Source organism: Amblyomma mixtum, chromosome 1, assembly GCF_055824585.1.
Source record: "Amblyomma mixtum isolate Tamu chromosome 1, ASM5582458v1, whole genome shotgun sequence".
Classification (NCBI taxonomy): Eukaryota; Metazoa; Arthropoda; class Arachnida; order Ixodida; family Ixodidae; genus Amblyomma; species Amblyomma mixtum.
In genome coordinates, this window is record NC_143012.1 from 302,393,855 (window position 1) to 302,536,278 (window position 142,424).

Here is a 142,424-nt window from a genome sequence, read left to right on the forward strand (position 1 = left end):
GGAGCTTAAGTCTTCCCTTCATTTTTTTTTTTGTGCTGTTCGCATGCCTGGCTCCTGCAAGCTATTTATCTTGTGCCGACAATCTAGTAAAAAAATCGCAGGACTGTTACGAATTTTTAAAGCGATTGTTTATTTTTAGCTGAGGTTTTACAGCGAAGAAATTTTCACATATATGTTGTTGTTTTTTCTTGCGAAGTGAAACAGCCGGAGGTCCGTGAGTCCGAAATTGTCCTGGACTGCAAAGATACTCTGCTATGAGTTACAGTGGCGGGCTTCGATGGGTTTCGAACCATCCACTTCCCGCAGCCGAGGCGGACCCACAAGCGACCCGTCATCTCCCATCTTCTCCTCCTCTCTCCTTTTTTTCTCATGCCAGAGACTCATGCACTGTGCGACGCCAGTGCACGTTAAAGAACCCCAGGTGGTCTAAATTATTCGGAGCCCTTCACTACGGCGTCCTTCATAGCCTGAGTCGCATTGGGACGTTGAGCATTATTAACAACTTAAACACATAATTCGTGATCATTCTGGCGGGCAAATTGCAGCTCGCCATTAGTAATAGTCGTACCACTTTTCATATTTCCGAATGCAATTCTGGTGGGCGCTGCAGAGCGACGAATTCGGGCCATGCACGAACGCGGTTTCAGATTTTCGGGTGCGCAGGTCCAATCTTCCTTGCTGTGCACTGCCGACGAGAATGGCATTTTTGAGAATGAAAAAAACAACGATATGGTTGTTACTGGTTAGAATAAGGCGTTAACATCAACAACTGAGCATGTTGACTATTACATTTTAGTTAACCAGTTTTCATCTAACACGTCTTAGCCGTTTTCTGATGTTCGGTGACAGAACTGCCCTGAAAACGTCCTTTTAACTGAAAAGAAAAAAATAACAAATTTCTTTTAAATCCTACCAGCAGCCTTCGATGAAACACCCTGTAGTATCTAAGAACGCTCTTCATCGAACTTTTTTTTTTGTATTTAAGAGCTTTATGCTGAATACTGTACCCATTCGTTGCCATCCACTGTTCACGCCGTCCATTACTCAAGAAGTTGTTGGACTTACGCAAGTGCCGAAGGTGGCCGTGTCGGCTCTGCTAATCAGTTTCCAGCGAGTGCAGTCGCTGGGTTGGCAATCGCTGGTGAAATCGTGGCAGTCTGGATAACACATATCAGCGCCATCACGCCAGGCCGCTGCCACTCTTCCTTGGAGTAAGGAGCGGTTCTTGCAAAGTACTATGTGCAAGCAACGTGTTGAGCTATCCAACAAGCGGGAAGAAAAGTGTCAGCCAACACAGGCGTCTTCAGAATGGCTGTAGCCATGCAGTGGTCACCGATGGCCACTTAAGTGTCACCTCCATACTTTGCAAATCGGGAGGGGGTGGGGGACGCACCACGTGCAAATTCCCCTGCACATAGTGTGGAAGCGCAACTGCAGTGCGAATTATCGCTGTTTGGCGCGTGGTGGCAGGTGTTGGTGCGTCCCGACCCACGGCAAAACCACAAACGAGGCAGTACAAGGGGATATGGGCTGGGCATCGTTCGAAGCACGGGAAGCTAAGAGTAAAATACTATATGAAGAACGCCTGAGGAAATTGGACGATAACAGGTGGGCAGCTAAGGTATTTAAATATTTATACAGAAAGAGCGTTGACTCACAGTGGCGGAAAAGAACTAGAAAACTAACCAGTAAGTATGCAGGTCATGAGGACGGAGAAAGAAAGAGCATTAAACGACAGGTTAAAAACGCGGAAGTTAAAAATTGGATGAATTCAATGGAAACGAAACATAGTGTAGAACTATATCGATACTGGAAAAGGCAGATTAGGAAAGAATTTTTCTATGATAACTGAAGAGGCAGTGCCTTACTTTTTGAAGCTAGATGAGGGTGTCTTAGAACGCGCAGCTACAAAAACAAATTTAACGAAGAAGATGACACATGTGCAGTGTGTGGTAGATCTGTGGAAACAATTGAACACCTCATAATCAAACGTGATGGTATCCATCCGGATGTCGATGCAGGCGCAGTCACTCTTTCTGAGGCCCTAGGGTTTAAAGATAACAATGGTCATGTAAATAAATCTGCAGTGGAAGTCAGCAAGAAGCGATTGGAGGATTGGTGGCTGAAAAGCAGAGATGTGGCATAAGGTTAGAATTGTAGGAAACCGTAGGTAAAGGTGATGGCGAATCTTAATGAGAATTGCCAACACAGTAAACAAAAAAATAATAAAGAAAGAAAAGATGAGCATGATGGCAATTGCCACCACCCCGTTTCAAAGGGGGCGCTCCTATCCATCCATCGATGGAGGCAGCTCTCACAATGCACACTTTTTCGGTTCGTCGCTTTTGAATGTCCTCTCTTTTTGTAAACCGGACAAATAGGACACGCCTTCACGCTTTCGGCCCTCGCTCATCTTAGACGTCCTGTTTTCTCAGTAATGAAATGTATGCTATAGTAGGATACAACTTAAAAAAACAGCAGTTGCTAACACTGGGCCGCGGTCCGCGGCGTTTTGTATTACTCCGCTGGCCAATCGCTACTGTAAACGAAATCAGCTTTTTAATTTTTTATTATATCAAGCAATCCACGCATCAAAATTCTAGAGCTCATAGTTTTTTTCTTGTGGTAAGCTTCTTGTTTACATAACACGAAACGTTTAAGCAGTGCACTACTTTTTCGTCGTGGAGGAATTTTGTGCGCGGAGGCTGAATGTGGGCGGAGCTTCACTGCAGACTTAAGTTGTATCCGACTATAGCCAAGCTACGTGAAACTTTTAAACGACAGTTCTTCGCCGAAGTGCTTGTCAGCCTTTCGCGACACAACCCTATGAGGGTAGCTCTTATTTCATGTGTGTTAGTTTTTGCGCTATGCAGTCATCATCTGCAGTATCGTCGCCGAACTGATCCCCTGCTTCCAATGCACGCGGTCTCATATGCACGGTGTATTTTCGTGGGGTCCTAGCTTTTCAGGGTAGCATGCCAGAAGCCTAACAATGTACTGACTTTTCCAATGAAAGCTCAATGGGTGTTTCAATGTTGCTCGCTGGGATGCATGCCCTGTTGCTAGAGCGGTGGAAGCAGAACCTGTTTACTACAGCCCGGACAGGATGCGTTTCGACATCTCCCTTGCCCGATGGAAATGTCTATACAGGGTGTTTCACCTAAGACTTTACACAATTTTTAAAAAATGGGCTTTTTTATTTAGAACAGCGCTTTTCTCTGCATAGCATTGTGTTGGGTTTGGGGTGCCCCCCCCCCCCCCCCCCCCTCTTGCCTGGGTGGATTAAGGCAGCTCGCGGTCCCCTCCTGCCTAAGTGGATTAAGGCAGCGGACCCTGACCGGCGAAGGCCGAAGATGCGGCGGGGGCTGGCAAAGACGGCAGCAGCGGCAGAAGCAGCGGGACTATGGTGGCAGCGGCGAAGGTCAAAGAGGGGTGCTGTAGCGCCTGTGATGCCTCCCCTCCTGCCTAAGTGGATTAAGGCAGCGAACTTCCAGGACCGTAGGACCATGGTTGCAGCGGCGAAGGTCAAAGATCGCCGAAGGCCGAAGATGCGGCGACGATGGCGGCGTTCCGTGGCCGAGTCGACCCTCGGGTCAACGAACAGAGTGGTGGTGTGCTGAGTGAAAGACAGCAGTGTTTCATTTCCCAGAGAACACAAAACCCTTTCCCATCGACCAAGCTGCGAGGGAGCGGGACAGCCAGCACCGCCCTTGCCATGGGTGGTATCAACAGTATCCACAACGGTCTGTCTGATTGGACGTCATCCTTCGAAGTTTATTCCCCAGTCAGGGATCTGGGGAATACGAAGGATATTTAACGAGGTGTTGTTTTGGGACTGCAGTGCACTCCTGTTGACTCCTGCAGACGTTCTCTTTCACTGAGAATCCCTCTCAGTTATCCTTTTTGTAAATAATGTAAATATTCCTGCATAAAGTTCTTCCTTCCTTGTTTTATCCTCGTAACCCCGTCTCCCGCCTTCCTCGTCCCTTCTCCGGCCCGACCACGCTCACCCGATCCTAATAATTGTCAGCGATGTAGTACATCAGAATGAAGATAAGACGTGCTAACTAGCAGGCTTGTCAACTAATATTGAATAGTTAACTTTTTAACCATTACCGTAATTAATATCCATATCAGCTTTTAGAATTTCGAAAACATAGTTACCCTCGGAGCGGTGGCGCAACAAAGTTTGGCTATTTCGACGAGTTACGTGCACTGGAGAGGTTGCTTTGCTTGCAAGCTTCTCTAAAGCGCATGCATTTAGGTGCTATGTAGCCAGAATCTGTTCGGCCACAGCGCCGAGAGTAACCGCGTTTTCGGATTTCTAAGAACTGATATGGATATTAATTACGGTGGGCTACATGCTTTTCCATATCAAGGAGCCTAATAATAATGATTAAAGAGTTAACTAGGCGGTACTATTAACCATCCTGCTAGCTATAGCACGTCTTAGCTGCATTCTGATGTGCTACACCGCTGACAATACTATGCCCAAAAAAGCGCTCTGCTAACTCAAAAAGCCTATTTGATTTTAAATATGTAAAGTCTTAGGTGAAACACCTTTTATACAAGCCGGTCAGGAAAAATACGATTGCTCTCTTCGTACTGTTTGCCGTCACTTGCAGTTGAGGTTGGTCGCCTCGAATGTTTTTGTTTTTAGTGCGCCTTTTGGACGGCGCCGCGCGTTACAACTTTAGGAGCGGAAAAAGGGGGTTTAGTGTGGTCCTTCGGCTTGTGGCCCTAGTTCAGTCGTTCCGGTCACGATTTCGTCGACTGGTTGATATCCAGCAAGAGGTCGCCGGCGAAACATTGCCGACTACGGCTCCTCGGATGGGCAGATAAGGAGACGTCTTCTCCAACAGCAGTGAAACCCCACGCTCTAGTAATAGTTCCTCTCCGAAGCGGAAGTATCAGCTCTGAGCACTCCACTGAGAGTGGTTTCGAACTGCGCCTTGGAAAGGCGCTTTTATCGGCTGGAGTGTAGGCACAAGACAGGAAAGACAAGAATGTGGACTACCACCTCTTTTTTATTTGGGCACAGTAGTCATATATATGCTATAGGAGTTGGACTTTTCGGTTTTTACTGTTGAAAAATTCGGTGGACTTTTTCCAGTGTTTATTTCAGAATGCGTATCGTTTTTTTTTTTCGGCGAATGTTATTTCCTGCGAATGCATAACTTTTTTTTCGGTATCCGCCGCGGTGACTGAGTGGTTATGGCGCACGGCTGCTGACCCGAAAGGCGCGGATTCGATCCCGGCCGCCTTTCGGATCCCGGATTCGATCCCGAATTTCGATGAAGGCGAAATTCTAGAGGCCCGTGTAGTGCGCGATGTCAGTGCACGTTAAAGAACCCCAGGTGGTCGGAATTTTCAGAGCCCTTCACTATGGCGTCCCTCATAGTCCGATTCGCTTTGGGACATTTAACTTCATAAACCATAAACCAAACTTTTTTTCGGTGATTTAATGCTGCAATTCTGTGTGGTCAAAAGTCACTCGAAGTATATCTGGGCATTTTTGTTGGCGTGAACACTTTTTTCCAGCAGTTAACTTAATTTAACAATTATTTCGCACTTGGAGGTGCGCTTGTAGAAGGAACTGCTCTCTCAAATAAAAAAGTAACGCAAGCTGAATGAGACCACCGGCAGTCAAGAGCGCAAGAGGAATTTACTTCTAGGAACCAGGCTGACAAGTCTTCTTTGGGTTGTCACGCTTGGCTGAGTGAGAGGGCGGGGCACCACGTGGTCTGCATGTTGATGGCAGCGATGGAACTGCGGCTCAATCGTCGCGGTAGCCTAAACATGATACTTTTCATGACGACCATGTGCGATTTCGAGTCAGCGTCCTGCTTGCACTTGATAAAGCTACCGACTAACTGCCCTATAAGAATGATAGCGGTCAAACAATGCTTGGCTAGCATGCGGCAGCGAGGTGGTGCTTTCCGGTCTGCAGAGGAGTGTAGACAAGTGGAATAAATTGGCAGTGGTTTAGTTCTGGTTAAACCCGGAGGATTGAGAAAGCAACGAGGAGAGAGAGAGAGGCGATGGAGAGCGGCGGCGGCCCCGGCACGCTAGCTATGCGCCGCTACTGCGCATGCGCAACTGGCGAGCGCGGCGGCGGCGCGCCAGCTGTGCGCCGTGTGACGTCACTGCTGCTCACGCAAGCGCAGTATGGCCTTTCGTCAGCTCCGCGAAATGGCTCGGCGACTCGCGTAGTGTTGCTTTCGCAACAAAAATGCCTGAAATTACACAACTGCGCGCCTTATCCAACAAAGCCACCGTCTCGTCACGCCCCTGGCTTCTCTGCTTAGTTGATTTCCAACTCTGACTAAGTGTAACTCGAACTTGAATTAGAGAAAAAACTAGCGCCACACCATGCACACCACAGGAAAAGAACGAGGACGAGACACAAGCGCTTGTGTCGCGTCCTCGTTCTTTTCTTGTGGTGTGCATGGTGTGGCGCTAGTTTTTCTCTAATTCAAGTATGTACAGCCTTTGTCAAAAGTTTAGAGCCCAGGGGGTTTGCTTCAAAGCACTATTGTGGCGCTCCTGTAGCACTCATGGAAGTCTTACGCATCGGAGGGAGCAGGACGAAAAAATCTTCTCAACGTCAGGAGATTTGGGGCGCTGAGCGCGCATTGCGAGCAAAGCAGTGTGGCCCAGAAGCAAACCCCCCGGGGCTCTAAACTTCTGACAAAGGCTGTACCAGCTAGCCCAAAAAGAGGTGTTAATGTAACTCGTACTCAACAGCCAGCTTGCATGCAGAATACTGACCTTTTTCGGTTAAAACCGAATTTCAAAAGCTAAATTCGGCGTGCTTTTATTGCTTTTTTTTTTTCGGTTGAAACCGAAAAGTCCAACCCCTAGTTATGGAGTCCTTTTTTTTTTTCAGGTTTTATTTCTCCCAGAACGCGGGGGTAAAAGTCTGGTGGTATTTCCAGAGCTCAAAAGCAGGTAAAATCGGGGTTTTCAGGCAGTTGTTCGAAACCCTGGCTTTTGCACCGATAGCTGTTTGTCCTAATCTTTAGTTTAAGTGTCGGTATAGTAGTATAAGTAGTAGTAGTATTGGTAGTGCGTTAGTGGTAGTAGTAGCAGTAGCAGTAGTAGTAGTAGTAGTAGTAGCAGCAGCAGCAGCAGCAGCCGCTGTAACCAGAGTGTGGTAACCACAGCAACCACGGTAACCGCATGGAATTAAGGTTGAAGAGGAGGGTAGCTCTGGCATCATTCATTACGTCATTGGAACGCGTCATGGCAACGCACCGCGCCGAGTGGTCAGAATCCAATGACGTCACGTGGGACAGCCTAGTTCCCCTCCCTCATAGCTCCTCCCGGCTGTGACGACCTCCCGAAACACATGACACATGCATAGTCTTCGTCTTTCTGAGTCAGACATTGATCCAACAAACTGAACATATCTGCCACTTCTCAGATCACAAGGCTTCCTTAATGACTTAAGAGAAGTGATAATTAATGAGCGAGTATGTCCGAAAAATAAAAAGGGTGGTCTATAGGTGCTACGTATATGCATGTCGCTCTCAAATTCTTCGCCTCAAATTTCGCGAAATGAAAATACCTCAACAGCTGTCAATGAGTCTCGAATTACACAGTGGTAAACGCCCTGTGATTTTGGTCGGTTATTTTCGACAGTATATAGAAATAAATGGTTATATCAGGGTTCGTTTCGCTATGAAGTGCTTATTTATTGCATATTATTTCGATACGCACGTTGTAAGCGGTAAATTGCGCAAAAACTGTTGAGCTATTGATCTAGAATTCCTTTCTTATTGATTGATTGACTGACTGATCGATTAATTGACTGATCGATTGATTGTCTGATAGATCGATTGATTGATTGATTCTTGTTATAGCATTGGCGTCCGCACCATGAGCGCATTTTATTTTGTCTTTTTTGTTTGTCGTCGCAGGAAGTGGACGAAAATGATTAGATTCACTGTCATTGCTATTTCTCGCGGCCGGGGCATTTGTCAAGGAGGCTTTCATTCACCGCGTCTCGATAGTTTACTGTTCGCAGGACGTGCATTCCTCGCGTACGCCGTTCTTTGCGGCTCTATAGCCAGCTGCGTGCAGCGTTCGCCAACAAGTGGTCTCCATATATACTGGAATAAATTACTTGCATCTGTATTGCTATTTCCTTTGGGCGTTATATCTACAGATGGGCGCTCTGGCATGGTTTTCTTTGCAGACCGCATTCACTGGCGCCATTCCTATCAATCTGTGCGTGTACAGCTGCCCACACACTTCATGGACGCTCGCTTAATTTTGCACAGGGAAGGCGCACCGTTACCTGTTGTGTAAGAATATAGAGCACTCCTACTCTTTTATTACGTGCGTGCAGACAGATGCGCATACATACACGCGCGCGCCTGAACATGAACATCAACGCAATGTTGCAAGCCGCGTTGTAAAGGGGTGTGTACACCAAGGAGAATCGCACGCATCCGTTATACTGCAGAACTGTTGACGGATGGGCTCTGGAGAGAGGTTTTTGCAGACGCTGCTTCGCTGTGCGATGCGTGTATCCATGTTTTTCATTCGGTTCAGTTTACGGCTTACCTGTAGCCTACAACAAAAAAGCCAAAGCGCACTTTGGAAGGTTTTTCGCACAGCACAGCGTCTGGTATCGCGTCAAGGCGTTGCTACGACTAGGCCAAAGGGAGTTTCAGCGCAGAGTTAATGTGTACTTCTACCGATATCGTTAGCGCTGCCGTCGGGCTCACGTTCACCATGCGCATGCACAGTTTCTTTCACAGGCTCCGTGGCAGCAGTGGCAGTGAGGTATACCGGCAAGGTAAAACATCCTATTGTGCATGCGAGCGGTACCCGTGAATGTAGCTGTAAGGCCTGTGCAGTATAGTGGCAACGATAGCAGTATGCGGTAAAGGTATGACAAAAGAGAGAGAGATAAAAAGAGGGGGAACGGCAGGGATGTTAACCAGAAAGGTTTCCGGTTGGCTACCCTGTACTGGGGAAGGGAATGAGGGGATAAAAGGGGAAGAGAGAAGGAATGAGAGACAAAGTCACAATCTAGCAAGCAAGGCAGTCTCTCGGAAAAGACAAAACAGTGCCTTGTGAGCCTTGATGGTAGTCGGCTGATGTGGCCACGGACCGAGGATCTTGGCCTCTGTGAAAGGGCGGGGATAATCGTAAAATGTTGGGCAGATTCGGTTCACAGATCACCAGAATGGGAAGCGGTTGTGTCTGAAATCCGGGACTGGAGCCCGCGGGCATGCCACTGAAAAATAAGAGCTTGCTTGACTTTCTTTGGAAAAGATAGTTCCGGGGGAGCCATGGTGTCTTCTAATGTAGAGCTTGAAGAACTGGCTGTAGCGCGTCCAGTACTTGCAATGCGTTGCGTAGGCTGTTCGCTGCATCACAGTAGTGGGAAGTCCAAAATGTTATTATTCAGGACATCCGTCTCACCACAGCTCTTTTCCAGCAACAGTGCACGGTGAGTCATGGAGTTGCCCTTCCTCCGAGGCGCAACTAAGTGGCGTGAAAATCGGGCAACCTTGCAACGGTTGACGTCTCCACGCTACACGTTAAATGGAGCGAACAGACTCCGCACACTAAAGTCTCCTTCCCCCCCTCCTCCGCCCGCGCGCTTCCTCTGAGACGAGGAAGACGCGGATGGCTGCCACGCAGAGCAGCGCAGTTGGACGTGGCCTCCTTCCTGGTCGGGTTATAGCCGCTGCACGCAATTGTCATCGCAGGGCACGACAGCCTCCTGTAGGTTTTCATTCCGTCTGTAAGATGACACCTCGAGACCGCTGTTTCATCAGTACTATGCAAGGGGCATGAAGGAATGTGAGTATGTACAGTCTTTGTCAAAAGTAACCAGGCTGCATGGTTTGCTTCTCATTCGTATAACAGAGCCCTCACGGCTTCCCTGAAGATCAAAAAGTTATTTGAAGGTGAGAACAGGGGTTCTTCTTGCCATACGGAGATTTAGAGCTTGAGGGCTGGCATAATAGCTTTAATATATGACTGAGAAGAAAAGCGTGCAGTCTGGTTACTTTTGACAAAGACTGTACAGATATCAGCAATGTGAAAGAGAATAGGTTAGGAGCATTGAACCAATGATACCGCCATTAGTATTAAGGATCATCTTTCTATTTGTCTTTCTGTGGGCGAATAATACGAAAACGCACTGTCAATTTCAAGGTAGGAACTACAACAAAATTTGTTCTTGCGCGCAAACTGATTGTTCGCTTCCATACCGCAGCAACCTGAAAAATCACAGCGCGCAGGTATATGTTCGTCGACTGCCTCATTTCCCAATTAGTTTAATCCGCAAACAAATAGAAGAAGGGTCGCAGTTCGCTTCAGTACTGCAGCCCCCCACCTCCAACTCCCGAAGATGGTCCTGTAAGTTTACCAAACCGTCATTGTGACGAAACTGTTTGCAGAAATTCTATCGTGGGATGTCCCCTCTTCGGCGTGATTTACTCTTTGTTTTTCTAGAGAATACAATGGATGGGGGAAAAGAAAGGAGGAAAGAAGAAGGATGCAAAGTACAGCTTATTGCATCGACGTGTAAGTCGTCTGAGGCCTGAGTTAAGACTCGCCGAACGCGTGGTCAGAGGCCGAGAGTTGTGCTTACAGCAGCTCCTCTTCTCGAAACACAAAGAGGAGCGAAGCGAATGTTCGACCAGACAGCGTACCCAGCAATTTGAGATGTCCGCATGATCGTTCAGCTGCCTTTTATAAACCAGCGCTCAGACCCAAAAATACAACCAGCAATCATACGAGCAAGAAGGTTTCCGAGAAACGACGTTACGCAATTACACCGCGAAGCAGGGGTCCGCGCACTCATAACGGCCCCTGCTGTGACAAGGCCGACCGTTCTGAACGCCTGAGTGCTGAGCTAAATGTAATACGCATGAGAGCGGCTAAGAGAACCGCGGGATGTCAGTTCCGACGAAACTGCAGCCGATGCGGCCACTACCCCGCCCACTTTGGACTTAATGGCGCTGTAGTCTTAGGAGCACGTGGTCAGCCCTCTCTTCCTCCTCTCCTCAAAAGCGCTTTTGAAAACCGCACAAGCGCGGTCGCTGCGTAGCGCGCTCGAAACGTCGCGCAGAAAGGAAAAACAAAAGGCACATAGTAACTGGTTCCTGGCTAGAGGAAGGCTAATAACGAAGGCGGTTATCAAATAACAAAAGAGGTGCTCACGGACGTCTCTGCCATACGAACCACCCGCAGTTGACGGGCGACAAAGTGGTTGAGAAAAAGAATTAAAAGAAGCAGACGAGCTACGTACGCGGTCTGCACCGTTAGGCCTAGAGCTGCGTGCGGTACGCGGGGAGAGCGGCACGGTTCCCTTTCCCGCCAGACGCGCCCTCTCCAATGGCTGCGTCGTGCGGAGTTTTTCTTTCTGCTTTATTTTAGTACTTTTTTTTTTTACGCCGAGCCAGCCAGCAAGGTCGCTGCACGCACACTCGCACGCACAAAGACTCGCCGACTCACGCGCACTCAGGCACTTCCTGCTCCACAGGTGCGAGGCGGCAGCCGCGTCGCCGCTGCTGCGACGGCAGCCTTGGTCGCGCTCTGTGAGCGAATACGCCGCGCCGCTCGGCAGCTTGGCGAAGCCGCCGCCGCTTCTGCTGCTCCCTGGTGAACGAAGCTATGGAGACGACGAAGCGGCGTCGAGTCGCGTTACCTCTTCGACGCTGAAGAAGAATCGACTGACTGTGGACTTGTACGCGCCGGCTATGGTTTCGGGTCGTCGAGATACACGTGTCCAGGTGAGGTTCTTGGTTTATGGAAAGAGGTATCGTCGAATCGTTCGCTGTTGCCACGCGAGGGAGAGTGCGTATGTGTGCTGCGCGCCGTGCCGGCGTGGTCGTTCGGTTGACACAGCGGTAGAGGGTGTGCTTAGCGAAAGACACTGCACGGTCGCGTTGACTTTTTACATTGAGGTCGACGAACTCTGTCGGTAAACAGTATACAGGCCCGCGTCAAAAGTTCAACGCGAAGTATCCTTTCGCGCGCTCAAAAGTTTGATGTGTGTCTAGCTGTTCTCGAAACTCGTGTCTAGGGTCGTTTTGAAGCGCCTTTTCACTGATTGTGGTTCCTATTCGTTTGTAGATGTTTTGCTATAGTTTACGGAGTTCGCAGCGATCAGGCCTTCGGCTCTACCATTTTATTTTCTAGTCGACAGTTCATATGGACCCGAAGGCCTGAGTCTTAGGAAACGCAAGAAAATTATGAGACGTACTCAGCCCCAACCAAATGATCCATCCGAGTGGCTCGGCTTTGTATATGAAGGGACTTGCGTAGATATAGCGCGCTAATCTATATAGCGCGTTTCCTTCTCACGTGTTCTAGGATTTAACTGCCAATCCTGCACGTCAGCGTGACATTTTTAACGGTGCGCCATTCGTGTGACGCATGCTCGGGCATCGAGGAAACAAGGCCGCGAGCGTTCCAGACATCGCGCACCCCCCCCCCCCCCCCCCCCCCCCCTTCTTCCTTGGCAGCTAAAGCGAGCACGCATGTACAGTACATGCCCACCTATTTATGCGCGCCTTTTTATATGGACACGGCTTTTCCTACGCCTTTTAGTGTACACGCGCCAGGGGCGTAGGTCGCCCACTACTGTGCACTATATGTCGTCCTTGAGAAAGCCCGCGCACGGAGATTGCGGTTGTGCGTGATAACGCCATTGGCTGTAATACCGCGTGCCAGCCGGGCGGCCCGGTCGGAAGATAAATAACCAGTGTGTGTGCAGTACGGGGATATCGAGGAAAAATCCTGGACCACGCGGCTGTTAGCGTTGCAGCTGTTGGTCCGTATAGAAGACGCTTACTCGGCAATATGCGGCTCTGACCTCACGCTGGCACGCACGCATGGCTGATTGCTGCCGAAACGTACTCGGCTGATACGGCGGGTAAATAACGAAGGGGTTGCAAAAGTATAAGGCTTCGAGAAGAAGCGGCCTCGCATGTACGAGGGAAGGACACGGTATATGTGCGAGAGAAGGACACAATATATGTGTGGGCCCCGGAACTCTGTCTGCAAGGATTTAGGCGAGAAACTGACTTAGGTCCGTTCATCCGTGACGAAAGAACAATTTCCTACACGCTCAAAAGCGCAGCAGTGGGAGGGAGCACAGTATTTGTAACATATTAACTTTCCAAGACATCCGTATAGCTTGGAGCATCATAAATATGGCGGTATGCGAGTTGATTCGGGCAATAAGCCGCCATTGTTTTTTGCTATTATAATTGTTTGCTGTGGAGACATCGATGTTTTGTTTAGTATCGAGGCGGTATTTCAAACACCTCAGCTGTAAATGAAGAAAAATATAAGGCAGCTCACTGTGTGGCAACATCAAGAAAGGAAAAACGGTTCGCTACAATTTTTCAGTGATCAGGCGTGGTGCAAACACCGAAATATAACTAGAGTTAGAGAGCATTCGCGCGTCGCGTGATTGTTATAGATGTAAAATGACGGATAAGTTCTCAGAGGATTACGTCTATTTAAGTGCAGTCCGATTTGCAGAGTTCGAGCTTTAATCACAGCTCAAGTCAGTGCTTGGGTGCGCTTATTCTACAACTATATAGGTTCGCGCGAAGCGCGGTCAGTCCTGTGCGTGGTGTTCTAGACCTTCGCCGAGGAAGCGCACTTTTCCACACTGACATTTCTTTCGAAGGGGGCGACCTACGACGCACCTGCCGGACCTTATACATCCCTGACTCGTTCGGAAGACGCGAACTAGCTCCGTGAACGCTTTGTGTGTCACACCTATGTAGGCTTATTTTTGTCAAAATTGTCGCCGGCCTATTATTCTGGTTCTTTTTCCCTTTTTTTTTTCTTCTTTCACCAGCGCCCGTACCGCGCGTGCGTGTTATATCACATGCGTGTGCGTCACATGCTCTCGCCGCATGAGCAGCTGCGGGTCGGCTTTATTTCACTGGGACGAGAGTATTGTTCGTTGGTGAACAGAGGGCGCTCGCGACGGCAGCTGCGTCCTCGCGGAGGTAGCGTCGCTTTGTTGGAGTGGAAACGAGCTTTGTTGAAGTGGGGATGGATAAAGAAAAAAAATACGAATAAAGAGGCGCTCAGTGACAGGCGGGGTCGGCTCATTCGGTCGCGAAATAGAGCGTGTCACGTGGGGCACCTTGACACGGAATTGTATTCGTTTTTCAGTTTTCAGCGCGACGAAACAAAGGACTGTGGCCGGACTGGAAGCGCGAAGCGACGTGCGCGGTCGCGGCGAACTGAGCCCCCGTCCGCTAGGGGCGTGGCACGACCAACGGAGGTGCCGCATTAGCGCAAATTAAAACACGACACCAGTTATGGTTGGCCCCTGACACCCTCATTTCCGCGTCCCCCCCCCCCCCCCCTACATATGACTACTGTGTTTCCAAAATGATAAATACAAAGAATACATGTCCTGAATCTAAGCACGCTTCGACACAAGCTCACGTTCTAGTTCGCTAGTCGGCGGTTAGGAAACGAGAGGCTACTTAAACTCGCATCAATGCGGTACGTGCTTTTTAGAGTGCATGACTTACCACATGCGAGTAACAAGGGGTGTTTCACCGAGCTTAAGCCTAGTTTAGGAGATTTCAGCATCCATGATTTCTGTAACCTTTGTAGTTTCTACTATCGGAACCGCTTCATTCTGCTGCAGCCAGCGAGTTTAATCTGCGAGAGCTGCCTTTGTGAGCATAAACAACAAAAGTGAAACCCCGGTTTGCTGAAATGAAAACGAATCCATGCTGGAAAGTTACAGATTACGATTTTGTCCTACCCTGCAACTTGTCAATATCGCAAGCTGTCGCGGTTCTGTTTGGTAAAGGCTATATACACTGTTACTATAGGAAACTACAGTGTCCAGGCAATTAGGTGACTGGCAGGGTTTTTGACTGAAAAAACTTCGTTAGACGTGATGATTACCTTTATTACAAAATCATGTTTTGGCGTCACTCATAGGTAAGATCAAGTTTCTAAAGATTGACCAACCTTCGCCAGCTACTTCAAGTTTCTTCATATTTGCTCGTGAATAAAAACAGGTGCCTTTGTCCATGCGACTTTCCAGAAAAGCGAGCTTTATCCACCGCGGGAAAAGACGGGAATCCACGTTTGACCGAAAAAGGTGGATTCGAATTAATTCTATAATGCTGCTGCGCCGCGATGCTCCTCACTGTGAGCAGATTTCAGTGCAGGCGAGTAAATGCTCGGTATAAGGCGCGTGTAAAAACAAACAAAGACACTGCATTTTACGTAGGCTTGCCCGATGAGAGTCATGTTCTCACAACTAGGTACACGTTTTCGGACTAACACGAACCTGGTCAAACGTTTCCCGGTACTCTCGGGGTGGGTGAATGATCGCATCGCCAGTTTTCCCCTCGCCAGCTAAATAAGTAGGCAGTTTGAAAGTGCGAGACGCGAGGCGATCGCTGCCTTCTCGTTTGCATCAGCAGCAGCTCAAACACGACACGCAGCTGCAGATATATGAGGCCGCTCCATGTGACGTGAGAGGCAGCATGTGTGGGTTTCTTTTTTTGTTGTTTTTTTTGCGTGTGGGGCTCAACGCTCTCGCTCGCTCTTGTTCGCACAAACAGGACGCGCGACGTAGAAGTGTAGTCAGGCATTACACAGCTCCGTTCTGAGCGGATCAAAGTTGAGGATTCCAGTTTTCATTTTTGCGCGCGTGTGTTCGCGAATGCGACACTGGCTGTAACTGGAACGCGGCAACTGCTCGCGGTAAAAATGGATGGCATCTCGGTGTAATTTTAGAAACAATTCGCGGGCGACTGAATAAGCGGAACGCCCGGCTTATGAACAAGCGCTGCTATGTCCATAATTCTTAAAGAAACAAACAAACACAAAGAAAACAGGCTTTCTACGTTTAGCTTCGGAAAACAGTTTAATGCACATGAAACAATTGAAACGTGTCGGGCAAAACAGCACTGGCGTTCATTAGAGCTGGGATCTGCGGGCGCACGAGTTAATTCGCTTCGCTAGAATATTTGTGGCATCTGACGCTGTTAAATCATCGAGCTGCAGAAGGCCAGGAAAAGCTCTGTGTGGCCCCGTCATGACGTTGAATTCTTACTTTGGGGCCGTCTGTGTTGATTCATTATACCTTTCACAGCGACGCTGAGTACATACACGGCTCTCCTGTCAGGGACCGTAGGTTAATTGCCTCGCTCAACAACGGAAATTATAGGAGACAGAAAATCTCACCATGGAGTCCATTACGGAATTTTATTTTACTTGTTTGTCTATATCACTCTCGTTCTCTTTTTACTGTTTTTGTTTTCCCTTCGAGCCTGTTGAAAGCAGACGAAACTGGTTAAAAGCATTGACCCAGCGCCCCGATATAAACGGCGCGTGTAATTTCTTTCCTGCCACTCTTATAAAAATTTTGTTAGATAGTTCATAAAGAGTTTGATTACAATCTGTAGTCATAGCTTAAAGGTCCGGCGTTCCTGTCGTTTTGTGTTGCCACCGATTGCCCAACTGCAAGCTGTCGTAAACGGCCACATTCCTCGAATGCTCCCGCCTTCTACGCTCTTTATTTGAAGTCCATCAGAGTAATTTCCCGAAATAACGAAAATAACTCTATTTGCGCTCCGAATTTTTGTTGAAATGGAGGTACTCAAAGGTTCGCATTTAAAATTTGGTTTTGCAGTATGTTACCTAGTAAATTTGCAGCGTGGTCAGGCACAATATACCCTGCCCTTCAAACGCATCGCCATTCATGGATGCTTTGCACATACGTGTCAACATGTCAGCTCTTAGATTAAGGTCAGCGTAGTCTCAGGAGGGAAACTATAGTGGTGGTGGTAGAAACACGTTTTTAGGGTTAGTTATAGCAGTCCATGATGGACGGAGCCCTCGTCCAGGACCCAAGTACTCATTACCCAAGGTCGCGTTAGTATGAAACATAACGCCATTCAAGTGGGACCAGTGGGTGGTACCATTGGTACACAGATTGTGGACCACCTAATTGGCATAGAATGTTCGGAGTGGTATCAAACGATTCAGCGCGTTACGGAGCATAAGATTACCAGTGGGATCAAAGGTAGCATATCATAGGTATTCGCACTGATGACTTTTGGTTCCCCGAACCGCGACTTCTTTAAACTTCAAACGTCCATTATGACCAAACTAATTGACGTATGACATTCGAACTGGTGTCAAACGATTTGACTTCCTGCGCTGTATACGCTGGCATCATTAAGTAGATATCCGGATATAACGAAGATTTTGTTCCGGTGTAGTGATAGCGAAGAGAGAGAGAGCGAAACTTTATTACGACAAGTGTGTTTAGACCCCCTTGGGTCCCTGGACCACCGCACGGTCCCACTCTACGTCGAAACGTTCTTTGGCGGTAGCTAAGATGGCTCTCTTTTTTTTTACACCAGTAGGATAAAAGTGACGTTAGTAATAAGCTAGAACATTGATCCTCCTTCTCTAAAGAGCAGTAATTACGCGCGATGCACCACGAGGTTCAAGAAACAAAATAAGAAAAAATATATACTCTTATTATTGTTCGCGAGTAAAAATAACGGTGCGGATGTATGTGTATGACAGTTATAACTTGACTTTGGGTATGTTTCATGCGATCGTCTTGAAGCGCTCCTCAGCAACTCGAGCGCTATCGCGTGCTTGGCGATCTCTTATCGCAAAGCTGCAAAGTTGCGGCCGCCTGAAATTACACTGCAATAAAATGCAAAATTACAACTTAACTGCCGCCACACGGGAGCACTTCTTGCAGCCTCGAGAGGTTTGTCCAATGCTTCCAGCGTAGATTTCTCCCGAGCACAACAAGTCCAACGTGTAGAGTGGTCCTGACACTGTCGTTCTGACTACTGACTAGGACTCGAGGTTAACAAATAGCTCTAGCGGGTTGTGAGCTTCGCTGACACTTGTCTTGTTTGAAAACGAGATGAAAAGAGCGAATAATTAAATAAAGGGAAGGGGGAAAACGAGAGAGCGAATAACTAAATAAAGAGAAGGGGGAGAACGAAAGAGCGAATAACTAAATAAAGACAAGGGGGAAACGAAAAAGAAAGAGAAAGAAAGAAAGAAAGAAAGAAAGAAAGAAAGAAAGAAAGAAAGAAAGAAAGAAAGAAAGAAAGAAAGAAAGAAAGAAAGAAAGAAAGAAAGAAAGAAAGAAAGAAAGAACCGGTTATTTTTGGGCAACTTTATTGAAGAGGGCAGTTTCGGGAGACCGGCCGTTATATAGAGAACCCATTTCTTGAATTCCTTCGTCGAAACCTGCAGGCGCTCATGTGGTTTCCCCGAGGAAATTTTCTCACCCAGGGGAGAGGATGCAGCCGCCTACCTCCTCTCCTCCCTCCACACGTGTAACGAAAAGGAAACGCCGCGTGCCACTGCGGCGGCGTGGTCGAATTACACAGTGTCCGCGATCCTTCGTAGCGACACGTGCACTCGTGTCGTATCTCACACAGGCGACCCGATTGTGTCCGGCCTCGCGAGGAGGCCGAGGAGGCGACGACGAATCTCCAGCCCGTGGACGGCGCGATGAAAACGCGGGTCGTTTGTAATGCCCAGTGGCCACCGCGACTGGACCTCCCGGGCTTCTTGCGTCACCTCGCTCGATAAGTCTCGGCGTCCGTTCGATCGAGGATCTGGATCAGGCGGCCCACGCTCAGTCGCACCTCCGCAAGGTGGCCACGGCTCTAATTATACGCGAACGGGCCTGGCAGCATCTCGGTGACACGGTTTTCGCGCACGCAACCCGGTCGAATGTGTCTTCGAGCGCAGCCCTTGCTCGTTCCAGTTTCGGTGGCATGAATCGGCACGGAGTAAAGTGCGTAGAAGCCAAGGGCGTCGTCAAGCTTCGTCTGAGTGCCTTTTCTTTTTTTTTTTGTCCGACGCGGGGTACGGATTTCCACAACGTTTTGTGGCGGAAACCTGGTAACGTGCACTCTAAACACAGATACACCTATATGGAAGTAAAAAGGGTGTAAGCTGCACACTTTCTTCTAAAAGGGTCTGCACTAGAGGACAGCTTACTCCCTTTTTTACTCCTTTCTGTTTGGAGTGTGGATAGTCTTGCTGGCTGCGTTACAAACAGCGCATAGAGGACGCTTACGTAACGAAGACGTTAGAAGGCAACATGACTCTAACCTTGGTATAACAGGTCACATGGAAAAGGCGGCAAGGAGCGGACTAGCCTATCACACTTAGTTTTGATTATAGAATAAAGCTTCTCCGGTTGTAAGGAGCTGATGAGAAAATTACGTCACACATCGAATCTGTTGTAACTGACATGGGAACGTTGTCGATGACGTTATGTCGTGTACGACTTGCGCGATCAAAACCAGAATTGGCCTGCACAAGTGAATCGTGCTGTGCAGCCTACTCCCTTTTATAAGAGGGAGTGCGCAAGAGGGCAGCCTACTTCCTTTGCGTAATAATGTCTGGAGTGCAGGACAGTGCAGACATAGTGGCTGTTTTGTGAGGAATAAAGAGAGCACTGAGGACTGCTGCCCTGTCTCTTCAGGTCTCTCGAACGGCGGGGAGCCATACCAACTGCGCAACACGGCACGAAGTCGACGCCAGCTGCGTTCGCACAGGGTTGTTGACTATTGACACACAGAAGACACCTGAGCAGAGTAGCGTTCGCGCAGCTGAGCTTGCTGCGCTGGGCGGTGGCCTAGACTGCTGCGCATTTCGTGCCATCGAGATAGAGCCACGCATACCGAGCGCAGCTGTTCGGTTTGGCTTCCGACGCCGCACGCCACGTATTCCCGCAACGATGCCAGCACGACGACGCCAAGCCCTAAACCGTTAGAGTTAAAAACATAACAAAAACCAATCGACTCCTCCTTAGAAGTCGCTGTGGTGGATGCCAAATTCCAAACTGTTTAGATGGTTGCCGTACCGGAGCCAAAAATAACACCGTCTCAAATGCCGTTCTACAGATGCCAGGTTCCGAGGTGTTAAACTCGTTAACGCACCGGAAACCAAACTAAGCTGTCCTATCGGCAGCGTAATGGCGGCCGAGCTTTATTACAACGAAAGATGTATCTGCGGCGTCCCCCGATAACGAAGCGTACACCCGCTCACAGCGATCACGTGACCGACCCCTGCATATGCCTTTGCGCTGTCTTCGTCTACTGAACAGCCAAAGTTAGGAGAAGAAAAAGAAAAATATGCCCGCTGTGCCGAAACCCGGGATCGAACCAGGGACCTTTAGATCTTCAGTCTAACGCTCTCCCAACTGAGCTATTTCGGCAGGTCGGAACCGATAGACCTCACCTTGAAGGAAGGCATTACGAAAGTGGTCTCCTTGGGGAAACGTACCGCGCCATACCCGTTTACAACGGCCCCAAACCGCGCATGTTATCCCCGCTGGCGACGCAGATGCAACGGCATTATGCTCGGCGGGCAGCTGTCATGCTGCCGGGCGGGAACAATGAGCCTCCGCGTGTCTGCAATCCCAGGGACACGAGTGCTCTGCAGGACCGTGAACGATGGAAACAAAATAACCGGAAACGCGACGGTTTTCATGCGCAGTGGGGGTGACTCGCTGGCTGTGCATACAGTGCGAGCACCCTGTCACACTAAATCCGTGCAGCGCTGTCGAAGCTAGCGAATTTGGTTCTGAATTCATACAGGCGGTCGCGCTTATATAATAGCAACTCGTGACCGGGACGCAAGTCTCGGTCGTGTACTCGCCAACTTTGTTGCCTTCGCGAGTGGCCAGCTCGAAAGCGCCTGCACAAGTGGGAGTGGCTGTATGAATTGGGCCCCTGATTAGATGGCAACCGCTGCTTGTTAGTCAGGTGCCTGGTTAGAGCTGCACGGTTCTGCTAAGGCACGCAGAATACACGTGTACGCATCAGACACGCTCGCTGCATGCATGCGTTCCGCGTTTGCGCCACAAGCCGTGCGTTCGCTCGGTTACCGTAATTCTCGTCCCTGGTGTTGTATCCCGGGGTGCCGCAGAGGGAACAGCAGGGATTATGTGTACTGACTTCACACGCGCCGCAGCACGTGTACCTTGCTGAGCGTCTGCGAGGGGCCGCTGTTGTACGCACCAACTCGAGCGACCGCAGCAGCCGCGGCGCCGTATATTTCCTCGCGCTCCGTGTAAACGACGTGTCGGAGGCCGCCTGATTAGCGCTTATCTGGAAGCCATGGAGACCTGTCCGGCGCGCGAGAAGCCCTTGTTCCGCCCTCGCGAGCAGGCGCGCACTCTTCCCCCGTCGCCTTTCTCCCAGCGCCCGCTACGATCGTGGCCCAGATAAGCTGCTCTTGCGACCGCCTGCTGAAAGCACCACCCGTCCATTCTCGAGGCAAGATGTTTCCTCCAGTATTTTTTTTTATTTCCACTCACGTACTACCGCAGGAACGACCACCTGGCTGTTTTTTAAAAGGCGGACGGTCTTTGTTCGCGTAGTGGGATAATGTCCACGCTGAGATTCGAATTGTTCTTGGGGAGCGGCCGAAGGTACCCAGCGAGTTGGATAGATCGATTGATCTAATACGCTTTGAGCGGTTAATGTACTTTGCGCGCTGTTGCGCAAGTTCGTTCGAACCTTTTATGTTCGAACTTGGCGACTTTTGAGTTTTGTGGCCGCTTATGCCGGCGGAGAAGCGATTTAGGCTGCGGTGATTCGACGCTCGGTTCGTTTTGTCGAGGATACTAAAGAATAAGTGGGTCGTCGTTTACTGCGCAGAGTTCTCGACATAAAAGCGACCTCGCACGCAACAGCCGCAGTCTTTCGCTGACTCACTGGTATTTTGCTGACAGTTGCGGTGACCTGAGAGCTTTTCTTTTATCCTTTGTCAACATTGTTGCCGCCCGAAAGCATGCATCTGTAGGAGATTTCAGTGACAATAGCAATCGGCGTGTAGTAACGGACCATGAGACAGCGCTTTGTCGATGGTCGACCGCATCTTGACTGAAATTATTCCTTTTAGAAAGCATTTCTCGCGCCGCGGTAATCTACGGCCCCGCATTCAGCCTGTTAATTGTATAGTCGTCCGTGGGTCAGGCTTGCAAACGTTTGGGCGCAATACACGGAATGCCGATAACTAAATTCCACTATTTGCGCTCCATTCATGATACTTTGTCTATAATATCGTGGTTTTCATCTAACGGAACTTTATTGTGCAGTGTATAAAATGTTTACGAGCCCATTTAAAAGTTGCTCAGAAAAGTTACTGTGTACAGACGTTTTATTGTATTTCACCTAAAATGTTCTGCAATTTTTACAATAGGCATTGAGTTTGAAGAGTGCTTTTTCGGATAGCATTCTCAGAGGTGTAGTACATGAGAATACAGCCAAGACGTGCTAACTTGCAGGGTGGTTAACTAATACTGAGAAGTTAACTTCTTAACTATTACTGTTAGTCTCCTTACTTACTGAGAGGCGCGTTGCCCACCATAAGTAATATCCTTATCAGTTTTTAGAATCTCAAAAACGCGGTTTGCCTCGACGCTGTGGCGCAACAAATTTTGGCTACATCGCGCCAAAATACCTTTCCTTTCGAGAAGCTTGCAGGCAAAGCAACCTCTCCAGTGCACGCAACTTCTCGAAATAGCCGGCATTTATTGGCAGCGCCGTGGGGAACCGTTTCTGAAATTCTAAAAACTGATATCGATATTATTTAGGGTGGTCTATATGGTTCACAATAAATTAAGAGACTAACAGTAATAGTTGGAAAGTTAACTATTCAGTATTGGCTAACCAGCCTACTAGCTATTAGATCTTAGCTGTATTCTGATATGCTGCGCTGCTGACAGTGCTATGCCAAAAAAAAAGCGCTCTTCTGATTCAAAAAGCCTTATTTTAAAAATTGCAGAACATCATAGGTTGCAGCACCCTGTAAATTTTATTGGGGACAACGGTCGATAAGGCAATAATAGCCGCAATAGCAGCTGCAAATATGCTTGAGATTTCTTGTTTTGAAAAGACAAGTGTAGGAAAATTAACTTGTTTTGAGTCCTTTTCGAAGGAAATAAGCCGATATAATACAAAAATTGTGAGCTCTTTTAGAGCACGTGCTGCTACGTGTACACAGCACTGAGGCGTTTGCTGTTCTTATCGCAAAAAAAAAGAAAAATGAAATGAAAACAAGGGCTTTTGTTCAACCCAACTGCATAAGCGAAGTGCGTTACAGCCGAACAAGCCGTTTTGTCAGTGCACATATAGTGACAAGGTAAGCTAATTATTTTGATTGTGGGGAGAATACTTTTACTGTCATTCTCATTGGGCAGCCTAACATGTTTAAGGCACAACCCCAGTATCGGTCATATGACAGCACCTACCACTGGTCCCGTACTTGCAGGACGCTGCAGCGCAATTATCGGGCAGGCAAAGCTATGTTCATTGTCAGGTCTGTAACGATCGATTCTTGTTGATTTCCATCTCTGCAGGAAAACAAGAGCCGATATCGAGGAGCCGGTGCAAAGGTCGGGATGGCTCACCGCTATCTAGTCGCTTCGATAATCGCCATGGCGGCGGCGTCTTGCCAAGCCACCACAAACGTATTGCAAGCTAGCTGCGATTCAAAAGAGTCCCCGGAGAGGGAGAGCTCGGTACAAGTCGACTGTTCGAGAAAGATGTTCAGGATCGTGCCCGTGGGCAACTACTGGCCACGGAACGTCTACAAGATGGACCTAAGCCACAACTTCATCGACCACCTGACCCACTTGGAACCGTCCAACGTCTCCGTGCTCCTCCTCCATGACAATCGCATCGCGATCGTCGAGCCTGGAGTGTTCGCCGTTTTCCCGCAGCTTCAGGTCTTGGACTTGAGCCAGAACTCTCTCGCTAGTCTTCACGAAGACGTCTTCAAGAACCTGACCAACCTCCGAGTTCTGAACCTAAGCCGGAACAAGCTAATCCACCCGCCCTCTCAACTGTTCACACCGCTCGTGTCTTTAGAGCAGCTGAATCTCAATTACAACCCGCTGCGATACCTCGAGATGGCGCTGTTCAAACTCCCCAAGCTGGAGCGCCTGGAGCTGTCGAACATCGACGCCCACTCGCTGCCGGACGGAGTGTTCCACGGAGCGCCGCGTCTGGTCCATCTGGACTTGTCCGCAAACTCGTTCGACCAGGTTCCTGCCACCGCCTTGCGCAGCGCGCCGGTCCTCAAGGTTCTAGTCATGTCGGACAACCCAGTGCGAACCCTGGGTTACAACTCCTTCATGAGGCTGGAGAGCATTGAAGAACTGTACCTCGAGAACATGGGGGAGCTCGAGGCGGTCGAAGGCGACGCGTTCGCGCACCAGAAGAGGATGAGGGCACTCTACCTGGATAGCAATCCCAAGCTGGAGAGCATAGACCTGGACATATTCGGCATCTTCTGGCGCGTTGAGACGGCAGCCAACTGGACGCTACGTGAACTGTACTTACAAAACAACAAAATCAAGTACCTGGACGAAGACATTGCGCCGTGGAAACAATTTCAGATACTAGACCTCCAGGGCAATCCCTGGGCTTGCGACTGCAACAACGCATGGATCCGAAAGCTGCCGCTTCAGCGCGAATTAACTACTAACCTTAGGTAAGGAAGAGGATGTCGATAATCCAAATCTTGCACGTACAGTCTGAAAGTGTTGCCTCGCTGCCTGAATGATTTCTGGCATATTGCTCTAAAAACACCACATTTTGCATACGGACACTTTTTCTGGAGGTGAATTATAAGTGCAAAAACCTCCATGTGCTGCGCGATATGTCAACGCACTAGGTAGTCGAAATTAATCCAGAGCCCTCCTGTACGACGTCCCTCATTGCTCCATCTACAGACGCGTAAAGTGATACACCACAAACCATACAAATAACCACATTGCAGTTAAATGATTTGAAATCACACGTTAAATGTGTTGCAACGATCGCTCGGTGGAGGAATGGAGGCGTTTTCATAAATTAGCCCCGGTCACTACGCTCATGTATTGAGTAATAAAAAGTCTAACGTCGCATATAAAGTTTAATGGTAAAACCTATATGGCGCAGAAGGTTAGCAAGAATGAGTAGTGGGAACTGACGAAAAAGATTAGTTTATTGGGGTTTAAAGTCCCAAAGCGACGCAGGCTATGAGGGACGCCGTAGTGAAGGGCTCTGGAAATTTCTACCACCTGTGGTTCTTTAACGTGCACTGACATCGCACAGCACACGGGCACCTAGATTTTCGCCTTCATCGAAATTCAGCCGCCGCAGCCGAGATCGAACCCGCGTCTTTCGGGTCAGCAGCCGAGCGCCGTAACCATTGAGCCACCGCGGCGGGGCTGACGAAAAAGAGTGAGTCAGCCTTGAATACAGAGCCATGTGGTACCCATGCCCTGCTGTAGGGTTTAACCTTCCCAAACCACGCATGGACTGTGAGGGACGCTGTAATGGAAGGCCCCGGAATAATTTATACAACCTAGGGTTCTTTAAAGGGACAGAGCACTGAATTTTAAAGACCTTTTTTTTTTTTTCAGCCCAACGGAAAGCTTGCTGTCTAAAGAATTTTTGCTGAGAATTTTTAAATCTGTGCACGCGACCGTTTTCATGTATCTCCATGCTGGAAACCATGATCAGCGAGCGCGATGCCGATTGCACGTTGGCAAAAGCGCTGTTACGAAAACTTATATAAATCTCACCCGCCAGACAGTAATAAGATATATTTATTATATGAAGTAGCGTCCATTTCACTTTCCATACACATAGCTTTTATATGGCACAGTGATTTACGCCTCGTCGATGAAAGTTTTAATAGACCGTGACTGCCGTTCTATCCAAGAAATTTAAAACACTGTGGCGCCATCTAGTTGCAAAAGTTAAAAGCGCATGGTCGACGAATGACGCACTGGAGTGCAAACTACAATAAAACATGACGAACACACCTAAAAAAAAAAAAATGGGCACTTAAAAAAAAATAAGCCATATTTTACCGAGATGTGGTCACGTGGTACAATACTGTGGTAATGGCGGGTTTCGCCTCAAGGTGGCTTTTTATGCGCTTTTCAATGCCAAATTAAAATTATAAATCCTCGTTTCATTGATACTGCAGTGCTGAATTCTTACAGTTTGAGGCATGATCTTTTCAATTCCGCCATAGTATTATGACAAGTTTTCGTGGGTCTTCGTTCCCTTTAAAGTGCGCGGACATCGCACTAGGGCCCCTATTTCTAGGGACCCTAATCGCACAGCACTTGAGCGTTTGTGTGTTTCGCCTCCATCGAAATATGGCCGCCGCGGCCGGTATCGAACCCGCTGTCTTGTCGTTTGTGTGTTTTCGGTCCTTGTTCTTTTTCGAGTACTCAGTGTCCTTCAGCAAACTGTGCCCACCTTGTTGCACGCAAGCTTACGCGTCTACTGGTTCACCTTTGTGGTTTTGCCTTGATGCAGGTGCGGAAGCCCCGCGAAGTTCGAGCACAAGTCCATGCTGGAGGTGCCGGACGAGCTGTTCTACTGTCCGAACTCGCGCGAGGCTCGCGAGCAGAGTAGCACCTTCCGCACGGGCGTGCTGGTCGTCGGGGCGCTCAGCATCAGTGCCATCTTGCTGTCGGCCATATTGTTGGTCAAGCGGAAGAACCTCTACCATCGGTTCATCACGCGCAAGAACAGGAACGGCAGCGTCTACTACGTCAAGGCCCACACGAACCCCGTGGACGGCTTCGAGCCGAGTGCCTAGAGAGATACGTACCTGGCCCATCCGCTCGCGCTTCAAAGACACTGCGACTGAAACCAGAGTCGCATATTGTGTGTGTCTAGCTGACGCTGGCGTTGCGAGGCGCGAAGTGCTCTCGCGCGCGGTACCGCGATCAAGTCACGGCGCTCGAACGACCCGTACGGTAACAAACTCAGAGGAGAAGCCATGGAAGCTAAAGCACGGTTTCTGCGATACAGAACTGCTGTCGAAGAAGAAAGAGTCATGCGATTACCTTCTGCCGTTTCGCGGATGCTTCGATATTGAAAGCGTCGTTGCAGCTGACGGAGTCTCAGTGAGAAGTCGACTGCGGGATCCCGGAGCCCTATGTCCTCACACGGGTTCTTGACGTCTTCACCATAGAGTGGTCACGCTAGGTCGTCCTACAGCGCATCGTAGTTGCTACGCGGAAGAAAGGGTCTGAGTAAACGGACAAGGTCTTCACAACCAGTTTTTCTTCCGTGTGTATACGTCCGTCGTCCAAATGCCGGCCGCAGTGAGACGTGCATCTAATCATATCGGTAGTAATTGAGAATCGCTTTGGAGATGCGGTTGGCGCCTGTGCTTTGGCAGTGTGTGACGTCTGCAGTGGGAGAGCAGATTTTTGCTGTTCGTGCCGCAGAGCTACTATCTCCCAGTTCATGATGGTTATCCCTGTCGCGGCTACCTTCAACAAGACAAGTCTCAAGTACGTGACAAGTGTTGTTTCTGTCACTCTGTCACTCTGCTGCGGGTTTCCCGAGCGCCGTGGACTCGTGGCGGTACCTTCATCGTGAATGTTGCGAAGTCCTGCGTGCTGTATCGTGACAACGCGTCAGCATCTGGGTGCTTGCTGCGTAAGCAAGCTAACTGTCAAGATGCTAGTCCCTGCCGAATGAAGAATGGCGTTGCATTGGGGTCGATGGCGTACCATTTTATTCAAAAGGCACTCAGAGACACTACGCGTGGCACCGAAGAACGCTAACAGCATTTTAACGGCTGATCACGACGGGATGAGCGTTGCCTTCCCACATTCCAAGAGTGTGATTGCGCACTGTCGTGCGTGCCGAAGCGGCTTTGTTTTTATGACTGATTTGTGTGAGGCTTGATGTGCTTTATTTTTGTTATACATGCTCACCTGTTAGGCTGGACTACTTGTCAGACTATAGGCCCACGACGAGAGTATTCCTGTGTTAATGCATGGTAAGAGTTTATCAGGCTAGGGAACGTATCCGACTTGGATACGTCACGGGGCAGCTGTCTTGTTCTCGCACTATAAAAACGTTGCTGGTCAAAGCGTTCTGTCTTGCTTAACGTTTCGCACGAGACCACTCGCAGCAGGAACGAGAGTTCGAACGTTTACTGTACAGTACTATACTTCGAGATTGCCATTGCATCCTAAGAGCGAAATTTGAGCAGTTCTTGTCGAGAGAAGAAAATCGAAACTTTGTGCATATATCTATAGCATATGTCAGTGCCTGGTACGTCTGCGTACAGCAGGCACGTGTTCAAGCTCCCCCACCGCAATTTTGATGACTGCGCATGCCCCGTCCAGCAACCCCCGACCTGGCCATTACAAGAGACTACCTTGGGCTCCTCTCGACAAAAAGAAAAGAAAATCCTGGCTACGTGCCTAGCATACAGCCAAGTATTTCCCTGGCAAGATCGGCCCGAGATCTGCGTGCGGGCGAAATTAAAGCCTGGCCTGTCCGGTATCATCCTGGCAGTCGTGACTTCCGAGACAAGCCGCCTGTGTGGGACGTAGTTTTCCCAGTAGAAAAAAAAATAAAGCTCACAAGAGGCATTCTTTTGTACGCTAATGAAAAAAAAGTAAATTTTCTAGGGCTAAACAAAAGTAGACTATTGTATCTCGTGCGTAACAGTACCCGCTTTTCACCTATTTGAGGCTCCTTTTGTAAGTGGATGTAGGGCAGAGTGAGACAGCAGACGTTTACGGAGCGAGGAAAAAGTCCACAATTGGAATTGCTGCAAGGGTGGATCGCTTTAGGTGCTGCCTTGCGGCAATGCATTGTGCGTTCGACGTTTGGAATTGCTTCGCCGGAACAGTTGCATGCCTGCCGGCAACCTTATTAAATTTTGAGTTAAAGGAAGAATTTCATCAATGTGTAAAAAGTCAGTTTTGTGCGCGCAAATGGACTGCGCAGTCTGCGATCCCGATTTTTGGACTTGCGTGCTTCACAACCCTGTCATGCAGGTGAATGCCGACAAACTCGTGAACACACTAAGAACGAACTAAGTATCAGGCAACTATTTCAGGCGTGGTTTATCATTTGGCGAATATCCGTGTCGTAGTGCGTGGCGAAAGAGCCGAAACGAAACGCCTACGCATCAGCTCCAGCATGCCGTAGTAAAAACATGTAAAATTTTATTGTATTAAATCATCGTTACAGTTCTGTGAACTGGGTAACAAGTGTAGATCGCGCAACGAACGCAACAGGCGTAACCAACTGTTAAAACGAAGTATAGTTAAAGGAATTATTCCCTCTAATGGCGGCCGTAGGGCGTCCCCTTGACCTTCGACGCCAGGACCACAGCGGAAGGTTCTTCGCGGCTGTTTGACAGCGTGATGAAGTGGAGGGCGTCAGGTCGACGGAAAGCCCGCACTTCGCGGAAGGATTCTGAAATGAAAAAAAAAAAAGACATCTAAAGTAATACGCAATGCAAGATCTCGGGGGTAGTGCAATTCAACTGAGTGCGATAAGATCCACGCGGTGACATGCTAGCAAGTACGCGCGTAAAGGTGCGTGTTTTTTTTAGCGCAAGAACCTGCAGAAAAACTGCATGAAAAAAATCACTAAACCAAACAAAAAAGTGAGCACGCTAGGTAGTTTTACCTCAAAGGCTTTTTCATATGCGGGCAGGTTAAGTTAACTTGGCTCAGTTACAACGTGAAAATCTTAAAACTAGCTTAACGGGAACAGGTGTACAACCGCGTAGGGATCACTGCAGTGCTGTCACACACACTTTGTCAATCTGCGAGCGCTAGCGTGACTAAAACGCGACAAAACAGCGTTTAGAAAAACATTGTAAAAATAAATCCAGAACTGCTTCAGCCGAATCACCGGCTCCGGAATGTCCGACGCGAATCATCCCCTTGGTCTTGGTGCAATCATACCGCGAAAACACTGCGGTCTTGCGAGACCGAAAACAAAAATAAAGGGCGGGAGGAGGGGATTGCCATACCGTCCACATGGAGAGAGTGTTGCTCAAGAAATCCGGAAGCGCCTTTCAAGGCGTAGACCTTGAGATTCTTTCCCGCTCCACTGGAGCGGACGAAGATTAGGCTCGTCCGGTCGTCCGGAGATGGCAGCCAGTTGATGGATTGCACGTCGCCGGCGAACAGCTTCTGAACCTCCAGCAACTCCTGGGGCTGCCCAGGTACGTAGCTGAACGGGAAAAGGGAGCGGATATGAAGCTATTCAGCACGAATTCCCGGTACAAGCATCAGTGCGACGAAATCGTGAAACTAACAAGTATCGTGATTGCGCTCCTAGACTCGCAGGGTGGCAAACTTGTAATCTCGCTCTGCAAAATTTTTAGTTGCACGTCTGCAAACGCAAATGCAATATGAAGCGAGAAACTGTACCCTAGTATTAAAAAAAAAAAAAAAAACACTGGCGTCACTTCATGCAGCGAAGCGCTCTATAGGTACAGTTTTTTTTTTTTTTATGTGGAAGAAAATTCTACTCGATCTAGCCAGCGTCTACAAGAGCGGCGCGCGGAGTGAAATAGCTGGCGAGTGTTGCACTTGCGGGTGAAATGCACATGCAAAGTTACAGCCTGCTATCTTTCATAGGAGCAATATATAAATTTAAGAGACCGCTGGTATCGCCTTGATACGCTTAAACCTGTAACATATCAAGTTGCGAGAGTTTTGCCAAGAGTGCGTGTGCGTGCATCGGCAGTAATTAATGCATTCAGTGTGGAAAAAAAAGCTAGTGCGCACTGCGGTAGGATGCACTCGTAAGCAGAAGATGACTGGGCGTCTGCCTTGCTGCGGGATTTCACAAGATTTCTCGGAAATCAGACGAAGGCCTATATGAGGTTTTCCCCGCTTGCGGCGCTACTCTGCTTACGAAGGCACGCTGCGTGCGTGTTCAAGCAGTTTACTTTATCACCAGTTAAGCTGTAAAAGGCCTGGAAAGCAACTAGCGTAATCAGCTGCACACGAGACGTCCGTATGAGAACAATGATCCCCACGTACTACCCGTGGACAAGCGACTGGGGGAGTAAGTAAGGTTATTGGAATGCGGTTAGAAATGTTGGACTGTGCTATAGAGAAGCTGAAGAGAACTGTTTCCGAGTGCATTTAACGTTGCAGTCAGAAGGGGCCGCGTGCGCAAACTAGCAATTACATCCGACCGACGCCACAGCTGAGCCGTGCAAGTTGATGTGGCACGGCCGTTGGTTCTTTTGACGTGACACCGAAATCGTTAACTAAATCGTGAAGAAAAGTTGATGGAGCTCCAATCAGCGCAGCTGCTTTCATTGCAGTCGCTGCTCTCATTGGTCATTCGCGATCACGTGATCAGATGCCAGCATCAATCGTCCCATCCAGGGTCAACTCGTTCGAGCAGCCGACGAGTCTCAGTGCGGCAGTGCATACGCAGCTGCTGGCCGGTCAGCTTGTTTTATCAACTACAGCTTCCGCTTTCAGCACAAAGCGATACTGAAACAAGGCACACATGATATCTCTGGGCCGCCCAGATTGCCGAGATGTTGCGCCTTGGGAAGAAGCAACAGGAGAGGATCTGGTAGAGCCTTTTCTGCGATCCCGAGCGGGAAGGCCAGACAGCAAACTAAGGGGTGTGCGAGTGCGTGGCAGTCTGAGCGACAAATTTGTTCAAATAAAGGACGCCACGCTGGGCAAGATAAGTGCCGTGCGAACTTATCGCTCGGGACCGAAGCCGGAATTTTCATCACTGGCGCCACCTACGACCCACGAAAAGTACGGTTCACAGTGAAGAAAAAAAGAAAAAGCCGACGTAGAATGCAGTGCTAAGCATTTTCGCTTATGCGCCATCTAAAAACGAATTCATCCGCCGTTACTCCAACAGCAGTGCAGCAACATGAACGGCTGAGTAAGCACAACATTACTCCATTGAGAAGATTAACCATAAAATGCAAATCTGCTTCTACTTTTTTTTTCTGCAGGCCAAAACGCTAGCCAGCGAAACTCTCTGAACGAGAATGAAGTCCAACCTTTTTTGGACTCCATCCGCTGCAAGTATTCGCGATCCGGTCTTATCGAGCGGCCCGTATAACTGCTTCTCACAGAAGAAAAGGGTGAGGGGAAGGAGCATGCGGGATCAGCGAGCGTAAGAGCGGATTTACAAAAGAAGCGCTTCCCAGCGTCTGAAGATTCCATGATCCGGCAATATCAGGCGACGTCATTTGCGCTGCCCTTATCAACGCAAGAAGGGTATTAAGAGTTAGAACCAGCCAGCTTCTTGCATCGCGAACGCATGTCGGGGGATATTTTCAGATAGCGGCAGTATTGCGAAGATGTCGTGCGACACTTTCAAGGTTTTCGCGAACCCTCATCCAAAGTACTTCTCAGTTTTCACCGACTAATAGTGCCATACTTTCCATAACCTGCGTATTGATCGCGATTTGACCGAAAAGTAGAGTACACCACACGCAGTGTTTGCACCGTCTTCGCCTTGATGACTCATTCGCCGTGGGGGACCATTTCTGGCAACACCACTTCCATGTTGCCGACGTGCCGCTCTCAGATTGCAGTACATTACCAGGTGCAGCGCATTAAGGCTGCGCTGACGCCTCACGAACATTGCCAGTTTCCAAATACTGTGCGAAAGTGCGTTAGCTCGATTTGATTTTATATGTCAAGGACCCCACCGTTTTCATTGCTTTGAAGCCGGTTTGACGTTATCGCACTGTTTAAGCATGCTTCCCTTTCGAGCGGCAGAGTAATACGCAAAAGACGAAGCTTCGATCGGTACAGTTTTTCGCAAATATGTTTAAGACGAACTGCGACAGTACGGGCACCAGTAGCTGCAAGAAAAAAAAAAAACTGGATGTGCAGCAGGAAGATGAAATTACTTTGAAGAGCATAATTAGGTGCAACAGAGCATCCTCCTGGCATTCGGAGGTGCTGGGTTCGATCCCCAGTGCCGCCGGGTACCCACCGGTTTTTTAGTGGGTACAAGAATCCCCCCGGCTTGGTGCTCTCCTCTTTGGTGAAATCCTTGGAAAAGGGCCTATTGGTCACCTCACACCTCCTCAATGAAAAGTGTATCCGCGAGGGACTGAAATCCGCCGTGTGCATTGAAAAGCCCATTGTGCCCCCCCCCCCCCCCTCTATCTTTTTTTTACAGGCTCACACTGGCGGGATTTGAATATCCAGGCTCTTCTCCCAAGCCATCGAATCCTGCGAAGCCGAACACGAGGTCAGGGAATGGCTTGTACCCAATTGAGGGAACCGGTGGTTACCCAGAGGACGCTGGGAATCGGGCCTCCACCTCCAGAAGCTGAGGCGGACGATCTACCTCGAAACCGAAGAAGACGCGAATTGAGACTGAAGTTCAGAAGATGTCACTTGCTTAAGAGAACAGCTCCTAATCGGGTCGTTGGAGAAAGAATGAAAAAAGGTACCTGTAGACGGACATGGGCGTGTCCGCGCCGGCCACTCTGCGCTGGCCAACGACCACGAGACAGGCATCACGGTGGCCCACGACGGCCAGAGAGCCGACGGAGACGGCAGCGACGCTGGCCAGCTTGTGAAGGCCCTGGCGTGACCACCGGTACGCGAAGACTCGGTCGAACTGACCGGACTGCTTGGCAGAGACGGCCAGCAGGACGGAGCCATCCTTTGGGCAGAGCTGTGCAGAGACCTGCGGAAGACGATTAACCTTTAAGGAAGACGACCAGTGGCGTGAGCTCGCCTTTGTTGAGCCGTTTGAGAACGTTAAAATTCCCATTGCAGAAGCATTACGATAGTTGTGGCGAAGTTAAAAACAATTAAAAATCGATGCGAAGTGCCAGGGCGACGCATGTCTAGCTTTGCAGTTGCAAACAGAAGGAAGGGAATTCAGGTATCCGCGCACATTGTACACAAATTCGAAAAGCGCAAGAAGAATATACGGGCGAACATGAAAACACCGGCTCACATGGAATTCCATGTTCACATTCATGGTTAGCGAGATGAGAAAAACTAAGACCCACCAACTCATCGAACTGTCCCGTTAGACTGGGGTGTATACAGGGCGATTCTTTGATTTTTACAGCTTCATAAAACAATGACGACATTGACATTGAAAAGTGGATGCTGCCTTCGCCGAGCGTAGGTCTTCGCGGACACAAGAACCATCAGTTATTAAGTTTATGCTGCGTGGTACAACTGCAGTCCTGAAAAAAAACTGGTTCTAGATTAATCGTATTGCAGACTTTTGCCCAAGTGCAGGCTTCAGGACCTTCTAAATTGCAGATATGCATCGATCAGCTCCCCAGTTTTTCCGCACTCCATTCCGAAACGGGGTTTAGCGTGCGCGGGAACTGGGCTCAGGCAGAGCAAATGATTGGTGCAAAACAAATGGGTTGATGAGTACCTCAAGACTTACTCCACTTCGGCAAGTTCGGCAAATCGGATTCGTTCAAAGCCAGTACAGTCGAGTTGGCGACTGCGATAGTCATGTGCAGCATAAAGTGAATAAATCCTAGGTAATAAAAAAAATTCGACTAATAAGACTCAGAACTGTCCCCCGAACACGGAACTCTGTGGAGGCGGGTTCCACGGGACCAAGAACGTCATTTTTTTGTAAAGCTCTTAACATTAAAAAGAATAAACCGGTATATAGACGAAAATACTGCGGGGAAAAGGTACTCGTCCTGCTATGTATGCAAAGAGCGCAGGCAAGCTGGCAGCATATTGTGCCAGTGGGAGCCTTTCTTTGACTGGGCGATATATCGTCTTACACTTCGCCGTTCAACACTGAACGGCTGTACGGCGGTGAAACAAATGAATGCTCGGAGCATTTCACAAGACGGCCACGCACTGAGACAGCGGCAGCACTGTACGTCATGCGCTTGGCCAACAAATGTTGCACAACTGGGTGACGCATATATTGCTCACGCATATGAGGGGCAGCCATGAAGAAAATAGTGTCGAAAACAAACGCTTGAAAGTTGCGAGAGACCTGGAAGAAGGTGACATTACCTCGTGGCTGTAATGAATCGGCAGGTCCTGGTGAATGACGAAACCCTTGGAAGGGTCTTCGACGCAAGTGATCTTCAAGAACCCGCCCGCGGATATCGCCAGACATCCCAGTGCCTCGTAGTTGAACGGAGACACGCTCTGCAGTGAATCCATTCTCAGCATCTGGTACCTATCGAGAAAGCTGGTCCGCTGATTCCAACTGAAGATTTCCACAGAGCTGTGGCCTGCACCTGAAGGAATGAAAAGGGTTAAAAAGAAGACTTGCTGGGGTGTGGCTAGCCGATTAGTTTGTTATCACTGTATTAGCTCGACGGAAGCGCGAAAATTTCGCACGACTGATCCGTTTTAAGAGAATATCGTAGACCATCGAAAAGTTCGCAGCAGGTCCAAGATGTAGGCTTGTAAGAAGGTAGTTATTCATGGCTAGAATCCACCCAAGCGCAGTGGTACAGCTACAAAGGAAAGCTATACAGCTTTCACAGCGACTACCGGGGTTGGAACCCGGCACCATCGCCTCAACGGAGCAGTCTGTCCTTATTGAGCTAACCAGGACGGCTAGCGTATGGTAGGGCAAGAGTGGAAACTGGTGGCCGAATGTTGGCGCAGGGAAAATTTCAACTACGAAGTTTGAAAATTGGTATAGCTTTCCTTTGTGTCCGTAGGACTACGCCTGGGTGGATGCTAATGAGTAATAGCAGCCAAGTCAAAACATTAGGGACATTTGGATGTGAACTTTAACGTCCCAAGGCGACACATGTACTATGAGGGATGCCGAAGGGCTCCGCAAAATAATTTCGGCCACTCGGGGAACTTTAGGGTGTACCGACATCGTGCAGTGCACGGGTGTCGCATTTTGCCTCCATCTAAACCGTGTTCTCGGGCTCAGCAGCCGGAGCCACTGCCCGAGCAGCCCGAGCCACTGAGCCACCGCGGCGGGTCACAATAAGGCAATACGGTTGCACGGTGGGGGAGGCAAGCGGTCAGATTCGGGCAAGTAGAACCATTAACGCCTAAGTCGGAAAGCGTAGCAGGCGAAGACTACAGTTAGAACTACAGTTATAAGGAGTAAAGGAGTGTACAGCTGATTGAAGAAGTGATTTGTACAAACCACGTAGCTTGGAACTTGTCGGTTCCCAGGCGCTACGATTTGAAGGGGCAGTGCAGATATGGATGGGGCCGTCGTGGACGGAGGAGGAGACTTACCCACAGTCCCTAGAATGGGTGCTTCATTTGAACAGGATGGTCCCGTGTTGAAGTTAGCAACAACGACATAATCAGAAGCGTGAGTGGCGAGGTGATGAAGTGATGAGCCTTGGGCAACCTGAATGTCCTGCACAGCGAAAAACGGAAATCAGTGTCGAGCCAACACTTAACTTTCGTGTTACGGTGCGTGCATTTACCAACACCGGCAACTGAAAACGCACACAAAATGCAGCACAGCGCAAGAAGTACGAATAGTGCAACGTGCCTTGAAACCATTGTTGGGAAATTCCGATTTGTTTTGTGCCAGCGAAGATGAAAGATTGCCTCGGAAAGAGTTGGTATAGTCTTCATTAAGGGGCGGAGGCTAATGTACGTATGACTCAAGCAGCAATGATACAGGTGAAGCTCTGCAGAGCGCGAGTACTACAGAAGCTTTCGAAGGGCATGTTCGCCGACAGTCTATAGTAAGAAAAAGATATTTCATTGGTTCATCGATGCATACACAGTTTTGCCGAACAGACTGCAGTCCGAAGCGCAAAAGTGAAACGGCCAGAGGAAATTTCGCGTTCGAAGTTATTCCACGCTCTACGTTGACCTGTATAGAAGCAAGGAACGTTTACAATGTACCGAGGCTTCAGTTTTTTTGCAATATACAAACCAGGTGTGCATCGTACAAACCCCGATGAACTTGTTGGCAATGTGGACGAGAGCAGGGAGCGATCTTTGCACTGGACGTTATACCAGTTGCGAGTGTATGTTCTGCAGGTGGCGGCATGATTGCGTACTATGTCCATCTCTTGCCGATGCTTATCGCAAAATCATTTTATTTATTGAGACATGATATCTTTTGGCATAAAGGAGCATTCGATTCGACGGCTGCACAGTGCACAACATTGCGTTCAAAAGCCTGCCTGCCTTGTTAATTTCGCACGCGTAGATGAACATGTAAACGGTGATAACAAGTTTGCCGCGTGCTACGTAGTACTCAGGTTTACATACTACAGCAAAAGAAATTGCTTTATTAAAGCACCGCAGGAATTGAATATGCAAGTAAACTGTGCAGCTTCAGAGAAGAGATCCGTTTATGACCCGTAAACGCTTTTGGAAAGCATGCGGACTTGCCTGTTGCAGTTGAAAGGCTTTAGTGTATGCTGCTTCAAGCCTAAAGGTTTTCAATATGCCGCAGGGTTGGTGATGAACAGCTGGCGAACTTATGAGGAAGATATCTGGAGATCCTCTCAGAGGCACGTAGAGTGCAGAGTGGGACGGACCCACAGTGAAGGCGAATTTTTGCTCGTAGTAGGCGAGAAGAACAGCTTGCTCTGTAAAGAGAAGCAGCCTTTGGTTAAAAGCTACACTATTGTGCCATAGGGTGAGCAAGTACCTTTGAACGCTGCGCTGAGTTGCTCGATTCGGCTGTTCTGGTGCCCGAGCCGACGGGAGAGTGCTTCAAGTTCGCCAGTGGACCTAATGCTCTGCTTCAGCTCTCGCAAGCTAACGTTACCAATGCTTCCGAGGGTATGAAGCGTGGCAACGCTGAATCCACCTGTGAATCGCTTTGGAGCGGTGATGGTGTTGTTCCTGCTCTTCAGCATCTGCAAAACCGCGTAAGTAAAAGGTGTAAGCTGGAATTGGCAAGCAATACGAATCAGATACCCACAGCCTGATGAACGAATTCGTGTATGTTGACGCCGTTGAGATAACCGCTGACGCGCAGGTCTTTCACAGATGCATCGGCGAGAACGGTCTTCTTTCCAGTTATGACTTGGTCTTTTGTCGTGAGCAGCAGTTCGCTGGCGGACACCGTGATACCATCCAGGGTACCTTGGATGCTATGGGAGGAGGCGATGTGAAGATTGAGATTACAAATGAGCTCAAGTAGAGACAGAATTGAGAGCAGCCATACTTTGCGTTCGCAGCGTGTACGTTTCGTAGCACTTTTGGTCCGCTGATCTTGTACTCCCGGCCGTCGTTGAAGACTGCGTTGCGCGCCCAGGCCGCGACGTCAACGCCTTGCAAACGCGCCGACTCCGGCATGGTCAGAGTGCCCGAGATGGTTGCGTTCCCCGTCACCGCCAATGGTCCAGAGACAACGTTGGTGCGAACCTTGGTGAAGACATCTTGTGGGAGTTGCACTCCGTTAATGTTCCCACGAACGGTCAAGTCGCCTGAGGCGTAGGAGTGGACAAAGAAGAGCAGGCATATGGTATATTGTTACAGTTTCGGAAAGACCTTCGGACAGAGGTCAATTAGTATAGTATACAAAATAGTATTAGGACTGAAACAAACGCTATCAAAGAGAGCTGTTCCTTTTAGCAGAGTGCATTGTGCGCTAAACGTAGAGTAAAGAAATCGACAGCAACGTGCATAACGCAAGAAAAAGGTGTAGGTCACTGCGCCAACATGTAGTCACTATCTTACCGGCAAACGTGACATTATGAAACTTGCACGATGAGGAGATCAGCTGATCCCCCATTGTCCTCAGTGCAGAGCTCACGAACAAGGGCAAGTTGATACCATTGACTAGTGGGGCCTCCACGCCGGCGCTGTGCAGAGAGCCTGAAACATTGAGACACAGAGGAGTAATCAAGACATGTAAAGAACGTCGGCTTAAACTTTCTTACCTTGAATGTGCGCGCTGTGCATTTTCAGCTTCGTTTCGACGATCTGTTCTCTGGTGGTGCTCATGTAGTGGTCTCGCAAATAGTCGAAGTTGAAACCGTTCAGTGTGCCTCTAAGCGTCACGGGCTAAGGAAACAAAGCGTTCAACAGAAGAATCCATAAGGCAAAGAAATGGAAATCTCGAGAATGTAAACGCAATAAGAAATGCTAAACTAAGCTCTTTGCTCGCTAATATACGTAGTGTTTGCGAAGAGTAAGCAAGCGACAGGGTTCGTTTGAGCCTTTTAGCGGAGCCCTTGTGGCATTCCCTTACGCTGTAGACCTCTGTGAAACAAAGAACCCTGGCGCTCACCTGTCGAGGAGATTTGGTCTTGAAAAAATGCTTAAAGGGCTTCACAGCACGGCTGAGAAGCAAAGCCCGTTGCGTGGTTACTTTTGGTAAAGACTGTACGTCTGTGTTATGATCACTGCATGCATGTAATTTGCCTGCAGCCTTTCAGAGTCTACTCTGAAACTTACCCCCTCAATAACAATGTTCCTGAACTTTTTGCTTCCTCGAAGCGTTGAGGCCGCGTTTGTCTTTGCGCAAGATGAATGCACCTGTCGTAAATCGATGCCATCGACGAGTCCGTCAATTTTAAGGCCACCACGGAACGTGACATCGCCGAGAACCGTCGTCGGGGCACCTATGATTTGGTAGCCGTGGACCCTCACCGCCTTCCTGCAGAGTTCCTCAACCTTTACCGAGTCCACGAGGCCACTGACCCACATGTCTCCATCGACGCTGAATCCCTTTTTCATGAACTTCCTACCCGTTACCGTGACGTTCTTAGAGGCATCTACGACTTCTTCGGACACATCAATGCCTTGAACAGTGCCAGTCACATGCACATCGGCCATGGAACCCAGGAATTCGAATCTGACTGGACCGGAAAACGTCGTCGACTCGTTTTTGAAGGCGGTCTTGCTGAAGAGTTCTTGTATGTTCACTTCGTTGATAGTGCCACGGACTACGAGTGGACCGAGGGTTTCCAGGCTGTTTTCGAAGACAATATCTCCGCTTACTACCTGGTCCACGCCTTGAAGCATCCAGTTGCTGATGTCCTCTTGAGAGACTCCATCCAGGAGAGATTCAAATGCAAAGCGTGGCGCTGTTACTGGGCTAGAGAATACTTTCTCTCCGGTGATGACTTGATTTCCCGTTAGCAGCACGGCGTCCAAATAAAGCTCGGCGAGCGAGACTCCCGAGAAGTTGCTAGTGCGGATGTGAGCGTGGCGCGGTACTGTCAAGTTGTTAGCGAAGATCTTGCGTCCAGAGACAACTTGCTGAGCTGTAAAGGAGTGCATTGCAGTCATTGACAGGTAGCAGCAACTGGAACATATAGGAAAGTCGCAAAGGCATTGAAGAGTTTTGTACGCATGGCAGAGTCCTCACCGGAATACAGCAGGGAGTCCTCCAGAAGTTCAGCAGCACGGATGCCGTTAATCCTGTTTCTTACCACAAAATTTGTAGCCGTCAATCCACCGTCAACTGTCAACGCTTCGAAATCTTTGGGAGCAGTGATGACGCAGTTTTCGTCGAGACGGCAAAGTTCTGCGATGCTCACACCGTTTATGGATTCTTCGACGACGAGGTTCTTGACGTGCAGATTCTTCCTGAATACTTTAGGGGCATGCACGACCTGCAAGGAATGCCGAAGAGAATGTAGTAATGACTGGCGGTGTATGGTAGAACGTGTGCAACGAACCTGATTGCCCTTCGTCAAGAGGGAGTCCCTCCAAACCCTTAGGTCGACTCCATTGACAAGTCCTTTAACGACGACGTCTCCGGCGAGGACGAGTTTGCTGAAGACCTTCTCGCCGTTAAGTACTTTAGGTCCGCGCCGCAGCACGAACGACGACGGTATGTGTAGTCCGTTGATGTCAGGGCAGGTGAGGTTTCTTATCTGCGGAGTACAGAATGAAGCCAACAAATGAGCACAAAAAAAAAAAGGCTCGGAAAAGGTCTCGCGGCATACCTGCACATTGTTGGCGAATACGACCCGCTTGAAATCAGGGAACACCGGGGCATCAAGGCGGAGAGCGTAACGATACAAGTCGTCCAATTTGCGATCGTTGACCAAGCCGGTAACCTTTACTTTGTCTTCGAACACAACTTTTCCCGTAAATGTCCATGTCCCTGAATAAAAAAGTAAAAATGGAAGCGTGTAAAACAGGGAACAAAAGCTGAATAACCAACATTATTACCGTTCATAACTGTAGTCCGCCGCCTGCGCAAGAATTCTGCCAGCTGCGATAAGTCCACGCCATCCACAAATCTACCAACGCCACTGTGTCCGTCCAGGTGTATAGCGTGGAAAGTCTTCCTCCCTGCGAACAAGAGCGCTCGTTCAACAGAAACTCAGTTTGCGTCCAACTAATTTACCTGTGATGCGTTGTACCGGAGTCTTAACCAGCATGTCAAGCTGACCTTTCCAGTCTGTAAAAGATGATTTTCTGGTCACTGGGGATATAACTATGGCATTGTTGATACGCACCAGAGGTTTCATCTGGAATGTGTCGAATCCCGTTGAGAGCGACGTTCACATGAAGCTCCCTAGCAGAACAGTCTGCAAGAAAAACCTTTTCAGCCGTGATCGTGACGTTCTGATTGATCAGAACAACGTCGGGGCCTGGTATCTGGAGCCCATTGACAGTTCCGCGCACGGCGACGTCGTTGAACTGGATGTTCGTGTACTCGTGGGGAGCTGAAACAATGTTGTCGAAGTGTTAAAAAACCGGTTACAGGGAGACCTGTGCGAAGATTAACTCTCAGAAGACACCGACACTTTCGATGAGTATCATGATGAAAAATGCAAGCGGGTCAAAGCCCCAGGCAAGATTCGACTATATGGGATTTCCTGTGAATGTGATCGGGAGGAAACTAGCTTATTCTGTAATGGTTACCTGTGACTGCTTGGTGCCCGTGGACCCACATGACCGTGCGCCAGAGGTCATGGAGGTTGACATTGTTGAACAGTGCAGACTGGCCGATCTGCAGAACGCCCTCTACAGCGACGTCGCGCACTATCTTACGCCCTCTTATGACGTGGTTCCCGTGACGAGTCAAAGCGTTCTGGTAGAACTTGTCGATGTTTATACCGTTGCACGATCCGGTGACCTGCGGAAAGCATTTATTTTTGCCACGTCTGATCTCATATGCACATACTAGATACAAGGTTTGGGTCGAGATCTCCCAGTTGAAAAAATAAGGGGGGGGGGGGGGGGCGGGGGGGGGGGGGCCGAAGAGTTCAGGTAAGAAATAAAGAAAACAGTGAAAACAGGTCCACTCAATCACACCCCGATTCTCTAATGACTGGTGCAATGCGAATGCGGCAAACGCTTGCACCAGTCAGTGGCACCATGCAATAATATCCAGGTCATGGTTCTCATGACAGGCTGGACTCATTCTTGTAGCATCAAGGGAAACGGAAAGGAGGCTTACGTGTAGCGCGTGAGCCGAAGCTTCGGTCATCGTCAGTTCCCCAGTCTGCACCTGGTCGCCTTCCGTGAGAAGGAGGTGCTGCGACGAGAAAGCGACTCCTCCCAGGTCCGCAGTCACGACATTGTTGAGGGCATGAACTGGTCTCGCGAAGCGAATGTTCCCGCTCAGGACATGACTTCCCGTTACGGTGACCAGGTTGGAGACGTTCAGTCCGTTCACGGGTCCGTCGACCTGCAAGCTCTGGACGCTGAGGTGCTCAAATGACATGGGCACGTTGGGGAACTGAGGCGCGTTCGTGAAGAAGAGGCGGCCGGGAAGGTTGGCGACGTCTTCCTTGTTCAGATAGAGCGTCTCAAGTTGGGCAAGTTTGCAACCGTGCGCCGGACAGTCGAGTGTGAGGTGCTCGAAATGGTAGTCACCTGCGTGACACGGAAGGATCGCCTTTGTGGATTGGTTTCTTAACTAATAAAAACTACTCAACAAAACTGATCTGGCTCCACAGGGACCGCGAGCAACAAAATGAATTGCAGTTAATTTTAGAACCAGGTGAGCATCAGGCAATTGCCATTCCAGTTGCAGATAACGAAGGAAGAAAAATCACTACGTCTGTGGCGTTGTCGCAGTATTTCAATGTTGGAGCATTCCCTTAGGAACATGACGGCGTAGAACCGGTGCGTCTTGTGTGCGTATATAGAATGGAAATTGGCGCGGCTTCAGAGGACCAACGAAAACAGGCTTGCCATACAGATGCCGACATTTCGTTGCAGCACATACTGCGGCTGTCAGGCTGTCAACCAAGCACAACACCCGAAGTAATGATTAAAACTAGACAGATTAAATGGTGCTCTTCAAGATAGATTTCACGCGTCATTATAATAAAAGTTTATGATCAGCTACAATAACGTTGAACTTGCCAGTCAGGGCTTGGTCTCCAGACAGCTTCAGAGCATCGTCAAGTTCAGTCAGCATGCTGCGAAGAGTGTCCTTCATTCCGTTAAGTTCTGTTTGCAGCTTTTCGAGCTCTTCCAAATCCTTGACGCTGTAGCTCTCGCCAGAGGCTATTTCTTCAAACTGCAAGAGGTACGAAAGATTGCGTCAGCAGACAACCTTAGGGAGCCTAGGCTTCCTATCCAACTTCACTGAATGGCGTATGCAGTGCTGCCAAAGCGGCATGCCCCCGTTATGGAATAATGCGGTTTAGTGACAATTCGAAAGAATTCAGATATCTCCGAACTCTGATAATTCTTGAAGGTCGTCTGCCATTAAGCTCAGCGATCATTTTGTTAGCGCAGGAAAACACTAACCGACAGGAGCCAAAACTCTTCAGGTTATGGCGATGAAAAGAGGGAACTTTTATCCGGCAGTTCTATAGTACCTGTGCAGAATGTGTGGTTTACAGTGAAGGCAGGGATATACTTTGTAGACGAGGTTGCGGTTCAGCCATCTAGGGGGTGGGGGGGGGGGGGGGGGGGGGGCATTTTATGCAATGGCGGCAGTTGAACTGGTTGCGCACCTAGGTAGCGAATGCCTATGGCTTTGAGAGGTAAGAGCTGTAGATCCCGCAGCAGTGAGTTCAAAAGCAGGAAGAAGATCAGAGACCGCTACTTCATGTAATTCACCGTCATCCTATGTACAGGGGAAAAGTTGACGGAGAAGGCTTAGGAGAGGTAGGACATGTCCTTACTTTGCATGCAAATATTCGAGACATGAAAATCACGCTGTTAGGAACGCAAGGAGCACATTACTCCCAATGTGTAACGTTAATTCTTGAGGTATGCAAGGAAGATGTTCCTCCTGCAGCATGTTACAGAACTGACTGTTTCGAACTGCGGGCCTTTTCGTGTTTGGGAGGGTTTCCTGCTCATCACAGGTCCGCAGAATTCTCGTGCAATCAATGTGACAGAAGTATGAAGGATGAATGCCAGAACAAGAAAAAACAACATGCTAAGGAGTTTGAAGTACTCCACCGGAGTCGTTTATGAAAATCCGTTGACCTGCAGGAAGGCCTATAGGCCAAACATGGCATTATCGACAGCGCACTGGAACATTTCCTGTGATAAAGAGTAAAGGAGGGACACATTTATCGAAGCATATGTCCACTGCACAAGGTGTAAGCCATGATAACACGAGATGAGAATTCCACCAGAAGATATGACCCAAAACACGAGAGCTTATCACCTAAATAGCGCCACAAACGTATCAGACGCATCCGCTGCTTCTTAGGCCTGAAATAATGGTCCTCGAGCGGATAGTGTAACACTGCGTTAATTTTGGCATCTGTTTCGGCACACGCGTTGTTTCATATCTTATCGCCTGGCTCACAAATAGAGCCATATGAAAGATAGCGCTTATTTCAACTGTGACTTTTCCACTGTTTGTCCCGGCAGTGCGCGTCGCACTTTGTAAGCTTCATATCGGGCTCCCAAATGCTTAGCGTGAAAAAAGATTTGTCCACACATTGTCAAATGGCGGCTTGCCTTATAAAAATGGTCCATAGTGCAGAATTCTTATAGAGCATTGCCGTCCTATAGATATTCCCTTTTGTCTGTTCATAGTCTGTAGACTGCATACCGCGTTTGTATTTCCTATACACTACTCTATAGGATTTGTCTATAGACAGTCTATAGACTTTATAAAAATTTTGTTAGGGTAAGACTCGCCTGCTGAGCCCGGATGGCCTCCTGGACGTGCAGGTCCTGGAAGACGACCTCGCCCGGGATGCGTATGGTCTCGGTTCGGTCGGTGTAGTAGACCTGGTCCAGTTGCGAGACCAGCGTCTGGGCAGACTCCTCTGTGGCCAACTGCGAGGACTCCTGGCACCAGCGCAGGCTGTCGTCGTACCAGCGCTGGATCTGGTTGTCGTGGTAGAAGTCCACCTTGTACGCCCCGGGACCCTCGGTCGAAGGGTTAGATACAGCTGATTGAGGAGAGGGAGAGAGACAACTATGAACGAGTAACGAGAGTGGTACCACACGAAAGAAGGAAAACAAAGCTTGCGGACACGTCTACGAAAATTTAATGCAAGATGTCGATGCGCCAGGAGTAGATGAACGTATACCGGCCATCAAATGTGAAAAAAAAAGACAAAGAACTGAATTAATGAATGTAAAAAGTTTAGAACGCAAGGGCCTTATTTAGACCCGCTCTGGAAGGCGTTCTCTATTAAGAATAAACATTTGCTTTAAGAGTGGATAAACATTTCCTTGAGTTGCGTCTCGTTTAAAAAAAAAAGAAATGGTCGCTTTTGTTTTGCTCCGTAGCTTTGCAAAGGTTTGCTGGACCCAGGGGCGGATTTATGGGCACTCCTCGAGTGGGAGGCGAACCCATTGAAAACACACATTTCTTAGACTTTTTGGTTAAAGAAAAAGCTCAGCACGATTTTGCTATAGCAAGATGTCTCATTCGCCCACAAATCCGCCCCTAGCTGAAACTACATGCTTGACAAAAGCACGAAGGTTTAGCTGTTCCTGCATTAAAAGTCTTAACATAAACGTATTTGTTCTCGTGTCGTAAAAAAGGATAGTACGTGCATCAAAATTAAATGCGCCAGCAGTGGGTGGTTCCACGACCTAGCAAGGCCAGGCAGCCGAAAGTTGGCAGCAGGTCAAGACGCGTGCCGCTAAAACATCGAAATTCAGAATTAGTGTCGAAAAACCAGACTACAGCCTTTAGCAAAGGCGAGCCATTATCAATGCCTACGAAGCAGCTGGTAGGCTATCTGCATAGAATACGGAATTAAACGAACAGCACGCGCCGTGGCATACCCAGCGGCCCATAGAACAGCAGCAGCAGCTGCTGGGTCAAAAATAGTACGGAGAGCGTTTTGCATCAGTAATGATGTTCGAGATATGCAGAACATTTACATGCATAGAAGACGCTAAACACGATCTCCTGACAGATGGCGATACAGCAATCATTAAGTAGAGGCAGTTAGTTATCAGCCCAGGTGTTCCCAACGGCGTAAAAACCGATAACCGATAACAGGGACGCTTTAGTGGAGGGCTGGCAATCATTCAGACATGGACTTAACATAGATCGAAATATCGGTGTTTTAGCATTTCACCTTGATGGAACTGCGTTACGCCAGACCCGGTGCATATTATGTCGCGGTCGAGAACTCGGCAGCTGATCGCGATAGTTGCCCAGACGCCACGGCGGTTACAGACGTCTCCATGCGATGGACAGCGATTCATCTGCAGTTTCGGTGTTGGGTGTCGCTGCTAACGTTTTGGAGAAGTGAAGTATAAGACAGCCAGCCGCGTAGTATTCAGAACACTGCGATTCCCAATTAGATACCTCATTACAGAGTTAGTGGTGGCGTGCAAGGGGCAGAGGGCGCTATTCTACATTCCAAAACCGTCTATATGAAGGTCTTATCACTGATCATGGCCCTCAGACTTTCGTCATGCCGTTCATCGTTAGTGCATGACCTGGCGACTGCAGTAAGTCGCAGCTTGTCTGCAAAGTCGACCAATCAATTTCCACAGAGCAGAATTTATAAGCGCTCCTAACTAGAAAGAAGAGAGGTACGTCCGCGGAGACTTGTTGACTTGCGCGTCACGTCTGCAATCGTGCATAGAACGAGCCGTGTCCGAGTGAGCTCGATGTATGCCCGAAGCGGTCGTAAGATATGCATGCATGAGAGACCAACGCACCGAGCAGCAGGTCCCTGGAATGGTGCAGCAGGTAGAAGGTCAGATCGTGCACGCCGGGTCCCATCGTGGACTGGGTGTGCTGCACTTCGGCCAGGACGAAGTGCCAGCCGTTGTACTGGTAGAGGTGCACCGGCTCGTACAGGCTGCCCACGGCGAGCAGGAATTCGCCGCCGGCGCCTTCGTACGCGGCGATCTTGGTCGCCCCCGTGGTGTGCAGGCACTGGAAGGGCACGAACTTGCCGTCCACGTACTTGTAGATCACCGAGTTGACGGCGTAGTTGCGGTGCTCGTCGTCTGCATGTGTGGGTGCGGTGCACGGGGCAAGCTTACTCCGGTCTCTGTTGTATCGTCGGGTTAGAAACCCAAGCCGAAGTGCACAAATGTCTAAAGGTCAGCTATATGGTTGTGAAACCTGCTAGCTTGGGAAACAAGTACTTGCGGCGCCCTGCAGCCTTTCCTTCATCACAAGAGCAAAGTTCCGAGCTAGTTAGTAATGCATTTAAAAGAAGAAACAGCGCGATGAAACACGGACACACGAAGGAACGACACACACGAGCGCTGTGTGTGTCGCTCGCGTGTGTGTCGTTTCTTTATGTGTCCGTGTTTCGTCGCGCTCTTTCTTCCTTTAAATTTCCTTTATCAAGCAGATATTATGAATTTAGAGGAGGTCATTTGTACGCCGCTGGTGGCATGGCAATTCGCTGGCCTCCAGGGTTCGCGTTGTCAGAACACCAGTTTTGTTTTTGTTTTATACAGATGCGGAGTTTCATCGAAACTATCTGCAAGTACATGCAATGAGCAGGAATGTGCTCTCTGTCAAGTTGGAAGTGGTAAGTGAGCGCGTCAGTATGTTGAAAATAAGGGCATATATTTTTTACAAGACTTCATGTCAGGCTTGAAGCACTTGATAATGAAAAAGAAGATTTCAAGCCACCTAAGTTCAGCCGTTTGATTTACTCCCGCATTTCGGAGAGGCTGTTGAAAGTGAAATACGAAGACATGCAATACATTGTGGGGTATGTGTGCCGAGGTGCGGGGGAGTAAAGCCGCAGCATGATGGTCACGGTTTTGAGGCATGTAACCTAATCCCGCAAACTCGAGTTTTAATTCCTAAGCTAAAGTGCAGCAGTGCCCATTTTTACCAATATGGTTGAGACGAGCAAGAGTAAGAATAACTTTAGAACTGGTGGACAGGCAAGCTGCCAAGTCTTCAAGAGCCTGATCTGGCTAGTGAGCAATTCGTAGCCAAACTTACTGCGCGAACATAAGACATGTGGCACAATACGAAATATGGACCGCGACAGCCCGAAGTAATCTAAAGCACGACTCACATTGCTCATACTGATTAGCGATGGCCAAGAAGAACTCTTTAGTCGAAGAGTCCGGTCCCAAGGTGAAGAACTCCGCGTCCATGGCGGCGTACGTTGGAATCTGCTGCAGCGTCTTCCAGCTGTTGCGGGACAGGTCGTACTTGTAGATGACCGTGCTCACTTTGGCGGTGTCCTTGGAGAAGCGCTTGTTGACCACGGCCAGGAAGTCGAGGTTGTGAATGGAGAACGGCTCGAGGTCGCACACCACCCTGCTTTCCACTTGGGCGTACTTGTCGAAATAGGTTGCTGGAAACAAACGAGCCCAGGTGTGACCACAGGAAATTACTAGTACATTACAACATGCCTTAGGGTTTGGTTTATGGGGTTTAACGTCCCAAAGCGACTAAGGCTATGAGAGACGCCGTAGTGGAGGGCTCCGGAAATTTTGACCACCTGGGGTTCTTTAACGTGCACCGACATCGCACAATACACGGGCCTCTAGAATTTCTCCTCCAGAGAAATTCAACCACAGGCCAGGATCGAACCCGCGTCTTTCGGGTCAGCATCCGAGCACCATAGCCACTGAGCCACCGCGGCGGCCAACAAGCCTTATCGCTAAATAAGTTGCAAGGTGCCATGATGCAGCTTGGCATGAAAGCCGTCGCAGGTTCCGAAGCCAGAGTATACTGCCAGAGGCTCCGAAATGCAAAAAGCAAGTATGGATGTGGGGAGGAGATAACGCTTCTTTGAAAGGACTACTAAGAAGTTAAGACTAATTTATGAAAATAAACTGCATGCACCATACCTCTCCAACTATAGAGGGAAGTGAACATCTCTTTCCCAGAATTAGCCAAAGCAAGGTTGTACTCTCCGTTGGATTTCCTGCGTGTACGCAAACACAGGCACAAGATTTAAGTTAGCAGATAAAGTAGGCCGTGCTGAAAGTGGCTAATGCACTGACATTTGCCAGAAGGCCACAGAGGTCGGAGACGCGCTGTTGATGGTATGGTCAATGTAGATTTTCCGCGTGTCCTTGTCAAAGAACTGCAACTCTGCCCCGTTTTGAAGTCCAGCGTCGGCGGCCACAATGTATAGCTTGTTGTTGAAGGTGAAGCCCACAATATTTCTGGGATCAACGCATTCCGTGAATGCAATGGGGTTCCATTTGTTTCCCTGCAACAATCAATTCATTAGAAAAAAAAAAAGTACGGCCGATACACCGACAGCGCATGCTTACCGTTAGTGTTCCCACCGTCAGTCTGGGCCGTATGTCCCTCGATCCAGCAGAAACGCAAACCACGTAGAGTTCGCCCGCATATGGTACGAAACTAACGTACAGCTGCCGCTCGCACAGATCCGAGAAGGGTGAAAGACGCTGGAGGCGATGGACTCCTGCATGTTCAGCACGATGTGGTTAGTCATAATGCCGAGCTCACAACAAAACCTAACGTAGCAGAATGTCTGCCCGAGACAGTCACTGGCTGTTGATAATTATTAGGCGAGAGCAAGGTGAATAAAAAGTGTCAACTTTTAATAAGCCAGGGAAGAGTTCGAAACGGACATGCGCTGACTGCAAGGAAGCAAATGTCGCCGGCGCATGGAAACTGTGGCTCAGCCACAAACTTCAATGATCCGAAAGCCTGGTTGTCTTTCATCGCTATACTGGTGTCCCGTTTCACACGCTCTGTGCGCCGCATACGCTTGCCAACTAGCTCGAACTACCACCATAGAGCCGAGGCTGTACTTCAGCGTTCAATAAGACCGCCCGCCGTGCATTTTAAGCAGCACTCGCTAGATGGCGACAGTCATCCAGCTCACGTGCTTTTTACCTGGTCAACATGGCTGCGCCCTGTCAGCGGACGTGGATCCCGCAGCAGAGTTGTTTTCGAGAGTCTCGCGAGGAAGCAGTCGCCTACTGAACTTAAACCAACGATGGAGCCGCCAAATTTAAGCGAGAACTTTAATCTGCAGCTCGCGGAGGTCGAAATGCTGTCTAGCATGTACCCTCGAAGTGATGAATTCAAACTTTTGACCGCACATGCGGTTAGTGAATTCAGAGATTTTTTGGACGGAAAATGCGACGTGGTGTTGTCCTCCTTGGATTTGAACTTCACAATTAGAACGGAAGCGGTGAGTGTGACGCCCCGTTTATGCGACGCGAATCAATGAATGCATCATTTCTTCACTCGTAGGGTACGGTAGACTTGGACGTTCATTTGCCGCACAGCTACCCTTCAACGCCCCCGGAAATCACGCTGAGAGCCGACTGCCTCGACAGGGCCACGCATGCCGCCCTGACAAAAGAAGCCTGCGAATTTCTTGCTTCACAACCTCCTGGATCCTTAATAGTCAATGACGCAGTGGAATGGATCAGAGAGAACTTCCCGAGATTCTGCACGGCTCCAGTCGTCAAAGAGGCCGCACAAAATGGTCTGCGTTTGTTTACAAGATTGTGGATAGTCAGGTAAGTTCACTCAATTGCATGCGGCAAACTATGCTTGCTAAAAGACTTCAGCGATTCGAATTTAGGTTTCGTTGCGCGCGAAACTGCGTGCAGTCGTACTCGAACTTGCTTTCGTCGCCTTTCAGTCACCACATTTACAACAAAGACAAAAGACGACTCATCCTGGAATTGGGAAAGGAGGGCAAGTTGACAGGATTCTGCCTTCCCGGAAAACCGGGAATCATCTGCTTCGAGGGTCTGTCAGAGGAGTGCCTAAGTGCCTGGTCGACGATAAAGAACCTTACGTGGAAAAGGATAGGCCTCAAGCACCAAGAAGACTTCGAATTAGGGGACAGCCAAGATGTGGACAGCCTTAGGAAATTCGGGAAGGTTTCCGAGATCGCATTCAACACCAAGCAGAATGCTAGTAGGGACCATCACATGGACATGGGCGAATTCGCAAAGTTCCTGAGTGAACACGGCTGTACAGATGTGTTCGAACTGCTGTTTGGAATTGAAGCGAAAATAAACAGCTGACGGCGTTCATTTCCGGCGTACTTGCGGTCAACGGTCACAGGATTGGTCTCGTCAGAATGTATCCAATAAATGTTATGTTGTTAGAAAGCAGTGTGGATTGTTACTTGATTTATTGTTCAAAATAATGCAACCCCTGAAGGAAGGATTTTAACTGTCGGGCTCTCTAAAGAGTAAGCGTCATTAGGCACGGGGACATTTGGTCGACATGCAACTGAGGGTGAAAGCTTTAATAGCATGAAGAATTGAAAGGTGTGCTGGAGCTACACATGTTAGGCCGGCTTTATATATACACTGCTTACTACGGAAGAGGGGAGTGAGAAATTTTGAGAATACGAAACAAAGTGCAAGCAGCAGACACAACGCGTTTATTTCACATCGGTAATGATTGAGAGACTGGCGTTCAGGCACTACGTCACACGCACACAACCTTTCCGAAAGGCCTGTAACGATGTACGATAGCGATAACGCCGTCCTCACGCCGACACTTAATGCGCTTCTTGCAACCGTGGTATTTCGCCTCATCTTGAACAACAAGCCTGATAGTCCAAAACATGGCCGTCATTGCGCGCAACTTACCGAGGCTGTCCTTGATTGAAACGTCGAGTGATGTGCTGCGCTTGCCTCGTCTTTGACCCGAATCGCTGGGCAGGTTGTGCGCTGCTAAAATGGAGTCCAGCAGATCCTGAACCGCTTGGTCATACGTGTGTAGGTATGTGGACACTGCGGGCAGAAAAAAAAATGTTTTCAGTTCAAGCGCACTGGGCTGGAAGACAGGGCTCGATTGTCGCATTAGGCATGGCACACCTTAACTGCAGGCTTCACGGTGTGTGCTAAGAGATTTCTGGCTGAAATTCACAAATTTTAATTGGCGTGTAACCCGTCGGAATGCTACCCTGCGGAAGAGGCAGATATTGTGTGAAACGAAAATAAAAGAAGAAAATGTGAATGCAGCATTTCAAGCGAGATTGCAGAAATTTCGAAAAAAAAAACCTTGTGTATAGGTAAACAAAAGGTTCAGTGCACAAGGGCAGGGGTGGTGGTGGTGTGTTAATGTGCAGGCGGGATTAGCTTTATAATGACCTGTACCAGTTCCTGCGCTTGAGTCACCGCTTAATGATTTTGTCTACCACTGTTCCACAAGGCCAGTGTGGCCTTACAACGTCACCAGTGATTTGCGACGAAACAGCGAAAGTGATGCATCACTAGTTAGCTGCCTAGCAAAGTCCTCGTCCTTTCGGCAGAGCCACTGAAGGGCAGGGAAGAGCCCTAATGTACGTACACTTCATTGTCAGTACGTGGCACTTTGGAATATTCTCGTATGTGCGCTGGCCATTGCAGAAACGTCCTCCACAACTTTAAGAATATGGTTCTGTAATTGCAAAATACATTGCGACTAATACTGCAATAGTTTGTTGATCAGGAGACACGTTACGCGCTTTCATAAGGGAGCACTTTCCATTCGACGTCGTTGCACACTATCGCCACAAAACCAGAACAGAATAATCGAAATTGACATGAGTCGTATCCTGGTACCGGCAAGACAGAGGTAATGTGCTCATTTAAATGCACTACAGTTATGTGCCAGGAAGCAACGAGTATACGGGGAGGGACTGCCGTCTCACACACATCGAACGTCGCTCGCGGGACTTGAAAAGCGGTGTTTTTCGGTTTGGAGATTCTTAGAGACACTGCCGTGAAAGCGTGCTGCAACTCATCAGCACCCCGACTACACCCACTGCAGAACAAAGGCCTCTCATCTCTCACCGATTATAACACCTAAAAGTAGGGCCGAATGCGCCGTCTGCGCATACGCATCGCTTGTTTCTGTGCAATCCGCTGCCTTCGCAAGTCTGGGAAGTCTGGACAGGTGGGCCGGCGAACAAGAAATACAAAGGAAAGGGGGAAGCTACACTAAGCACGCAGTCTCTCGCCGTAAACAAGCGGCGACAGCATATCCTTGCAAACGGCCAGCATTTTCTCAGACACGTCCATCGCGTCGTCAAGCCCGCCAACTCCCTCTCACCGGTCTTGTTGAGTGGGGTTTCCGGTGCGGCCACCGTCGTCCGCAGTCCGGGAATGGCGTCCGTCAGCAGCCGCGTCCAGGAGGCGTGGGCCAGGGTGGCTGCCATTAGCATCAGGGCGGCGGCGGTCAAGGACCGGCCCAACGGAAACGCCATCTGCAAGAGGCAGCGTAGCAGTAGACTTCGCGATGGCGGGCAGGAAGTATTTATACTCGCATCATCATTACGAAGTAAATGTGATGCTGTTCTGCAGCAAACGAACGCGGCAACGCGTGTAGGCGGAGTATGCCGACTAACGCCCGAACCCGTCGCGGATCAAGCAAAGCTGGGCGTGTCAAAGAGCTTATGGTCAATGCCTAAGCAAAGTACGCCACACAATCTCCACCGGCAATCGCACGATTGACAAGAGAACACACTATGATTTTACAAACAGTGGCAAATAGGTTGGATGCAGAGTATCGTCATCAGGCTTTGCTTGGAGATCTTAACCCCCACCGCTCAACACAAGCGCAAGGAAGCTGAGGTTGGCCCGATTGAACGATACTCTGTTCGCGGTTAGAGTACAGTTAAAGGGATATGATGCCTACAACAGAACCGAATTTTGTACGGCTTAGGTGTGCTAAAACTCAACAGTGAGGAAGCTATCGCTCTCAAGTCCCGAAAAAAAAGGGGGGGGGGGGGCTGAACACGGTCCATACCTTGCGTCCAGTGGCGCGCGTCTGTCGCGCACGCGGCTTGCCCTAGCAATATATAACTTCGTTGCGCAGCTTGGCCTCACATCATTGGTCCGTCAGTTTTTGCATGGTCACGGTACGCGTGCACCGACAGTTCATTGAGGAGACGCCCACTGAATGCAGGAGCCGGTCCGATGCGCGACCCAATGCGTCCAGTGCGCAGCTATGTGTGCCATCGCGGGACAGAAAACAAGGCTGTACATGTTTCCGCGCATAAGCACGCTTTTATTCTCGAGTTTTGCTGCTGATAACCACCGGCCGCCTGCAGACTGCTGTGGACTCGTAGCGAGTTGGTGGGTATGTTGGTTGGTTGCATATCATCCTGCTACAACTCGTTTAAAACTGCAGGCACGAAAACGTGAAATAGACATCGGACCGGCGGCGGTATTGAGGAATGGTGGACAAATGCCTGCGCTGTCTACTTCGCGTTCTTACGTCTGCCGATGTTCGGAATTATCGGCAGCAGACAGTTCCTAAATCTTTCGATATTCCAATCTAAACATAGGCCTTCTTTCCGCCAGCCGCTCATCTGTCGGACTGTCGACCAACCCTGTCGTCGATCGCGGCCTGCAGGAATGACGGCCCTGACGTTCCTTCTTTTACTGCGAATGTTTGGGGGGAATATTTTTGCTGTTCGCAACATGAGTCTCGGAACTCCGTAACTTGTGTTGCGCAAACGTGCGTCTTGTGAGTCCCCGCTTCTTCGGAGTACAACCATAGTCCGTTGATATCATGAATGGGGCAGCAAAGACTTCCAATAGCATAGCTTTTATTTTTGCCACATGCCACTATATCGGATACAAGTCAAGAGAAAAGCGGCTTTTCCCCATCAAAGGACCGCCTTCCATCCAATGGTTTCGGCTGGTTATCATGGCCCTGCTAGCGTGATAATGCAGGGAGGGAATTATCTCCGACAATGCATGGAGGTGGCTATCCCCTTTCATCTGCCACTCTCTGCATTGTTATGCTAGCAAGTTCTTAAGAATCGGCGAAATTGGTTAGAAGGGGGCTTTTTGACGTTGAAAAGCAGATTTTTTTGTGTGTATGTCTGATAGTGAACAGAAAGTGTGTTCTGAAATTATGGGCGCGATTTGTTATAGATGCCTTTTTCGTTTGCCTTTGTTTATGTCATTACTTTCTTATTCCTTCGCGGAAAGAATTCCAGGCCTCCTCGTGACGTTTATCCCATTTCTACTATGGGTGCCAATCCGCATCGGCTTTGAATTACACGCTCTCGTGGAACAAGAGGTTCTCATGTAGTTTCTTTCTTTGTTTAGGATAGTCGGTGCCATGAATATCAAAGCAAAATATGGTAAACAACTCTTTAGCGAGGAGAACGTATGCAGGAGTAGCTCTGAGCTCTAGCCGATTTGCGCAGACTCATCCAAGGTTGGACCGATTTGCTTTCGCGGACCGATTATTCGCAGTCTGTCCGATGGCCAAGAGTTGCATCTTGTTTAAGCCCCGTGAGCTCAAGGAGGGCAGAGAACATCGCAAGATGACGCATGGTCAGGTTGTAACCTCCACTGGCAGGTTATGATGGGAGGGCTCAGAAAAAAAAAGAGAATTCTGGAAAAAAATAAAAACTGTTTTGCCGGTTTCTTTTTTCTCCCAAGGAACAGAAAAACCGAACAGAAACTATTCCAGTAAATACTGAAATTCTGCATCAAAAAATAAAAAAGAAGCAAAGTACGGTTCATTTAGTGTTATGTTCGTTTGCAAAATAATTCAGGATAAAGCAATTTTTATCTTGCTTACCTTTCAGCTGATTAGGAAGGCCTATGCGCTTCTGTCCTACATGGGAACGCGGCCATATGTGAAAATATTAGTACTGGATTTTTTAATCAGCTGTAATTTGTTTGTTACCGTATTTGGGGATATTCGAAATTCCGAAAGTGCGCTTTCCCACATAGCTATGTTGCAAAGACAAGATTGCCGACTTCTCTGTAAAAAACATCGAGGGCCACAGGACAGGCGCTAAGGGTGTGGATAAGAATGTAAGAAACGTATTTTGTAAGAATCAAACAAAAAAACTAGTTCTTCCATGGGCGTCCTAAAGTCCCTTTATGAGCTTTTCTAAAAAAAGCTAAGTACCGAAAACGTTTGCGGCGCCGCCGACGCACACTATTGGACAGCGCCCACTTCCGGTTGGGAACTAGTTCCGTTCCGCCATGTTCTTCCTAAGTCGTCCGGCTGCATAGTTTGACGGCGCTTGCAGGCTACGTTTCTTCGTGACGCGAGAAGCGCCCGGACTAACCTCCACTGATCGCAGTCGTGCAGAGCTGCATCTACGTTTTTCCAGATTACTGTAGATGATCCTGACCTGGTTGTCTCGAAGTTTCCTTGCCGGCTTTAAATTGAGCGATGCCGCGAGCGGCCGGCATTTCGTAGTTCGGCTACTGACGAGCACGTCTGTTGCTTACGGCGCCGCCGAGTGATTCATTTGTTTTTCGGGCGCAAGTCAGCACAAATAAAGAGCTTCGCTTGCAAGTTTTGTTGCTGTCTTCCTGACCGCTGGACTGCCGTCACTACAACGTGACAGTATAGTTGTGCTGGCCACGGACATTCAGTGGAGGTGACTTTATATTTGTCGCTGTTTGCTGGAAGTCACTTTAGTTTATCGGGCTCTTTTTTTGTGTCCGCAGCAGCAGCCGAAATTCCGGGCTGTTGCACCTTCGGGTACTCAACCCAGTCAGGAAAAGGTCTGGCGTTGTTTTCAGTGCCGCTGGCGAAGAACGATATTGTGCGACAGAAAGCGTGGCTCCACAGGATTGGGAGAAAAAATTTCAAGCTGACGAATTCTAGCAAGTTATACGATGTAAGCTCAATTCCTGTTTTCCATCGTTGAGATTCGATGCTCTAGTAGCAAACTTTGGCTGGCGAGTCAGAATTGCTAAAGCTCCCAGCTCGCACTATGCTTGACGATTGTTTGATTACGCGCTGCTGTCCGCCTTTGTCATTTCGTAAACATGCATGTCAGTGCAAGTATGCGCGCGTATTTCAGCCTACGGCCCCACTCCGGCACCTACTGCAGCTCGTCCATTGAGATCAAGTAGCCAAAACCTTTTCGCTCAGTAATGCGCCCTGAAACCGTAACCTCTTGCGAAGTGTTCTGCGGTACGCCCTGCCAATTCTTTAATAGTATACCGCGCGACCGTCGACCAGCCGGCTTGTCAGCGCCTGATGACAGCGCTGAGCGGCAAAACGAGCGAGAACCAGTGCATCTGAAACAAATGCGCTTATTCTCGCTTGATTCGCGCTCCGCGCCATGATAAGGCGTTGTCCAGTCGACGCTCGCGCGGTACTATTAAAGATTGGTGGTGTGTACATAACTCGCGCTCCAATTAGATGAATTTGCATGTGTTCGCACTCGCGCATAGCATGTCTGATTTATTGGAGTGTCTGCTGCACAAGTACTCTACGTGCCAAAAGTTTGTGACGCGGGCGCAAAAGAATTTTATTGCTGTGCGAAACCAACGGTCAGTCTCAGCATCCAGTGCCCATAATATTCCTTTCATTCTATTCCCACCATACAAGTAATCCGCGAGGCAGCACCGTAATTATTTCGTGCATACCGGCACCCCGCAGACATCGGCTTCCGTCTGTCCTAGAAATTCATGAAGGGACTTCAGTGTGTTCACCTGCACAGCTAGGTTTTTGTATTTTTCATCTTCATATATATTCCTAATACGACTACCCTTCTTTAAAGCTCCATTTTACTGAAGATCAATTCGAGCCCATAATTCTGAGGAAGCTTAGCATAAAGAAACAAATGCACTGCTGTCCCGTCAATATTCTCTCACCGGCCAGCAAAACTGCCCCCCAAACCGCCACAAACCGCCGTTGGTTGTCTTTGCAATAATATGCTATATATAAAGTTGAACGCGTGTCCGTGTTCTCTCGCGAACTGGCCACCGCACCACAACTGCAGTTTTGCCGCACTCGCTGTCTCCGACAAAACTGAACGCAAATTACATTCGGAGCGCATTACTGGCACGTTTCCCTTCTCATACCAAACTCATTTACTACATTTTTCACTGCCCCTTACAGCAAAGCCGCGACTCTGCAAGGTCCGCCGTTCCAGTGCATACAACCGCGCCATCGGAGCGCGTCAGGAAGAACATGGCGGACGACGCGAGCCGCAGGGGAAAGGGCGGTAGGAGAGGAGGGACTTGTCGCTACTTAGCAAAGCTGATCTAGGGACTTTAGGGCGTCCTTGCTAGTCCTTGTAGTCCTTCCCCCTGGAATTTCGGATACTTTTTATGTACTAGCACAAAACAACTGCTCAGCTTGATTAGCACGCATAGGTGATAGTAAATTTTTGCATTTTGCTTATTAAGTTTAATTCTTTGTTCATTAATAAAATCTAGTGTGTTCTCCAAGCCTGGCACTAACTTGTTGTTTCTAATTATTGTTTAGTGTGGGTAGTAATTAGACCACAAATAGTGCCTTTTTGGTGCTAACCTACCGCCTCCCCCATCCCCAGCCATCGGGTGCCCCCCCCCCCCCCACGCATGGTCAGCCCTATTGTCTTTGGCAACATTGTTATGCGGGAAAGCGCACTTGCGGAATACTTGCTTCCTCAGAAAAAGAAAGAAAGCGCTTGTAGCCCTCTTGTTCTAGGCAGCATTGCAGTACTTGTTATTTCTCATTTCTGGAAAAAAATTCATGCCCGTTAAGTGCGAAGTGAGGTGACAATTGAAGAACAAGAAGCGATTCGATCAGACTACACTCTTGCACTGCAAGGTGGGCAGACAGTACGTAATAGCTCTTTATTCTTTTTTACGATTTTTCCTACTATTTGCGTCACCACCACGTTAAATTAAATCGCCGAACGATTGCAAGCCTTCGAAGCTCGAAGGTTTTATTCAAGCCAGTATCGGCTCTTAGCAACAAAGCTCTCCCACATGTGTATATCGTGTCAAGGCCTCTTCTGGCACTCTGGTGCAATTTGCTGCTGAACAGGTGTTTCTAGAAGGTGCACGGATGAACTGGTTTATCAGATACTTTCTTTTCCTTGGTAGAGTCAGCTTTCGACAGCTGTGGGGACGCCTTCGTCCCCTGCGTTCACTTTCCCGCATTGCACCCCACTGTTGTTAGCTGCCCCCGAAAAGCACTCCTCTCGGTTCGGTTACTTCTAACAGGGGAGGGCGCTCGCGTCGCAGCGACACCAGCGCCACGGATGGCGTTTTGCTGCGCGCGCGCGAGGGATAGCTGGCTCTCTTCTCCCTGGGATCGGGAAGCGACCGGACGTTTCGCTCGCAGCTCCGCTCTTCGTCGACGGGCGCTCTTGGTCGGAACTGGCTCCCGCCGAGCTCGTCCCGCTCGGCCTCGGAGTTTTTCCTTTTGCGCTACCGTGGGCGAACGTTCGCTCGTAGCCGTGCTGGTGAGTCGGACATCCTAGATTCCTCAGTGTATTTTGTTGCTAGCTGGCGTTATTGTTGCTATAGCAATAAATGCCTTGTTTGTGTCAGCCAGTGTGTCGTTCCTTTGTTCCCGCAGAGCAAGGCCCGCCGTGGTCGGCGTGCGCTCGGTAGCGTATGCGATCACGGGGTGGGGTTCGCGCGGTTTTGAACTCAGTCAGCCGCGCTTAAACGAGGAGAACGTATTTATCTCCCCCAATTCAACCCCATACAGCATAATCCCGGGCCTCACAACTTCACTAGATTGGCTTATGGATATAAGGCCGTGTTCTGTGCGATGTCGAGTGCATGTTAAAGGGACCCTAGAAAGATTTAGATGGGCATATTGTACGGCCACACATCTGTATAGGTGGTCTTTGTGGGTATTCGAGTCAAATTTTAAAGCTCTGCGCACACCCTATAATTTATAAATAATTTTTAAAAATCAATGCTCACCGTAGGTCGCAGCCGATTAGGGCGACTCACCTCACCGCGCGTCCCCTATCCCGATGGCGTCAGTGGGCATTCTGGGCGAGCACTGATTTTCAATAATTATTTATAGTAAATTATAGGATCCGCGCAGCGCTTTCAAATTTGACTGGAATACCCGCAAAGACCATTTGCACAGATATTTTGCGCTGAATATGCCCATGGAAATCACTGCTGCGTCCCTCTAAAGAACCATGTTTGATCGAAGTTAACCTGGAGCTCAGAACTACGGCGTTTCACATAGCTCAGTGGAGCTTCTGCAAGAAAAAAGGTATTGTTTTGTTTTGTTTCTTCCTTTTCATCCCCTTTAACTCCTCCCCCTGTGCTGGGTAGCTCATGGGGCCGACATAACCGCTTTTTTTACCTACACTTCGTTCTGTTTCTCGGTACTTTTGCCCCGATGTGTTCGTCCTCTCGTGCAAGAAAGGTACACCTGGCCAAATGCTTGACACATACGTTTTTGTAGCCCACCCTGAACAATTATATTTTAGTGCATTTTTAAGCGATTTACTCGTTGATTCACCAGCAGGAAAGTAGTTACACGAGAGTTTGAAAGTTGTTACATTTACAGCAAAACTACAATACAGCAAAGATAAATTTACAGCAAAACTCAGACAACAACGTCTGAGCGTACCGATGAACCACTGAGGCAACAGAGCAAGCAACGTGGCGCAAGGATCCTTCTTGGTCTATAGTTCACGGAGCCGCCGCATCGTGGCATCGATTTCGTGAAAATCGTCAATAGCGCTGACTTTTTGTGTCATATATTCTTTCGCAGTGATTTCTGTTGTTGGTTATTTATAGCACGGCCATGTCTTACTCCATGTATATTTGCTCAGGAACGCACGGCTGGCATTCGGAGAATATCTGCCCCGTTATCCAAGAGCGAGCTGTGGCTGAGAGAGCTGCTGTAATAAATTAATATATAAATTAGTGGGATCGCATTGGACCTTGGCAAGCGCGATTGCTGCCTTTAGAAAGTGTCCTACGGTACAGTACGGATGTCGGGTTCGCCCTGGTTTACGGACGTACACAGCAGGGCACTTGCGCATTAGCATGCGTGTGGTGTCGAACCTCCGTTCGCTTCACTCTGCTCGCTGTTTCCCGCTTGCCAGAATGAGTGTTAGATTTCGCCGCCCTAGCACATACTTTCGTTTATCGTCGGGGCATCGCTTCTGTCCGCTATCTATTCTGCCCCTACCCTGTTCTTCTGTAAGTAGTGCTGATAACCTGATAACCTCCCCCTCCCCTTTTCACTTTTTGCCTTTTCTTTTCCTGCTGCGTTTCTTAGACTGTTCAGAAAGAAAATCGCAACTGGAATCCTGAACAAAGCCAGCATTCCTTTTGCGAATATGCGTCCACCTGTCGCAAAGTGCAGCTGCCTGCATATCTGCCTCAGTCGCGCGAAATTTCTCTATATTCTATTTTCCTTTCTCGCTTCAGGTTTCAGGTGTCAAGTTTTCTCGCCTGCATGCAAACAGCATATGAAGCTTTTTTTTTTTTTCGCCGATAAAAAAAAAGGAAAAGAAGTCTATCGGAGCAGTCAAATGCACATTCCGGACGTTTCGTACATACTAATGTTTGTGATTTTAATTTTGTCTTTCATGGCAATGAAACAAAAAGAGCGTGATCAAAATGTTCAGCATCCGGCATGGACGGCGAACGATTAGCCACGCCAGTCGCCGCCTCCCCCCTATTTTTTTTATTTATCGATTACAACCCAGCTGGAACGGCAGCTGCTGTATAGCGAGCGCTGCCTGTTTGCCCGCTCTCGTTGACTCGCTTCTATCGCGCACGGGGCCACTGGGGCCTGGCAGGCGCGCTTGGATAAGCGGTCTTTTTGCTGTTCCAGCTGGGGACTGTGGCCTTCGTCGGTTGTTCTGATTCATGTGCGAGGCAGCGCGGGCCAAAAGGCATACGCTGTCTCGCCAAGGATTCCTGTATTTTGGAAAAGCATAGGCACCTAACGCCGAGTCCCGGAAGGCAGCCCGTTGCAAGCACATGCGGTCTGCAAAGAGGGCTCTTGGACGTTGGAGACTTTTGTGCTGGAACAGCACAGAACGACGGGACAGGAGAGGACTGGACAAGTCAGCGCCTGTCTCCTGCCCTGTCCCGTCGTTCTGCGCTGTTCCATCACAAATGAATAACCAACATGCCCAAGCTGCTATCCGGGTTGGAGACTTGCCTTCGACCGACGAGACTCGTACACGGCCAGAAGCAAGTCCTCCCATTTGGCCGTGCCACTGCACCAGCGGTAAAGCTTCGCTACGTCGCATCCTAATTGCTTAGAAAGCAACTATCATAACAGCAGCTACGCCAGAACACACCTTTGCGGTCACGCATGTTATTACTGACACGGAAAGCAAACGCGAAAACAAAGCAAGGTCGACAATGGTGGACAATGGCGAGCACATGCACATCAAGAACCGCTATCGATGAATTTTCCATTAGTGTACTGCGACTTCTGCATGGCTTAGGCCAGGCCGCCTGGCAGCTATACAAGCCAGTGGGTTAAGACCGCGGTGAATAATCCAAGGAAGAGTAATCATTTCTCATTTGCCTTTCGTTCCGTCTACCGCGTTGTGCAGGGTAATTATATTTCCATAGTACTCTAATTATTAGCAGGCTCTACTGCGAGGTCCAGCTGTGCGAAGGACGAGTATAAACTGCATGAGATTGGTGAGAAGGTGCGCTGTCAAATGTCAGTTGCAGCACCTGCGCGAGTGGGTGTTCCTTCCGCTGCCAGCTCGTTTCGCGACTTGGCTTCTATGGGATAACAGCGCGCTAAATGATGTCCGATTAAGAAAAAAGAATGCGCAACACAATAAAGATAGGCATGAAACACTATTTGACGCTATACTATGAACTGGTGAACGTATGAGAAAATGCCAAAGCGTGCCACAGGAAAGCATACAAAGTTACATCCCCATGAACGAACTACTTATAGTTCGCAGAAACGTGTAAAAGAACAGCCCTTACTTCTACTCAAAGAGGAACATAACATTAATAATCAATCAGCGAGACTGCAGCTGTTAACTAATTCTGGCTGCATCTTGCAACGCTGTTACGAACTGTTAACTGCGCTTTTAAAATGAGTGAGTAAAAGATAAAGCACTAAAAGAAAACAGTGCAGAAAAAAGTGGTATGGTTTGTGGGAATCCTGGCTTTCCGCCGTCGCCTTTGCGCGGCTCTGCCGGCCTCCCGCGTTGTTTCTCCTCTTTCCCTTGCTCCCGCCTCAGGCGGTGGAGAGGCGGCTGGGTGACTAATCACTGTCATTTAGCCACAGCTCCGCCCCGGCTCCCCAAGGGCCTTTGCCATTGGCGCCTTTTGGCGGGAATACGGGACCCGCTTTGGGGCGGCTGCGCACCGCGCGACCGTCCGAGCGGGGCCCGGAGAGAGAGATCCCTCCGAGACAGCGTAAGGTGCGTACGTTACTGTTTGTCCGTGCCGGGCTTTGCCCCTCGGACCAGTGCTTACTCGAGCTCGCCCGCACGTGTCCTCTGACCTGCAGCGGCTCGAGCCTGTCCAGCGGGGTCCAGCGACCTCTGACAGGCGTACCTTGCGTTGAATGCCCACTCTCTCTCGCAACCGGCCCAACGGTCGACACGAGAGAGAGATCACAGCACTGCCGCGGGGACATTCTCCTGCAGCGGCGTGCTAGCGGCGCACATTGCTCGAGTCGCTTCGTGCGCGCAGCGGAGCCTTGCTCCTCGCGCGCCCCCGGGACGGGGTGACGATTGAGTGCGTGTGTACCTGCTGCAGGACGACGTGAATAAACGTCTCCTTTGTGAACTTGGAGGCTTATTTCTTTGCGGCGAATCGCTCTCCTCCCAGCGGAGGTTGAGTGCACCGCATCGGTGTCCCAGTGGTGTGTGGTGACGGCTGATCGGGTCCCTTGGCTCGCGCGAAGCTCGAACCCGCGGTGGGTGGTGGCCTGTGTCCATTTAGAAACCCACAGGTTTTAACGTAGTTAAACCGAGTAGACGTGCGAAAGCATGTGTTCGTCCATCGCCTCTTCTTTCTGGCACCTGCATGTGCACGCAACCGCGTTTCTATCTCTTCATCTTCACACCCTTTCTCCACTCGGTAGCAGCTGGCGCGACACTCTCCTTCCATTGGCTACAGCTGGCGCAACGATCCTCCGAACTTACCCGAGCTTCCTCCCATTGGCTGCAGCTTGCGCCAGGCTTCTGAGAACTAACCCGAGCTTACCCGAGTTACTACGAGGTTTCACACAAGATTCTTGGTTGGGTTTGACTCCTTTAAGTACTTTCGCACAAAATCAGGGCAAGAGACAGACAGAAAGACACGCCAGCGTTCGCTTGTGTCTTTTCGTGCCTTTTTTGTGCTTTTTTCTTTCCCAATGTTCAGTCACCACTTTGCCCAGCAATGTTCGTTAATAAAAGACAAAGCACCCAGCCGTTTAGGTTAATCCTTTAGAGTGAACACAAAAGCGTGTGATGGAGTTAAATCACAGGTCAGCGGGTCATCCCACAAGAAGGATGGCTATATTATTGTGAGCGTGCAAGAAGCGCGAGAACATAAATAGCAGCCCCCCCCCCCCCCCCCTACACTGCCTGCGCAGGCTCAATAGTTGGCAAGTATGCAGCATATGGCGCACGCCTGCTTTCTCTAAAATTGGACGAGCGTGTACATTAGGGACCTGGAAACTAAAAGGACGACGTAAACGCAAGGGGGGCCCTAAATGGCAAACATGCTTGCAATACTAATTACCGGGTTATCTACCCCCTCCTTGTGCGGAGTAGTGCACAACTGAGCACCCTGGCTCAGGTCGACCTTCTCTGCCTTTCTTGCGAATAAATTCTCTCTCTGGGTCGGTAGAGACCAGGACTGACTCCCCGAAGAAAAAAGAAAAGAAAACAATGAATAGAAAGAAGTAGTTATTAAGAAGCAGTTGCAAGACCACTTTATCTGTCGGCACAGCCACAATTAAGACGCGTAGCTCAGTTCTCCCGGTTCGTTCTCGGATCTCCACGCCCACTGGTTATAGGTTTCTGCAACCGCAGCGTGGGGGAAATGGTGCGTGTCCTAGAAACAAATTTAGTGACGTCACTTTCGGGGTAGCCGCAGTTCGTTATACACACGCAAGGACGAAAAGAAACAAAAAAAAAATAGCAAGAACACGCCGAGAGGCTGCATAGAGGCGAAGCAGTTCCCCCTATGCCCCGTAGAAAGAGCCTCCCACTAGCGAACCGGCGTACAGCTTTGTTAGTGCTCTGACGGGCTTGGTTATAATAGGAAAACTGCTAATTAACGCGTCCTCGAAATTAATTCACCTGTCTCCGGGGATGAAGATGCCATTTTGGTTCTTTTTTTTTGCTTCGTTTTCATTTCACTTTCCACTTCGTTGCTAATCACTGCTGTCGACAGGACGACGTTTTACTGCAGGCGTTCAGTTCTCCCTTTCCTAACATTCATTTGCCGGCGCCACGCCTCATTTCATCCACGTGCGCCTCGCAGCGCGAACTTATGAGCAAAAATAAAAGTTCTGAAACCTTCTCTTTCTCTCTCACACACCTCCTCGTCAAGCCACCCTCCGTACAGCCAAGCCCTCCCCCCCCCCTCTTTCCCTCCCTTCCTCCCCCCTCCCTCTCCTTTTGCAGAGAACCATGCAGTGCTGTGAAAGATGCAGCTTGATTCGGTTACTCTGAAACCCGACAGGCAGTAGCACTGTTCACGCGGAAACGGCTCACGATAGGTCGATACTGCAGGATCGCGATGACGCTACACCTAGTGGAGGTGCGGATTTGAGAATTCAGTTACTGATTAGCTGACACAAGGAGCTAGATAATAAGACGCAAGTCGAAGATGAGGATGCAGAAGGGGACAGGACTTGAGCTATCCTGTCCGCACGGCGACCATCCCATCTTCCTCCATGCATTCTTGCATTCAATTTGCGTTGCCGTCACCGTGCCCTAGATAGTAATGAACCAACAAGACGAATAGCATGTGCACTAACCATAATATAATGATTACATTTCAATTCAATGTTACTTTTACTCTTGTTGCCCTTAGCCTCGACGCCCTACCCTCACTATCTGCCAGTTAGCGCGGTGAACCGGCAAGGAGAATCGGAGGAGGAGAATATACCGCGACTTTCTGGAGCTCTGCAGCGCTCCTCTCGGTAATGTGCGAAGAATCGCAATGTGCGTTCTGCAGGCGGGGGATTGCAAGCGAAGAATGCGCTGCCAGTGTGAGTGCCTGGCTGCACCCACGGGAAGTCGGTGGCGGTGTAGCGGAAAGCATGCGAGCCCGCCTGCTTGCGCTGTGCCCGCACGTTAATTGGCCACGATTGAGCCGCCTGTGTGCGGTTGAGAGAGCGCAATGCGGCCTCATAGGAGCCACGAGGAATCGCGTGATGGATGAACTCGGTGCGGAAAAATGACGGCGCCAAGTGGGCACGCTAATTGACTGCGCGCCCCCATCATCGCCCTCCCCTTTCCTCGCTTTTATTTATTTACTTTTTTTTCACGCACGAAGAATTACGAGAAAGGCCGGCCCCGAACAGCTCTGGAATGCTTGGTACCGGGGAAGCTGGCACAGAAGAGTAAGGTCTGAAAATGTATGAGAGTCCGTTGTTAGTATTACAATAGTTAACTTTCTACCAGGTGTTTCAAGGGAAGACTAAGTAATTCTGAAAAATCGTTTTTTTTTTTAGGCAAGAATGTGGCATTTTCAGCATAGTATTACCAGTGTTGGTGGACGCCAGAACCCGGTGATTCGTCTTAAGTAGTCAATTGGTTAACTAATCTTTAATAACTAACTTTTCAACTAGTAGAGTTAGGCGCTAGTTGCAATTAGCGATTTGCAACCGGTCTCTAGTAATAGCCATATCAGTTTGTATAATTTCGAAAATACAATTACCCTTGGCGCTGTTGCTCGACAAAACTTGTCTTTTTTGACTAGTCGCGTGCACTGGAAAGGTTCCTTTGCCTGCATGCTTTTCGAAAGCGCTTGTATTTTGGCACGATGTAGCGAAGTTTTGTCGAACCAAGCGCTGGGGATAATCGCGTTTTCGAAATTTTAAAAACTGTCATAGCATTACCGCATTACTAATGACCGGCTTCAAATCTCTGATTGCAATCAGTTGCCTAGCTGTGATAGTTAAAAGCTAATTATCAGAAATTAGTTAACCAGCTTACTACTTAAAATAATTCACCGGCTTTCCGGTGTCAGCTAATACTGGTAAAACTATGTCGCAAAAGCTATATTTTAACCCAAAAAAGCCTATTTTTGAAAATTAAAGTCTTTCCTGGAACGCCTGATATACGCGATGTGCGCCGAGAATGAAAAATTCTCGTCGGCTCACTGCAGAAGACGCTAGATTTTACCATAAATCCATGCGAATGGTTTCAGTGCTTTAGCTTTTCTGTTCTTTTCGTCTGGTAGCACAGTGCTGCTCCTTATTGCATATATACTACACGAAAATATCAACGGGAAGCCATACGTCTTCCCAGAAGAACGAGGTGCGCAGGGAGTAGTGTGTCGACGCAATAAATCGTGCTTCACCGGCTTGTTTTCCAGTTTTGATTCCCAAGCTGAGTGTGCATTGCACTCTGCGGAGATGTTGGTGCATCGAGAAATATATTATAAATTCATCTTCTTCGTAATTGGAAACATAGCAAAGGAACCATACATCCATGAAATCCCACCCAATGCCAGTTTTGGCGAATTTATTCGAGATGACACAGAGCCGCTGCCAGCTTACAAAAAACGAAGCAGGCACAAACTGAAAACAGTTTCCGTTTGCATTCCACCAACAACACTGCCCCGTAGAGGAACGCAGCAGGCGTGGGCGCTGTTTTTTTACACGTGTGTCGCGGTCCCACACAACACCTGCAGCCGGCAGGCCGGATGCTGGGTGTCGTTTTCGTCCGCAGAAGAGGATAACGCTGGCGCCCGACTTTTACGGCACGGTTTCCTGTGTTAGTCCATACGCTTTCGAACTACAGTCAGGTCGAAAAAAAATAATAAAGTCTTGTTACAGCTGTCACATGAGCCACAGTGCGTCGTTAATTGCACCACGGCTAGCAGTGTATTTCGACGGAACGTGGCTTGAAATGAAACGTTTGGCCGTGAGAGATGGCGTCTGGAAATGAAATGAACATTTGTAAGGGGCGTAAGGTGGCAGTGTAACTGACGGAGGTGGATTTCACCTATACATGATGATGATAAGCACAGAATAAAAGCTATTTGACGTACTTGTTTCTTACACTTCGGCAAAATATTCAGGCGCACTTAAAGTATGTGTTCACATCAGCTACATTACTAAATAATTCTTTTGTCCGTAAGCAGCTATTAAGTAACTATTCGCCACCTGCGTATCATCATTTTCTGATATCTATATTTGAAGTTATGTCCATACCCAACAATTCTGGGCAAAAGCGTTTTTGAACGGTAACCAGTTTACGAAAGCAATTTTTTGGTAAATTGAAAGATTTCACTACAACAATCAATATATCCGTTGATATCCCTTCAACAGGCTTCCATTTTTTGCTGTTAACTTTTTTGCTATCGCCAAAAGCGTTTCCCATTGGTTTTCTATGACAGCCTAAAGTGCTCGATGCGAGCGATGGAAACACTAGTAAATAAATATTTTGCTACGCATCGGAAGAATGGACCTCCGATATTTTCATAACAGTACCTTGCAATTTTCCAATGTTCAAAATTATTTCCCGAGAATGCTGAACATGATAGGTCCGAGATGACGTGAAGTACTTACTATAAAATTTGCGTAATCACTTATCGGGTAGCTTTCAGCGTATCAATGGCAGAAGGCTTATGCGTAGAGCAGAAAACAGAACGAATATACGTGGCAATACTTTGCTGAGTGCACGAATTCGTTCGGCTCATCAGTTCCGAGGTGTCGCACAGACATCCTTGACCCTAGACATCCTTGGATTTCGTACAGCATACAGCGCAGCAGAAGCAACGTAGAAAGCCGCTGTGGTCAACGGCGGTATCTTTATTCATGGCTTGCCTGGAATATGGGTCCCTTTACGACGCTCTTTGACGCCCACCAAGGAAGGGCGGTAAAAACACGCGGTGTTCCCACCCACCGCCTCTGCTCAGCCCTAGCCAAACACGTGAATCGCACAACACACCCGGACACACCGCGCCGTCTTGAATGACGTACACGTGAGAAAAGGTAGCCGTGAACGACGTTCCCACGTGCGGTCCTTATGGTCGCTCCCGGACATTCTTCCTCGCTGAGCCGTCAGGGGCGCCGTAATCGCTGGCATGACGGCGCGTTATACGAGCCATCGTGGGTGCAGGTGTCAGCTGCGTCCGCGGCTGTTTGCCCAGTAAGGCCGACCCTGCTTCGAAGCACCGAGTCTTCCCTCCCTTGTCTGCTTTTCCCGCCATTTTGCCTCGCTCCATCCCCGGCCGTCTTTGTTCGGTAGGTTTATCCGTTCCCGTTAGTGATGGCAGGACTGAAGAAAAAAAGTTCCGAGTCGCTCGCTCAGTACAGCCAACTGCCTTGTACATGATACACAGATCAGCGTGTTAGTGACACCAGCGCCAAGTTTTATTGTTGCCAAGGCGGAGCAGAAAAGAACTGAAGGTTGGAGCAGAATGTAAGAATAGGGTTGGAGCAATATGCAGAAGGGTGTTGACTTCAGCGGGAAACACTTTTCGGAGCACTAGTTGTGCGCACCACATGACCACTGCTGCCGGTGTCGTCTTTTCTTCTTTTTTTTTCTTTTATTTTTGAGCAACCAGTTCCATCTTCCGCGAAGGTTCCCAAATTTTCGGGAAGATGTGGACTGTGGAGAAGCTGAAGATGCGTGCGTGAGCCAAGCGTGAGCGGCGCGAGGGCACTGATAGAAGTGGACGGGAGCGAAGGTTGTATGTTCCGAAAGCAAGAGATATGCTCTCTCCGCTGCTTCTAATAAACGTGTTTATTAATGCCCATAAGCGAGCTTGATACCCTGTAGTTTGCACAATTAAATATTTTGAACGTTGAGGACTGTTTGCATTGTGTGCTCTGTGTTTTTAGTCAATGTAAAGTTTAAACGTGCCCGATGTCCCGATGTCTGCTTTTCCAGTGTTCGCTCATTTCTGACTGTTCGTTCGTTTATTCCCCTATCAATCTACCCATAGCCTCCAGCTGTGCTTACTCTGCCCTCAGGAAGTCCGGCGCGTCGCGATGCAGGCGTATTGACCGCAAAAGTCTAATGCTGTAATACATGAGCCTCAGTGGCAGCCTTCACTGATATAGGAACAAGGTCAGCAGAAAAATAGAGGAGCACGTTTGTATTTGCAAGCCGCAGACCATAGCTCGCAGATAAGAGTTGTCATTTATGAGAGCGAGGTACAAATCGAATGCATTACATAGGCATTCGAGGCGTAGCACGAGCTTTTTAGAGAGATATATTTTCTCTACCCATGTGCGACTTGAACAGCAAGTGAACATTTCAGTCGTTTACCCTTCACAAATGTGCGTACGCCTAATAAGGTGACACTTCGTGCTGACTTGAACGTACACGTTCTCCTCAACGCACTGCAAAACCGACTGAGCTGTGTGCGGAGCATCGGCGGAGCACAGCATATGCCAGCGGAGCGTTCCCACAGCGTTGTGTCCACGATGCACAAGTAGCGATGCACATAAATTAAGAGCTTAATAACTGAAAGATGACACGGTCCGTAGCAAGCTCGTTGTGTAATTCCGATCTACGTTAAAACAGCGATGAGGATCGGTCTACGGAATGAAAGAGAGCATCCAAACCAACCAGAGGAGAGAGATATAAGAAAGGCGTGAAGCCGACCCGAACGCGTACGGCATTGCACACGGTATCCCTTTGCGACCCAATCCGGTCTGTGTGAGAAATGGCGCTGGCTGCAGAAGTATAAAAGTATTAAAGGGGGGTGTCACGTGGTGCCCACGACTCGCACTCCGAAATGTGTCTCCCTACTTTAGCTTGCCGTCGTTAGGGCATTTGCCAGCTGTGTGGTTGCCGAATGCAACCGTGATGTCACACTGAACTGACTGCCCACAAGGGGCGTGGAGGAAAGCGACTGGGTGCGCCTATTTTGTGCGTTCTGCAACCAGGGGCGTCCGGAGGGGGGGGCAAGGGGGGGCGGTTGCACCCCCCTGGAAAATCACTCACTCGAACCGTGAGTGATGGCCGCACACCAGGGGCGGTGGTGCGCTCAGTCAAAAGGGTAAAAGCAGCCCCGCATGGTCACATCTGCGAAATGCCGCGTCCAGGGCGTGCGTCGTTCCGCTGTTTTCAAACCACGCCATCGTTAGCTCTACTGAAGGGCGACCTGTTCCAGACATACAGCGGCACCGGCGAGCATGTGTTTCGAGCCGCCTTCAGATGGGTGTCTGTTTCTTTGATCTCTAGAGAGATAGCGACACGGAGGCAGACAGTGCACGGGGCATCTTGTTTTCGCCTATGTCGTTACGCCGGTCACCGATGAATTCTTAAGGAGGGAAGGACAAATCAGCCGTGTCCACCCCCGCTTTGTCGGGCTGCTCAGGGGCAAGCGGGCGATGAGTTGGCGCCGCCGCCGCTCGCTGTCTCCTCCGATCCACGTGTAGCGCAGTTCGGTAGAAGCGCCGCTTTCAGAATCTCCGGCAAAGGGGATTAGCTGCTTTTGTTCACGGCGACGCAGTCTCCCGAGGCGCCCCCACACCAGCGTTCTTTGCGTCTTCTGTGAAAACCAGCGCCTTTGGTCAACGCAGCCCGATGGCGCCTGCCTGGCTCGCCTGTCACCTCTGGCTGGGCCTCAAATCACAACAGCACCCATGTACTGTGCGTGTCAGTGCATGGTAAAGAGACCCAGGTGGTCGACATTACCCGGAACTCTGTACTACTCCATCCCTCATAGCCTGAATCGTTTTGGGGCTCTGAACCCCATAAAAACACAAAAACAAATTTTCCGACCGGAGTGGCGAGTGTCCCTTCCCCTCGGAAGTTGCGCGGCGTTCCTTTCACCCCCAAAGTGCGCATTCGGAATCGGGGATACTGCGGCAAGTAAGCCCTCGCACGTGTGCGCGCCTCTGTGTTTGTGCTTGGGTGTTTTTAGTGGCCGGTTGTCAGCGAAGCTGAGAACAACCAAGACAGCGGACGAGAAAACGACGAGCGGCGAGCAGTGTGTGTGGGGTTGCTCGACTGTGCGGATGCGCAAGCAAGATGGAGCGAGGTGTATGAAGCTGCGAGCGTGCATTTATCTTGTAAATAAGTTTTCGTTGTATATATATAGTCATCTTTTGTTTTCAACGTACGCGTTCAACAGTTTTTCCAATCGATGTGTATGATGAGTGTGCACCGAGAGCGTGTAATGAAGCACAGAAGTGAATTTATCACACGTGTAATTACGCAATTCGCCCAGAAAAATCCGAGGCGCCTACAGTTGCTGTTCAAGGAAGACTGACTGAGTGACTGTAGTTGCGTGTTTGCGAACATATTGTGCTGTGTGCTGGTCATCAATCCGGGTGAGTCGAGAACCCGTATGCAGGAAGACTGAGCACTCTTCTCCACGAAGTAATATAGCATCTTTTTGCATTTTTTAATAATTTTAGTTGTTTCTTCGTTGATAAACTCCAATGTACCTCTCCTAGCCGCGCTTTAATTTGCTGTTTGTAATTTTTCTTTCATGTGTGCATTTTGTTTAATTTTTATTTATATATAAATAAATAAATTTACTCCGCAAATAGCGCCTTTTTGCTACGAACATACCCCCCCCCCCCCCCCCCCCCCCCCGGGGCACCAACGGGGCCCCCCCCTGCAAAAAATTCTGCGGACGCCCTTGTCTGCAACTGACACCTTTCGTGTAATCTCACTAGCCTGATGACTAGTTTCTCGGTACTGGACTAGCGAAGCTTTTGTGTAGAAGAAGTACAATCAGAAGGCACATTTGCTCATCGTGTATAATGGTTCAGGAAGTGAGCGGCGAGCAGTGGCAAAAACACTCTTGAAGATTTTGGAGGACGCTGCATACTCTCATGGGGTGGTGGTACAGGCACCTTCATTCAGTTAAGTATATAGTATAGTATAGTATAGTATAGTATAGTATAGTATAGTATAGTATAGTATAGTATAGTATAGTATAGTATAGTATAGTATAGTATAGTATAGTATGTATAAATCATGGAGTATGTACAAGGCCTTAATTTGACCTTTCAATAGCCTTTATCTCTCTCTTCAGATGAGTGAATCAAAGCGATTGCTGACAGTCCGCTGTAAGCCTAATCCAACTTGTACATAAACACCACTCCCACGACCGAGATTTTAGATTTTACGTTAATAAATTCTTGATCTCATTGTACGCACAAGTCTTCTGCAAAGCAGTGAAGGATAAATGCAAATGGGAAGAACAGAAATGGGCGCAGTCGTGTTTCTTGACTCTATTGTCGCTTGTGGTCTTGTACTGATCCTAGCTGCTATAATAAGAAGCTTGGATCAATGGGCAAAACGAGCACCGCTGTTCCTCTGTTCTCGCCTGAAGCCATTGCACCTCAAGGAATAGGGCGAGTTTGACTGGTCTAAGTATAAGCGTCCGGACATCGCAAACCCCAAGGTTGACAGCACTTAAACCTTTTGCGAGGTGAGTGAGCACGTCAGTCGCGATTCTTCTCCACCGAAGGACAAGCACGGCTGCAAAAACGAAACAAAAAACTAACAATAGACAAAATACAAAAGAAATACCGTCGGTCGCGGTCGCGCTTCCCCTTGGTGGAGATTTTTCCCGTTGCTATAGAGAACGGTAAATGAGTATTGATATCCTTAAGCCCCGCTGTGGGCACGGGCGAATTGCCTTTTTCCGTCTCCTGATTGTTTTCGTACGACGAACCGAGCGACCGTCCGTGTGTCGTTCCTGACACTGAGAGCACACGCTACTTCCTCCACCGCCTTTATTGCCTGCCGTTATTTACGTCTGTCAAGATCGCGTCCCCGCAAAGGCTGCACCGCTACATCCTCGTTGGCACAGCGGCACTTCCTTCTACTCAGCGCCGAGGCCGAATTTCATCGCTCGTAGGGCTTCATTAAAAGTAGTTGTCTCGATAGATGCCACGACACATGCTCTTTCAGACAGCGATATGTACTCTTATGCTGCTAGACCGTGATCCCGCATTCTAGCTTCCGCTGCTGATGCGAGTTCTAGGGTGTTTACCACGCGTGTTTCAAGCACCTCACCAACCAGCCGTGACTAAACGCTTTCCCATAGACTTATGCTCAGTCAACAGCCGTCGTGTCGCAACACTCTTCGTTTCGTCACTCCTGACTGACGCTAAGACGGCACTCTTTAAGCGGCCGGAAGGTCTAATTTAGTCGTTTGGGCTCGTTCCTGACCTAGTTGGACCAACTTCAAGGTCCCTTAATCAAGAGCTCTTGTTAGCTCTCTTCAGTGGTCTCATCAGGTCGTCACACATCCTTAGAGCGATCAGGCCTCTGCGTGTCTGTGCCTTGATCCAAGCTTTGCTGACCTTCGCCCCATTTCTTTCAGACCCGCAGACCCGCAATTCGCGAACGGCTTTTAGAAAGATGTGGGAAGTATTACCAAGTCCAAGGTCCTTGGTACTTCAGCCGTGGGGCCCGGTACATGACTACGCAATCATCTGTAAACAAAGTTCGGTGTTATTCATAGAGCCTTTATCTTGTCGGAAGCAGAGCCATGCGTAGGACTATTTCATTTTCAGGGATAAAGTAACGGAGTAGGCTTTTGGTCGCGCCGGTAGACGACTCAATTAATTGCTTGCAGATGGAGTTCAGCCCGCTGTCATCTCATTGCACGGGTGCCTTTGTGTGTGGCCTCCATCAAAATGGATCCCCCGCGGACGTGATCGAACCCGTGCTTATTAACCGAACACCATACCAGTGTGTTACCTCCGTGGATGAGAGAGCCACGTAAATGGTCCTTTCGTCATCCTCTGTCCTATTGTGTGCCTAGTGTACATGCTTTTTTGAGAAGCCTAATGGAATCGGTTTACTAAAATTTTGTTACATATGTATACGCAGCCTAAAGATACAGCGAATGAACAGTGAGGTCATCAGCTAGACCTGTGGCCGCCTTTACTGCAGGCGCAGTCCTGTCCGAACTGCAAAAAAAGGAAATAAAAGAACAACAAGCTCGGAATCTCGAATAAGAAAAACTACGCACGCGATGAGCACGCGATGAACGAACAATATGAATGCGAATGCACTTAATGCTTATTCCTGTCCCTGTTGCTCGATGAGCTGTATTTTCATTGAAGACAAGCCCACCATCAACTCTTATCTCGGAATCGTGTGCCGACTTTTATCTCCCAAGACCAGACAGCCGCAATTTATAATGTGTTTCATTGTATTCCACACCAATGTTTCGTAAAAACTTAAACTAGCTGCACAGTACCGTTTTCGAGGTTTGGTTATTTGGACGGACGGGCCCTTATCTCCACAGGCAATGGACTCACGTGGCCACAATGTCATTATTAAGCAGCCCACATGATCATCTGTGAACAAACTAGGCAATCTAATAATGCCTTTAAACTGTTTATATAGGCTGCATAAAGAAGTCGTCGTGACTGATGGCTGCCTGCTCGTCTCCATGAGCCGTTTCCTACAGTGGACGTCGTCGTTAGTTGTACTCCCTCCTCGAGCATATGGGAAAACGGCACACCCGCATTGTTTCCCAGCATAGGCAATGCATACAGGTAGGTATATACGTGCCGTGGCCTCATGTAGGTCAGTGCCGAATGCCACCAACGCGTCCTCCTCGCGTTCTGTTTTCTGAGCACGTGCACACGCGCTGCTTTGCAACACACAATGTGGCGTACCCACGGGCACGCGTGTGACACTGCGGGGCCACGACGGTCGTCGGAGCATGCATGAATGCGGGCTCGATCCTGTGCGGCATCCTACGCGACCCACATATACACTCAACGCCCTGTACGCGTCTCACTTAAAGTGCGCGTCTCTCAGTGCCACGGAGGCTAGGGCGCGTAACTGGCCCTAATTAATTAGACCGCGAAAGGGAACAGTGAGAGCCTTGAAAAGTGGGTCCGAGTTTTAATTCAGAGCGTGGGCAACGCCGATGGCTCTTTTGCCTTGGGCAGTGTGCTATACGGATGCGGGGTCAGTGAAAACAAGTATACAAAAACGGGTATGAGCAAGGTGGGGGCGTCACAGCCGCGAATTAAGGGCGGTGACTGTAGCAGTCGGCGCGTCAACATCTCTTTTTCTCTCCTCCTTACCACCCACCCCCCTCTTTCTTTATGCACACTTAACGTGTCCGCAAATGCAAGCCACCCGCTCCCCTCAACTCGAAAAAGCAAAATAAAAGAAATGCCGACAACTTCATTCAAGGTGCTGTATAGCTAGCTTAGGTTTTTACGAAACTTTTGGATGGGGTACAGTGACACACTCTGTAAATTGTGGCTGCCTTTCTGAAAACTGAGAGGTCGACCTTTATAAGAGATCTCCGAGCTTTCGCAGCGCAGGCAACGATACTTTAATTCCTCATCGCTCCCTCGCTACCAACATCCTTCATCTGTGTGCTTCGGAATAGCACACAAATCGCTGTGTAAGGGTACGAAAAATGACGTTTCCTTGGCTGCAGACTACATCAATGGTGGACGGTGTTGGTGATACATTACAAAACATTACTGGGGCGGCAGGCCGGGCCAGTTTGTGGAACGTTGGTGGGAACATTGCTGAGAAATAAAAGAAGAGGAAAGACACAATTTTCTACAAAAGGCATCACATTAAAAACAGCGAAACATAAAAAAAAACGAAGAGAACTGGTGAACAAAGGTGCGTGTTTACTCGAAGTGTAAACACGCAGAAGCGCCTGTGTAAACACAAAAGCTACGCGAAAGGCCCATTCACAACCGTCCCATTCAACTCTGCAGTGCGCCGCTGGGCGAATGCCATAAGGACGCGTTTATTTCGCTCTGTGAGAAATGAAATCGGTTGGTGATCAACGCTTTTACCGTTTTTCTCGTTCTGGTGTCGCTTTTGTGAAAATCACCAGTACTTGTGTTAGACATGTATTAGAAATTTCGGTAACGTGAGCGCCACTGTACGTGGTTACACAGTTTCGTGACGCAATCTCCGAGTGCGATAGTACAAGTCGTTGTCTGTACGCTATTGTAACACTCCACATTATCCGATCACACTCGTTTCGATACTCCTACTGAGTCTCATGCATTAAAATCCGGCACTCTGATTGAGCCAAAGCATGGAGTTTAGCTGACTGTCACGCCACCTGTGGAATGCATAAACAGCCCAGGGCTGCTCAGTACACGTTTATGGAGGTAGACAAAAAGTTGCCGAGCCTATAGGCGATGCCACCATCTGCTAAGCTCCAGAAAGTGGCTGCAGGTTACGGTCGTGTTTTCATCTGAAGTTTCGTAACCGGTAGGATTAAATAACTGCGGTCGTACGTATAGACGTGCGACTAGCCGTTGTTCACACGCCGGGCAACGGAGACGCGGACCGTGACAGTCCACAGGCGTCCTGAACTCCGGCCTTTAGTCGCGCACGTGCGAACAGGGTCTCCGTGGTGACATGGTAACCCATGGCAGAAACTGCCGGAAGCAACAGACACAACAGCAGAAGCTGCTGCTTCGCCCGTTGCTGCACTCGCGGGGTGCCAGGCGACGGCGTCAACACTACACACACTCGTGCGCGAACGCATATCCGGCTGCCAAAGACCGCCAAGGTGTGCCCCTGTTAAAATGGCGCCATTTGTCACCGGATAAGAGGAACAGGTTAGCCAGCCTTTTCCAGCCCGCGAAAAATCTCCCCCCAGAGAAAGAAACAAGCAAAGTGGCAGTGACAAAAGAGGTGAGGATAGAGACAGAGCGCCTTTTTCCTCGAACCGGCGGGGTGACGGCAGTTAGCACTCAGCACATATCGTATATAGGCTGTCCCTGGCGCTGCTCGCTATATAGCCCGCTGAACCTGCAGCCTCGCGCAGGGAGCAGTTTTTAAGAATACGCTATGTCCTCGCACGGTGATGCACGTACAACACGCACGCCGCGGCCGGATTTCAGCAGCAGCAACAACAGCAACAGCGGCGCGCGCTAACAGCCTTTAGTAGCCGAAGCGAGAAAGGAGAGACAGAAGAAAAAAAAGAAAGGCGGCGCAACTAGCCCAAAACGAATAACTTAGTTATCGAAATGGCTCGTTGCACTTAGCGGAGGACTCGGATCGAGCCATTCAGATAGACACATCTTCTGCGCCGTTTAATTTATACGTCACGTCGGCGCGTTATAAATAGCACGGTGGGCTGCTGAAGCGGGGCCCCTTTGTGGCCGCGCCACCGCGCCCTCTGCCGGCCAGATTTCGTGAGTGTGTTTCTGCTGCTGGTGCCGAATCCCCAGCGGCACTTAGCCAGTTTACGCGGCGCTGCTCGCACGCAGCTGCAGTTGGCGCGCGAGCAGTTGCGATGCGTTCTGCAGCAACCGAAAATTACGAGTGATTGGGAGCAGATTACAAGTGCTGCCCCCTGCGCGGTGGGCGATGCCGGCGCAGTGGGCGACGCGGCGCGGTGAAATGAAGACGGCCCGTCCTAAGTGCCGGCGTGTGTCTGCGGCGGTTACGCGTGTCTTGTTCATTGACCTTTCAGTTGTTGTTTTTGTTGTTGTTGCTTAAGTTGCTGAGAATCTGCGAGCCGGCGCGCCCTGTTTCGCTTCGTGCGTGTCACTTCATGTATGAATGCTGTTTGGCACATGCCCTGCGCGCATTTATGTACCGTGGTACTGCATGAACGTGAAGTCACTTTGCAAGCACTGAGTGTACCGATGGTAAGAGGTTGTCTACGGAAAATATGTACCGGACTATGGAGAATAATCTGGTCGTTTATGCAAATGCTGAGGAAGGCCAACCTGAATATGTACCTGAATACACTGCACGCATATGTGCAGTTACTGCATATAGATGCTTGCATTGGAAGAGCTGTTTTCTACGGGCCTCAATTTACGCTGTCCACAGAAAACACGCTCGAGGTTGTGCTGAATCGGAGTTTTTACTGTGAATGTAAAAACTTGAACAACCTGCACGAATTTCGGTGATACTGCATAGACGCATTCACTGGAGGTCGGCTTTTGTATGCGCCCGAACTGGCGTCTGTGACAGCCTGTCTGCAGAAAATGTGTTTAAGACTGCTGTGAGGCTAACTGGAAGTATTCAAGTGAAGATCACGGTGTAAATACACTGTGCACCACATCAAATCAAATCAAATTTATTCATCTTCATTTAGTACATGAGTGCATGAGTACATAGTACATGAGTACATGTACATTTAGTACATGTTTCTCTGCTTCGCCACAAAGGGAGGGTGAGAGCAGAAAACGAACAGAGAGAAACGGCAGCTTTATGTGAGAAGTGGAGAACAAAGAATTTTAATAATAGTAATTTAAAATTTCCCAGGCTGATTGATTAAGCGTTGCTTTGGAAATAGTAAGTTCCAAAAGGCACCGAGGGTAGACCTGAAAACTCGTCGCAATCAACGAGAAAGTTAACGACTGTTCTGAGAGACATTTACGAACCTTTTTACAGCGCAACGTTTTTCTGGATGTAGGTGTTCCTCATAGCTTCTCAACCTTTAGCTTGGTTTCCTCTGAACTTAATTTTTGCGTGAAATATGTCGTCTTCATTTTAGATATGCTAGCTTCCAATGCGCCGATCTTCTAATACGCCTCGCAAGTCTAACAAGGGCTTCACAAGATAGATTTGTTTCTCCCTGCCTTGTTAAATGGCGTGCTTCAAAGCCAACTGACAGAGAAGCGTCGTCCAATAAGACCGAGAGGAGACCAGTGGGACGGCGGGGCACCGTGAATAATGAGGTGGTAAGAACCGCTTGAATCCAAAACACAAGAGGAACATATATGTGCAGAAATCAGAGCTATTGCTACACCTAAATGCAATTCAATTCAATGTTTATTTTCCAACTCTAGGTTGGGGGGCACCTCAGCGAAAAAGCAGTTTCTCACTGCTTGAGAGTGCCGAGGGCCCTCGCATACATCAGCAGACGACAGTTTTAGCAGGAAGCTGCTTTACATGGAACATATTACAGGCATAAACACAGGGATAAACACAGGTATAAACGCAATATAAACGCAGTATAAACACAGGTATAAACACAGGTATAAAGAATAGATATGTGGTTACCGAAATAACAGTGCAATCTCATGGTATTACCAGAGGGATACAATCAAAGCATCAAAAGGATAGTTTCAACGTTTCACGAAATATTCGCGAACTTGTCTCCGAGTAAAAGTAGTGAAATCAGCACGCAGTTTTTCATGTTTATTCAGCACAAAGGGAACCTGGTATGTAAGTGATTGCAGTAAGTATCCCGTGCGACGATGCGGTAGAAACCACATGTCTGAAGCACGGGTTCGAGGATCACTTCTTTGACTAGTTAAGCAAGAAGAAGCGGTTAAAAATGCTTTAAAATCTTCACTTGAAAAGAACAACGAGTAGACTAAGCGGAATTCAAAGACAGTCGTCACATTGATAATGCCAAAATCTGTAAATAACTGTCTGGTTGCATGTGGTCGTGGGAAATTGCCAATGTAGCGCAAAGCTTTCTTTTGCAAACGGTGAAGAATGCACAGATTCTTAAGGCTCGTTGTAGCCCACACAAGTGTACAGTAATTAATTAGAGAAGCAAAAAGAGCGTGGTAAACTTGGAGTTTGGCTTTCACTGGTAGGAGCTGCCGGCATCGTGATATTGCACCTGCTGCTGCTGATAGGTGTTTTGATAATGATTCGATATGACTAGTCCATGTCATATCAGCGGAGAAGGTTACACCCAATATTTTAAGTTTATCAACTATTGTTATCACTTCAGGGCCAAGTACAGGAGGGTGGTTTATGTCCACATGTTTGTTTCTGGCTTTGAACAGTACACCTTTAGTTTTAGTTGTATTAATTTTTAGTCCATTAAGATTGGACCAATCCCAAATTTTCAGCAATTCAGATTGAGCTTCCGCTAGAACTGCACTAATGTGTTTGCCAGAAACAAACATGCTCATGACATCGGCATAAAGCACAAATGATGCAGTATTTCTATTTTCAACAGCGTCATTAATATATACATTGAACAAAAACGGCCCCAGAACACTACCTTGAGGTACGCCGGAGGTAACTGTTTGAAAAGACGAGCAGATATTGTCAATAGAAACACACTGCTGGCGGTCACATAAGTAAGATTCAAGCAACGAATGACATACACCACGTAAGCCATATGCAAACAGTTTGTGTAATAATATTTGATGATTTAGGCGGTCAAAAGCTTTGCTATAGTCAATAAATATGCCGAGTGTATGGTAGTTGTTGTCAATGTTGTTAATTATAAGTTCTTTCATTGTAAGTAAAGCCGTTTCAGTACACCTGCCTTTCCGGAAACCGTGCTGGCAGTCGGTTAGTAAGCTATGCTTCAAGAAAAAGATGTTAATACGTGCAAATATTAGTTTATCTTGTCCTTTTGAAAATACAGGAAGTATAGATATCGGTCGATAGTCTTAATATCATTATTTTCGCCCCCTTTATGTATAACGGAGACTCTTGCTTTCTTCATAGCGGTTGGAAAACAACCTGATTCAAGTACTAAGTTAAATATATACGATAAACAGGGTGTGATGATATCAATAACGTATTTAACCGGCTTTATTTGCAAGTCGTCAGCATCTTTGGCATTACTGTTATGTAAGTTCAAAAATGTGGAACAGATTTCTCCCTCATCGGTTGGCTGAAGAAAAAGAGTGCCACTGCAGCGAGATGGAAAGGTGAAATCTGCTTCCAGGCTATCTTGTGTATTTGTCAAGTTGACAAGATGAGTATTAAAGTGTTCCGCTAAGTCAACACCGGAGAGGTTTGTATTGCTTAGAAATTCTGCCGCTGAAAACCTTGGATTTTGGCCCTTCAACACCATGTTTATAACATTCCATGCTTTATGAGGACGACTCTTTAAGGTATTTGTAAAAAGGTTATTATAGTACAATTTCTTCGCTTTCCTTAGCTCCGCATTTAACTTATTTCTGCATTTCTTGAATGTTAAGAAAGCAGATGGCTCTCTGCTGTCCAGGAATTTTTTGAAAAGTTTGTTTTCCTTTATCATTTTCAGATGATCGGGCCCAACCCAAGGCTTTCTTATACTTCCATTCGATTTCACTCGTCTATATGGAAAGCAGGTGTCATAGTAACGGCGAAAAATAGAGAGGAATGCATTGCAGGCATCGTTCGCATTTGTTTTCTCATATACAAGAGACCAGTCACCGCCTGAAACACACGCGCGAAAAGAATCCATGTTTGCTGTCGATAGGCACCAAGAGGTTACTGGAGGCTTAAGCATTTTTTTCTTGGAGAGATTGCTTGAATATGATATAAAGATGGGACTGTGATCACTTATGTCATAGCTTACAGTGCCCACAGTTTCAACTGCTGTGTCTGCGTTTACATTGAACTGATCAAGCAATGATTGTCCAGTCAGCGAAATGCGAGTTGGTGTCGAAATCACATTTTTGAAGCCGCACGAAGTCACTATATTATTCAGCTGTAAAGAATGAACGTTATCACTGCCCATGTTTACATTGAAGTCACCGCCTAGTAGCAAGCGATAATTTTTATCTGTAACTTAGTCTAATATTTCTTCAACGAACTCAAAGAAAATGCTATGGCGGCCAGTTGGCGGCCGATATACCACAGTAAACAATTGTTCTTCGGCTTGTGCGCACAACGATTCATAATCCCTAGTGATCCGCGTAAATGGTTTAAAAATGTCGCAGGATATGTTTCGCTTGACATGCATCGCAACGCCCCACCACGAGTTTCACTTCTGTTTAAAAAATAATGACTGTACCCGTCTATAGATAGCATGTCACTGTCTAGACGATACCACGTTTCTGTGAACATTATCACATCGAACTGGATGCGGCACTCATCAAGAAAGTTTGAAGCATGTTCCTGTTTAGATATAAGAGATCGCGAATTTATATGAACTGCAAAAGCTGTGTTCTGTGTACAAGACTTTAAAGGAATGTTGCAAGGCAAACTGTTTTCCAGGTATAACATAGTGTTCTGAGGACGGCAGTATTGGCCTGCGTGACCAGCACCAGCGGCTTAGGCAATCTTGTCCAAGTCGCACCTGCAGGTGATGCGCACAGTTGTGGAAGTCTCATTTTGCCTGGCGAAAATTTTGCCATTCTTTGTCCAGGCAAACTTCCATTTTTTATCCTTTTTCCTCGCCACAGTCAGGCTCATTAGCTTTTTCAGAGTGGGGCACAAGTGTTCGTTAATATACACGGCAGAACTTTCAGTCTGACCAAGATCAGTGTAACCAAGATCAGCAGTTGTAGCTTTGACTTCTTTTGCTTTACTCAGGACAGCGTCACGCTTGGACCGGTTGCGAAACTGCACTATCACATTTGGGCATGTCAACTTCTTAGCCGGAACCCGGTGGCAGGCTTCAATATCTTGAGCTGTTATGGGCACTTCGATTACTTCTCCAATATTTTGGAGTATGTCAGGGAGGTTTTCGTTGTCAGTTTCGGGAAGCCCTTTAATTTCCAGGTTTCTGTTTCGAGAGTATTGCTCCAAATCGGTCAGCCGAATCTCAAAAGCAAGGAGCATGTTCCTTAAGCTGTCGCGATCAGAAGATAGCGCAGCGTTTTCTTCTTTTAACGTTTTGTTTTCCTCCTTTAGTGCTGAGAGTTCGGCGGACATGTCTGCATAATTCTTGCTACAGAAATCTACGCTCTGCGATAGCTCACGGGTTTCTTTACGTAAATCCCTTTCTATTACACTGCGCATTGCTGCAATTTCGGCGCGAAATTCTTTCCGCAGCTGATCGCGCAGTTTTTCTATCTCACTCGGCATGCTCAAAACACAGTTGGCAGCGACAGCGGAAAAAGGTCACTTGTATTAGGGAGGGTAAGTTACAGAATGCACTCAAACCTGTAATGCAGTTGCAGAAAGTTTAGTCAGTCTAAGGGAACTAAAAGAGTTTTGTACTCTAGCAAATGCTCAGCTTACTCAGTATCCGTAAAGCTCTTGCGTACTCGCCATTATGCACAACAAGAACCCCAGGTAGTCGAAATTTCCGGAGCCCTTCACTACGGTGTCCCCCATAGCCTGAGTAGCTTTGGGACGTTAAACCCCATAAACCAACCAACCAGACATTATGCCCAACTTCAGGGACTAACCACAATTACTTGATTGAGTTTGCTTCCCGCTGACCATAGCGCAGTGCCCTCTCTCTCGCAACGGGAAGGGATGTGCGCGCCCACATCCCTATGGCCTCCGAGATACGAGACTTCCGAACGACCTCAGGCTACTTCGGAGGCCTAAAAGTAACGGTCATTTCTTTAGTGGGTGGCCACCAAGTATTCAGTGATTTTGGCAGCTGTAATCTAAGACCACACCTAAAGCGTTTACTAAATGACTATTACTTATTTCACTTTTTAAGTTTTCTTGATGATAATTTGTTCTTTTTGTTCTGTTGAGGACTGCCTGGTATGTTACACACGACATACCTGTTCCAGGGTCAGTCGAACCGTAAAAGTGCTTTTAAATATAGTCTAATTAACAATTTAAAAAGTACGCGATGAGGGGCTAGTTGGTATGACATCATTACAAAACATAAAACTGAGCAGGGGACAAGACTGAGCTCGTCCTGTTTGCCCTCTCTCCTGTGTCTTGTCCCCTGCTCAGTTTTATATTTTGTAGTCATAACCATTTAAACACAGGTCTGCTACAATTTTTCCGCCTCATCTCCGCTGCGCTCATTACAAACTGCCATACGTCTACAAAGTGGCTGAATTTCTGTGGGCAAAAAAATGTTTTTGTTGGCTGCGCAACGAGTCATACACCGCTCAATGGATCTCTTCATGCGATCGGAACTCTTTTCCCGCCGGTACCTCCTTCAGAGGGCCAAACATGAAATGATTTCTGGGGGTCGAGATTGCGCAAGAGAAATGTGACATGCACTCAAAATGCAGGTAGTCGACGGTGACGACTGCTTCGCGGGCCGTATGAGGCCGAGCATTGTCATGCTGAAAAACGACACCTGCAGGCAGCGGTCCAAGTCTCCTTCTTTTTTTTTGTAGTTCTAAGTTGGTTCTTCAGCAGCTCTGATTGAGAGGCACTGGTGACTGTGTTCCCACTAGGCGTGTACAGTGCTCCAAAGTGACGACTCTTGGCATCAAGACACAGTAATCATAATATTCCCTGCGGATGGTTGTGTCCAAGCGTTTTTCCTTTTGGGGGATAATGAATGACGCCATTGATCGCACTGTTTGCTTTCAGTGTTTGGCAGTGGACCGATATTTCATCCCCAGAAACGGACCTTGTAGAGAAATCATCACCTACCCTTTCAAAGCGCTGCGCAGGCGCAAATCTCAACACCATCGCAATTTCAGCTCTGCTGTCAGCCGCCGTGGTACCCACCTTGTCGACACTTTCTGGGAATGGCATACGTCACAAATAATGTGATTTGCTGTGATTTGCTAACTATGGCTTCCGACCCTAGGTGTGGCCATTTCTTTACCAGTCAATCGGTGGTTTTTCCTTATTAACGTTTCGGCATCTGCAGTACTCTCCTTGGCCACAACTCGACGTGCCTGAACCAGGGCCACGAGCGTCTTTCACAGATTTCCCCCAATCATCGTACTTAGCTTTAATTCCGCGACGAATTTAAGCAGGTTTTACACCTTCACTTGTCAAAGATCTAATAATAGCACGTTCCTCGAGTCTTCGTGCATGTTGCAAATGGGGCGGCCATCTTTACTCAGCTACTATGGACACGTTTGTTCGTCTGCACCGTTCTCCAGTCTACTAGCCATTACTTATACTGCTAGCAATTAATGCTGCCAACATACAGAGCACGGCGTAAAAGTTTGTATTTTTATTACATATATGCGCTTTTAATTTGAATGACCTTCGTACACGCAGCGACAAGTATATATATGTGGCCGCCAAGTTTTGAGCTACATCGTTACTTAACGGGAAGTGTCCCGCGGTCGCATTAATCTGAACGATCAGACATTCCTAGCTTAGGAAGCCGCGCTTCGGTATGCAAGAATGGTATGGGTTATTAAATATTGTGTCAATAAATAAATAAACGTGATTGATCTGTGCATCGTCGGTGAGTAATGTCGCCGGCATCTGGATATCATCGTTAACTATTGGTTGCGTTCTTATCAGGCGACGGCATGCAGTGACCTCGGCACTGAACTCGTTACAAATGATCGAGCCGACTACACTCGTTCAACGTTCGTCAGCGCTGTTACATTGTACAGCGCTTATTAAAGCAAAATTAAACTAATGTACAACGATTTGTCGGTCTTAATGAATGGGACTGCGCTCATTAATTAATTATTCTCCTGCGTGCGCACCCGCTCATTAATTCTAGTTTGTTAAACTACTGACGATTAAAGAGACGCGGTTCAGCCCCGCCCCGAGGCGGCTTAGGTTATGGCCGCATCGCTGCAAGGGTAGGGTGCGACAGCGAGACCCGGTGAACCCAAGGAGCCAGCTACGTTTACAGGCTCTCTCAGGGTTTCTCGGCAAACAAAACAAAACCACGAGAGGACGAGACGTTTGCTCTCGATTCTCTCCGAATCTTCTTTCTCGCTGCTTTATCTCTAGCGCCTCCGTCCATTGCGTTCTTAATAAACCATCCAATGCAGCTATCGCGGGGCGTCGTCGCCAAAGTGTCCCACGTCCGATTTAATGAACGGGGCCTTAAAAAAAGCGTTGCTCAAAAACAAATTACCGCCACAGAAGAGGACCGACCTCCACCCCGGCCGCCCAAGATGCGCAGCAACCGCCGCTGCAACTTTACCCGCGCACCCCCGAGCCGCTCTAGTCGGCTCGACCGGAAATGTGGGCTGTGTACTTTTTTGCTTCACTCTCGCCCCGCTTGGGGCGCCACCTGCAACACTTTCGCTGACGCCGCCGTGGCGAGCGGTTGTCGGACGGAGTACGTCGGTTTGTGTTTGTCGGTGGTGCTTTGCGGTCGGTGTAGCGCGTTGTCATCCGAGTTCCGGGCATTCCGGGCCAACAAACCGCTCGAAGCTGCTGGTGGAGAGCTTGCGAGTCGGCGTCGGGCGTCGACGGATCGTGACGCGTCGCCTAGCGTGCCTCTTCAAGTGAAGGGAGCGGCTGCAAACGTCGAGTGTTGTGTTTGAAGCTTGGCTTCTTCCTCCTCAGAATTGGCCCTGGCTTTTTAGAAGCGGGCGGTGGTTGTGACGACGGTGTTGATTCAGCTTCATGCGGATACACATCTCGCCAACATCGCCATCAACGTCACACGGTAAGCGTGTAGTTCGACGCGATCTCTTCGTGGCGCATTCGCATACTACACATGCCGGGCTCACCTGTTGCATCACTTTAAAAGGCAACCACCTCAGCCGGCTTCGCGCGCGCGATTTGCATGTTGTAGGCGCACGTGGCCGTAGGCGCGGTTCCAAAACATGTCTCGCCCCCTCGCATAGTAAAGGATAAAAAGCGCGGGACGCTCTTCCAGCGGCTGCGTGGGCGGAGTAGTTCTTGGCAGGTGGAGATAATGCCTCCATGGTTCGTGTGTTTGCTCAGGTCGCCTTCGCGTGCGCAGCCTGTTTCAGCTTCGATACCAGCTGCTTGAAAAAATGGAATTTGTGTCGCCACAGTTTCCCGCGCCGAGATGACATTCATGGAAAGGCAGGTTAGCTGAGGTCAACGATGCATGGTTGCAACCCGGGCGTGTGCTAAAAACAGATCGGTAGCAAGAAAACGAGGAGGCGTACGTTGACAGAATTTTCGGTCAAGCTCGCGCAACTCTTCACTAAAACGTCCGCCTTTCGCTGGTGTTGTTCGGTGGGTGCTGATCGGACACTTACACAAACGTCCGCCTTTCGCTTGTGTTGTTCGGTGAGTTTGATCGGACATTTTGGTGGTATTAACATATCTTGCGCGACGTGAATGTTACCACTCTGATGTTCCTAGCGAGTTGTGCTGTAAGTCGGCATCATCTAGAAGTGGTATTTTTTCATCAGAGTTCCGCTATTTAGAAATCATTGTGCTCCCTGATGCTTGCAAGTTCCCAGTGAAATGCGCTGAGTACAAAGCGAGACTAACAAGCGTACTCGTAGCTAACTCTTCATAACATTTACATTCCAAGTATGTCATCTACACGCTGTAATGTGAATCTGTACGACGAAAACTTTTCACTCGCGAAACGCAACCGAACTTTTTTCTCAGGATTGTAAGTAGCGATTCTTGATAGTTCCGTCTGGAGCGAAGTGCAATCGATTCTGCGATTATTGTAGCGGCCGCGCGCGGTCTTTCCCATCGCTTGCGAATTGCCATGCCGGATGTCAGCGAGGAGCGAGACATCGCGATGCGTGCGTGGCTCTCGTGCGACCTTTGTTCAAGGCAAAATGTCGCGTGCTGGCATTCGGGCTATTACAAGCGCGTGAGCATTACACGGCCGGAGGCGATTTCTAGCAGTGCCGCAGCATCCGGTCTCTGACTGGATTTTTTGCGGTAGCCGGTGTTTCTTTGGTGGCGACTTCCCGAGACCGTTAGCGCGCGCAATTACTACCGTTGATAGCGGCGCGCGCGTTGCCGGCGGATTAGAAATTTGCCTATGTCCTTTATTTCTTGCGTAGCCGCCATACGCACGCCCTTTACCTTGCTTTGGTTCGTTTATTTGTTTCCTTTTCTCTTTCCTTACTGGCAGTTCTAAAATTAGATTCTGTGCCAGGCCCCACATCGCGATGTAATAACACCGTGAAAATTACCTGCGTTGCCCGTTCTAGGGAGCCGGGCTCATTGCTGAAAGCCTGCGCTCGTAATCTCGAAGGTAATTACCATTTTGCCGTAAATGTCCTCGAGACAGACGGCACCGGCGAGCGTTCATTCAATTAGATCGATCGTTTCCCATTTACTTTGGCTGTGGTAAGCGGCGCATTCATATGCGTATGGCGTCATGAATGGCACGGCTCACCTTCTCAGACAAAGCCTTCAAACAACAAACGTCTACATGTTATCTTCGCGCGGCACTAGATGAATTCGTTATCTCCCTTGTTGCGCCGCGATTGTTTATTTTGCGAGATCTGTTTGCATAATCCCGCTCATTTGTTCCAATCTACGACTCGTCTCTGTTTCTTCCAACTAGTCTTTACAGCAAGTGTTCGCATTGCATTTGAGTTATTTCGTACCCATGCATTTGCGAGGTCATGATTTAGAAACTCTGTAAAAGCATCGCAAATGGGGGCGGTCGCAACTGGACGTTGCATAGAAGACACCACGTTAGAAAGGATGCTTTTGTGGTTCTTGTTTATGTCGTCCTTATTTGCTCTGCTGTTAAAATTATTGTATCACACGCTGTGCTTGATCCTGCACGCTGTTTACGCTTCATCAGCCGAAGCGCGCTTGCGTTAGCGCGCCGTTATGCCGACTGTGCAGTCAATATTTTCAGCCCCGGTCCATTCGTTCGACACGTTTCGGTCGTCAACATTTCGCTTCAGCTGGATGACAAGCGCGGCTTATTAGCATAGAGCAGCTCGCGAGAGTCTATAACCTTGTTTGAGGCACTTTAGCGCCGGTCGCCACGCGGCATCGCCAACTGCTTGAACTCGTCTTGGTGGGGGTCACGGACACGTCGTCGCTTCGGTAAAAAGCGACGACTAGGCTCGCTCCTTCGAGCGAGATCGGAGAGCCGCGAAGCCCTCGAGACGACGCTGCCATCGAACAGGGCGATGGCTTCTCGGTACGAGCCTGTCAAGAGGAAATTCAGCAGGCATTTTTTCGCTGTGCCGTTTCTTTTTTAATTTGTTTTCCTCCCGTTTTTTTTTTTTACGACGGGACTTAATTTTTGCAGCTCTTCGGCTGCGGTTGGTACGATGGTGGCATAGAAGGAGACGAGGGGTAGGGGGTCTCTGCGAGTTCTTCGCCAAGCTGGAGAGGTTCTGCTCGCTGTTCCCTCTACCTACCTCTGTACGCGTTTCGTCACGAAACCGCGCGCGCGCAGCTGCGATCCAACTGGTGCCTGTCATTGGCGCGGCTGCTCGCTCGCTGTCTTTTCTTCTTTTCGCTTCTTTTTGTTCTTTATTGCTCCGGCGCTGATAACAACGTGTCGCTTTCCCCGTACCCGCCGCTGCAGCTCGAAACGAGCGAATTGTGGCTTCTTCCTCGCAGTTTTGCAACCGCCGCGTCTTGCTTTACAGCTCTCTGCTGGGCGGCTTGCTGTTGGGATGATTCTCGTAATCTTTTTTTTTTTTTTGGGGGGGGGGAAGAAAGAAGAGATAAGAAAAGCAAGAACAACGGTTCGTGCCACTTCGCTGAGACCCTGCCGCGGCAGTCTTTTACGAATCTGCTACGTATACATCGCGCCTTCGCCGCGCTACCTCGATACGTATGCCATTGATGATGTTGTTCCGACCGCGGTGTTATGTCGAGCGTGGTCCGACAAGTCGGCGGAGTATTAGCATGCTCCCGAGCACGCCATTCAGCGCGGCGAACGGCCTACCCTTGTCGGAGGCCGGTTGCGCGCGCGGGGGATCGTTTGTGAACGAGCGGCGGTGATCGTACGACGGCATTGAAACGCGCCTTGAATGCGCGCGTAGTAGAGGAGGACGCGTTGCGAAAAAAAAAAAAAAAAAAAGCGGAGAGAATAAGAGCGCGTAGTGGCGTGATGGAACATAACCTTGTGGCCGGAACGGTTTGCGTGTCTACCTGTGCAGCTTGCTCTGCGAGGGCCGTAATAACTCATTTCAAGGACGAACCGACATTAAAAATGAAAATGCGCTTTATTTGTTTGTTTGCCTACGGTATGTCAGCGCCTCGGCGGCTCTTGCGCTTCCAGCGGATGGGTGGTAGGTTTTAACGAATGTTAGTTCGACTTCTCGCAAGCTGCAATAGTGTCATGGATCAGAACAGAGAGTGTTAGTCGTGTTTGAAGTTGAGTTTGGCTCGGCTTGTGTTAGCCTACTCCTTAAATTTCAATAAACGGCTACATGGGGTGGTGAAACTCTCCTCGAATAAAGCTTAGTTCTATCCCGGGGCCACGCCATTGTTCATGGCGAAAGTGACCGTCATGGATGCAAGATTTGTCGTTTGCGGCGCCTGAGAGGCACATCTCTCTCTATGCGTTTTTAAAAGGTTCTTGGTGGCACGCACGGCCGGAAATTTTGACGTCTATTCGTCTCTGGTTTTTGCGTAGCTCGCGGGGCAAGTTCAACGCCATGCAATCTGTTCGACTCGAGGAAACATTGGTACTAGACATGGACCTGTCTTGTTAATATGCCTCTCTCATCCTTTAGTAAAGGGGCAGCCACTTTTTTTTTCCCACAGTGTGTTCCGGGAATAATAATTTTCCTTCTGTTCCTCCTCTTCGCTCGGAACGCCAAAGTTTCCTCGTCTCTCTATCTCGTTTCTTTTTCCTTTTTGGCATTATTCACTGCTAGCCTAAGTAATAGGAATTAATAGCCTAATTAATAGGAAAGCCGTTGTGTCCCTTTGTTCTTCTTATTGCACCTCAGGCAAGATAGGAAATCCGCGGCCCCAGCCAAGCGGAGCCTGTGAAGAAATTTCCGGAAACCGTACTTGCGTGAAATTTTGTTATGGTTGTCTAATCTGCTACCAGCTCAGCTACCAACTCGGCTGCCTCGACGGCTGTCTAATCTTCTGCTTTCAGGGGTATTTATGTGCGGTATAACCTAACATTGAATGTGTTAACTAGCGCCCACCGTTGTCCATAGCAGCGCACGTAGTACGTCCTGTATTACTTATTCCATTGCGGAGTGACGAAAAGATGCAGTTTAGAATGGAATTGGGAGTAAAATATTTTCAGCATCTCATCCCTATTGTGGCATGTTGTCTGTCTTGCACACTTGTTTTATTTCTTTTAATAGTCCCCGCATAAACATTACTGCAAAACGTGTGGAACGCACGAAGGGTATTCTGCTCCGCGCCTCTCTGTAGCTGTGCTGATCGCAGCGCGTTGTGTCCAATGGGAAGTTTTGGAATGTAATGAGCGTACGTACTAAATGGGAAAGCACGACATTTTAGGTAGACTCTTTGGCCACTGAAAGATGGGCTGATGTTTGTGTTTGTCTGGCCGGGACAATTTCGCCGCATTGTCGTCGTCATTTGGTGGTGTATTTTTTCTCCGTTTCCATCACAGCGAACGGTTCTAAGGTGGGCATGTCCTTGGTCACTCCACCAAAATATTTAATCTGAGCGAAGTTGGGAGCGTCCCCTCTGAGAAGGGGGTGTCATTTGCTACCATGCTTGGAACTTTTTTTCTCTATTTTCTTTAAGCAGTCCGTCAAAATTAACGATATTACCTGAAATTTCGCCATTTTTTTTTAAATACAATTTTTAATCCTGATCTTGTAACCTTTCGTAACCACCCTGCTTTTGAAACACCAATCTTCCAATAGCGTTTTTCTCACTTCTACCGGAGATTCAGTCACATGGCCCTTGAGCCTCAGAGAGAGTGTCTGTGCCAGCGTCGACACCTGGACGGATGCTTCCACATTCTAGTACGTTCAACTGTTTCTGCAGATCTACGGCGCCGTAAAGAAGGGATAAAGTCACATTTCGTTTTGTAGCTTCCCGTTCTAAGGCACCGTGATCTAGCTTCAAAGAGCAGGGCTCTGCCTCTTGAATTATCCTAGATCTATTGGTCCCTTCCTGATTTGCGTTTTCCCATTTCGGTATAGCCCTGCAGCCTGCTTCTTTTCCATTGAGTTAACGCAGTTCTTGCCTTTTGCGCTTTCTGCACGTTGTTTAAAGCTGTTCATTTCTCCGTCCTTGTTTCCTGCATACTTACTGGCTAGTTTCCCCTAGCCCTTTTCCGCCACTGGGAGTCCGATGAGCGCCGCGTCTCTCCATTGTAGAAGTGGTATGAAAGACGAAACTGGCGACGGTGGTCTCCAGCCACCGCTCGAGCGGGTCTCCAGCTGACCAGGCTGATGGCAGCCGCAGCAGCTGACCGGATGTTCTTCGCCGGTGCCTGCGTGTCTCGGTTTGTTCGTGGCCGGCTCGCCTGCTTGTTTGCGTCTGCGGTGGCCAAGCGGGGCTGGCTGGCTGCTCGGGAAGAGGCGCGGGGAGGGTGATAGTCCGGTTGTCGGCGGGGAACGATATGGACCGTGCTCTTCTTCTGCTGCGGTTGGAAGAAGACGGTGCTGCCGCGGGCCCTCTCGCTTCGGCTCTGTTGTTGTTGTTGATCTGGGTGTTTCATTCCTGGTCCCTGATCGGACGGAACTTCGCACCCGTCCCCGGCTGGCGGTCGCCGTCAGGGCCGAACTCGTTTGTCCCGTTTTCGGGATTAAAGAGAAGGGGGCACCATGTGGCGCTGTCGGTCTCTGGCTGTTTTGCGGCGTGTGGCGCGCACCTCCGGTGATTCATTCACATTTCTTTTCTTATATTCATTTCTGACCGGTGCAGCGCCGAGTCAGCGCGCTCACCGCCTGACTTGTGGAGAGGAAGTGGAGGTTAGAACAGTGTTCGGCTTTTGTCCCCCGCTCTTTTTTTTTTTTTCTGCTTCCGCTTGGTCGTCGGACCGCGAAACGTAGAGGCACACTGCGCTGCACTGTGCTACCGTTGTAACAGTTACTTCTTCGTTTCTATTTGGTTCTCGTGGATAAATTCTCTAAATTTTCCAGGTGTTAAGAGGCCGTGTTGTTTGGCTTGGTTCGTAATCATAAAAAGACACATAAGCGCTACAAATGCAACCGCAAACCCTTGTCTGTACTTTTAAATCGTGGTCTTCTTCGTAGCGCCTTTCTCTAAATGTGTCAGTAAGCGTCAAAACCGTTTCTTTTAATGTGTTTATTAGTATAGTCCTTTTTTGATGAATAACATGATGTGGTGTGTTGGGTTTTATGACATGGGCAGCTAAGGCCATCATGCGCCAATGATGTGTGTGCTTGTGTGTGTTTGAGAGAGTGAATGAGAGAGAGAGAGTGTTGGCTTCCAGCGCTTCTTGCGGGTCGTGGCACCTTTCGAACGCACTCCCAACCCTCTGATGGGGGCACCCACCGGTAAAAATACTTCTCCCACGTACGAGCCTCCTACCTCTCGAAGCCCCCACCCAGCACAGATTCGCCGCGGCACACATTCGGAAAGGAGAAAAACAGTGCAAGCATATGAAAGGAAAGTTGTTCACTGGAAGAACTGCGCAAGTTTTACGCCACCTTTATTGCTTACTTTTTTGTTATATTAGTTATCGCACCGTTCATTTCGATGGTAGCGAAAGGCCGTCGGGTCTCGTGTTGGTGGCGTCGCGACAGCTGCGGAAAGCAAGCCGGACGATGAGGCGACACGTGACGTCACCCTTCATGTCGCTGTCATTGCAGCTGCCGTCGCCTGTGACGAAGCTGCCGTGGTTCTGCCTGGCTGCTCGCTTCTCGCGCCGGCGTCACCGATTGGCGGACCACGCAACGAAAGAAGGCCCAGCGGAAGCGAGCGCCACGCGTCGCTGCCTCTGCCTCGAATGGACTTCTGTTTTAAACACTCGAAAACAACAAAGACGTGCAGCATCAGCAAAAAAAAAAAAATGAATGGAGAGACAGAAAGGCGTGATGCATTCAGCGTAGACAGTCGTGCGTGAAACGGGTTATCAGCGCCAGCAGATGTCCAGATCTGCGTTCCGCTAAATACGTATATGTCCTTCTCCGTCGCATACCGGATGCACTACGCGGGTATGTGTTTGTCGTTTCGATATATCGCACACGTCTCACTCAGAGTTTTTTGAGAAACACCGCGCGTGCCAGTACGATGAGGCAAATTCTCAAGTCGGGCGCTGCGCTTACGCTTGTTTACGGAAGTGGGTACCGCGTGTCGCTTGTTTGCAGCGGCGAAATGGCTTCATTCGAACTGTTGTCGCGTTGTCGTGCACTTTAGTTCTGCACACTGCAGTCTCTTTTCGGAGCTGTCTCCTTTACTTTATTCGCCTTATTGCTTCGGACGTTCGACGTGAAGAGGTGTTGTCCACACTGTGTGCTTTGAACTCCGCTCTGACCCTTCTTGTCCTGGCTGGGTCGCTCCTGGAGCAAATCTGAATCGCTGCCCTTTCTCCCGTCCTCTTCGCTTCCCTCATCCCCTTTCCCCTGCCCCTTCTGACTGTCGTCAGCGCAGCTGCAAGTCTAGCTGTAAATAAATTTGATTTGATTAGCTGGTCTTGGTCAACCAAACCGAAACTGAGCGCTTGATTTGCGCTTTTGAATAAGCCGATTCTCTAGACTGTGCTTCAACGGGTGTAACGCGTTATTCCAATTACTTTAGAAAGGTGCTTTGCATGCAGTAAGTGCAGCCGCAAAGCAATTGCTTCTACGAAGCATTCGCCGCCGCTGTGTGCTGCTTACATTATAACGAGGATTCGTACAAACGAGGCGTTTACCCTTAAGCAGAGTGGCACCTTTAGGCGATTTGATATTCAGAACCCATTATATATATATATATATATATATATATATATATATATATATATATATATATATATATATATATATATACCACAGAAACCAAGGGACACAGGGGATATTTATTTATTTATTATGGCCTCGGTGAACGACTGCGGCGTTTTAAAAAAGGTTCTGAGCAGCCCCGCAAGTCTTGGCTTCCGTCGCATACGGGGTACACTATGTGGGTACGTTTGTTCGTGCCCGACATGCATGCAGAAAGGAGCATGTAGACACATCAAAAAATGCCCAAATTGAATTTATAATGATTGGCTGTACAGTGAAATAGTCTGAAATAAACAAAGAGAGATTGAACTCAGCATAGAGTTGGTAAAGGAAAGGATGGGGCGAGGGGAGGGGGGGGGGGTCCAGCTAATGACGTTGACCGATTCTCCGCCTTTATAATTTTTTGGCCGATCTCCTTGGACTTGCTAGCGTGAAATCGCAGGGAGTGACTGTTGAATAGGGAATAATTACCGCGGCGTGTTGAAAATCTGTTGATGCCATTGGATGGATGGAGGAGGGTCTCCTTTGGGAGCCATCTTCCACTTTGTTCTTGAGTTGTATCCAACTCTAGAGGCATGCATGAATTTAGGTGCTCGTGGCACCAACAAAAGCAGCCCAAGGAACAGCTGCGTTCCACGCAACCAAATTTAAATCCCCCCTCTTTAAATGACCTGCCGCGGTGGCTCAGTGGTTGAGGCGCTCGTCTACAGAGCCGGAGTACCCGGGTTCGAACCTGACCGCGACGGCCGCGTTTCGATGGAGGCGTAACGCAAGAGGCGTCCGTGTGCTGTGCGATGTCAGTGCACGTTAAAGATCCCCAGGTGGTCTAAATTATTCCGGAGACCTCCACTCCGGTCTGACTGGCAGTTGTTCAGACGGGAGCCCTTGAGCCCCGGCGGCCTCTGCAGCCCACTTGCATGCCGCCACTTGGACGGCTGGATCTGAGCTGTGCATCAGTGCCTCCCACTGCTTCATATTTTCAATTTTGCTATGTCGTTTGGGAAGATTTGAGCAACCCCACATCATATGCGTGAGGTTGGCTGGCTAAGGGCAGAATTTACATGTACCCGTGTACTTGTCTGGGTAAATATGAGTTCTGACTGAGATGGGCAGTGGCCAATCACCGCAGCGCTGCCTCATAGGAGTTGTTTTGCTGGTTATTATGCATAATGCGGTCGGCCATTCCGTGAGAGCTGAGAAATTAGTGCTGGAGGCTGGACAGAGGACATCTGTCTTCCTTTAAACTAAAAAGAAAGGAAACGTAGGAATGTTCCTACCGGAAACCAAGAGAACGCTCCGCACTTATCCAATCATCCGCCAGCGCCGCTCGGGGGTGTTCTTGGAGCCAAAATCTGCTTGTGCGGCGCCTGGAAGTGATGAGGTGCGTTCCTGCCTCAACTCGTTCAAACCACTGCGACGTCAGCGGTTCTGCACAGCGTACCCGTACGCGCATACGCACGCAGGCGGGCTTAGAGGCTTAAGAGTACACACAGGCGCAACAGCGAGTAGAAAGGGGTGAGGGAGAAGACAGGGAGGGGATGTTGCCGACTCAGTCCGATCGGCGCCAAGGGCACGCCGGAGGCGCGCGACGTCGTCAGCGTAGGAGCTGCGCTCGCTTGAACAGTTGGATGCAGCACCGCGGAACCCGAGTGAGCAAATTGTCGCGCTTTCCCCCCACGCTCGTCGAAGCCAACCATCGCCCGTGCAGGTTGGCGATGGTTGCTCTTTCGGTGCATAGTAGTAGACGCGACTTCAACTGCGCGATGGAGTCTTTTTGAGTCCCGTAGAGAGAAAGAGACGTGCACGGCTTGGCGGTAGGTCATGCAGTGCGCCGGAACGGTTCAGCTGCTCTCCCGACACGCTGTCTGGAATTATCCGCGCGCACTCGTGCTTCGTTTACTGCACATTACTAACTGGTGCTGAGGTGTGCGGAGTCGTCGCGTCGGCGTGACCCTGAACGCACTGCGTCTGCTGAATGGAGCAGGTGCAGAGGCGAGGGAACCGCGGAACGCTTTTGTTTCCTTTTGCTTTCCCCTTGCAATCCGTCTTTTGATTGAAGGCAGCTTGCGCCATGCATGGAGAAGACAGCGCGTTTGGCGGTCCTCAAACGAATTGTCACGTTATCAGGGCGGTCCGGCTGTCCCCGTTTTCACTGGATTGAAGGTTTGACTCTTGCGCGAGACGTCCGTAACGCATATTTCTATCTCTTAAAGGAACAATGAAAATAATGCATGGTAGACTACCGCTAAGTTTCTGTTACCCTGTCCAATTTGCTCTGTACGAACGATCACTGATTCCTTTCCCGTTTTCGTAACTTCCAATTCAAAATAGAGCGCGCTTTCAGCGATTAGGACGAACACGTGAGCTACGCATTGCACGAAATCGACATAGTCTACGCAAGTTTAACTGTCCTGGTAGTGCTGACGGAGCGGCGCATATGTTCACCGTTATACGTACCGGCTGCTTTCCTCTGCTCTTCTCTTGCAAGGTGGTCTGTGCGTGTGCTATAATTTGCAGACTGGTGTCATGATATACAGTCGAACCTTGTTATATCGAAATAATGGATATAACGAAGGAATGAGATTCCCCTTGGAAGCTCGGTGAACACGGCCGGCTATAACGAAGCTACGGCTGCAACGAAGTAATCGCCGAGCCCTTTAAACTTCGTTATAACGGGGTTCAACTGCACATTAAACGTGCGACATCATTAGCACACAAGCGATGCGAAATTTAATGGGAAAGAGACGTAAGATGCGCTAAACGAGAGATCACACGGTGCGATTGCGAATCATCGTATTCATATGTTTAGGTCTTTCAAATAATGCGTGAGCACTCCGTTACCACTGTCTACCGCCACAGTCAATGTCTCTACAAGGCGCGAGATGGGCATGCGCATGGCAGTGAGAGCGCTCCTAGCGCCTTGCGGAGGTGGCAACAGTAGCGGTATAGAACGGTAATCGTACGCATGAACGAGCAGCGAACTCGCATGGTATGCCGGGCGTCTATGGTTTATTCATCAGGGAGAAGACGCGTCTGTCAGCGTCTAACTTGCGTCACCGCAGTACCTGCGAAGGAGCTGGCATGCGTTAGTGATATTGCCTAATCTTAAGCCATTCCGTGGGGCTTTCTCCTTGAGGTGAGCATATCCGTTGCGACACGGCAGTCCGGCCGTCACACGTCATCGTCGCGCTTCACTACATCCTTGTCTCGCCGTTACGCTGCTTGCGTCGTTGATAAGGGTTATTATGCGTCGCGATCTTCTCGAGCACCTACGCGGGGACGGATTGGAGAATCGCGTGCTGGCACAGAGGAGCAAGGGAACGGAGCCAACTGAGCAGCGGTTCCTTCTACTGCGAAAGCACTACCATAGTACATTGAACGACTGTGGCACTACTTTACTGGGTCAAATCCAGCCAAGATGTTCGTGGTGTCCCGTCCCTGACGAGCAATGATTCGTCCCTGACGAACAATGATTCGACTGTGGTGCTTAGAAATCGACCGAGGCAGTCAGTATGTCATAAGCTGAGTGCAATTCCGCCGCAAGACGCGTGAAAGAGCTCCGGTTTTAGGCAGCGTGCACTCCTGACGATTCATTTGTTTTTTTTTTTTTGTTTGCGTGTCCGCGCGTGTGTGAGGAATGGTGCCAGTTCTTGGACGCACAGTAAAATGCGAATAGAAAACATCATTTTGATTTATATTTCAGCAAGTGCAATCTATAAATTGGAAGCGTCCTGTAGGCCGTTTTCTTTTTCTTTAACTACAAGCACCGTTTTTCCTCTTTGCTACCGTTGCCTTGGGGACACCCACATCGTTGTCCAACATTTGAGTTCCAAGAATTGGGATTCAAATGACCGCGGCGGAGCTAACAAAGATGCGCTTGGCTTAAAAAAGGCGAATAAAAGTCAAACAAAGCCTGTCCAACGGGTTGTGAGCAGTGCCGTTGCTACGGGACCAAATATCACCGCACAATCGCCGCTTGGCGACGGCGTAACGAAACGGTCTGTATACAAGCCCTCGTTTTCCACTGCAAGGCTCTCGTCTGGCGGAGCTCTGTGTGTGCGCGGAGTCGGCAGTGTGTTCACAGGGCGTGGTGTGTCGCCTACGCTGGCAGTTTCTCGCTGCTGACTCGCCGGTGAAGATACAGGAACCCACGACGACGCCTAGCACCGCCGTCGGCGGAAATGGAACGCGAAAGGGGCTCGTGTTACGAAGGGTGTTTACTATCTAGCGTCTTGCGCTGCCTGTACAAACTGTGCCGAGTCTTTTCTGTGTGGCCTCTCGTTTTCTCAGTGTCAGTGTAATCAAGCACGGACGTGGAAAACCCGAAAGCGCGCGGCGTGATTTCCACGGCTGAGTGCAAGTATTCGGGAGTTTTACAACGGGGGGGCGGGGGGGGGGGGGGGGGGGGGGGCTCCACCGATTATCTGGATGGAGGAATAGCGGAGCGCCAGTGCGCATGGGCCCCGCTATTCCCGCATTCCCCAAACTGATGTGCTCACCCGTTTTAAAGCTCTTTATTAGACACCTTTAGCATACCGTGTAACCGGTAGCCTGCGCGCAGCCAATGCGCATGCGCTAATCGCCTTGACGGAGCCAGATGGCGCCAGGTACCCGGCTGCTACGCGCACGCCTGCAGCACTGGGACCAATCAGCGCGTACACACCGGCGGTGGGCGGGCTCCCGGTACTCCGGTAGCGGTAATGGTAACACGGTACACGGTATGCTAAACGTGTATGATCGCGATCTACACCAGGGTGGTGGCGTCCGTTTCCAGCAAATCACGTGAGGGATGTCGTACGCGGTTTTCCCAACTGCCGGGCACTATAGCGGGTCACCTGAAGTAGTGAATGGTGGGTTTATAGTTCTTGCATTCCAGGCCGGTTTACTCGGTTGATGGCGGTGCGCTTGTTCCGGAAGCTCGTTCTTTTGCGTCTCCAGTACCTTGGAAGAAGGTCGAAAAACAGTTTGAACGCTTACCTGAGTGACGTAAGCCGAAGAAGCGAAGCGAATCGATGTACATCGGGGAAAGAGTCATACGGGGAAAAAAAATGAGTTGCTAGTGTCAAAGGTAAGCCCAGGGAGGCGTTATAAACCTCAATTTCCCGTATCACAAGTCTACTGCAGGTTTTTTGCGGGACTTAAAGCTGCACAGATGTAAAGGGACTGAACGCCTTCTGTACAAAAAAAAAAACAAAAAAACGACAGTCCTTGGGACTGCTAGCATGCTTCATTTCCGCATACCACCGCTGGACGTGTATCGCAGTGTTGCATTGGTAAGACACCCTATACGATTGACGTGCAGGCCTGGCAGGAAGCCAGAATTACCTGCCTCCCGATTTGAACGATGTTTTGACGGCGGCTGGCAGCGTTGCATATATTTTCTTGCTGCGCAAGGCGTTGCATTTGGGTCACTCCGTGTGAACGGGAGTATACCTACCTACACACACACACACACACACACACACACACACACACACACACACACACACACACACACACACACACACACACACACACACACACACACACGCACACACACACACACACACACTCAGTGGTTATGGTGCTCGGCTGCTGACCCAAAAGACGCGGGTTCGATCCCGGCCGCGGCGGCTAGAATTTCTTTGGAGGAGAAATTCTAGAGGCCCGTGTACTGTGCGATGTCAGTGCACGCTAAAGAACCCCAGGTGGTCGAAATTTCCGGAGCCCTCCACTACGGCGTCTCTCATAGCCTTAGTCGCTTTGGGACGTTAAACCCCATAAACTAAACCAAACGCACACACACACACACACACACACACACACACACACACACACACACACACACACACACACACACACACACACACACACACACGCACGCACGCACGCACGCACGCACGCACACACACACAGGAATAGCCGTGGCGTGCAAACGCATTGAAAGTCGAGGATGATGGCTCTCTCAGTTCTTTCTGCCAACTTCTGCAGAATAGTTCCTATCCGCATATCATCATCATCAGCCTGACTACGCCCACTGCAGAGCAAAGGCCTCTCCCATGCCCCTCCAGTTAACCCTGTCTTTGCCGGTTGCGGCCACCCTATCCCTGAAAACTTCTTGATCTCATCCACCCACCTAACTTTCTGCCGCCCCGTCCTACGCTTGCCTTCTCTTGGAACCCGCTCCGTTACCCTGAAGGACCTCCGGTTATCTTGCCTTCGCATGACATGCATAATAGGATTTTTTTTTTTGGAAAGGGGGGGGGGGGGGAGCGGGGGGGCTTGTAATGTGACAAAACGAAATGAAATGAAATTGCGCATGAACCAGAAATAACAGTGACGTTGAACAAAGGTGTGTGTCACTCTTGGGACTTCAGTGTTGTTTCGAAGCCTACCCGTCGTAACGGCCAGAAGGTGGAAGTGCAGCAGCCGGCCGTGAAGCCCCAATGGCAGGGTGGACTGGCGACGTGATTCGGTCCCGATTCGGCCCCCTTGTTTTATGGTGGCCGCGGCAAGCGAGTGCGATATCGTGGCTTGGCCGGTCGTCCGTGCGGCCGGTGTTGCTGCTGGGGCCCCGTTGGTGTGTGCTCGTGTGTGGCTCTCTTTTGGGGGCCCGCCCTGGGGGCGACGAGGAGACCCGCGCGCTGTTTTTTAGAAGCTTTGCCTCCTCCCCATCGATCAGCCTTCTTTCTATAAAGGCGCCGAAAGGTGAAGCCGACGCTCGTCGCGTTGCTTTTCTGTTTGCGTTCTCTGAGTTGTCGTCTCGTCGCTGCCTGCCTGTTGAGCCGCCGCGTGGGTCTTGCTCTCGGTACACCGCGGTCTCTACGACAACCTTGACGCCGCCGTTCAGTTGTACCGTATTAACGCCTATTTAAGCATACCGTCCGTTAGCTGCTTTTCTGATGGGCGCATATCCCCTACACTCTAAACAGAACGGATTAGAAAGAAAGTAAGCTGTCTTTTAGCGCGCCTCCTTTTATAAAAGGAGTGCGCTAGAAGACAGATTACTCCCTTTTTTACTCCTATATAGGCGTATTCGTGTTAGGAATATCTTTATAATGGGAATGGAAATTCTTGTTTAGAATGGGATTCTTGGAACCTGGTGCATAGCTTACATTCGTAGACATGTACTCTTTTCCATCTTTCGTCTTTTATTTCTTTTTTTTTTTGGGGGGGGGGGGAGGGGGTTAAGAAAGGGGAAGAGAAGAATACGAACGAAAGTGTGCGGGGTGGTGAGGGGGGCGGTAGGCGTATAGCTTAGTAAAACAGCTGAAATTGGTGACAGCTGGTCTACTCTAATGAACGGATATCTGCGCTTTGTCTTGTTTGCCTTCGTCTTCGTCTCGATTTCCGTTCAGAGCTGTTTATTTCTTTCTCACCGTGAACGCACAGGGTTGATTGAACTTGCGTTAATACGGTATACGGGGCACCGAACGCCGATAGAAAGTGTATAGCGGGTTTTGGAAGGTTGTTCTTGCCCATTTCTTTTTCACTCCCTCTACTTTTATTGCCGCAGAAGCGTTTTACGACGGCTGGTGAAGATCCTCGATTTACTACGGACTCGCCAGGGGCCTCTTAACAGTCTCGGGTGGAAGGGAAATAAAGTGCGTGAGTGGAGCTTAAAGGGAACGCCGCCGCTTGACCGAGTAGTGGGGTGGCTTCTCCGGGGCACATGGGTCGAGATAGTGGGGCGCACGTACTGACGGAGATCTTCCCTGCCGACATCGAACTGCAGGGTGATCTGCGGCTTTGGCTTCCTTGCTGTGGCAGATGCGGCATTAGCGCCTTTGCACTTTCGTCGCCCTTCCCCAGCAGCCGTTTCTTCGCGGTATATAGGCTCACGCATTTTGCAGTGCCCGCTGCTCTTATGTCCGTTCCCCGACAGTTCCTTACGGTTTCCTCGGCGAAGTAGGACCGAAGTTTAGAAAAAATAATGGCAGTGGCTTAGCTCAGCTAGGGCAGGGTATACAAAGCGAAAGCAGTTTCGTCTACTAACATTTCGGTAGCGACACGCCGTCGCTGTCGTTCGGCAGCTTCGCGAGGCGTTCCTCTCGTTCTTCGTGTGCCTCAGCCGCCCGCTAGCCTTTCTCGCCTCGTTTTCAGACTGTCGGCCGGTCTTGTACCGTGCGACGACTTCTGGATCGGGAGACTCAATTTCACGCAGCCTGCACTGCTGCCGTGACGAGAACGACCGCTTTCCTTCCGCCATGGTGCGCGTCTGAGGAGCGAGCGCATCGCATCCGGCTTATATCCCAGTTGCGCGGCGCGACTCTGCGCATGCGCAGTGTGGCGCAGCGGCTGCGGCGCCATGGCTGCCATGGTACTGGCTGCCTTGGTAACGGCGCACGCGCAGTAGTGGCCTTTGGCAGGCACCGCGAAATGCACTTCTGCTAGCCTAGTGTAGCTTTCGCTACAAAAGGTATGCCGATGCATTGTTCTGTTCTGCAAACTTTTTTTATAATGACTAGCTGCGTGTGGCACGTTGGGCTTCGTGCGCGCTCGCCGAAAACCTTGTAGTGTCTTGTAATGACTCCACTGCCCTACGCTACACTTCGGCTATTGAGGAGGACGTGTGATATAAATTAATTGATCCTTTAACGCGCAGTGTCCTGAACTCACGATATACCGGTAGGTGCTGCGTTGGATTCCCAGTGCCGCCAGATAGCCGCCGATGATGTACAGTCTTTGTCAAAAGTAATCAGGCTGCATGGTTTGCTTCTAGCTTGTATAGTGGAACCCTTGTGGCTCTCCTAAAGATTAAAAGATGTTTGAAGGTAAGAAGACCCCCAGTCCTTACCTTTAACGGCCATTTCTGATTCAAGGAAGCTGCAAGGGCTCCATGCATGAGCTATAGAAGCAAACCATGCAGCCTGGTTACTTTTGACAAAGACTGTACGTATACAATAGGTACAAAATTTTCCTTGGCCTGGTTCTCGGCTTATTTAGGGTGAATGCTTGGGAAATGGGTGTTTGACCCCACCTTTGGGAAACGAAAACGCCACGTGCCATGGTGTTCTTTGGACCTAGATCCCGTTGCGCCATAGAAATGCATCAGCATCATCATCACTTCTCGACACACCGATTTCTCATATATTAGCGGCGCTGACAGTTTGTTGGACTGTTTTTATTTGCCGAAACAGCAGGTCGCAATTAGATTGTTGTTGTTTAAAAATTTTATTCGCTGAAGTGTTATAAGAAAAGCCTGGCTTTCAAGTTCGCAAAGTTGCTCGGCTGCCAATTGCCGTTCCGGCGTGCACCGGATAAGGAGAGGAGGAATCGGAGGAAGGTAGTCGGTGCCGCTTGTGCATACCTCGCTCATTTTCCGATCCCTCCTCGGTGGATCAGCGCGGTTCTGCCGGAGGGGGTACTGCGCCTCCTCTCAGTCATTATTATGTCGCTGATGCCACGCGCGTGTTTCTTGCTTGGAGTTTTTGTTATTTCGTCATCTTCATTCGGGCACTTCCCGAAATGCCGCTATTGCGTGTCTGGAGATTTCGTACCCCGTCACAATTTCCGATGGGGCTACGCGACGGCGCGCGCTGATGGGGTGGCTCGAGTGCTTCCTAGTCAACGCTGATCCGTGACTGCTGAAATTTGCGCCCTGGATCGGGTAAAGGTGGGAGGGGGGTAAAAGGCGCTGCTGCTTTTTTAGGGGTTCCGGGTGGTTGGGGGGGGGGATGAGCGAGTTAATCTCTATTAGCCGGAGCTCGTGCGGGATAAAAACTTATCCTTCTTCGCTGCGCGCCATAGGAGGAAAGTGATGCGGAAGAACCCATTAGAGGGGATGAAAACTAGGCGCTTGCTTAATGCTGTTTACCCGGCGGAGCTGAGCCGAAAATTATAAATGGGCAGTCGTGCTGCCTTTTCTCTCTCTCTCTCTCTTTCTATTTCTATCCCTCTCTCTCTCTCCTCATTTCGTTGAGATGCAGGGCTGCTGGTGGATGGAAGAGGATGGACAGTTGCTTTGCGTGCGGCATTCTGGCCCCGCTTCCTCTCCGCATCGCGTTTATCCCAGCTCTGCTCTCACCCATTCCCTCCTCCGGCCCTCTCCATCTGCCGCGCGTTGCCACGTCGCACATAATTGCGGCTGTGTGCACAAGGGCCCGATGAAAAGGGGGTTGTCGGGGCGAAACCGGATACATTTCATTACATAGATTACAGGTGTGCCCGCCTCGGGAAGTCTCAAAATGTTCGGTTCGCTTTCGCGGAGCCGCTTGTGGAGTTCAGTGTAGCTGCTAGCGTGGTGCTAGCTGTGCGCTCTGCTTGATGCACTTAGTATAAACTGCGGTGGCAAAGCACAATCGCTCGTCCTTACTCCGGAGTGTACACTCTGAACACGCATAGTACGCCTATATGGGAATAAAAAGGGACTAAGCTGTACTCTAGCGCACACCCTGCTAGAGGACAGCTTACTCCCGTTTTACACCTTTCCGTTTAGAATGTAGACGACGCGGTGCTTTCACTTTCGCCACGCTGCGAAGCAACTGACGATTTATCGACCCCCACTATGGTACATAAAAAATTGGGGAGGGGAGACACTTAAGCTCTGACATAAGGGCATGGCGCGGCAGCGTCAATAGTTAGGTGCTACTTTCGGTCTTTATGATTAGCTATTTCGGTTACACGCACTGATTAGCATACATCAGTAGGCGCATCAGACCACGTGATGTACTACAAGAGAGACAGGTTCGCCCATTAACCGAGCCCAACAAAAGTGACTCAATGACCCACTCAAAGTCACTCAATGGCCCAGGAGTAATGTGCCTGATTCACAACCCAAGGGTCGTGGGTTCGATTCCGAAACTGATTAGCTTAGTTTTATTTTAAGCGCAATTACTTACTTTCCGTCCCTTTAATGTCACAGCAGCATCTCAACCATACTACGACCTCACTGTCGCAATTTAGCTCGAGTTTTAATTTCATTCCACGGCGCAAGCTGTGACGTCACAACCATCTCGACAATTCTCAATTAGTGCGACAACGCGCACGACTTTTTCTCCGAACGCTGTAGCGCTAAGAAACGTTTAGCATACCATGCACCGTGTTACCGTTACCGAAGTACCGGGAGTCCGCCCACCTCCAGTGCGCACGGGCTGATTGGTCCCGATGCGGGACCAATAAGTAGAATGGATGGATGGATGGAAAATAGAAGCGCCCCTTTGAAATGGGATGGTAAAACCGCTCTGCTTTGTTCATATCAATTATAAGTTTTCTCTGCACGAACAGTTTTCACTAAACATCATTTCGGTGTCGCCGTGTTGTGCTCGGCTCCAACCCCTGTTCATTTCCTTTCGGCAAAGCGAACAGTCTACTCTCTCTCTCTCTCTCTCTCTCTGTCTAATCCGTTATTTCACCCCGTCGCGCGACAGAACGGAACGTCCAACCGAAGCGACGGAGGTGACGCTGCTGGCTTCATCCCCTTGCCGTCCACTCCTTCTTCGTGAGGCACTTTGCCAGCCTGTTTTTTCTCGCTTGCGTTATCGCGTTTTTTTTTTTTTTTTGCCGCCTTCAACTCTAAGCAACGGTAACAGTCGTAATTTCAGCGGCACCATCGTCCCTCGGCCGCATCTGTCAGCGCACTTTTTACTCGCTTCAGCTTTATCACGTCGCAAGTAAAAAAAAAGAGCGCACGTTTTACACCACGAGCAAGTTCGTCACATGCGCTTCGCGCCCCCTACGCTCCCCGAGCGTACAAGGGAAAAACACGATAGAAACACGTGCGGCGTGTAAGGCGCTCGATCCCGAGTAGCAATTTCGTTCTCGCGCAGTTCCGGGAGCGTTCGATTTAGCCGCCGCCTTGTTGCACAAAGTGTGGCATACAAGGCGTATTTTCCAAGGGCAGGGCAGGTCGACACGCGGGCCTTTTCCTATACCTCGCGCGCTTGTATGCGCGGGGCCGCAACGCGCGTAATGCGCCCGTTGCGCGCACACGTGCGCGCAGCGGGTCTCCATCGGCGGCGAAAGCTGTTCCAGATGCGAAGGCTGCGCATGCGTCGTGTATGTGTGTGCATACCCGCGCTCGCGCGCACACATTTCGGGAGCCGGCGAGCCTGCGCCGCTGGATGCTTACACACTCCGCTGCGTTAATTCGATGCAGCGTGTAAGAAGGTAGACCAGCCTCAAGGAATCGCAGGGGGGATTCACAACGTTCTTGCTTGCATTTTGACTCGGTCTCGCGATTGGAGCCCGTCATGGTCCTGCCCTACGGTAGGCTTATCGCGACCGACCAGCGAATGGTCACCGGATAGTCATAAACCGCTCTAACCGAAAAATTCTGATGGAACCATTACAACAGACTTTCTAACGAGCTGTTCTACCACACTGTCCTAACCGACTAGTTTGGTTTGCGTTATGGGGTTCAACGTCCCAAAGGGACTAAGGCTATGAAAGACGCCGTAGTGGAGGGCTCCGGAAATTTCAACCACCTGGGGTTCTTTAACGTGCACTGACATCGCACAGTACACGGGCCTCTAGAATTTCTCCTCCAAAGAAATTCAACCGCCGCGGCCGGGTTCGAACCCGCGTCGTTCGGGTCAGCAGCCGAGCACCATAACCACTGAGCCACCGCGGCGGCCTTAACCGACTAGTATAAGCTAACCTTTCTAACTACTTTTGTGCTAAGAGTATTGTCACGAAAGGGCAAGCAGTTTTACACAGCCGATCACGCTGCTTGGCTCTCTGGGGTCCAGCCGTAGCCTCTGCAGCGCTGCACGCTTTCTGGGGAGACCGAGTACATAAGCCGGACTGGGCCTATCTCGGTCGCCGTCTCGCGCCAGACAGCTCGTCGTTGTTAGCAAATGCTAAGCGGTGGCCCCGCTGTCCCGTTGGTCATGCGTGCCTGCTCCGGACTGGGCTCGGCGCGTATACCTGTACGCCGCCGCGTTGGCGTAAGCCGCGCTGAATGCGCATAGACTAAAGCCCGAGTGCTTGTCCCGTTTGGTCGCGGTCGGGACAGGCTTGTATAGTACGTGCGACTGTTTCTCACCCAGACAGCGGGGTTTTCCTTTCTCCAGTAACTTTTCTTTGTTCGTTCTTTGTTGGCCTTGCTATTTCCCTTTCTTGTGCGCCGATTCCGCCGTTCCGCTTCCACGTAAAGTGTATCTATCTGCCGGAGGCGTGCCTGTAGAAGCCGTTTGTTTCGGTCGAAGGAGACGGAGTGGCTCGGAGTGCCGGTCGCTCGGAAATGGCCGAGCGAGATAGTATTTGCGCCCGGTGTGCGCCAAGCGTGGAGGAAACGCCAGCAAGTGGTGTAAGTGAAAAAGTGGCGGTGGGTGTGGGAGCGGAGACATGCGCATACTTGGCGCAGCGAAGAAGAAAAGTAATTGGGGAGACTACGAGACGGCGAACAAGAGGAGCGATGGTGTCCCCGGCTTGACCTCTGGGCCCGTCCATCGTCCCTCCGTATGCATCGGGGGCGAGCCTCTTTGTTTGTGTTTGATGTAGTAACTTTATCTGCTTGCTTACTGGGCGGCTTAGCATACAGCGCCTGTCCTTGGAAGCGCTCACATTTCAGATCCCATCGTAGGTGGTGTTTTTCAGATTTCTTCCGCTCTTTTGTGTGTGTATATATATATATATATATATATACAATAGGGCATGCAGGCGGTTTAACTTGAATTTCATTGTTTTGTCAGTAGAAGTTTTCGTACAGTGAATTTCTCAAAGGGCGATGTCCCGAGGTGTAGATCTAAAGCCTCACAGAATAGAGGAGAGGCGCAGGTTACTTGTGACGTTTGTTAGGGAGTCGGTGTTTAGTTTTAAATTTGACTTGTTCAGCCTCACAAAGCACCGGCTTTTGCGAAGTCCGCAGTAAATTCTGAGAAATTTCGTCTATTAGGAGGCTAGAAACTGAGTCGACCAGAGAGACAGTTTCACGAGCGAGGTCTTATTCTTATGATGTGACCTTTCATCCGGAGTGCGGGAGACTGGGGGAAGAATAGCTGGGATGCCACGCGCAATGGGCAATAGTTCGTGTGCAGTGAAGCTAAACTTTCGCTTGTTCGGGGCCTTACGTCAGATTACGTAAAAATCAGGCACACATGAGTTGAAGAGAGAGTGGCAGAGTACACTTTGATGCATCAGAAAGAAAGAATGCAATGCCGTTATTGACGTGTTACTCCGAAAAGTGACGCCCGTGATTACGTGATGTATGGGACGTGAAGACTGTGTGCTTCTCGTATTTAGGAGGCGTTGGCTGCATCCGGCTTTTACTTTGGGCTAACGGCAGAGTGCGAGTTTTCTCTTGTATGCCTATACTGCTAATCAAAACACAACGCTCGGCTGCATTTTAGTTTATCCAGAGGGCAATTGCCTTCTTTCTGACGGGCATTCCAGCTCTTTCAAACCGTTTTATGCGTGTACGGCCTGCGAATACCGACTTAATTGCGTGGTTTTGCTGCGTAGCTCCCCGAGCCCAGTGACGTCACGTGGCCTTACTTCCGGCGGCTTCCTGCTAGGGAAACAGCGGCGCCCAACGTAACGAGGAAGCGATCGCTCGCCGCGCAGCTCATTCCTTCACCGGGCGCATTGTGAGAGGCGCCCGGTATTATATACAGGGTGTGAGCGGGGCCATCAAGATTTCGCGCGTGCTTCGCATTGTTTTGCGGCGGGCGCATAACCACTCCGTGGGTCCCGCGCGGTGTAATAGCGAGCCACCCCCTTCCTTTTCCTCTCATACCGCGGCGCTCTTCGTTTGCATAAGCGGGAACCAGTTTCACTCCTCTGTGGGCTGTGTGTGTTCTGGCCGCCGCGCGCGTTATCTCTCTCGCGGCAGCATTGATCACTCGCTGTCTCTGCTGCAGCGCGCGGGCCTTTCTTTCCCGACGTCGGAAGCGATCAAGAAGGAACCCGAGGGCCGCCGCTGCTGCGCAGTGTTCGTTTATTTGTCTCTCTCTCTCTTCTTCTTCGTTTCACACCGGGTGCCGTGCCCGCACGCGCTCCCCCACCGGCTCCTCTTATCGGGTGACGGATGCTCGGCTCGGATCGTGGTCGACGGCCGGGGCGCCCTATCAGGCACCGGCGCACCCTCCGGGGGTGTTTCAGTTTTTGGAACTCATTCGCGAATCAATCCATTTGGTCCGAAACGCTTTTGTTATCGTCCCCCCCCCCCTCGCGCTCGCTTCATCGGCGATGCCGGCCTCGTAGCAGCGACGAACAAATTCACCTCGCGCACCACCGCTCCGTTTCGCACGCGATGCCGCGCACTGATCCTCCTCCTCCGCCGGCTGCCCCGTGGGTCCGCGTACACGTCCCGCCCGTATATAGAGGAGCGCGACGAGGAAGGATGCTGGGGACGCCTTTTCACACGGAGAATGCGTGCGATCTCTCACGCCATTGTATATGTATGCGGGGCTCGCGGCGTCTAATTCTGTTCAGCCCTTGTCGGAACTGCGCAGGCTGAGTGTAGAGGCGTACACTGTCACGGGAACACGAAGGAACGGCACACGACAAAACAGCATGCGTAAAAGCAGCACTAAAAGAAAACTGCGCACTGACAAAACGGTACAGGGAAAAAATATCCTGGCGACAAATCAGCGCAGGGAAAAATAACAGCACGCGTCAAATCAGCACGCCGGAAAACAACCCAGCGACGAAACAGTACACGGAAAGACCGGCGCGCCTACAGAAGAGTACAGGAAAAAAAACAGCACAGCGACAAAACAGCGCGGCGCGGTACAGTTGCAGCGCGGCGGGAGGGGTGAACTATCATAATAACAAACGATAAAGACCAAGCGATACAGGCAGCGACCTCTGGAGTTAGCGATTACTCGTTTCGCAGATTGATTAAGGAACAGGGTAGGCTAATACTGAGGAAGAAAAAAGAAAAGTTTGTTTCGTCTTTTCGCGATATGAAATTTCCGTTCTTTTTTTCCTGGCAGGTTTTGACTGGTGCTCTTTTCTTGTGTGCTGATGTGGCGCTGTGCTGATTTTTTTTTTATTTTGTGCGCTCTTTTGACGCATGCTGTTTTGTCGTGTAATATTCTTTCATGGCGCCGCTTTGCCAGTTGCTGTCGTACACTCCGTCCCCCGCTGTAGAAAGCGCACTCCGTCTCAGTGAGACTGTGCAGTGCTGTGGAAACGAGCTTCGTCGGAGTGGTAAAGCTCCTAGGCTTTGTACACGTATGTTAACGTAGCCAGGTGGGGCATTTTGGGCTCACACTGCAAGCCTCACGGTGTCATTCGCCTTCGCAGCGCGTAGGAGTGCAGCAGATTTTAATTTGAGGGCTAAGAAGAAGTACCTGTTCCACGACTGCTCCATCGCCGGTGAAGGAGCTTAGGAGTCAAAACTTACCACTCCTCTCATGAACACGATGATTTGGCTTGCGCTCACTCTCTTGACTGGCTGACGCTGCTTAATGGCCCCTGCCCAGCGGGGGCGGATTTATGGGGGGAGGTGGGGACGCGATAAATTTTACATAAAACCGTGCTGAGCCCAAATTTTCTTTTTCGATTAAAAAAGTCGAAGAACTGCATGGTTTAAATGGGACCACCTCATCCCTCCTTCCCCCACAACACACAAGAGTTGCCAGTAATTCCGCCCCTACAGCCGCTTTTGACGGAATACCGCCTGGTCGCATGTAGCCGGATGCAACTCGGGAACGAAGGCCCTCCAACCACTGGTGTCGTCCTATTGTCATGATTGCGTGGTCTCCCGAACGTCGACCGGACTTCTGGCTTCGTGTTAATCCGCTCTTTTACTCTGGCAGCCCTAGCCCGCGTAACGTTGCGTGCCTTTTTTTTTTTTCTTTGTGACACACTGTGCGCAATTTTGAAGAGGTAACTTGCAAGGGTGGACGAGCGGGCTAGTTGATAGTTCATCAAGGACGAAGAAAGACAAGGCGATACAGCGCTATATCGTCATGTCTTTCTTCGTCCTTGTCTCAGGAGCGCGCTGTGTTTTTCCCCAATTTGAAGATGTAGTTTGTGTAGTTTAGGCGATCGCAAAGAAAGACGCAGGAAGGGGCCTGGCGGGATTTCCGCCAGCCTCGGTCCTGTCTTTCTCGTGATCTGAACGGCGCAACCCTTCTCTTTCAAACCAAGTCGCCCAACAGCGCATCCTGTTTGTGCGCTTTGCACACTGCACGCAACTACCACAAGAGAGACCGATCGCCTTTAGAGAGCCCCGCGCGCGCCGTTACTTCCCATTCGAAACGCGTGCTCGATCGTTTTGTTCGGCGGCTGGCCGATAGCGGCGTAGGCCCAATAAAGAAAGCCGCACGTGACAGATCTTCGATGCGCGCCCTCTTCGGAGAAGACCTGCGCGTGCGCGAACTGCGCCGCCGCAGCTGTCGCGGAAACGGCGCGGCGTTTAACGAGACGTGCACGCGCTGAGTTTCTCGGGCAGGCTGGTCGCCTTGGGCAACAGCCGATGTCGGGTGACCGCGGCGAGCCTCTCTGCGGAGTTCGTAAACCGAGTCTGCTGGAGAGATCGCGATCTCCTTTTGTTGGCGCATGTGTAATTAATTTTCCCCGCGGGTGAGTCGTTATCGCTCGCGTCTTATTTGCTTGGCTCACGAAGAGCGTTTCTCTTGGCTATGAATTCGCGATCGCCTGGGTGGAACGAGTGAGACATGCTGGATGACACGGCGAGCGCGAATCGTTATCACGAGGAAGTGACCGCCCCGTACGTGCGTACTCTCTCGAGAACGCGACTTGGGTTGGCGCAAAGAACATAAAAGCTGCCATGTGTCAATAACACTTTAAGCACCTTGTTTGCTCTACAGCGGATTCCGAGTGTCATGACTCCTTGCGGCTGCATTCTGTCATAGGTGCACATACGTGGTCGCCACTAATGTCAATTGCTTGCTTCCTCTTTGTGATTGCGCATTCAGGAAATTGCGTGCTTTCAGCGGGAACGGACAGCTTGTTGTTCGAAGCTCGCTTGCGTGAACCTATCTCCGCGTCGGAGACCACCTTGCCTTGTTTTCCTTTTTCCTCGCGTAGAGTGACGCTTCAGTGAAAAGCGAACCGATTATGAAGCGATCGGCTGAAATGCTTTCAAGAAACGAAGCAGGCAAGCGTGAACCCACGTAGACGATGGTGTTCCCTTTGTCGCACGCCATCTGCAGTCGTTTGTAGAAGCGCCGTGTTTGCTAGAAAGCGTCGAATGGCGCGTTGCAAATGACGTTCCGCGGGCCTTCCTTATGGGCGTCGCGGTGACAGCGACCGCCTATATAGGAAACTGCCAAGGACGAGCGGACAGGTTTTATATTTTTCCGCGTGTTGCCGGGCGTCGTCATTAACGCCGCTTGTTATCTTCGGCGAGCAGATCGCGTTCGCTCCTGAAGCGACAATAGGAGCGCAACAACTGGGATCAAGTTCAGGCGTGTGCGTGGATTTGCGTCATACACGTCGTCCGTAATCGCTTACGGGAGTAAATGGCGGAAACGACTGTTGACGCTCAGCGGCTTGGAACACAGCCCCTAAACATTGGACCTACACCGTTCCTACTTCCGATTGTCGATCGATTCGCTCTCTCCCTCTTAGGTCCCTGGTTCGAACCCCAGACGTTCCCGGACGAATTTTTCTTCACGTGCGAAGTTTCTGCGGACGCTGTATAGCTTTCCTTTGTGGCAATGTGGCTGCGCTTGAGTGGATGCCAATGAGCAATCACTTCCTTATTACGCACCTACTCTACCTTGGGGGATTCCCATAAACGTTGGACCAGACAGCATGTAGTAGTTGGAGGGGATCTGTCTGCATATCTTGCCTCACATCACTTCTTAGTGTAGAGACTGCGGTATGATGATCGGTGGCTCAGCCTTATATTGTACTACATCACCGATTCGCGGTGCTTCCTAGCAACGGCAGTCGTCGACTCGCTGAGTTGCGTACGCAAGAGTTATGACGAAAAAGGAGAGAAAATGAACTAACAAATAAACAAAAGGGACGAACATAAACTGCCTTACGGTTTGCCCTGCTCTCGAAATGAATATATGACAGCGACTGAGTTATGCAGGAGGAGCAGCCCTGCTCAACCGCCTATGTATATTCGCTAACTGCTCAGTTCCCTACGCACTGTCATCAAAACTGTTGCTCCTTGTCTAATACCGCTGTCACACGGACATTTCGAAGGCTCTCGAACCGATAGTCTATCGACTCAAAGGCCATTGAACGCCGCTACACCGACAGTTTCAGTGGCCATCGAGACAATAGTCCATCGAGTCAACGAAGCAGCGTGGAACTCTATATATAAAGATTTCGAGGGCCTTCGAGCGCTGCCTAAGGTTGCTACGTTGCTTCGAGCGGCGCCAGCACGCACGCTCGGGCACGATGTGTTCACGGTACAAAAGTATGAACAAACATTATTCTCTCAGACTTTAATGCAGACAGTAAAATATTAGTCTGTACAATAATTTAAAGATTGTATCGGCCTAACTTATAGCGCATTAATTTTATATTATCCGCCGCAGAAGATGAAAACGTCGACTGTATCAGTGTTGCCGGAGCATCACAAAATTGCGACAGCAAATCGTACAAAATGCAGTGTCTTCCAAGACAACGCAACTGGCCTTTAATAATAACTAAAAACCTGCTTTGACTACAAAAAAGTGTAATTCCACATTTAGATTATATTTATGAAAATAACTTTATTTTCGCAAAACCGAAATCAGCGATTGTGGCGCCACACAAGCTTGGTGTAAGACACGAGAACCATCTCAATAGGCATTGAAATTTGCCGTGTAGCAGAGACACAACTCCTTCTAGTTCGGTAGCGATTGAAAATCTCGAAGGCTTCCGACTCGATGGCCATTGGAACTGGCCGTGTGACAGAGGTATAACCTAGGCCAGCTTGCATCAAATGACTAAACAGGTGACAGATTCTTGAGGGCCCCCCCTCCCCGGTGAGCATGCCTGTCAGGTCACAGACCTGCGTGAATCAGTACACCATCTTTGGCAAATAGGTGAGAGTGGAAGTTTTCGGCACCTCCGACGCCGACATGGTTCACTCCGGATAAAGACCGTCATGGTGCTATCGCTGCCAGAGCATCGGGAACAAACAGATTTAGGCAAAGGCTGCCGTAGACGTGCGCGAAGTTGTCAGCGGTTCGCCTATTTGTCGCGTGAGCTCTCGCGCAGACGCGAGAGCAGGAAACTCCTCGGGGTAGTGCACTGTGTGTACTATGTGCCTGCGGCGCGCGGCGTCTTCACGCTGATTACACCTTGACTTCCGTGTTTCGCTATCTCGCGTCAGTTTCGATACGGGGCTGCATGCGCTCTCTCGTGCAGGTCGACCGCGTGCCGGGCTGCTCTCATGGGGCCCCGAAATCTTGGGGAGTTAGTGCGCGTTTTACGGCGTTTCGTATTGTCTCGCGTACATGTGGCTCGTCTCACGCGCGGCCCTATGCAGACCGGCAGCTCCGCCCGCGTCCGTTGTTCCTACGGGCTTTTCTCGCCGTCTCGTGACGGCGCTTCGTGCCGCACGCGTTTCGTGACGGCTTCGCCTTGGCGACGGCGCCGAACGCCGGCGGAGTACGACTGTACCGAGGGCGGATTCTCTCCCCTTTATAAGATGCTATCGCGCGCGCGTGCGCGAGACGGGAACCATAAAACTCTCCTTTACGCTCGCGCTCTCTCTGTCCGTCGAGGAACCGCCGACGGCGCGCGCAGTTAGCGTCGCCGCAGATCTCGCCTAATCTCGCGTGCATCGTGAATCTCTCTCTCTCTACTCGGAACGCCTAAGGAGGGAGCATGTGCTCTCATAATAAAAGTAAGGGGGTGGGCGTAGTCACACCTGCCGCAGCCATTTTGATTGTGTGCAGCGCGGGCGTAGGGGGTGTAGAAAGCGCGCCTGCCGATGCTGCGCTGCAGGTGCCCTCGCCCGTTTGCGCTAACTTTGGAGCGCGGGGTTTGTTTAAATAGTATCTCTTTCAGTTGACCGAATTCGGGAAAGGTTAAGGGTTATTCCACGCCGCTGGGGGGGGGGGACGCACAGCTGAGAGCCGAGGAGGGATAGCCTGTATCGGATTCTAATTTTACGCTGGGCGGTTTTCGGCTGGTGTTCGTAGTATACAAAGCAGGAAGGATCGTTTTGAGAGAATGCCCACACTATTCTTTTTTAATGGATCTCCAGCAGTGGCTTTTACCGCCAATGGCACGTTACTCTCCCGACATACACGGCCGGCGGCGCACTCGGAGCGCGCACTTGTCTCTCCCAGGTACCTCAACACCACTGCGCCTCTTTGTCGGTACAGGGACCGCGGATCGCTTTTCCAGAACCCAGTGCTGTTCGCATATCTTTTGCATCAAGATGCGCGTCAGCAAGGCCGATGACACCCCCGTGACGTCAGCGCTGGTCCAACAATCGCCCGTGTTTACCGAGGATTGCGAACAGGACCGGCCTACGTTGTTTGCCTTGATGCAGATCACACATTTATATATGTGCAGATCGCATCAGCATATACGAGGATGGGCACATCCCGTGCGCCAAGCTCTTCGGCTGCCGTGGTCATATCGGCAGTATGAGTGCACAGCGTAAAGCACAAGGACAGAGAGTACCCAGAAGGCACGAGACGCACACGGGCGCTGACTACCAATCGGTGTAATCTATTGTATGCCCTCGTCCGGTTGAAAGAGGTGCATTGGTCAATCTGGAAGATGCATTAATATCAGACTGAAAGAACATGAAAACAGCGCAGTGTCGCAATGCGCAGTGCCTGCTGTTTTCGCTTGGAAATGACCGTCCCTTGAGGTAGTGTGTTATAGTCAGGGGCACGGTCCGGAACCCTTTATTTCACGTTCTTTTTCTAGTTCCAACATAGTATTTGTCTCTTGAGCGGGCAGGGTGCCTACTATGAACTGCCACTTCTGCACGGAAGCGTTACGGTCGAGCTTGTCTCATTAGCCCAAGAAAGTCAAAGGAGAATCGATCGACGCCATTGGCTGGAGGGTCTCCTTTGAGGGGCATCTGCCGCTTTGCTCTTGAGTTGCATCCGACTACATAGAAGGCTACAAGTCTGAGTGGCCGCCTGCAGACCCGTGGCGGGATAAGTCCCCCTCGCCCTTTCTTTCTCTTTTTTTATCAAACTGCCCATACACATCGCGCTCAAGTTATCTTCCCTTTCTCTCATTTCGCCCTTTCCTTATGCGTAGCTGAGCCAACCGGTCAGAGCTGCCGGCTAAGCCTTCTTGCCTTTCCATTCTTTACGTCCCCCACTGTCTGCCCAACTCTTTCAAGCAGCGTTTAGAAGGTGGCGCGGGTAGGGCATGTCCGCGCTGCACTGAACTGCTCCCAATCGCAGTAGTGCAGTTCAAGAAGCACGATCGGAGGGGCGGGCCCGTGCTCCCAGAGCGGCGAGGGCCAGACCGCGTGGCTCCCTTCTTCTGCATCCCTGGTCAATTGCAGCTGCGAGATTGTGATCTTGATTGGCGTTTCCGTGGCCGCCGTTCATTTGCCCTCCGGTTTTTATCTTCTCATTCGAAGGCCGCGCCCCGCCGCTCTTCTGTGGAGCCGCGGATGCCAGCCCTGCTTGCGGGCGACGTCTTCTCTTCAAGTAATCCTCTCTCCCTCTCTCTCGGCGCGGGTTGAAAGAGTAATTGGAGCAGCATCCGTCTCCCGCCGCGATCCGCTTCGATGCAGCTGTTCTCGCGCGCGTTTAGCGGGCGTCCTGCGCTCTCGCTGTTCCGACTGAGCATCCGTCCTTTCCTTCAAAGAAACCCGTGATTGCATTAGCGATCGGGGTGAGGCTGCCCGGCTGGGCTTGGTTTAGTTTGGTGAAGTTATGGGTTGTGCTCAGTCTAGATGGCCGGTCTGGTCGGGAGCATCGCGAGTACTCGAGAAGGTCGAGTCTCAGTGTATGAACGAGTGTTGTCTTTAGAGTTTATTGACAGCAAATTTTGTCAGCATTGCTTTCTGTGCGTATTTTTAGCTTGGAAAGAGTGGAAGTAGCACTTGTGGACTAGGAGTGGATTTAAGCGAGCAGGGGGGCGACGATCCCGAGCGAGGAATTTGCGATTGAAGGCTGCAGGATATTGCTGTTCTCTCTTTTGCGAATTATGTTGAAAAGAGGCATTAGCATATGGGGCCGAAAAAAAGGTTTGGAGACGAAAAAAGTATCGTCGGATATGACGAGAGGCTGTGCAGCGGGGACGTCGAGAACCGCCAAAAAGGTAACTTATAGTCAGGACAAGAAATCTAACTTCACGCCTTTACTAAGTGTATGGGCCGTGTCTGTCAATTATATGCACCGTATGGAATAGCATGATGGTGCATGTGTACACGGTCGCAAACGAATTGTCCTGGTATGAGGTTGATTTTTCAACTCCTCTACCAGGGGATAAGAACCAATTTTCCTAAACTAAAAAGCGGCTCTTCCTGAGCGACGAAGCTTGGATCAAAAGGGTCTGATGATGGAAGGGCGTGACTGTTTCGAAGCTGGTTGATTGGGTTTCAGGGAAATCCCCGATGTGGAGGAAATCCCGGACGGAGAACAATTTTTTTTTTTTCTCCGACCACGAAATTTGCTTTCTTCGAACCGAGTTGCTTTCTTTACTCAATATGAAACACATCGCGAACGTCATTAACTTTTCGTACGCACACTGTTCGTACAGCGTGTTCTTTTCTCGCCGAGGACATGCTATGCGCTTTCTGACAACGCGGGGTCTGTTCGAGCGTCTGAGAGGGTATACCCTGTGAGGGAAAACCTAATTGAGGGTGGTCGAGAGTTGGATGCAGTGACAAGCTTTTCTGGATTGACGTGGCCCCGGCCTGCACTCAAACAAGAAATAAAGCAGTAATTAGAGGTCACTGAGAGAAAGGCCTCCTGCAGTAGTCTGCACTCGAGTAGTGGTGACGGCGAGGATTAACTGTCGTCGCCTGCGGCACAAGCTTTGATCAGATTTGCTTAGAGTGAATGTCCAGTGCAGAAGTTGTGAAAATAACCTGTCGCTTCTCAACTTCGTATCCACTACTATATGTGCATGCTTTTCCGGTACTACAACGCCTTTCGGCTGCAGGGGCCGGGCATTCCTCGCGTGCGGTGCGCATACATGCGGGTCTGTCGTTGGCTGCTCGCAATATGGGGTCTGGAGAGGGGCAGCGAAATGGCTTCTCGGGAAACAGCGCCAGCGGTGGAGATCGTCGGGTCCGATGTAGTTTCTTCCTCCTCTCTCGAAGTGTTTGGTTTCCGTTCTTCTCCTTCTCTCCTCTTCCTTTTATTTGCCATGTGCGCTTTCCGCCACCACCACACACAGCCGCTGGCTTCACCACCACAAACGAAGCCGCGAGCTGCACTCGCCTCTGGCGCCGGCACGACTCTGACAGTGCCGTGTTTCGGGCCGCGGTCTCTGGGAAAACTTGGCGGCAACCAGAGGCTCCCCCCCCCCCCCCCCCCCCCCCCCCGCAGCCCCGCCTCCACCGCCCGGTTCCTTCCTGGCTCCGTACTTTCCACACTTTCTTTCTCTCTTTCTATTTTGCTCTACTTCTTTCCTTTCTCTTCCTCTATTCGCGCCTTCCCAGCGTACGCTCTGTTTACTCCGCTCGCAGCTGCGCCACCGGCGCCGCGTGTCGCGCTGCTTCAAGCTGCGAAAGCGAAGAAAAAAGAAAAGAAAACGAAAGAAGAGGAGAAGAGAAAGCAGCAAAGGCGCGGGAGATGCGGTTTCCCGCGCGAGCGCGACGTCCTTGGCGCGCGCTTTCTTGTCGCCGCCCGCTGTGTTTTTGGGTCGCCACCGCGGTCTCCTGGTGCGCGAGTTCGCTGTCTTTCGTTTCTCTCCGTTCGTGAACTTTCATTTTTTCCGCATATCTTTTTTCTCCATCGTACCGCACTAGAAGCCCCGTTCAGTGCTTGTTTGTCACGTCGTTACAACAGAGGAAGGACGCATAAAGCAGGGAACACATGTCCGGCAACGCGTCCGGCGCGCCGCTCCGGTCGCCGCTTCCGAACTGCCGTACCACTGCAAGCAGGCACACATGGGAGCGATGCCAGCCGCGGCGCGCCGGTCGATCAGGCTCCGCCTATTTGCAATGTTACCAGACTGATGTTCACTTCTTTTGCATCCGCGCGAAGGAATGGACAAAATATTGGCAATTCATGTTTTTTAAACAAATGACATCATCGTTTTTTTGTAATAAATAAAGTTATATTTGCATTTGACTGCGTCGTAATTGTTGTAATAGAAAAATTTGAAAGAAATGTTTGATTTTAGGACAAGCTTTGTCTTGAGACTGGCAACAACAGCTTTCTGCAGGTGCGTTTTGGTATTTTTATTGGTTTCATGAGGCGAACGCCGCTGTGTTTCATCGCAGTCTAGTCGCCAGTTTTCTGCATTCGTCGTGCTCTTCTGGCAACTAATTAATGCCTGTACTACTCTCGCCGAGACGAAGACTGCTGCTTCTGAAGAAGAAGCTGCTTCTTCTGAAAGAAAAGCAGAAGAGGATGAAGCGGAGGTGGTGGGTGCGGCCAGCCTGGAGAGCTCGCCACACAGAGAGCGAATTCTTCACGACGGTAAGAATCATGTTAAATTCTATCTTAGGAGAGGGCTGAGTCGGTGTGGTTGGTTCATGTTGAACGGTACGACGAAACAGCGCTGACGTACGGGTCGGAAGAGGAGACAGACACATGCACTGGGCTAACAACCAGTTCTAGCTTGCCGAACTTTGGACTTCATTAGTGTAAAATGAAGTCAGTGACGCTGACGCCCTGAGCGACCCATCTTGTTTTAACACGGCGTAGTGCCAACTTTTTAAAGCTAACGTGGCGCAGCGAATCGTTACAGGCGTGGTACTCGCGGAGCGCTGACGTTTTTGCAGCGCTGTCGCCCCCAGCCCCCCGCCACTTATCTGCTAAAGCTTATCTGCCGCCTGTGCGCGCCGCGGGTGGTTCACTTGAATCTGCATGTCGCGGACTACCGTGCGGCAACTGTGACAGGATACGCGGCAATCATTGGATGTTTTGCTATTCACATAGTCCGCGTGACCTTGTAGACAAGCGCCGCTTACGTTCTAAACTGTGTAATATCAAAATTATGAACGGAGGCGGGCTGCAGAAGAAACTTTCCTTCTGCGCCCTCGGGTGTTTTTTTTTTTCTTGTGTGTTGTGTAATCATTATTGGCTTCATTGTATTTCAGATGAAAAAGATGAGGGAGGGAGATTTGGATTACTTCAAAAAGTATTACAGAATGAGCCCAGAGGAGTTCGACTTCATTTTATCACTTGTTGGAGAAGACCTCCAGAGGAAATATGTTGTCAGGGAGCCAATATGCCCTGCTGAAAGGTTGGCTATTACTCTCAGGTATGTGAAGTGTCAGATGTGATGGCTATTTTCATGCACCATAGCACAAGCTTGCAGCTACTTCTGTGCTTGCGATCTGAGATGGACAAGAAAGAAAACAATTTTCTCTGAGATAATAGAGTTAAATCGAGCCACAGATATTTAAAATGTGATGCAGTACTACCACAGAGCAGTAAAACTTGAGCTGTGTGCTTCTTTTGCTGAATCATCCATGCATCTTTTTCAGTTGTTTGGTACATATTCGCATTACATTCTAGTTAAAGCATTGTGTTGGCTGCTTAAAGCTTCCTATGCAAAATGAATTTCTTTACATCTGTTGCCACATCAATTTCCCAGGTACTTGTCATCAGGTGACCTTGTAAGAAATGTTGCCCTTTCTTTTCGTGTGGGGATTTCGACAGCAAGGGCAGCAATACGTGTCACATGTCAAGCTCTGTGGTCCAGACTTCAGCCTCTGTACATGCCTGTGAGTACTTATGTATGAAAGACATTTGTTTCATATAGCCGTGTGTGACATAAACATGCAATGATAATTAAAAAAGAGGGTAAGGCATTTAAATTCATTACATCTTGAAGGGAACAAAAGCATACTTTACTACCAAAGGAGTGTGCTTCAGACATTTTGAGAAAATAATGTGACGACTACAGCAACAGACGGATATTAGCTTCTTACATTTCATTTTTTAAATAACAGATGCCTGGTGTAGTTGCAACTTAAGCTAGGTCACCTGAATAGTTACTCGGCAGTCTTTGTTAGTTTTGCATGAAAAGTCCATTACACTGCAATTTCGGCTGGTTATTTAAAATAGTCTTGCAATTAAGTGGGTTTAAAAGCGACTCAACAGCTGACTTAGTGACAGACAGCGCACATGCTGAGTACCACTGAAAGGACGAGTTTATTTGCACCCGCAAAATCTGCCAGGGGAGAAGCACGATTAAAAACACCACAGTTAGGAAAGTTAAAATGAAAGAACAATCTAATCTAAATGCTGTGTACATGATGTGTTTCATTTTCACGAGGCAGGAGCATTAGAATGAATAACAAAATAAAGGTGCAGCAGGCACCACCTGACAGACCTGTACTAATTCTGCTTGTCTGTGTTTTTTATAACCTGGTAATGTAATCGCTGCTCAAAAATTTGTTGACCTGGTCTATGCATTTTTATGGAGGTGAATTGCAACAGGTCCATATACTTTGTCATGTCAGTGCACATTGAAAACCTCATGGGGTGAAATTTATTTCAGGCCCAACCCTACAGTCTCCCTCATAGCCCATGAATCTCTTTTGGCCATTAAACCCCACAATTTTTATCATTTGTTGGCCATGCTAAATACGTTTTGAGTCTCATAAATAAATAAACATGTAAAATTAAGAATTGCAGTGCATGTCACCGCCATCAATTGGGCTGTTTGCCTAATGGGTGTGTTTTCATTTTCTTGTGTACCTTTTCTCAGGATCCAGATCTCGCAACTTGGGTGCGTATTGGCAATGGCTTTGCGGAGAGCTGGCAGTTTCCGAACTGTATTGGGGCTGTGGACGGGAAACATATCGAGATAAGAGCCCCTGCCAATTCTGGGAGCATGTACTTCAACTATAAGGCAAGTTTCCATTGCGGGGCTTATATTGCTACCTTAATACTTCAGCTCGCTTCGTCTTATAAGTTGATTTTCATAGAGCCTTCTGCATGCACTGGTGGTCTCTGACATTGCAAGCTTTTATTTTGTAGTACGCTGGTTCAATACCAGTTTTTAGCCATGCCAGTTAGAATACATTCTAAATGCTCCATATGCTGTATCGTAGCACATGTAAAAGCTGCAAAACACTATTCTAGCACTTCAGCATCACCTAAACAAAGCCAGACTAAGGAAAACAACAAACATACTTCGAGAGTCAGGCATCCCCTTTGCAGCCGTTTTTTTTTTAAGATTCGAAAAGAATAATAAATCCGTCATCAAGCATGAGGGTGCCAGTCATCGTTGCAGACATGCGATTATAAAAAAATTAATGATAATAATAACTAAAAAATATGTAACTAGCCACAGAAACGCATGTATTTTAGTTTCGGTAACTACCAAACTAATAATGATACGAACATTATTTTTGTTGTAACACATTCCAAAATGTCTGGGGATTCTTATTTATTTATTTGTACATACTATCAGTCCAGCTGGACTAAGATAGGAGTGGGTACAACATCAAAATTTATAAACACAGGCCAGTACGATAAAACAGCCAGTACAGTCAAACACTTATGACTGTGGCTGCCATCTTAAAAGAATTATTGCAACTTTTTTTCATTTCAGGGCACCTTCTCCATTGTTCTGCTTGCCGCAGTGGACAGCACCTACAAGTTCACTGTAGTAGACGTTGGTGCCTACGGGAAGCAGAGTGATGGGGGAGTCCTGCAAGAATCAAATTTTGGAAAGCGCCTTGAGAGTGGACAGCTAGACTTGCCGAGAGACCTGCCCCTGCCTGCCACAACCCTGCCTGCACCTTGCGTCTTTGTCGGGGATGAGGCCTTCCAACTGCGACATGATTTCTTGAGGCCATACCCCGGCCGTGGTTTGGAGGCCAGCAAGCGCATCTTCAACTACCGCCTCAGTCGAGCAAGGTAACAAGAACAAAACTGATACCGTCATTATATACTGGAAGTTTGGCTTGGTGTCAGGTTACAGATATGCTTAAGATTTTGTGCACAGGTATGAAGTGAGAACAGCTACAGCATTTATTGCAAATTACAGTCTTCACATTGCATGTGAAATTTATGCGTAGAGTGTCTAAACTCGTGCCATGGGACAACTGATGCGATTCTGTATTTTCTTCCTCAAACAGGAGATGCGCTGAAAATGCATTCGGAATCCTTGTAACTCGTTGGAGGATCCTCGAAAGGACGTTAGGGGAAACGCCAAGAAACGCTGAAGATCTGGTGAAGGCATTGTGCGTATTGCACAATTATTTGATGTCCAACAATCTAGGAGACAGCAGTTATTGTCCCCCTGAGTATGGCGACACGGTGAGCGCAAGTGGCCAGCGAAAAGATGGCCAGTGGCGTCAGCGACTAGCACAGCCACCCATGCAAGTCGCACGCACCACTGCAAGAAACTTTGGAGCCAGGGCCCGCTATGTTCGGGAGATGTACCGGCAATATTTTAGCAGTCCTGTTGGCAGCGTGCCTTGGCAGGACGCTGTACTGTACTGAGAGCACATCTCATTAGCCATTACATGCTGTCAAATAAATGTTATTTGCCTGTATTTTAATGTTTGTCTCAAAGACGTGTATGAGGCATGCAAAAAAAATCAGTTCGGTTATCTGAACGATCAATCATTCCACAAGTAAAGTGCAGCAACAGCACCATTTACCTCCAAATGAGGACAACATCAGAAATGAGTTGTAAAATATTTTATTGCATGAGCAGTTGTGGGATATACAAATATCCCTCGCCGCCCCGCGCTGAGTCACGCGACGAAGCGCCGCCGCTGGGCGTGGGGAGAGGGGGGCCACGCGGCCACTCTCCTCACCCCCCAGCGTGGACGTGACGTCACGCCTACGCTCTGGCGTCTTAGGAACGGGGTGAACGACCCCTCTTGGTTGCAACCGGTTGCTCAAGGGGGTGCAATGTCGTAGGGGTTTTAAGGAGAGCTCACGCGGGAACAAAGGGGGGTCTAGTCTCTCCTCTCGCCGTGGTGACTGCCCGATTGCCCCGCCGACCCCGTCTCCTGCCCGCGTCCTCCCGGATTATTCAACGCCGGTCGACGACGACCTGGTAAGCTGCTGAACCATCTATTATCGGATAGAACATTCTTCCGCAGTGTGCTTTGCCTTGCGCTAGGTAAATAAACGGTTTCCTAGCGTACTCTGTTCGTTGCCTACTTCGTCCGAACCCGCCGTGGCTGTGACTTTGCGCCACGGGTTGGGGACACGAGAACGCCCGCGCATAGCTGGCACGGAAGCGCGCCTTCCAGGCCGGCTGCTCGCGGGTGACCCCATATCTTGGCACCCGAACGTGGGGCGAACTAGGCATTGAGCAGTGTACTTTGTTGGAGCGAACGACTGTCGACGCGCTAACAAAGGATGGCAGCTGATAGGCCTGACTTCCAGTCTTTGTTCATGCTGTCAGAGCTAGCGGCACAGAGCCAGGGCTCCCTACTTGACTTGCCTTTGGAAGGCGTAAATCTTGAGTGTTCCACGCGGAATAGCCGAGTTGCATTCCCGGGCGCGTCGGCAGGACTTAGGCCTGGTACGGAGGGCACCACATCGGGCACCTCGCCGCTCCGTGGTGCGAACAATAGGGCACCTACGCCTCATTGTTCGACGCCATCAGCGGCTGCGCCCAACTCCGGGGGCGTTAGTCCGCAGTCATCCGAGGTGCTCTTGCAGAACGCGATGCAAGTTATGCAGAGCTTAGCGGGTATGTTGCAAAACAATTTGCAAGCCCCGGCCCAGGCACCCCGTCTTAGGATAGACGTACCTACCTACACGGGGTACCACGACAGAACAGGGGCTAATGAGTACCTCGACCGTCTGCTGCATTATCAGCAAGCGACAGGAATTGCAGACGCCGAACTGCTCGCGCGTGTTGTGCCTGTCTCTTTGACGGAGCAAGCGGCCCGCTGGTACCGACTAACCGGCAACCGAGCGAGGACAATGGAGGAGTTTAGCGCAAGCTTCCGCGACGAATTCCTTCCCGCTAACTACGAGTGGCGTTTGAGGCGGGAGCTGGAACTCCGCACCCAGCACCCCGACGAGTCTTTGTTAGAGTACGTCCGAGCGATGGACGAACTGTATCGCCTCGCTGACCCTCGCGCCACAAACACGGAGAGAGTTGAGCGTGTCACACGACAAGCGCACCCGACTTTCGCGGCCTACCTGAGAGGAGGCAGGTTTAGAGACCTGGACGAGCTAGCAGCTGAGGCGAAGCGCATTCAGGGAGACATCCTCTCTGCGCGAGCGTATCGGCCGCCGCCACCTGCATCGCAGTCACTTGAGCCTCGCTGCGCGTGGAATGGCAGCTCAGCGCGTAGTCCGTCTAGAGCTGAAGCGACAGCACAGTTTGCTGACGAGAGTGTCCCGAGGGGTTGGGAATTGTCCGACCGCGCTTTGGACCCATTCAGCTACGCGCTGCGAACAGCACACGCTGCCGCAGAGCGGAACACCTGTAGCCGAGATCGCGAGGCCGACACGCGGCCGCACGAGCGGCCCCCACCGTCCGCACCGCGAGATCGAGATCGAAACGACCGACCGGAACGTGGCGACCAGCGCCTAGCCCGTCGGAGCCCGAGCAACCGCTGCTACAGGTGTGACCAACCGGGCCACTTCGCCCGCGACTGTGGCCGCCTCCCCGCCCGTGACCAAACACAGTCGGGAAACGGCTACAGCCGCCGGTGATCGACCTTCGATCCCGCGCGGCTTACACAGAGAACCCCGGTTTATTAGCGCCTTTGGCATGTCGCGTAGGAAGTTCTGTTGACTTGCCAGCGCCGTTCATTGAGCTAACGATAGCTCGAAAGAAATTCACCGCGTTACTCGACACAGGGGCAAGCGCTTCTTTGTTCGGTGACGAAGTGCTACACCATCTCCGCCAGAACAAAATCCGGTTGAGAGAGTGCGATACCACTTTTCGCCTCGCGAGCGGCACAGCGCAATCCAGCGGTGCAGCTAGGATAGTGGTTCGCTGGGAAAGACGCGTGCGGCGACAACGCCTCGTTCATCTTCCCTGTTTATCCGTTCCTGTAATTCTTGGGCGAGACTTCCTAGCCAATACAGGCATTGTGATAGACATAGCCAGCGGAGGCTATCGAGAGCGCACCACCGGCGCCTTGAAGCTTTTTGCAAAAGCGCCCGCGGCCTCGCAGTCAATTACGGCTCCGAACGCGGAGCTAGCGGGGAGTGACCGTGGAAAATCACCCCCGCCGGCCCGGAAACAAGCATGCGGGCGGACAGTCGCCGCTGAGAGAGGGCCCACAGAGAATGTTGTCGCGGTAGAAAGCTGTTCTACCGTGCCAGTGAGGGCAATGCACCCTTTGTTGTCGGAGGTGAACAGCGTATCGGAAAGGGAGAAGGCACGTTTGTCATCTCTCCTCTACGAATTCAACGCGACATTCACAGACCGGCCTGGCCTCACTACACTAGTAAGGCACAGAATAGACACGGGTGATGCACTGCCTTGGAAGTGCAATCCTAGACCAATCAGCTTGGCTAAGAGAAAAGCACTGGACGGCGCCTTAGACGAACTTATCGATACTGGCGTTGTTGAGAGGTCTGACAGCCCTTGGGGCTTCCCGGTAGTCTTAGTTCCAAAGAAAGACGATACATATCGGCTTTGCGTGGACTACCGCAGACTGAATGAGGTTACGAGAAAGGATGCGTACCCTCTACCAACCATTTCTTCCCTAGTGTCCAACCTAGGTGGGGCGAAGTACTTTACTACGCTCGATGCTAGCCGCGGATACTTTCAGGTTGAAATGGATGAGCGTGATAAGGAGAAGACTGCTTTCACTTGTCACAGAGGTCTTTTCCAATTCAAGAGAATGTCTTTTGGCTTGGTAGGAGCACCCGCTACTTATCAGCGCCTAATGGACCGTGTTCTGGGAGATGCGAAGTGGCACCACGCGCTCGCATACCTAGACGACATCGTGGTGTACTCGAAAACGTTCGAGGAACACCTGCGCCACTTGAGGGACATCCTAGAGAGGCTGAGGTCCGCGGGAATCACTTTGAACCCGAAGAAGGCGCAGATCGCCGCGACCCGAATAACACTGTTGGGGTTCACGATCGACAAAGGCCGCATTCTGCCGTGCGAGGATAAACTCGAGGCTTTGCTTAAGTTTCCGTCGCCGTCAGATCTAGCTGGTCTCAGACGCTTTTTGGGAATGGCGAACTTTTATCGCCAGTTCATCCCAGATTGCGCAGCGCTGCAGGCACCTTTGACAAAGCTTTTGAAGAAGGGAGAGCGCTGGAGTTGGGGTCCCGAGCAAGAGGCTGCACTGCGCAACCTCGTTAAGGTGCTCGCGGACACGGCTGAGTTGCAGCTACCCGACCTAAACAGGGAGTTTGTGATTCAAACCGACGCAAGCGACCTGGGCTTAGGAGCAGTGTTGCTTCAGGAGCATGAAGGCGTCCTCCGACCGGTAGCGTTCGCGAGCCGCTCACTGACGCCGGCAGAGAGGAACTACTCGGTGACAGAGAAGGAATGTCTCGCGATAGTTTTTGCTCTGCGGAAGTTCGACTACTACGTCGACGGGGTGGCATTTGTGATCGAGACGGATCACATGGCGCTCACCTGGCTGAGACGACTCAGCGAGCCGAGCGGCCGCCTGGCGCGTTGGGCCCTGTTGCTGCAGCGTTACGACTTTACCGTACGCTACCGAAAAGGGAAGAACAACGCCGTGGCTGACGCACTCTCGCGAGCGCCTGTCCAGAGCGAGGAAGGTCACGCGACCGACCACCCGACAGAGAGAGAGAGTGAGGGTTTGTCCCCAGCCGTAGCCGATGTAAGGGACGCGGACCGACCGTTGACCCCAGGCGAGAGCGTGAACCACGTGGACTACGCGAGTTCCGTGGGGATCGCGTTCAGCAGAAAGGAGCTGCTCGAAGCTCAGCAGATGGATTCATTTTGTCGAAAAGTGTTCGACGGGCTCAGGGAGCCGGGCGGCCGGGCCGCCGCGCACACGGGGACAGCTGGTTTTGCTGTCGGTGCGGAGCGCTTGGAAACAGCTGGTAATGCTGTGAGCGCGCTGGATTCTTATCTGCTGGATTCCGACGGTGTCCTGCTGAGGTATATCCCCTCCGAGAACGACACAAGTGAGGCGTTCAAGGTGGTGATACCGCGAGTGTTGAGAGCGGCACTGTTACGCTACTTTCATGACTCGTGCATCGCTGGGCATGCAAGCGGCCCCAAGACTTACATTAAGTTGTGTCGCTTTGCTACCTGGCTTGGCATGAAAAGGGACGTAACACGCTACGCCCGCTCATGTCATGTGTGCCAAAGCGTGAAGCCCCGGGGTGGACGACCGCCCGGCCTCATGCAGCCGATTAACAGCCAGACTCCCTGGCAAATCGCGGCGTGTGACATCATGGGACCGTATCCCACGACACCGAGTAGGAACAAGTTCCTGCTGGTGGTCACGGATCACTTCAGCAAGTGGGTTGAACTTTTCCCCCTTAGAAAGCTGACGGCACGAGTGATCATGGAGAAGCTGATGGACGTATTCACCAGGTTCGGTTTCCCAGAGCAGCTGATAACGGACAACGCGTCCTACTTCACTGCGAAGGTGTTCGTAGATTCGTGCGCTGCACTCGGCATTAAGCACAAGAAAACGACCACCTATCATGCTCAGTCGAACCCCACGGAACGAGTCAACCGCAACATTAAGCACATGCTTGTCGCGTACTCTGAGAGGCACAAAGATTGGGACTCCTATCTGCCGGAGATCGCGTTCGCTTTGCGTTCGACCGTTAACCGCTCGACTGGGTATGCACCGTCTTCTCTCAATCTGGGTAGAGAGCTGCTAAATCCGATGGACCGGGTTCTAACGGACAGCAGGAAGACTCCAGTCGCTTCGTCAGCACGAGCTGAATACGCGACGCAGCTGCGCGCTAAGATGACGGAGGCCTTACACAAGGCTCGCCGAAACCTGAGCACCGCTAGAGCGCAGCAGAAAGCACAGTACGACCGCTCGCACCGGGATGTTCACTACGAAGTGGGCGATCTGGTGCTTCGGCGCCAACACGTTCTGAGCGATGCTAGCAGACAGTTCGCGGCCTCGTTGGCGCCGAAATGGATCGGGCCGCTTCGCGTGCGAGAGAAGCTTTCCTCGCTCGTTTACAGGCTCGAGGACTTGCGGTCGAAACCGACAGGCGGACCGGTGCACGTATGCGACCTGAAACGTTACGTGCAGCGAGATGAGTGGGTTCAGGACACAGCCCGACCCGCGCCGCAGTCGGAGAACGAGCGCTGCGATCAGCCGGCGAACTCCGCGTCCCGCTATAACTTGCGCCGTAGGCAGAAATAAAATCTGCCTGCGCGGACTAGAGCGAGGGCACAGGCCGACAAGCAGTCTCGTTAAATGCATGAACGTACGGGCCGCTCATGCCGATCAATGTTACGTGAGACTTACTTGCGTTAGCCCTCATGACTCTCGTGAGGGCCGAACAGCTACGTAGCACGCGCTGCGGGAGTTGGTTACTTCTGTGTCGACCTTTTCAGCGCAGATGGAAAAGAAGCAGGGCGCATCAGAACGACATCGTTCGCAACTACCACCAACTAGAACCATCTAGAGCCACCATCCAGCTTCGGCAACGCGCCGCGCCCATGGCCCGCCGCTACGCCCAGCCCGCGACCTGAAGCCGCCACCCTGCTGCCACCTGGGCACCCCTGCTACCTGCCACGCCGCATCGGAGCCAACCGCCTGCCTGCCGACTGTACGCCTCTGCACCCGCCTACCCAAGAGCAAGCTGGCAAAACGAAGTCAGAGCAGCCGTGGCCTCATTACCACCTCAACCCTGGGCCCTGGCCAGCTGATCAAGTATGCCAGGGCGGCCCAACCGCGGCCTCTAACATGAAAGCGCCGCGGCCCTCGCCTCTGAAGTCACCTGACACAGCATCTCAGGGCGGCGCAGCCACGAACCTGGCCTCCAAGCCTTCTCGGCCGTTGCCACGGAGGCAGTCAACCACCTTGAACGGAGCGGCGCAGCCGCGCGTGCTCTGAAGACGGCGACCTGTGGCAAGCCACCTTTCGACATCATCATCTCGCGGGTGGTCAAGCCTTCGGACCAGCTGATCGGTGCGGGCGTGGCGCGGACATCAACAAGTGTACCAGCGGGAGCCGAAGAACTTCGATCCCTGGATGGCGGAGAAGATTAAGTAACGTTGCGCCCGCTTCTCTGTCCGGGAGGCTTCTTAAGGAGGGGAGGATGTGGGATATACAAATATCCCTCGCCGCCCCGCGCTGAGTCACGCGACGAAGCGCCGCCGCTGGGCGTGGGGAGAGGGGGGCCACGCGGCCACTCTCCTCACCCCCCAGCGTGGACGTGACGTCACGCCTACGCTCTGGCGTCTTAGGAACGGGGTGAACGACCCCTCTTGGTTGCAACCGGTTGCTCAAGGGGGTGCAATGTCGTAGGGGTTTTAAGGAGAGCTCACGCGGGAACAAAGGGGGGTCTAGTCTCTCCTCTCGCCGTGGTGACTGCTCGATTGCCCCGCCGACCCCGTCTCCTGCCCGCGTCCTCCCGGATTATTCAACGCCGGTCGACGACGACCTGGTAAGCTGCTGAACCATCTATTATCGGATAGAACATTCTTCCGCAGTGTGCTTTGCCTTGCGCTAGGTAAATAAACGGTTTCCTAGCGTACTCTGTTCGTTGCCTACTTCGTCCGAACCCGCCGTGGCTGTGACTTTGCGCCACGGGTTGGGGACACGAGAACGCCCGCGCATAGCTGGCACGGAAGCGCGCCTTCCAGGCCGGCTGCTCGCGGGTGACCCCATACAGTCTCATTGACGCAGCGGTATGGTCACTAATTATAAGATACGAGGGGGTACCCAAAAGAAACCGGACTAATTTTTTGAATCGGCTCAGCTTCTCTGGTACCGCGTTTTGCCGCTAGGAGTGCATAGAACGAACATTTCAGAGTCAGTAAGCCGAGTGCCGTCGCTGAAGGAGGTCAGACTAGTTTAGACAGATTTTTGGAGTGACGACTGTTTTGTGTGAGTGTCGTTTTTGCAATGGCTGATTTTCGTGAACAGCGTGCGTGAAATTCTGATTTTTTCTCGGAAAAAGTGGAACGGAAACTTTTGAAATATTCAGAAAGGCGTTCAAGGACGATGCTATGGGGACAACTCAAGTGATCCTGAATTAAATCCTGAATCAAAGCAACAGTCATGCCAATGGAAAACTTCAAATTCACCTCGCCTCAAGAAAGCTCGTCAGTAGAAACCAAACCTCAAAACAATGCTGATTTGTTTTTTCGACGTGAGACGAGTCGTCCATTCAGAATTTTTTCCGCAGGGTCCGACAGTTAACCAGGCTTTCTGCTTGGATGTTTTGAAAAGATTGGGCAACAGTGTTTGGTGGAAGCGGCCTGATTTGTGGCAGACGGGTGACTGGTTTTTCCACCATGGCAATGCCCCTGCTCACACAGCGTGTCTCTACGACAAATTCGGACCAAAAATGGCATGACCCCTGTTCCTCAACCCTCATACTCACCCGACCTTTCCACGTGCTACTTTCTTTGTTTCGTAGAATGAAAAGACAGGTGAATGGAAAGCGTTTCGCTGATGTTGCTGAGGTGAAAAAAAAAAACGACGGAGGGACTGTCAAGCATCACAAAAGATGAATTTAAACAATGTTTTGAAAAATGGAATGAAAGATTCGACAAACGTATCATTGTAAGTGGAGAGTACTTTGAAGGATATTGAAGGTCTGTGCTGAAAATGTGAACAAATAAGTTCAAACAAAAATAAGTCCAGTTTCTTTTGGGTACCCCCTCGTACATGTAATTAGTCATCATTTGGTGGGCTCAGTTGTACAATACTAGTGGGCACTTTCCCTTCTCTGTATTTCATAATGATGTCCATAATATGGATCTTGCAGTATCCTTGAAGTTTCTCTGGAATTTGGTCGAAGTCTTTCGCCAAAGACAAGCAAAAATATTCAGTTGAATTCGGTTTGGCATTCAGCTGTCTATCAATGCTGTCAATTTCGGCGTCGAATGCTTCAGCTTTTCTTTTCGATTTTCTCTTGATCCCAGAAGGGTGTTGTGGGCTGGCAGTTGAAAATGCGGATGATATGGCATCGGGCGAGGGTAGGGATGGACATGGGGATGAATTGTTATCCGGATGAGGAAAGTTTTTGGGTGCACCAGAATACCTTGTTTGGGGGCTGGGAGTTGAGCCTTCCGAAGCCATATCTATAAAAATCTGTTGTGTCGGGGAGTCTGCATGTTCTCCTTCATACTCTACTACCACCTCGTCGAACGAGTTTGCTTCGGCAGCTTCTCCACGCACATTACTGGAAGATCTGCGGAGGAAACGCCACTTGCTTGTCAACACAATAAGCCTTCAGCATAAATTCTATCGTGTGTCAGCTGCAACTTTCGTACCCCAGCGAAATTTTTGTTCTGACTTGATGCTTGACATGAAAATGAACTGTATTTTACAAGTCTCAGTTTGGAAGACAGGCTAGATTTATTTCATGTTTGATTATCAAACTTATGTGATCTGGCTTTTCTTACTAAGGTCATTTATTTGCTGAGAAATCTAGCTATTGTCCTGCCCAGCAATCCTACTTCAATAGCACGCTAGGATATTTTAGCACAGTTGTTTGTTGCCCCTATGCTGTACTTGAGTTCGTTGATAAATGCAAGACATTTCTTCCAAAACAGGATTTTGGACTGATGGTATGCGGTATTAAATGTTGCAATGTTTTAAGACTATGAGAGGCACCGTGTCAGAGGGCTTCAGATTTAGACAATCTGACGCTCTTGAACCTGCAATAACATCGCATACCGAATTAATGCATTTTGCCTCCATCGAAGTCTACAGTCATGAAATTTATAAGCGTGAACACGGTGGCGCGTGGCAGATAGCCTCGAACCCTACTCATGGCTACTCGTGGCGATTTGCAGCGGCCGCCTTCATAAACAAAGTAGAAAGGGAGGTGTGTCCTTCGGCTTGCTGGTAGCAGGCAAGGTGGCATAACCCTTTCCGCCACATTGCTAAAGACCGCCGCCTCGTATCGCCACAAATAGGACTCGAGGCTATCTGCCACGCGCTTCCATGTTCACCCTCCTAAATTTCATGACTGTACATGCCTCAGCTACCTCTTGTCACCTTACTGTTAAATTAAGTGAACACTTGTGCAAAAATTAGTTTGAAACCTCAAGAGTGAACAAGCCGGCAAAACAATCCCAAAAAAGATTATGGATCAAGGAGTGTTATACTCACTCACGCGGATCGATGATGTCCCGCAGAAACATCATCTGCTCGAAATACGGCCATGATGAAGTGGTATCGCCTGCCTCCGAGCCACTTTTTTTCTTAAGTTCTTTTATTTTTTTACAAAACGTGTCTCTGAGGTTTCGCCACCTCAGCGTCACAGTCTTCACGTCACCTACAGATAGATTGAAAATGCCAGGACACTGTCAAGAAAGCAGCATTATATATATCTTAAATCCTAGTAGTGCTGTGTAGTCCGAGCACACTTCTATCTAAAAGCCTAGGAGAAGTAGTCCAAAAATAAGACAATTTCAAGGTTTACTCCATCCTTCAAATTGAGTTAGGGAGCTATTTTATATAGTTGTGATGTACAGATGTACCATTCTTTTCTTTTTAGCATTTTAAACTTCAAGACACTGTTCCAATCACAGCATATCATTGTACCTTAGTGCACACTATTACCAAAAAAAAAGGATTTCCAGTATGATCTCTCGAAGCATGCAAACCATTTCATGCTTTTGTATTCCTTTACTTGGCAGAACATTTGTCCAATCAAGGTACTGTCTACTGCTCAAAAAGTATTTCTGCAAGGGTCAAGGTCAAGAGTGAAACAATCGCTTGGTTTACTGTCGTTTTAACACCGGCTGTAACACTTGCCGAACCCCTAGCTCCTAAAGGCTCGAGGAAGCTTAGTGAGCTGAACACCTTCTGTAGTCATTAACATGCAATGTTCCAACAACATAAAACCGGGCAGCCAAGTGTTATTATGGGGGTCAGGTGCCATCATGCAAGAGACTGGATAGTATAACCTTTGTCAAAAATATATAGCCAAAGGGGTTAGCATCTAAGGCAGATAGCGGGGCTCTATAGCACATTTGGCAGCCCTATGACTGGGAGGGTTGAGGATGAGAGTTCTTGTCTTTATGAGATTTCGGGTCACCAAGGATGCAAACTCAGAAGCAAACTCCTCGGGAAGTACATTTTTGACAAAGGTATGCATTTCCTCCTTTAGTGCTCTGCAGCGTGGTGGCACATGCACTTTATAAAGTGCTTTTTCTTTGTTTAACTGACCTACCATTTGTTGTCGGTATACATAACACATTATGCAATACTGTTTGATCTGTGGTGTTGAACTAATTTTCTGTGTTACGTACACTGTTTTACATTTTGTATGATGCATTCAATTATTCATGTGGTGGCTTGTGGCTAAATGGCCCTCTGAACACATCATAGTGGCCACCAACAATGTCAGTGACTTGAAGTGATACATGGTCACATCACATTTATTTTTAAAGTGAAGGCTTACTTTACTGTGGTTTAATGATCTAGGAAATGGTGCATATCTAATGTATTAGACAATGATCGCGCTACTGATCTGTAATGTTGCCTGGGCTGTTAATTGATTATGCACACTTTACAGCCTTCTGTATGTTACGTGTGCTTTTTATATGGTTGCTTGTGCCTAAAGTACCCTCTGGGCTTGAGATTCCACCAACATTGTTAGTAAATTGCAATAAAGCATACTGGTTCTCATGTTTGCTCTGGTGCTATTCAAACCGTCTGCCCACTGCGAAAATATCGCAACACGTCGTCTTGTAATCACGTCGCAATACAGGTGCGAAAACCGCTAGCGGAAGTATTGGGGAAAATCCCGTCAGTAACTCGTTTAGGCCACAATTAAAGCAACAAATAACTTTGCGATCTGCACTATATACGCTCGTGAGTGTTTTCGCTCGCGATAGCTCAAGTGCAGTACCTCAGCTTCGATCAGTCGTGCAGAGCGCGCGAGCGGCCGCCCGCACAAGGCACGCAGTTGATGCTGTGGCCTGCCTCGCGCTTCTCTCAAAGCTGTGCAGGCCGCTGGCCCAAACTTAAAGGCAGTGCTGGAAAAATCGCGGCGGACTCGCGGAAACAGGCAAACTGTTTTGTTCGCACGCGTATAGGTCCGATAGAATACATACCTTGGGTTCCCTCCAGGCCAATGTCTTTGGCTACGGTGATCCAGCTGTAATACCGCCGATCAACATTTTTATAGTCTGCGGTCCTCTGGTCCCACAGAGGTGGATTTCTATGCACCGCTGCTATCAGTTGCTCATTCTCCCAAATACGGGACTGCTTGAAGGAAGACATGGCGTTCGGTGAAAACAGAGCTGTCAAACAATTCAGCAGCCGACACACCGCTCACCTCTGTACCTCTGTCGGGCTCGCCTGTGACGTCGCGGACTCGACGTCATCGTGACGTTGGCGCTCTGTGCGCTCTCATTGGCTGACACTGCGCGCCGGAGCGGCGTGCCGGACATTCTTCGGACGCGGTGCGCCGGACATATCTCCGCGGTTTGACACGTCCGGCGGTCGCCGGCTGGCCGGAGCGGCGACCGCCGGACGCGGCGAGCCGGACCGGAATCGGAGCGCCCGCCTGACATGTGTCCCCCGCTTAAGTCGCGTAACCGGAGTAACCCACGAATGTTGCGAGCTGGAACAGTTGCGGGCGAAGCAGCGTTCAGGAAAGAGTTAACTAATTTAGAATCTGGCGGGTTGAAGTGATTGGGGTGCATGTGTTGGCAACGATTCTGGCTGGCCTCTGCAAAGCAATGAAATGAGGAAAGAGTATGTAAGGCTGAATAAAGCGCTGAAACTGACTTACGTATTACTGCGAATTGACCTGAAAGTAACAAAACTGTTTCAACATGCTGTCATTGCATAATGGAGATTTGAACCACGCCCTCGCGTGACTTGCATCTTGAAACCCCTAAAAGGGTGCTACGTAGTCTCGGACCCGCCTCAGAATGCTTTCTTTTTTTTTTCAGCGTTTTTTTTTTTTACTTCTTTTCAGAATGATGGCAACTTCTGCTTTCAGGTTGTCCCCGAAAGTTTCACACGCTTACAGAGCGTGGAGTCGCGCTTTGATTTGCTCCGCAGCTGTCTCTTGGAAGCAGTCCAAACTTCTTCGTTCCTGACCCTATCCTATCCCCTTTTTGACGTTTTAGATGCCTCACATGTCGCGTTACAAGTACCTTCTTTCAGAAGGTGGTGTGCCAACATAGCTTTGGTTGTTTCACCTTTGCTGTAACAGCTAGACCGACGATTGCAGTGAGAGTGCCGAGAAGCAGCACTATTATTGTCCGTAGAAACGCGGCTAGATAAGGCTGAGTAACGTTACTTGATCAGCATGATTCAACGTGAGCCTGCAGCTGCTTGTTGGATACGCAGAAAAGGGCGAACAAAATGTTTGCCTGCTTAAATGCGGTCCTGCTGTGAATTTACCGCACCAGCACAACACACCATAGTGCTGTTTTGATGGGCTTTATCAAAACAGCACTGTACTGAAAAAAAGCGTCGATTGAGCGCGAAAACTTGCGCCATTACTTGATGGCCTATAGCTCTATTGGCAAAAGAGGGTGTGATATGCCAACTGGTATCTGAGAATTAATTAGCCATAAGCGCTGTGCGCCGGTATTAGGGTCAGTTTCGCTTTCTCTGTTCCTTTTTATTTTTGTTATTTCATTGTTTCCGTCATCGATCCAGCGCATTTCACTCGGTGCATCTGATTACTGTTGCGTCTACGCGACCTCGTGGCGCGACGCTTCCCGAATCTCGGATAACCCTGGTGTCAGGTGCGCGTGGTTCCCACGCCGAAGCTTACGGGGGTGAGCGCGTCTTTCTTTGAGCGCTTTCCTCTTTACGGGTCACGCTTGTGGTCGTGCGCCTATATCTTCTTCTTCGTCGCTTTTTCCAGGAACCTGGGGGTCTTCACAAACAATGTCCACTGGAGGGCGCCCCGATAGCATCTATCTCTCCTCTGCGGGCCACCTTTATCGTCTCCGTATATTCCAGGTTACCGCCGCGCGCCGTGAACGCCGTCGTGTCCGAGATATCGCTGGCGCCGACCGAAGGCTCTCCAGCGCGATAGCCGCGTAGAGGCGCACCGTTTGGGTCGTAATACGCTAACTCGTCGTCGCTTCGTTTATCACGACGCCGTTTTGTGTAGCAGGCTCCGGCGATCACGCTTTGCGGCGGCGTGCGTGGAGCGGCATCGATTTTGTTGTTTGCACAAAGGAGTGTACTTGTGCAAACAGAGCACCGTGGGCCGCGGGGCTGTGGCGTTCGGCTGCACAGCATGAGGTCGAGGGGTCGACTTCCGGCTGCGGGTGCTGCATTTTAATTCAAGCTGAACGCAAGAAAAAAAAAAATATCCTTGCTTTGCGATTCTGGTGCACGAATCCCTCAAATGGTCGAAATCGATTCGGAGTCTTGTGTTATGGCCTAAGCCTCTGTGTACTAGTTCCGGCACGTGACGTTCTAGTTATTATTAGGATCGCAACGAGGGGTACGTCCCAACAGGGGCGGCAAGAATTTCGAACATTTCACTCCAGGACGAACGAAAAGCTTACACCAGTACCGCCTCCCTCATAGCCTGAGTCGCTTTAGAACGTTAATCCCCATAAACCATTAACCAAATACATCACTACCGTGTGAAGCCTTGCGCACTGCGCCCGAGTTCCACCCGCGTGGCTTCTCTGTGGAAAAGTCGGCGCGATATTTGTTCCATTCGTCTTCATGTGGTCATCCTGCAAAGCAGAGTTGGCGGCGGCTATTTGGTGTGAGCGACGAAAAAAAAATTATTTCGCCGTGCAGCGTTCATGAGCCAGCCGCCGAACACTCGCATCTGCTGTCCCGTGTGGACAGTTCTTCCTAGAAAATTAGGCCTGGCTCCAATCTCTGTTGCAGTACACACACACAAAAAAGGGTTGTTACTCTGTGGAAGTTGCCGAGATGGAGCTCGGTGCACTGAGTGAACGATAACACAGACACGGCAGGCCGCACGTTGTCGGTATTTGCGCCTGCGTTATCCTTCAGCCCCAGCCTGCAGAGCCGCAGTACAGTGCATTTCCACAGTGCCATCGCACCGACTCCTGTCGTACCACCCTCAGTGGTGTTTGGACTGAAAATGTGCGCCTAGGCGATTGCAACCAGTTGGGTACGAACTTCCTTGTTTCGCATTTGTTCCGGCGAACGTGGTTCGCTCTCGCTCGCTTGGCGATGCGGATAGCAATTGTTTTCCACTGCGGTCTGTGATAGAGAGATAAAGGTCCCGAAAATAAACGTTGCAATTGAAAAGCGTGTTCAACGGTATGTATAGTGCAGCCGGCAGGCGCGGATTATATTTGCTGCAACTTTGGTCGCATCTCGCCGTTATCGTGAGCTGCAGTCCTGCTGTCATCGGGCGCGCCCTTGTGAACATAACTGATATGGGAGTAATTAATTTCATCGGCATCCACCCAAGCGCAGCCATGTGGCTACAATAAAAAGCTATTGAACTTTCTCAGAATGTTCGCAATGGGAGAATAATCCATCCTGGTGCGGGGATTGAACCCGGTACCACCTGTTGGGCAGTCGATCCTGCCAACTGTACTGTATCAGCCAGGAAGGCTAGCAGATGGAAGGGCGATACCGAATTGATATCTCTTTTTCTCAATTTCTTCGGGGCTGGTCACCTTGGTAAATTGTTTTCTCTATGAAAGGAAATGTCGCAGTATCTGTCTCGCATATCTCGGCGGACACCTGAACCGTGCCGTAAGGGAAGGGATAAAGGAGGGAGTGAAAGAAGAAAGAGGTGCAATACAAGAAATTGAAAAAAAAAAAAGCCGTCACCGTGCTTGTGTATAACCGTTTCTTGCGAGTGCTGAGGGCAGCCTACAACTCCTCTGCTCTACTGTTGGAGCGGTCTTTCTACCAAGTGCTCACTCACTCCAGACTGCAACGTTTCTGCTCCTTCGTGCAATGCACCGGTCTCCAATCGTCGTCGCCTCGACGGGATACTGGGGAGTTAAGTCGTCAAGATTATTTTCGACAGGTTCTATCGCCTTGGCGGCTTACAAGCGCCGAGCGATCGAGTTCCGATAGCTTTTTTTTTGTTGTTGTTGTTCTGGTCGCTTTTTTTATTTTTTCGTTTCTCGACCCTTGAGCATTCTGAGCGCCTACGTGCTCCAGCTCACGCGTTGTGCGCTTGTTTCGCGTTGTTCTTTCTTTCTTTCTTTTTTTCCCGCGGCGTCTTTCAGGGCTTTGCGGCGAAGCGGCTGCATTTATCTCGGCGCTGCCTCGGCTGTGTAGTGTCCGCGCGCGAGAATGGGCGTTCGTGTTCTGCCGCACGCCGAGTTGACGCGACGCGATTCTTCAACAAACCCGTTCGCTGGGGCTGACGATGAACAGAGAGTTTGCGCGTGTGGTCCCGCCTGTGCGCTGGGGCGGCGATGAAAGCTCGCGCAGCAGCAATAACAATTTGCGCTCCTCGTGGGAGGAGGCGCAGTATGTGGCGAGGGTACGCCTAGCCCGTGGGATGCCTCCATGGAGGAAGGAAAAAAAGAGGAGAGGCCGTCACGTGACATTTTGTGAAGCCGGAAACAAGCTCGGCGCCATCTTACTCCGGCGGGCTTCTGTTTACATTTCGCCGCCGCTCCGATTGCGCGCGCGTTTCAAAGCCAACGAAGGAGCGTGCTACCGCATGGGCGCAGGCCCCCGCGCGAGTGGCGCTTGGCTGCTTGCCGGTTTAGGGTGCCCTATGTGGGTGTTCGTCAGCGGAAAAGTTAATAAAGCGGAAATACCCGTGTCAGACAGGCGGCTACTTCCAGTTACTGCTTCGTACTGCGTCGTACAATGCTGCCATGCATGACCACACCCCACCTAAGAGTTCAACCTGCCTTTTATTGCAGCTCTTGTCGCTGAATGTTGCAATCTGCCTCCATTCTGTATGTTTTGGAAGCTGGCAGTGTCAACAATGCCTTCTGTTGCAGCAGTGAGGATTAGAAAAATTCTGCAGTATTTTTTTGTTGGTGTCGAATACCATACTTATCTTCATTGCATGTTTTCGTGCGGCTGGCGATGCAAGGAATGCTTTCTCATACAGCAGTGAGGATGGGCAAATATACTAATAAGTTTGAGTTCTTGACCCTGAACACAAAATGTAGTATCATAACGTGTTGTAATGGTGGCCGTGCCAACAATGACTTTTGATTCACAACTCCAAAAGCCATTCATAGAGGCGACAGAAACGGAGAGGGCCAAAGTGCATATAGTAGACGGCAGGGGAGGATTTATGGATGGAGGGTGGGGGGGGGGGGGGGGCGTCGCTTCTCTCCAAAAGACTGAAATTTTACATAGGGCAACCATTCTGAACACCTTTTCCTCAATTAAAAAATTTCAGAAAATATACGTTTAAAATGTGACTGCCCCCTCCGTAAATCCACCCTTTGTAGCATGGCAACATCGCATATGTTTCACATCCACAGATCTAGTATTGTGCATAATATATATGACCGTGGCTTTTCAGGCTTCTAGAAGTTTAGGAGTCCCCAGTGGCTGCAGTATAAGTTTCATGGTGTTGTGCCTCATTTCAATGCTGTGTTTCATATTTAATGTGCAGAGCTGCAGCTGTACGCTTCACTTTTCTCTACTTGGTGAAATACTAGCTTGTAATGTCACTGCATAGTAGCACACTTTACTTGTGATCGACAATACAGGCAATGAAAGTCGATCTGTTGTACGTAATGAATGCATCAAATTATTTTTCTTCAACATAACCACAGGCCCTTTTGCTGGGCTAGTTGGTGTGACATTATGTTGAGGAAAGTAAAAACAGCATAAATTTTACACAAACCACACAGAAAGATGGACAGGACGGGCGCTGTCCGTTTTCTGTGTGGTTTGTGTAAAATTTAGCGCTGTTTTTACTTTCCTGATCACAATAACCACCACAAGCATCAATGAAATTCAGCGCACATGCGGATCCTCATTTCACCACGTACTTTTTACGACAAATAACACTATCACAGGACATGGGCACAATAAACGCATGTGAGAAAAGGCCTCCAAATTCAGTTAGAGCTTCGCCTTTTTCGCACTTCTTGACCATGACATCAGCTAGAAAAGCAATTGCAAACCTGCTACAGGAAACCGGTATAAACATAGCGCGTGACCAAAACCACAGAATTGGCCACGATATTGATACATGCATTCGAAGAGACAGAAGTAGTGCATGCACTATAGAAAAGAAAGAAGTTAGTTGGCTCTCGCTCGCGCGCTCGGACCACTGAGGGACCGCCGCAGTTTTTCGTACTCCGGTGTTCGATTTCGCGTTG

General features: G+C 49.7%; 4 protein-coding genes, 1 long non-coding RNA gene and 1 other non-coding gene across 8 annotated transcripts in view; 3 read left to right on the forward strand and 3 right to left on the reverse strand.

Annotated features, from left to right (window-relative positions):
* The first annotated feature begins 11,479 nt into the window (after positions 1 to 11,479).
* Positions 11,480 to 27,930, forward strand: LOC149372225 (uncharacterized). Of its 2 annotated transcripts, none has more exons than XM_089566651.1 (3): positions 11,480 to 11,762; positions 23,393 to 24,528; positions 26,355 to 27,930. In XM_089566651.1, the coding sequence occupies exons 1-3, from the start codon at positions 11,730 to 11,732 to the stop codon at positions 26,638 to 26,640; spliced, it is 1,455 nt and encodes a 484-aa protein (XP_089422777.1). In that variant the 5' UTR covers positions 11,480 to 11,729; the 3' UTR covers positions 26,641 to 27,930. The 2 variants fall into 2 exon arrangements, with proteins under 2 accessions (XP_089422777.1, XP_089422778.1); XM_089566652.1 differs by lacking the exon at positions 11,480 to 11,762 and adding an exon at positions 21,068 to 21,305.
* Positions 20,170 to 20,242, reverse strand: TRNAF-GAA (transfer RNA phenylalanine (anticodon GAA)). Its single transcript has one exon. It is a non-coding gene; the product is annotated as a tRNA-Phe (tRNA).
* A 1,083-nt stretch (positions 27,931 to 29,013) lies between the features above and the next one.
* On the reverse strand, positions 29,014 to 53,262 carry LOC149372227 (uncharacterized). The gene is made up of 29 exons (XM_089566654.1): positions 53,109 to 53,262; positions 51,662 to 51,805; positions 49,343 to 49,497; positions 49,067 to 49,278; positions 48,911 to 48,987; positions 48,127 to 48,411; positions 46,796 to 47,089; positions 44,801 to 45,057; positions 43,055 to 43,211; positions 42,141 to 42,559; positions 41,603 to 41,816; positions 41,194 to 41,403; positions 41,082 to 41,135; positions 40,904 to 41,026; positions 40,675 to 40,835; positions 40,405 to 40,602; positions 40,092 to 40,338; positions 39,176 to 39,987; positions 38,659 to 38,782; positions 38,456 to 38,593; positions 37,941 to 38,202; positions 37,695 to 37,866; positions 37,419 to 37,629; positions 37,157 to 37,356; positions 36,035 to 36,161; positions 34,832 to 35,061; positions 33,271 to 33,509; positions 29,839 to 30,041; positions 29,014 to 29,273 (listed from the first exon to the last, which is right to left on the reverse strand). The coding sequence occupies exons 1-29, from the start codon at positions 53,260 to 53,262 to the stop codon at positions 29,140 to 29,142; spliced, it is 6,213 nt and encodes a 2,070-aa protein (XP_089422780.1). The 3' UTR covers positions 29,014 to 29,139.
* On the forward strand, positions 49,798 to 51,176 carry LOC149372228 (RWD domain-containing protein 2B). Its single transcript, XM_089585995.1, has 3 exons — positions 49,798 to 50,235; positions 50,298 to 50,569; positions 50,695 to 51,176. The coding sequence occupies exons 1-3, from the start codon at positions 50,038 to 50,040 to the stop codon at positions 51,083 to 51,085; spliced, it is 861 nt and encodes a 286-aa protein (XP_089442121.1). The 5' UTR covers positions 49,798 to 50,037; the 3' UTR covers positions 51,086 to 51,176.
* Positions 53,263 to 86,648: 33,386 nt separating the features above from the next.
* cv-c (RhoGTPase activating protein) overlaps positions 86,649 to 142,424 on the forward strand; it is a 436,691-nt gene continuing 380,915 nt past the window's right edge. For both annotated transcript variants that reach the window (XM_089566644.1, XM_089566648.1), the window contains exon 1: positions 86,649 to 87,004. The gene's annotated coding sequence lies outside the window, so the exon portion shown is untranslated. The remainder of the gene's footprint in view (positions 87,005 to 142,424) is intronic.
* Positions 131,849 to 136,649, reverse strand: LOC149372230 (uncharacterized). Its single transcript, XR_016286977.1, has 3 exons — positions 136,251 to 136,649; positions 134,299 to 134,464; positions 131,849 to 133,372 (listed from the first exon to the last, which is right to left on the reverse strand). It is a non-coding gene; the product is annotated as an uncharacterized LOC149372230 (long non-coding RNA).

Bases quoted from the DNA above. Each gene is read 5' to 3' on its own strand.
- LOC149372228 (XM_089585995.1), top strand. From the start codon at position 50,038: ATGGAGCCGCCAAATTTAAGCGAGAACTTTAATCTGCAGCTCGCGGAG. The intron at 50,236-50,297 runs GTGAGTGTGACG...CTTCACTCGTAG, and splicing joins TCACAATTAGAACGGAAGCG to GGTACGGTAGACTTGGACGT. The intron at 50,570-50,694 runs GTAAGTTCACTC...GTCGCCTTTCAG, and splicing joins ACAAGATTGTGGATAGTCAG to TCACCACATTTACAACAAAG.
- LOC149372225 (XM_089566651.1), top strand. From the start codon at position 11,730: ATGGTTTCGGGTCGTCGAGATACACGTGTCCAG. The intron at 11,763-23,392 runs GTGAGGTTCTTG...CCATCTCTGCAG, and splicing joins GTCGAGATACACGTGTCCAG to GAAAACAAGAGCCGATATCG. The intron at 24,529-26,354 runs GTAAGGAAGAGG...GCCTTGATGCAG, and splicing joins GAATTAACTACTAACCTTAG to GTGCGGAAGCCCCGCGAAGT.
- LOC149372227 (XM_089566654.1), bottom strand. From the start codon at position 53,262: ATGGCGTTTCCGTTGGGCCGGTCCTTGACCGCCGCCGCCCTGATGCTA. The intron at 48,988-49,066 runs GTCAGTGCATTA...GCGTACACGCAG, and splicing joins TCTGTGGCCTTCTGGCAAAT to GAAATCCAACGGAGAGTACA. The intron at 40,603-40,674 runs GTATGCCGCGAG...TGTACTCCGCAG, and splicing joins TATTCGCCAACAATGTGCAG to ATAAGAAACCTCACCTGCCC.